The sequence below is a fragment of the Perissodus microlepis genome, chromosome 7 (assembly GCF_051167445.1).
Source record: "Perissodus microlepis isolate ML-2025 ecotype Zambia chromosome 7, ASM5116744v1, whole genome shotgun sequence".
Lineage (NCBI taxonomy): Eukaryota > Metazoa > Chordata > Actinopteri > Cichliformes > Cichlidae > Perissodus > Perissodus microlepis.
Genome location: NC_140467.1, coordinates 30,883,488 through 31,027,666, shown reverse-complemented (window position 1 = coordinate 31,027,666; position 144,179 = coordinate 30,883,488). Strand labels below are relative to the sequence as shown.

The 144,179-nt window shown below is 39.5% G+C and overlaps 8 protein-coding genes and 1 pseudogene across 8 annotated transcripts in view; 5 read left to right on the top strand and 4 right to left on the bottom strand.

Annotated features, from left to right (window-relative positions):
* Positions 1–25,260: 25,260 nt before the first annotated feature.
* On the bottom strand, positions 25,261–26,719 carry LOC146383409 (E3 ubiquitin/ISG15 ligase TRIM25-like). The gene is given in 2 exon segments (XM_084934627.1): positions 25,261–26,180; positions 26,182–26,719. Coding segments are annotated over 2 exon segments (876 nt in total). The 5' UTR covers positions 26,686–26,719; the 3' UTR covers positions 25,261–25,808.
* Positions 26,720–27,835: 1,116 nt separating this feature from the next.
* LOC146383408 (tripartite motif-containing protein 16-like) lies at positions 27,836–30,891 on the bottom strand. Its single transcript, XM_084934625.1, has one exon. The coding sequence runs from the start codon at positions 30,784–30,786 to the stop codon at positions 29,248–29,250; it is 1,539 nt and encodes a 512-aa protein (XP_084790751.1). The 5' UTR covers positions 30,787–30,891; the 3' UTR covers positions 27,836–29,247.
* Positions 30,892–35,881: 4,990 nt separating this feature from the next.
* atp8b1 (ATPase phospholipid transporting 8B1) lies at positions 35,882–72,466 on the bottom strand. Its single transcript, XM_084934624.1, has 30 exons — positions 72,231–72,466; positions 52,965–53,149; positions 50,986–51,083; positions 48,470–48,583; positions 48,275–48,373; positions 47,935–47,996; positions 47,771–47,843; positions 46,859–46,929; positions 46,290–46,372; positions 46,020–46,178; positions 45,705–45,793; positions 45,189–45,379; positions 44,985–45,069; positions 44,519–44,642; positions 44,220–44,263; positions 43,898–44,054; positions 43,626–43,814; positions 42,553–42,665; positions 42,299–42,463; positions 42,038–42,149; positions 41,824–41,899; positions 40,789–40,921; positions 40,490–40,618; positions 40,244–40,400; positions 39,931–40,154; positions 39,215–39,298; positions 38,753–38,998; positions 38,421–38,559; positions 37,783–37,913; positions 35,882–37,288 (listed from the first exon to the last, which is right to left on the bottom strand). The coding sequence occupies exons 2-30, from the start codon at positions 53,128–53,130 to the stop codon at positions 37,052–37,054; spliced, it is 3,750 nt and encodes a 1,249-aa protein (XP_084790750.1). The 5' UTR covers positions 53,131–53,149; positions 72,231–72,466; the 3' UTR covers positions 35,882–37,051.
* Positions 72,467–74,637: 2,171 nt separating this feature from the next.
* Positions 74,638–80,782, top strand: txnl1 (thioredoxin-like 1). The gene is made up of 8 exons (XM_084934623.1): positions 74,638–74,932; positions 75,760–75,856; positions 77,103–77,276; positions 78,717–78,839; positions 79,574–79,643; positions 79,789–79,961; positions 80,342–80,446; positions 80,526–80,782. Exons 1-8 carry the CDS (start codon positions 74,835–74,837, stop codon positions 80,553–80,555), a joined length of 870 nt encoding a protein of 289 aa, XP_084790749.1. The 5' UTR covers positions 74,638–74,834; the 3' UTR covers positions 80,556–80,782.
* A 2,470-nt stretch (positions 80,783–83,252) lies between these two features.
* LOC146383405 (uncharacterized) lies at positions 83,253–92,576 on the top strand. Its single transcript, XM_084934622.1, has 7 exons — positions 83,253–83,444; positions 85,363–85,507; positions 85,583–85,678; positions 88,786–88,930; positions 89,152–89,297; positions 89,942–90,081; positions 90,426–92,576. Exons 1-7 carry the CDS (start codon positions 83,345–83,347, stop codon positions 90,572–90,574), a joined length of 921 nt encoding a protein of 306 aa, XP_084790748.1. The 5' UTR covers positions 83,253–83,344; the 3' UTR covers positions 90,575–92,576.
* Positions 92,577–96,235: 3,659 nt separating this feature from the next.
* LOC146383404 (tripartite motif-containing protein 16-like) lies at positions 96,236–98,071 on the bottom strand. The gene is made up of 2 exons (XM_084932448.1): positions 98,044–98,071; positions 96,236–97,909 (listed from the first exon to the last, which is right to left on the bottom strand). The coding sequence occupies exons 1-2, from the start codon at positions 98,069–98,071 to the stop codon at positions 96,678–96,680; spliced, it is 1,260 nt and encodes a 419-aa protein (XP_084788574.1). The 3' UTR covers positions 96,236–96,677.
* Positions 98,072–118,788: 20,717 nt separating this feature from the next.
* On the top strand, positions 118,789–126,388 carry LOC146383403 (tripartite motif-containing protein 16-like; annotated as a pseudogene).
* Positions 126,389–128,360: 1,972 nt separating this feature from the next.
* Positions 128,361–137,395, top strand: nars1 (asparaginyl-tRNA synthetase 1). Its single transcript, XM_084934621.1, has 15 exons — positions 128,361–128,566; positions 130,150–130,232; positions 130,337–130,402; positions 130,567–130,659; positions 130,774–130,863; positions 131,640–131,718; positions 132,113–132,183; positions 132,652–132,738; positions 133,124–133,345; positions 134,090–134,289; positions 134,389–134,524; positions 134,651–134,764; positions 135,319–135,450; positions 135,978–136,109; positions 136,514–137,395. Exons 1-15 carry the CDS (start codon positions 128,524–128,526, stop codon positions 136,643–136,645), a joined length of 1,680 nt encoding a protein of 559 aa, XP_084790747.1. The 5' UTR covers positions 128,361–128,523; the 3' UTR covers positions 136,646–137,395.
* Positions 137,396–140,591: 3,196 nt separating this feature from the next.
* Positions 140,592–144,179, top strand: part of fech (ferrochelatase) — a 22,244-nt gene continuing 18,656 nt past the window's right edge. Inside the window, exons 1-2 of the mRNA XM_084934620.1 lie at positions 140,592–140,804; positions 142,707–142,797. Of these exons, the coding sequence (XP_084790746.1) occupies positions 140,765–140,804; positions 142,707–142,797 (131 nt within the window). The 5' untranslated portion in view covers positions 140,592–140,764. The remainder of the gene's footprint in view (positions 140,805–142,706; positions 142,798–144,179) is intronic.

Genomic DNA, 144,179 nt, shown 5'->3' with positions numbered 1-144,179 from the left:
TTTTTAGATCTTTTTTAATTCCACCTAAAAAACCAAAATACTGGTGTTACATAGATTTTTTTTTTTTTTTTCTTCTTTCAGTCCTGAGCAGGTTTTGTCTCTAGAGTTGTTTTGTGACACTTTTTAATACACCTTCTGGGTTGTTGAGTTTTACATGCTGTCATAACTCACCTTCTGCCCCTTGCTTCTATATTTTCTATATTTTTGTGTTTATGCACAGCTGTATCTTGGTGCATATTTGTGCGGGTTTTTCATAACACAACAGGTAAATAATGTTCGTCTCTCTCTTTTTGGGGGGGGGTATTTCACAGAGACTTTAGCAGGAACATCTGTATAAAAAGGAGAGGAGGTTTCATTATGTATGAAGTGACTATACTATCCACTCATAAATCTTGGTATCCTTCCTTCCTTCTTTCCTTTCTAAGACTAGAAATCACTTCCTTTCTTCCCATTTTCCTTTCTCACTCAGTTTCCGCTCTTATGAAGACTCCGGTCTCTTTAGGCTGTAATTAGGCAACTCTGCCTCTGTCTCTGCGCTCAGTCATGGGTGGCTCATTGTGCACATGGACTCCTTTGCAATGCTTAATTGGCTAAACATTGTTTAGCCCACTTAGTCACTTTTCTAGTTTAAAAAAATAAATTATATATATATATATATTATGATGATGATATCCCTTCACTTTCTCTGACATGCTGAGACTCTCTTTTATATGCTTTTGCTTTGTGATGTCTTTACACAATATTTTTATAATACCTTTTGACTATATCTTTGTTTCTTTGTTTATTTCTAGTCCCTTCTCTGCTCATGTTCCAGATCTAGCAGGACTTTAGCCTGTGGTCCTAATTGTCAGGACAATGGTGTTGAGATGGCCATATGGTACCATGCTACAGGCTCCAGGTCCTTAGGTATTTTACATACACTCATCTTGTGCATGAATGTAACAGTAATTTAGCCATTTTAATGATTTCTTTGAACTGTTCTTTTTCCAGTATGGAATGATTGTATTCATACATCTTTAATTCAAAGATCATCAGTTAAAACGAGTTGCTCAGATCTGTCCTCACTTTGCAAAAGTCTGGAAAAAGATCCAAACTGCCACCCTCAGATTAGAGTAAATTGGTGAGGATGTTCAGGAACAACACAGGAACCACCAAGGCTCAAACCTGCTGTGAACAATAAACTGCTGAAACACTAGCATCACTGTCCAGAGTGAAGAGCGTTTTATATTGGCATGGACTCAGAGGATACCGACCACGAAAGAAACCCTGCTCCAAAATAGACACCATGAAACTTAACTAAAATTGGCAGCTACCCACATGGACAAGCCTTCTGGAGAAAAGTTTTATGGTCAGATTAGACAAAGATTGAGCTATTTGGCCACAATGACAAGAGGTATTTTGAAGAAAGATGAGATGTTCAAAACTAATAACACTGTATCTGCTGTCAAGAAAGGTGGTGGTAGCATCATGATCTGGGGCTGTTTTGCTATCAGTGGTACTGCAAAGTGAATGAAATGATGAAGGAGGGCTATCTCCTAATTCTTCAACCTCTAATCAGCAGCTACGTGATTGACACAGCAGGATGTTGCACAGAACAATGATCCCAAAACACATCAAAAGTGGTTTGAAATAGCAGGCTAACATTTAGCTTCTGGAATGTCCTTTCCTGTTTCCATCCCTTTATTGCTGCACTCAGAAAATGCTACATCCCCCAGTCTAACCATTTTCTGATGGCTGCTTCCAGAACAATAATGCACATGGTTTCTTAAACTGGTTTATTGAACATGACAATGAATTCACAGTATTAAAATGGCCCCCAGAGTCACCCCATCTCAATCCAATGAGGTGGAACGAGAGGTTTGCACCATGGATGCAATCAAAATCTCTGAGGAATATTTCCAGCACCTTGTTGAATCTATTCCATGAAGAATGAAGGCAAAAAGAGTCCAGTCGTAGTAACAAGGTTTTCCTAATAAAGTAGTCAAATAATCAGTAAAAGCAGAAAATTATGTTTTAGGACAATATAACACTATATTTCATTTATTTCCACCATTCTATCAGAATTTTTAATTTAATTATGATGAAGGAGACTTATTGTAAATATATTGTATATTATTCTCAGCTGTACCATGAACAAAGTAACACGCTCGCATGTTGATGTTAGCAGCTGGTGGCTGCAGTATACTTTTAGGGGGTTTTATGGCTGTTTTTTCTTGGGAGAAAAAAAGGAAAAGAAAGTTTTACAGGTTAAGTTCGTTCCACCCTGTGAACTCTGAACCAGGGAAACAACTTCCTAGGACTTGTTTCTAAAATAAAATCTGTGGATGTGTGTGTTACCTGTGCGCACTGTATGCAGATAATCTGCTCCATATGTTAATGGTCAGCAGTTCAGCTCTGCTAATATCCACAGAAATGTACACATACACACCACTGCTTCACCTCCAGATCCATCAAGACGCACATAAATACAAGCAAGCTGTCCCACATGACATCTGCCCATGCATGTGTGTGTGAGTGTGTCCACAGGTATGGCTAGTGGCTGACACTGTGTGTATGTGTGTGTCTGTTGTAGACACAAGTCCCACCGGGAACATAGGATCCAGCTGCTGATTTCAGAACAAATGGCATCTGTGACACACACACACACACACACACACACTCACTACCACCAAGAGTAAATACAAAACACTCGCATGGTAACTGGTGGTGCAACAGACATACGCACACGTTGTGGTGTAACAGATGTAATGTGGGCTTGAGACACATGCTCGCTCTCCTCCAACTCAGGTGGTGGGAGAGCAGAGCATGTCACAGACAGGAAACTTGTCCTGGGAGTCTGAAAATGTCCAAAAGTCGTCCATCATTTTACACCATCAGGAAGAAGCAAAAGCCTGCAATGAAATCTTACTCGAATAGAAGCATAACTCCACTAAAGGCTCAGCACAAAACCACAATATGAGACCACGGCAAATACAAGATAGGCATGAGTTTCATTCTCATTTTCAGTGAAGCCAGTGGTCTGTTTGCAGGACTATTTAACAGCATAATAAATTGGACAAAGAAATAATTTAGTGCAAGGGAAAAAAGAATCAGCCAGCAAGTCTATGAACCTACATGAAGAGGATTTTACTGTGGATTTAAATTCTATAAAGCGATGCTGCATTTACGGTGAAATGATTTCATTTCTTTTAATATGAATTTTCCAGGTCTTCATATGTACGGGCTGATTTTCTTTGTTCTTTTGTTTCATTAACTCTCCAATTGGGGCTTTCCAATAAACCTTTGCTTAGCTAGTTTCGGCTGTTCCCTTATTTAAAGGGGTCACCACAGCAGCACATGTTTGATTTTGCAGATTTCTTTCTGGCACAACTCCAAAGGGATTTGTGTCTCCTACCAGCATCGAACCAGGAATCTTCTGCTTGTTGGGCAAATGTGCGAGACTTTTAGCAATGAGAGACAAAATGACTGTTTCCTATTGTTTTTGTTGGCCACTGAGTTCAATTTATCTAAACTTAGAGGCGAGTGAGTGAAGTGACTCTAAATGAAGCTGAAGAAAACTGTTTTCATGACTGCAAGATTCACGTACACAACCCAATGTCCATTAGATAGTTAATTTACAAAGGGCACACATTCACCAAATACAAAGTCAGTGGATTTAAGACCCTGAGAGTTGCCCCCCTGCTGGCCACTAAAAACAATGAAGGTTTGAGGCTCTACCACACTAGCTTCACTTTCCAGGCATGGAAGCTGCATCCATCTATCTAAGGTCTGTGCTGTGAGCTCCACTGGACCTGTTTTCTTTGTAGCTTCAAGGTTTACTGGTCTTTGTGGAGTTGAGCAAGTACATTCTGTTACATATTAGATGTTCAATAATGGCTGTTTTTGCAACCACTAACTTTAATCCAAACTTGTCACATCTACCCTTGAGCAAACCTAACAGGAGCAGCTAGATACTCCAGCCTGCCTACTCCAGACTAAATTAGCAGTCAATTAGTTAGCTCCATTCATTATTATTGATTACAATGATTATCATTCAATTTCATGTCAACATGTCAGCATTTCATATTCTTTTACTTATTGGATAACTTCACTTATCCTCATGCAGATCTATATAAATAAGAACAAAAACTAACTAAAGAACTAAAAATAAGATTAAGAGTACTGCATATTTGCATTATTCAAAGCTCTTTTATGTCTTTTTTCTCTTCACAGGGAGTGCACAGGTTGCAAATGATAAAATTTCGAGGTTGTGTGTGGTTAATGTTAGGAGTATAACATGTGAAAGTATGTTTCCCTCCTAAAAGGGAGTTTACAATAACCTGTTCATTTTGTATGAACGCATATTTGTTTGTGCATCTAGTGGGGGGGTGGGGGGTTGAAATGAGGGTGGGGGGTTAGTGTGAGAGTAGGGGGGGTCACTGGATCAAAGTGGCAGGTGCAGGGATCGTGGCGACGCCCCCGGGCCAACCGCGGGGCTCGAACGCTCGCCGCGACGATTAATCACCCGGCAAAATGCTTCTGACGTGCCGAAGAGGGAAAGAGAGGAGCTTCATGTTTCTGCACACTTCAGTGAACATGTGTGTGAGTGAGAGAGAGAGGGAGAAGACGGGGATTAGACACACACACTCACCACGGTGCCTGAGAAGATGGGAAGGAAGTGTTGGCTGTGTGTTTGTAGATGCGGTGAATACACAACGTATTTGTTTGTGAAGCTGGTTTTACTACAAGTCCTCATTTCAAAGTGACAAAATCCAAATTGACACATTAGAGCATGCCCTGATCTGTAACCCTAAAGCCTGCCCACATTTACTTCAGCATGTGTGTTTAGTATTTCTTTGGTTTCATTGCTGTAGGTTTTTCTTCTCTGTTTTCTAACCATAATAACTGTAATGGTTTCAGTGGACGACATTAGAGTAAGAGACCGTTTTTACTTTCTATGTTTTCTGATTTTTCACTTCCTCTATCCTCGCTAATCCCACCTGTGACCTGGAAATCAATCTCAGTGCACCATGCTGAAGGTTGTCTCAATTCCTATAATACCTAGAGGGGAGATTTGGAATGCTGGAGGAAGTACAAGTGAGGATGCACGGGTGTATCATCTGCCAAAGATGCATTTTTGGTTTTTTTCTGATGTATAAAAGAGGCATGACAGCTGTAACGTAGCTGCATAAAAGCATACAAAGAAGTGTTTCTTGTCCTTGTAAGTTCTTGTAGTTATATTTTTTTATCATATCATTTTTAACTTTCTTCCATTCTCATTTGTTTGTGAGATTAATATAAAAAGCAAAACTATGATCTGATCTGTACATGTGAATTTCAATAAAAGCAGACCTTAACATAGTCACCAGCCACTTTATTAGGTATACCTAGTTACTGCTGGACTGGACCCACTTTTACTTTGAAAACTGCCTGAATTCTTTGTGGTATTCAACAAAGTGCTGGAAACATTCCTCAGAGGTTTTTTCCCCATATTGACAGCTTCATGCTGTTGCTGCAGGTTGGTCAGCTGAACATCCACGATGTGAATCTCCTGTTCCATCACATCCCAAAGTTCCTCTGTTAGACTGCCCTTACTTCTGAATGTATTTTTGGTTCAGAGATGTTCTTCTGTAAACCTTGGTTGTAACAACTGGTTACTTGAGTTCCTGTTATTTTCCAATCAGCTTGAAGCAGTCTAGCTAGTTTCCTCTGACAATGCCTTGTTGATGTCGCTCACTGGATATTTCCTCTTTCTTTGCAGACGCCTCTATAAAACCTTGAGATGGTTGTATCTTAAATTCCATAAGTTTCTTAAATACTCAGACATGCACATCTCTCACCAACTACCACGTTCAGTTTGACCTTTAGCAGCTTGTTTTGACAAAATGCCGAAATGCATTGAGTTACTGCCCTGTGATTGGCTGATTAGATGTTTGAGCAGGTGAATCGGTGTTGAATTAAATGGCCGGCGAGTTAACATAAGTAGTTACGAACTACTGTTGGGTTTATCTGATATCTATATGTGAGGTTATAAAATCCAGCAGCAGATTTAAACAAAGCAATGGACAGAACATGCAGCTGTGCCCCACTTCATACATAAATGATCTTTTTTTATTCTTTTATTTATTTATTTTTAATTTTTCTCCTTAAATATGTATTTGCAAAATACATATTTTTATGTGGCTAAAGGTTACAGGTGCACGGTGACAGCAAACAAGAGAAACATCGTAGAAACAAAGAAAATAAAATTAATACAAACATCTTCCCTAAAGGCTGAAAAATGTGACTAAGATTAATATTATATAAAGTTAACCAGTTTAGGAAATAAAAGAACTTTTGTTATGTTTAAGCACAGATTGTGTTTTTAGTTCAGTGTTAATACAGCAAATCTAAAGTATTCATGCTTCGAGACAATGTTAACAGCAGCATGCTCTGACTTTCTGGGTACATCTACTAGGTTTTCTTGTTTATGTTCGTGTTTTCGATATGGCCTTAAATTCTGAATTAACCTACATGCTGCTCTAAATTGGAAACATGTTAACTTAATGTCGAAGACAAAATCTGTTCTGCACTCACTCCCACAGGATGAGAGGAAACAAAAGACAGATGAAGACAAAACAGACGCTGCTAATGCAATATGTGTTGGTATTATTCTGCCAGCCTGGTATTTTCTGACATTTTTTCAATAAACAGAAATATTATTATTGATGAGAACCATAAATCTTACATATTATTTGCCCTTTATTAGATTACAGTAACACCCCCGCCACCGCACCACCTTTCTGTCACACTTCAAAAGCATCTAATGAAGCACAAAAGCACAGCACAAAAAATACACACACAAAGGAAAAACAATAAATGATGTTCATATCTAAATACATCTAAGCAGGCAGTTTTCAACAATATTTTTTGTAATGCAAAAATAATATTACACCGTTGATAGCAAAAGATCCCAATGTGTTACTTTTCTGAATCAATTTCCTTGTGTGTGTGTGTGTGTGTGTGTATATACACACACACACACACAATTTTTTGATCCCCACACTGTTGTTACCCTCCCAGTTATCTGATCAAGTGAGACTATTAAAGTATATTCCATAAAAATAATTATATAGACTTCTAAATAATTATGTAATAAAATCCTGTCAGCCTGACTTTACAGCAAGATATGGAATGGTCAACATGCTGTGTGTTTCTACCTGTGGCTCCCTGTGTGTGTTTTGTTAGATTCTTCTCAGTTTAGGTTTTGTAGAGTTTTGTGTTCAGCAATAAAAGCTGCCATTTTGAGTTCAGTCCTGTCTCCAGTGAGTTTGCGTTTGGGTCCTATTCCTGCCTGCACACAACCGAAACATGACAGAAGATCACGACCCTGACACAGAGAAACACAGGTCTTAAATACACTGGGAAATAACGAGGGGAATAAGACACAGAAGGAGAGCACAGCTGGGGGAAATCAGAACTGACGAGACAAGGAAGCAAAGTAGGATACTCTCACATGAGACACAGACCTTCAAAGTAAAACAGGAAGTAGCACAGACGCAGACTTGACTAGGGGAGACAGAGCAACTAAGAAACAAAGAACAACAACAAAGAGACACAGAGGGCAGCTACTAAATACTCAGAGAACTAAACAGAATACAAGAAAGCCAAACTAAGACGCTAGACTATAGAATAAACTGGGGCAACAAAGAACTAAGAGCATAATACAAAAACTCAGAGACACAAGAAACTCAAAACACTGGGTCACCGACCCAGGACCATGACAGGAACAGTCTATTTGTGTTTAAGGGCATGAAATGTCACTTTTTTTTATAACACTCAGAACAACAGTGTAACCAACGTATTCAAAAAACAAACATGTTTCATGTCTGCAGCACATATTTTGTCCAGATCAAGTGGGAATGAGTCACTTTGGCAAGACAAGAACCGACACTTTAAAAGAAGTGGAAAAGAACAGTTGCTTTTTTCTAAAGTAGGTTTAGGTTTTTAATGCCTAAACCAAACCAAATTGTTTCATCTGTGAATGACGAACCACAAACAACCCCTTCACCACCAACCATCCAGCCTTCAAATGTGTTTTTTTGGTCTTTAAAAGGGAAACTACAGGTTTTGTGAACATGAAAATGAATCAGTACGTGAAGAAACGGTGGGATATTCATGTTGCTTTTATTTTTTGACCTCTCTCTCATCTACACTCTACTCTCATCACCACAAACAGATTCTTGCTCTGTTCAGGACCTGTTTAGCTGACATATTCTGAGAGCAGTCATTGAAGTGGAGCAGCTGTGTGTTAGATTGGTTGTCAGTCGATTTAAACCTGTTGACTGGTGGTAACTCAAAGCTACAAGATTAACAGATTTAATTCACGCTACAGTTAATTTTAACCTTTTCTCCCACTATTATGTCCTTCAGTGCCATGTGGCAGCACCACACAGAGCAGCTAAAAGTTTTCAGTGTGTTATATGCAACCATGTGAAAAACTAAGTACACTCTTATATTTGCAATAAGAATTAAGAAGGTAAGTAGCAGCCACCATCAAGTGCGAGCACCTCTGCAGAAGCAGATGTTTGGCAGTTTGCTGGTCTGGAGTATTTGGGTGTATTATCATAGAGCCACAATCTGTAGGTCAGACTGTACAATGGTCAAAGAAATTGCAAAAAGTCCAAGAGCTACACGTCACACTTTATACCTCAGTTTTCATGGTAGATTTTAAAGTTTGTTACAGTATTAGAATTAGAAAAAAAAACTGAACAAGAATGAGATGTTTGAAAGGGCTAAGCCTCTTCTCTCTGAAAAGAACATGGCAACACAGCTTAGGGTTGCAAAACTGCCATTGAGCAAACCACAAGATTTATGGAACAATGTCCCTTGGACAGATGAGTAGAGATGTTTGGTCATAAATCACAGCAGCATGTTTGGTAAAAACCAAACACAGGATATCAGTGCAAACACCTCACTGTCAAGCATCTGACTTTGTTTTGCAGCCACAGGTCACGGGTAAGTTGCAATTGCTCCATCAACCATGAAGTCCTCTGTATACCGGAGTATTCTAGAGATAAATGTGAGGCTGCCTGTTTAGCAACTAAAGCTTGACCCAAACTCTGTCACAAAACATTACAATGATCCCAAACACAGCAGCAAACCTACAACAGAGTAGCTGAAAAAGAATCAAGGTGCTGCAATGCCCAAAAGTCCAGATCTCAGTCTGATGAAAATGTTGTGGCAGGATCTTTATGATCTTTAAAATGATTAAAATGATATTTTAAAAAAGAAAACTGTAAATAAACAAATCTGGAAACCTCAATGAACTGTAGCAAGTTTGTAAAAATGGAGAGAAAAAAAAGTGTTCGTAATGATGGGACATCTTACTCTTTGCCACTGATAGAGGAATATGGTCCCAGATTTCTTTTCAGCACTATAGCCAGGCTGACAAAGAGTCACAGCTCTGTTGATCCTTCTATTCCTTTAGCTCTCCATAGTATTGACTTCAAGAAGTCACAAATAAAAAGAAATAAAACATTCATCACTAACCACAGACTCCTCACAGATGTATTATTTAACTGCTGATATTTATTTAGACTGCTATTCCTATTGTTGTCTCTGAGCAAATTTCATCCAAACCATCAACATGTCTATTAGAACATCTGTAGTATAGACTGGTTTCTAACCTTTCACCTACCATACACTTCCTCACCCAAAGTGGGTGATTCATCAAAAATTATTTACTTCACTTTATATTACTGCTACTTCAAAGAAAATTCAATGAGATAATGAAGCAAACAGTGAATGTGCTGTGAAACCTCTGCAAAACACTGGTGCAAGAAAGGTAAAAATCCTCTGTAGGACTGATAGGAAAGCAGTTCAAAAGCTGGATAATAATTCGTAAGGGGAAAAGAAATACACAGAGATAGGTGGAGAGTAGGGACAGAGAGAGAGAAAGGAAAGAGTGAAAGGGATTGTCCTGAAGGGACGAGGGAAGTGTTTTATTATTTGTTGGGTTTTTTTATTGTTTGGGTCTCAGCTGGCAGATACAACATATTCTCTCTCTCTCTCTCTCTCTCTCTCTGTGTGTGTGTGTGTGTGTGTGTGGGATTCCGATATTCCACATGTTATGGGGACTTAACTGTCTTTGCATCAAATTATGGGAACGTTTCCTCCTTATGGGGACAAACAGTAGGATATTCTAATGTAAATGGTTAAAGAGTAACATAGCAATGGCTTAGGGTTAGACCTTATGGTTAAGATTAGAGTAATTCTCCAGGAGATTCATGTAAGCCACTGTTGCATCCTCTAAAATGATAGAAACATGGCTTTGAGGAAAAACTGCTTATGCCACACACACACACACACACACACACACACACACACACACACACACACACACACACCTACAATGCTAAGTGAAACTGCCCTTTGAGGTTAAGATTTACATAATGATCATGTATTGGTTTGATTTATCAGTTCAAATCCAAAACTCCCATTTTCTTATCATCCCCTGGGTGAAGCTGTTTACTGATCTGCTGTCCCTAATCGGATGAGCAAGGCACTAACGAAGCCTGGGTGAGAATTCGATTCCCAGCGGGGGCTCAAACATATTAAAAATAAGCAAAAACTGTGCCCGGCTAAACGGAACATCTATTAGATATGTTTAATAATAATAAAGTATGTGTATTTGAATATGACAGGAAGCGATTCAGAGTCAAACGAACAAGAACCCCCAGGGGATGAAATGTGCCGAGGGAGCTTAAGTGTTATGAGGAATTAGGTTAAACATAAAGGAGAAAGCGTTTAAATGAAAATATAGAAGCCTTTAGAGAGATTATCCGGCTATACATAATGCATTTGTTTCTATGCCTAATGCCTTTATATTTCAACTAAAATAAGATTATTAATGCATATTGCTATATTTTGCTATTAGTATCTGTTTATTCCTATTAACAATATTGTCCATGTCCATCTCTCAGTATTCTTCTACTTGCTATTTGAGCTCTGAGGCCATGCAAATTGATTTGAGCAGTTCTTACAGAAAACAAACAAAAACTCATTTCATAAAAGAATTTGGTATTTTGGTCAAAGTGAAAATGTTTGTACTAAAAGCTGAAACAAAAAGCTGAAACTGGTGCCAGCAGCATATATGTGATTCCCCCCCCCCCCAACATTTGTGAAGGAAATATAAATGTGGGATGCCCAATCCCTGTAGCTTTTTATACTGTGCAGAAGTGTAGTGCCATTGCCCCATGACAGTCCTCTGTGTTGTTTGTCTTCATTAAGGTACATGCAAAAGACACCAAGCTGCTACAAAGTAACACCCATACACTGCAACTGCAGAAGTGTAACTGTACACAATCTTTGTGTAAAAGATGAAGAATGCATCTTTCTGCAGCTTGTACACAATCTTTGTGTAAAAGATGAAGAATGCATCTTTCTGCAGCTTCTATGGGGAAAAAAGAAAATTTAGATTAAGGACTGCAGGGTAGAGGGAACAAGACATTTCTAAAGATGAATGTTTACAGACAATGTTTCCTGGGTTAATTCTGTTTGGTCAGTCATGGTGTCTACATTTGGTTGAAAACTTAACCGTAAAAAGTCACCCTTCTTAGACTCTTACAAAGATATAAATGTAACCAAATTTCAGTCATATTTGTATGTTTATCCTATTGAGGAAGTGGATGTCTGAAAGACACAAATAAGGTTACATTTAGTGGAAAAGTTTAAGACATATAATTATTAAAACAATTTTAATCCAGCATTTGATTTACATTTATACTATACCAAATATATGATATGTATAACATACAAATATAATCTCTGGCTCTCTTCCACAGCATGTATTTTGTCCTGTCTCTCTCCCCTCACTCCCAAACAGTCGTTCGTCCCTGAGCCTGGTTCTGGTAGAGGTTTCTTCCTGTTTGAAGGGAGTTTTTCCTTCCCACTGTTGCCAAGTGCTTACACATAGGTGGTTGTCTTATGGTTTTGGTGTTTTCGTTCATTATTTTTAAGCTCTTTACCTTACATTATAAAGCATCTCGAGGCGACTACTGTGATTTGGCAGTAAATAAATAAAACTGTAATTGAAAGGATGTTGAAATGAAATTCAAAATGTTGCCATATTGGGTACTGCAAAAACAGTATGTAAAAAAGGGAAAAAAAGTAATGATCTCCATATTTCATAAATTTGCATTTTATTTACACTAGAATAGATAACTGCAAAAATGTAGCATTTTATGAAAAATATTAGTTCATTTTGAATTTGATTGCAGCAGCATGTAAGATTGGCAGATGGCAATTATTTAAATTCAGTAATTTATGTATGCATTTGAATTTTCTATGGCTGAAAAACACATTTAGCCTCTGTTAAAAACCACAATCAAATCAAATTCACATCCACTCCAGGTATCACACCCTAAATCCAAAATCTTGTTTTGTCATCTGCAAACAGCTTTGAGCGTGAATAGATCCAAAAATAAGTGGATATATACCAATAGCACAATAGTAACAATTTCATATATGACGGTGTCATTTTAGGTACTTTCAGCGACACAGGGACATTTCACCATGTGGCATAGGTTGCTGGTCAAAACAGGTTCTGCATTTTGTTGCCAAGCTCATCTTCTATTAGGATTCTCTTGTGTCAACATCATTTTCTCATATATATATTAGGGGTGCAACGATACACAAAATTCACGGTTTGGTTCGGTTCGATACTTTGGTGTCACGGTTCAATATTTTTTCGATACAAAAAATGTTCATGCCTTTTTAATTTGTCATTTATTAAAATTATAAATATATATTTTAACTCAAAAGTACAGTTTTTAAATTTAATGTTGCTGAAACGACAAAGTAATAAAAAAATTAATCTATCTGATCGAGAAATCACTCATCTTTGGAAAAGAGAGTTTATTACAGAGAAATGGCTCTTTCCAAAATAAAAGCTATACTATACGCTTCTTCTGGGGTAAAATAAATTAAAAATGTTGTATTGTTCGATACATATGTGTACCGATACGAGTATTGTTGCACCCCTAATATATATATATATATATATATATATATATATATATATATATATATATATATATATATATATCCCCTTTACCTTAAAAGTTAAGAGAGCTCAAAAATGCAAAAAAAACAACAAAAAACCCCAAAAAACATAAAGTGCAGAATTTCTGCATATCCTTACTTAAAGAACCTGTAACTCAGAAACTATTCATGGTATGAAAGCAAAAATTTCTTAATTAAATAAACTTTACAGGGAGTGCAGAATTATTAGGCAAATGAGTATTTTGTCCACATCATCCTCTTCATGCATGTTGTCTTACTCCAAGCTGTATAGGCTTGAAAGCCTACTACCAATTAAGCATATTAGGTGATGTGCATCTCTGTAATGAGAAGGGGTGTGGTCTAATGACATCAACACCCTATATCAGGTGTGCATAATTATTAGGCAACTTACTTTCCTTTGGCAAAACGGGTCAAAAGAAGGACTTGACAGGCTCAGAAAAGTCAAAAATAGTGAGATATCTTGCAGAGGGATGCAGCAGTCTCAAAATTGCAAAGCTTCTGAAGCGTGATCATTGAACAATCAAGCGTTTCATTCAAAATAGTCAACAGGGTCGCAAGAAGCGTGTGGAAAAACCAAGGCGCAAAATAACTGCCCATGAACTGAGAAAAGTCAAGTGTGCAGCTGCCAAGATGCCACTTGCCACCAGTTTGGCCATATTTCAGAGCTGCAACATCACTGGAGTGCCCAAAAGCACAAGGTGTGCAATACTCAGAGACATGGCCAAGGTAAGAAAGGCTGAAAGACGACTACCACTGAACAAGACACACAAGCTGAAACGTCAAGACTGGGCCAAGAAATATCTCAAGACTGATTTTTCTAAGGTTTTATGGACTGATGAAATGAGAGTGAGTCTTGATGGGCCAGATGGATGGGCCCGTGGCTGGATTGGTAAAGGGCAGAGAACTCCAGTCCGACTCAGACGCCAGCAAGGTGGAGGTGGAGTACTGGTTTGGGCTGGTATCATCAAAGATGAGCTTGTGGGGCCTTTTCGGGTTGAGGATGGAGTCAAGCTCAACTCCCAGTCCTACTGCCAGTTTCTGGAAGACACCTTCTTCAAGCAGTGGTACAGGAAGAAGTCTGCATCCTTCAGGAAAAACATGATTGTCATGCAGGACAATGCTCCATCACACGCGTCCAAGTACTCCACAGCGTGGCTGGCAAGAAAGGGTATAAAAGAAGAAAAACTAATGACATGGCCTCCTTGTTCACCTGATCTGAACCCCATTGAGAACCTGTGGTCCATCATCAAATGTGAGATTTACAAGGAGGGAAAACAGTACACCTCTCTGAACAGTGTCTGGGAGGCTGTGGTTGCTGCTGCACGCAATGTTGATGGTGAACAGATCAAAACACTGACAGAATCCATGGATGGCAGGCTTTTGAGTGTCCTTGCAAAGAAAGGTGGCTATATTGGTCGCTGATTTGTTTTTGTTTTGTTTTTGAATGTCAGAAATGTATATTTGTGAATGTGGAGATGTTATATTGGTTTCACTGGTAAAAATAAATAATTGAAATGGGTATATATTTGTTTTTTGTTAAGTTGCCTAATAATTATGCACAGTAATAGTCACCTGCACACACAGATATCCCCCTAAAATAGCTAAAACTAAAAACAAACTAAAAACTACTTCCAAAAACATTCAGCTTTGATATTAATGAGTTTTTTGGGTTCATTGAGAACATGGTTGTTGTTCAATAATAAAATTATTCCTCAAAAATACAACTTGCCTAATAATTCTGCACTCCCTGTAAATACATTTTATTTAAAGCAGTAAAGCAGCACAGTTTGATTAAATAGGATTTGGACATTGCAAATTTCACTCCTGACCAAAAGATTTATCCGTCAACAGCACAATTTCTTAGCAATATTTGTTGTTGTTTTTTAACGCTGATCAATTAAATACTTCTAAACTTTAATTTAACATTGCTTCACGCTCTCATTTGTTCATCAATTTATTCATTGCCTCTCTCGCTCTCAATCATGCATGCATCAATTCATGTTATATACATTTTTCAATATGCATCTTGAGTGCATTCAATGTGGATGACTTCAGTCAAACATACATTTTAATTTAACACGTTTGATCAGCGGTTTAATTCATTCATCTGTTTGTAGGTTGTAGGTTGATTTAAATTTTTCAGCTGTGATCTGTGCAGGTATCTTTCATGAATATCAAACTCCCCTCAAAGTGACTAACGCTCTTCTGAAGCACACACATCCAGTGCGCATGCTGTGACTTGAAGTCACTTGATCACTCTCTTCACTAACTCGATTTACAAATAAGTACATTAATACATTCTTTGAAGTTTGTTTTAATTACTCAAAGGTATTATATTTTTTTTATCCATGTTTTATAATGTATATTTCATCCATATTATATTTTGCACACAAAGACAAGTGTGTGTTGTCTGTGGAGTTGATCTTCTGATGCTTTGGGTGAATGACTCATTTAAACAGCCAGTCTATGAAATGATTAATCAATGCATCTATCTGCTTTTTCGTAACAAAGATTAAAAACAAACTTTCATGTTTACCCTTTGTTCGCATTTAAAAATGTGTGGGGTTTTGTGTAGCAACCGTGTTCTCCATTAGCCAGCGCCAGCCTTTCCTGTTTCCCTGCCATTCTCCCTCAGTGTGTTTCTATAGTAACCTTGGCTAAAATCCAAACAGCCGGTAGGGCCCTCTGAAGGGCACTACGCAGGCAAGATGAAAGATTTCCACCAGGCGACTGCAGCTTCTAGGCAACAGATAAATGTGATTCTTAAAGGAGGACATGGCTCCGCTGAGCAGGGAAGTGACAGTGAATATCAGGGTGAGAGTGCCCCATCCAACATCTTTATATAGCTAATAATAATCTGGTTACATGTTAGTCACATTCACTGATACACCATGCAGACTATCTGATCAATATTTCACAGAAGATACAACCAAACACACTGGCTAGAAGCAACATATGTAAACACAGTGAGTTTATTTGCTTTGTTGTCATAGGTGGCTCCGATGGCCGGTAATGATCATATGCAAAAGGTATATCTGACCAACATGTGAAGCTTCCAGTTCAGCATTTGGTAGTACTCATCTCGGGGTTTTTTTTAGATTTATTGGTGGGTGGAGATCAAAACTATCAGCTAATGATAGCTAACAGGGTTAGCAAGGTGCATCTATAGTCTCTGTGGGTATGTGCTGATTAGTGCTAAGTAGCAGACTAATAAATTAAAGAATTTTACTCATCTTGGGAATGCTGCAGTCCATGCAACACTGTCAGACAAATGCATTAAAGATGCTTGAAAAGGCACCAAAACCATAAACGCTGCTGGGAGTTCCAGTTTTTTAAATTAGCAGAGGTGAGGCCTAGCAGACAGCTAGCAGGCCTATTGGCAACCACTTGCCACTCAAGGGGCCGGGCCAATAATAATACTAACTGAGTTAAAAAATATTACCCTCCCGCATTAGTCATTAAGAGAGACAAAAACTGCTTTTTGTACCAGGCTATAAAATGATTTATATTTACTATAAAGGTCTATGGAGAATTGCTTTCAGAGTCAGCTTCAGAGGAACTACAGTTTTTTGGAACTTCTTCTTGGCTTATTTTATCAGCCCCTGAGGTTGCCACCATTTTTTCCACTCAGTTAGGGAAAAGCATCTGCTGGCTGTTAAAGGAACTGCAGAGTAGCAAATATTTAAAGAGGCATCCAAAAGATCTTAAAGATGGCTAATATTCTGCTTATTGATATAGCACTATAGTACAGTGCTATATGATGAGCACAATATAGTGTTAGATTTTATATAAAGGGTTTTTTCAGCTGTGCAACCTAAAGTTACAGTCGTATCAGAAACAAAGAAAAATATTGCAAAACATTTTATAACTTTTTAAAATTTGTAAGCTAACAGTAGCCTGGATTATTGCAGCTGAGTGATGTATAGCATTAGAGGACTAAATGTGAGTCTTTTTGGGCCCTTGTACTTGTTTTGGATTTGGATTTTTTATAAGATAAGACAATTAATTTTGAGGTATAGCTATTTGAAGGATCTACTAAATTATGTGAGAGAATATGAAATAGTGTGCAATGCAATTTATCAGCTACACAAATATTTCTTCTGTCATCCAACACCTTATCATGGCGGATGGGTTTGTGTGTCCCAGGGATCCCAGGGGCTATGTTGTCATGGGGTTTTTTGCACCCTGGTAGGGTGTTCCATGGCAAATTAGTCCTGGGTGAGGAACCAGACAAAGAGCGATTTAGAAAGCCGTTTGAGTAACAGACCTATGGAACAGTTCACCCTGCCCAGGATAGGGTCACCAGGGCCCAGGCCTGAGGGTGCCTGAAGATGAGTGCCTTGTGGCCGGGCCTTAGTCCATGGGGCCCTGCTGGGAACAACCTGAAAAAGGGACATGGGCACACCACCTGCAGGAGGCTGGTTGGGGAACAGGTCCTGACTTTAGAGTTGGATCAGGTGGCAAAGTAGGATGCTGGACAGACCTGAGGTGCCTCCATGTATACGACGAGACAACGTAAAGTGACAGAGGCCCCGGTCCACGAGATCTTCAACTCCCACCTCTGGCAGAGCTTCGACAGCATTCGGAGGGAGACACGGTCACCTATGGTCACAAGCTTCCTTCGAAGAGTGCTAAAATATCGAAGAGTGTCTTTTAAATATGCTCAGAAAAAAAGAGAAGCATACAAGAACCTTAAGATGAAATGGGATCTTTTTTGTTTTCATTCCCACGCTCATGTCACTGTTTCTTCAATTCCCAGACACAGTTTGGCTGTTGAGGCAGCAACCAACGAAGGAGTTTAAAGCTCTGAGCATCAGTGTTTCTGTTTGTTCCCTGAAAGATTCATAAGCGCCACATCCACATGAATCATTCACTAAGGAAATGATTGCCGTAAACATGAAGTGCCATCCCTGCCACTGTGCGCTGAAAAATTCATGCTTTTTAAGTCATAAATTATGACACGCTGCTCTCTCCTCTTGCCGGTGGGGTGGAGGGTGAGGTGGGTGGCTGTGACTCCCTCCTCGTCAACCATCCTCTTCCTGACTGAAATTCTCAGTCTCTCATCGTCTCACAGAAAAGCCAAAATTAAAAGGAGGGAGTGTTGAATGAGAAATCCACACTTGAGGATACCACATGGAAAAATCCTCCATAGTAGTATTATGTAGTATGAGCATTTAGTAGTAGCATTTTGTGGAATTTTAGTTTAGTTGTAATTTCCACTGATAATAACAAAGAAGAGACTTAGAAAGCTTCTGTTATTTTTTATGTTTCCTTTTTAACATGGGTGGCTTTTTGAAAATGCAGTTTACATAAGATTTTGGCTTATTTATATCCTGTTTGCTAATTTCTTTTTCAGTACTTTTCACTGACGTTACCATATTTCTGGGTTTCAGGTATTACCTGGATGCAATGTCAAGATAGAGGTGAATCGATGGCAAAACAAAGAAAAGTTGTAACAAATGCTTGCTGTAACCCACAAGCATGAACTTTTAATAAAAATATTTGTTAACAAACAGAATGAGCATGGAAGTTGAGGAAAATTCTGAAAATGTCCCTAATGCACTCTTTAATGTCTAGTATGACAGCTTCACTGTTAAAATGCCTAAGCCCACACATCCGGAAGCATGTTATTTGGCTGATTGTCAGTAACAGTAACGTGATATTGATGCAGCTGGCTGCAGGTTTAATGCAGATGAGTGTCATGTAAAAGTTAGGACCTAAATACAGGAGACTAGAAGCAGAATGCTTTTAATGCTGTAGTAAGTCCTTAAATAAATCAGAGAGTGACATTGTAAATCCACAAGATGTGAAGGGCAAGGAAAAAGGCCGGGCTGCACCTGAGGAACAAATGTGGGAATCATAATTGATGCTGTGACGAAGACTGAGGGTAAAGCTGAGCATACACTGTATGATTTTTGGCTCATTTAGAGAAGATTTTTCAGTCACGTGACCATTTTGGGGATCGGCCTGAGTTTCGCCTTAATCGTGTATTATGCATCATGTAGTATACATGGGGTAATGAGAAGCGATTAACACCTCACGACCAGCTCCTGATCAGCAATCGTATAGTCACAAGAAAATCAAACCTGTTTGAAGTCCTGGTCGCCCCTCGTGAGGGTATCGCACTGTTGAAGTAGTGCCACGAGCCAGTTTAACGCAACTTCTCACACTGCGCACGTGCAAACACAGAAATGGAAGTAAAAAAGACGGAGTAGCACAGCAGTGCAGTGTGTGATCTGGACACAAGCGATGGAGGCCCAACTTGTAGAACTTTGGCAAGCTCATCCGAGCCTTTTCGATGTGGCCTCACAAAATTATCGCGACCGAAACAACCGTGAAAAGAGTTGGATGGACATTGCTGCTCAATTGCAGCTGCCTGATCAATGTTTTTCATTAGTAATTTAGCAAAGCTGATGGCGGTGGTGTGCATGTCTGTGTGAGTAAAAAACAGAGAGGGAGAGTGAGCGACAGACTTTGTGTTATAAGCTTCATGTTATGGACGCACAGTGTGAGCACTCAGGTTGCCTCAGAGCATCGGGCCGTATAGTGTGAGACCCGTGATCGTGTGATCATGACCTACGAACTTCTAACCCCTGCGATTTAGTCGTGCAGTTTGAGCAGGAGCTGAATAACGCGACTGAAAAAATCGCACAGTGTTTGCCCAGCTTAAGACTGGACTAGTTATACAAAAGGGCGGAGTAAGGAGTGACCAACGGGAGATACACAGAGCACTACACGACAAACACAGGAAGCTTTGTACATCTGGATTTAATGTCTTCAGTGGGAGAAACATTTTTCATTCTTCAGTCTCACCCGGCTGCTGGCTTCTCCAGCCTTATTAACTTTTTTCCCTTATTATAAACACTTCTTCTCAAACTAAGTAAGATGGTAGATATGTCAGGGAAGATTGCGGGTAAACAACAAGACAGTATCAGAATGCTTTGAGTTCTGAGTGATGGGAGAAAAGCACCGTTTCTATCAGGATGGAGGTGGGGTGGTATCACCTTTGTGTGCTTCTTGTGCCCAAAGATCTTTTATACCTTCCAGTAATAAGGAGGAGACACAGTGTGTGTCGCTGGTACAAAGTAGTGATTCGATTCTGGATGAAGTTTGTGCTGGTGTCCCTGTCATGTGGTTGTAGTTATTTGACAGTTGCCACAGTTGGTTTCTCACAGTTGTTTTCTTTACAGCTCTGTAAGATCATGTCCAAGTTTTGTGCTGCAGTGTCTGTGTGAAAACCACGTAGTGTTAGATGTGTTCATTTCTCCAGGCCAACCTCGGAAACAATACTTGCTTCCTAAGCAGGCAATGAGTCATGAAATATTTTACAAGCCCCTGGTTTAGGTACTTAAAACAATATTTGATTAGCTGTTTCATTTTGATCACCACAAAGAGCACCTTTTGTTATCAGCACATGCAGAGAATGTGGCTCCTTTATGAACTTCTGGCTACTCCAGCCATGTGTCTCTTTCTATGCTAATATTTGATTGTTATTTCACTGGATTGCAGCTAGTTTGTGTGACGGTTACAGGCTTTGCATAAAATAACGAATACGTGATGAGGAGGTGGGCATTTTATCAGTGTCCAATATAACCATGTAGCCCTTGGCCCATCAATTCACTGCAGAAAGTCGTATAAACTGGTGTGCTGGATCGTAAACAGACTGTGAAAGCAGTGAAAACAGTCACACTGTCAATCAGTGCAATGCCTTGTAAAAAAATTTGACAAAACTATAAATGATAATTTCTTTATTATTTTTAAACAAATATTTTCAAACACTGGACATCGTAGACCAAATATTCGATCTAATAAAAAATATAGCGTTGTTAGACTGGTTTCACCACACAAGCCCACAAGGGGCTTCTGGACATTCTAGTCAAAATATTTCTATAGGAGGCAGGAACCTCGGGACAAATGACTGCAGCGAATCTACACTGCTATCAAACTCGATTCCAATGCAATATGTTTCATCAGTTTTCTACGAAGTGGTGCATATCAGAAAATGATTCATCTCAAGCTAAAAGTTGCAAGACTCTGGCAAGCAAATAAGCAAAATCGAAACAGTGGCAAAGTCAAAAGACCAACATAAGGAGCAAAACTAAAGTAGGAGGGAAAAAATAACACTTTAAACACAGTCAAATATCTATCAGTGGATAGATGGAAATCTAGAGAGAAATCAGGTGAGCATAAGTGTTTCCAGTCAGACATAAAGGAAGTAAAACCCAAAACAAGATACAAGATGTAAAACAACTTTTGAAATAAAACAGGAAGAAACTAAAATTCACATCTTAAACCCAGAGACAAGAAGACACACTCAATATAACACAGGTGCAGAGGAAACACTGGGGAGAATAGAAAAACAAAATCAGAACCACAACCAAAAATCAATATAACAAAAACCCTAGAATTACATTGTTTTATTTCATTATAGAAACATTTGTTGCACATTAAGAAAGCGTACCAGAGACTTCAGCCACATCACGTCAGGTACTTGGCACCCTACACCCCCTACAGGTTTGGAAATGTCATGTCACTGACCAATCTTAGTAGCCCAAATAGGTCTAGGGAGGAGGTCAGGAAATGATTCACTCTTCATATTCCCCATGCTTTCATGTAGTATTTCATGTAGCCAAGTATTGTATGTCAGTACCTATTTTCTTCTGTCTTCTGTTTGTTTGTAAATCTTATTATACTGAATGCAGTATCTAATTACAGTAGATGTGTAATTGGGGTATGACTGAGTTTGTTTAGCATTTGTACATTTGATGTATTGTTTTTTTACATAGTATTAGTTCCCCACAAAATAAACTGCAAAACGTTGTAAATAAGGTGAGAACGAGCAAAACAAGGTAAGGGTTCTAATTAACGCCTGACAGCAATACATACCTTTATGTAAAGATTTAAACATATACCAGTCTTATTTTCTTTATTTCAGTTTTAGGATATTAAAAGTGCCATAAGCTTAATTGCAGATTAAACCTGCAGCGTGCATGTGACTGATTAGATTTAGTTGATATTGTGACAATCATGTTAGATCTCCTCCTCCAAATAGTTGCTCAGTCACACTTATCAGTGTTCAGGAGAGTGATCACTGGAAATTTAGCATCTTAAAATTGAGGATCATCATGCACCTTGTTATCGGTGCGGGCCCTTGGTTTCAGTTCATTATTTTAAAATGTGTGTGTGTGTGTTCCTCCCTCTCTTTTTTCCGCTCTCACTGCCAGATCCTGATTTTTTTTCTTTTCCTGGGGAGTGTGTGGTCCTATCTGTGTGAGCATGTTCCCGTCTTTGTGTGTGTTCCTCTCTCTCTCTCTCTGTATATTCGGCCCTCACCTCGAGGCGAGTCGATCCTCTTACAGTAATACCATTGCCTAATCTCAGAGGCGTATCAGAGGGAGCTCAGAGCGCTCGGCACTAATAGGTTCACACAAATGGGATCTAGTCAAAAACCTCCCAATCCTCCTGCCACTGTAAATATGGAGAGCATTATCTGCGTCCGCCTGGAGGCCTCTGATGTGGAACTGATGCAGATTTGACAGAGAGACTGAGAGATAGCGGCCAAAAAAAGATGATTTAACATGCTGTTGACGTAGTTACAGCGGTAATTTGATTGGTTGTAGAGATGAATCGAATCAAATTTCAACTTTTAAAAGTCTGATGGAGCCTGGTCATTCATACAGGATTGTTTTAAACGTAAATGATACACCTGAGTGGCTGCTTTTTCTCTCTCAACTTATTTGATACCTTTGAAGGCCAAAGCAAAGCCTTAATGTTGCGGTTGCTCTTTTTAAAAACTTTATTTAAAGTTTGGTTGAACAGATTGTTTCTTTGAAAATATATACGAGGCATACAGCTGTAATAGTGCTTTTAATGCACTTTACAGTTTGCATTTATCATATCGTGGTAATAAAAGAAAATGCACATAATGCAGCATTACAGTCACGATTAACCTCATTCCACAGTGTGTCTACAGTAAAACATTTTCTGTATTCCTTGCTGTAAAATCAGTTACACATTTTGTTATGTATTCCACTTATTTTTCCCTTGAATAAATGTAGGTTTCAGGCCAGTCAGTTGACTGTATTGATGATACAAGCATAGCATATCTGCTATCATAAATTTGTCAGTCTACTTCCCCTACAATTTTTAGTTTTGGTTTTGTTTTGTTTTTTTAGTGACTGGCGCCTTCCTGAGGTGAGCTGTATTTATGACCCTGGAAATATTCAGTATGCATATTTTTTTGACATTACAAGCTTTAATTTTAATGTAATTATTTTAATTTTAATTTAAGTTTTCTAATCACAACATGCTAAAGTTTTGCAGTCAATCATGTCTTACAGTGTACTGCAGCCAAAAACATCAGGCATGTACTTAAAACCCAAAGGAACACAGAAAACTGTAGCTTTGCATAAAAATTGCTGAAAATAAAACTGTATACATTAAAACATTTTTGAATATGTGTCATAGATAAAAGATAAAGGAGACAATATAATGATATGTAAACATATAATGAACAGAAACAGAACCATTAAAAAAAGGGTTTTTGTTTTTTACCATAGACTGGGATGAAAAGGAGGCAAGAATCCTGTAACAACAACAACAACAACAACAATAATGGTAATAATATTAACAGGTAGATAAATAAAATTAGTAAAGTCAATTCTAGTTTGAAAGACATTAGCAGAATAAGTAAATGAAGAAAACAATCAGAAAACGTCTATGCAGCAGTACAGCATTGAAGTTTTGTAAGTCTTATAAATAGTTTGTGTCCCCAGAAAACACCAGTTTTTAGGTTTGTCACTATTGGAATTCTCATTTTAATTAAGATTAAAACACAATAAACAACAAAATATTTATATTTTTGAAGGTCTTCTAATGAAGAAGTGATTGTGACTGGAAAATGTTGTGAAAGAATAATTTTGTAACATTATTGTGATAGCTAAACATATACCAAACATGTCAAAGCTTGTGCAAAGTTAAACTACTACTAAAAAATCTTTAAACTTCTCAATCACAAAAAGATGCAGTAATATATGTGAAAATATTAATAATGCTGGCTGTTCTCACTGGTGGTGCTGATTCTTCACTGAAGTGAGAATTATAATGAAAGCAAAGCTGAGAGAGACAAATGCAGTCATGCAGTGACATCAAGAGGGTGCAAACAGTACTGCTCTATTTAAATGCAGGCTGCTGCCTACTTTCAGTGGTTACACTCAGGTCAAGACACAAACATGCATTTATAAACCTTAAACACTGCTTTGTCAAAAGAAATATATGTACAAATCAATGAAATATGAACAAAATAATGTAAGATACCAAAAACACATATCTCACTTATAACTGCAGATATCGGTGACAGTGTCTTCCATGATGGCTATGACAAAGACATGTTTTACCTTTATTTCTTCCAATAGTTAGAATTAGTTAGAATGTTATTTAAAATGAAAACTCAGTCATACATGTGATTGGTGATGGTGATGTACCCTACTGCTTGCCCTGTGACAGCCTTGCAGCTCTGAATGGACTGATGGATGAAATTCACATATTTAGGGACTTTGTTATTCCTGTGTTTACATTTCAGTTTGACCAGAAGTTTTCAGACCTCTTTTTATTTTAGGGCACCATCATATTTGGAACTTAAATAAATTAAATGCATATATAAAAGTAATTAGAAGTGTCATTTCAATTGAGTCCAACCAAGATGTATACAAATGCCCTTTCCCATTCTTGACAGTAAACTTTAATCAGTGTAAAAGTTTTTAATTAGAGACGGAGAGCTGTGGAGCAGGGGGGCCGGCACTAGAAAATCACATTTCTATGTTATCATATTTTACAGTTTACATCCAATTTATAAACTTCAAGATGACATAAGTGAGTGTGTTTAACAAAAACTTAATTAGTCCAAAATAAGAAACTAATCTTTACAATCTCATCTAATGACTGCGGTCTACTTGAGCTCAACTACAGATAATCCATAACCAACAAATAATCCTGCATAGAGCGGCTGAGTGAATGTGGCCTGGACTCTGTGGAGGAGAGTCATGTCGTCAGAAACACTGTAGAAGGACAGAGTACCTGCACTGTGGTCCACATACACTCCAATAGTGGAGGACTGACATGTAGAGATGTGAGTCCTGATGTTGTCATGTCTAAATTCAAATTTATCTCTTATACTATATAGCGCCCAAGATGTGTTATCATTCCCAAATCCATAAACTGGTAGTCTGTTTGTGTTTGTGACTGCTACTGCAACAGTCCCAGACCACGTCACCTCCCAGTAACACCGGCCAGTCAAACGCTCTTTACTTAGGACACAAAAATGAGACATTTTTCTTCTTTCTGGAGAGCCTAATTGTGCTAACATGACCACTTTCATACAAAAATTTTGTGTTTGTGTAGTACTTGCTTTTTTCTTGCTATCAGATATTAAAATCTCGCTTTCTGTGTTTGGAACCAGTGTGATATGTTGTGAATATTTTAATAATTCCTCTCTAATTGTGTGTTCTCTTTGTGACGGTGACTGATCACACTCACTCACTGTTGCTGATAGCTTGGTCCATTGTCCTTTTAGTATGTGCTGCATCTTTTCCCTGATTTCTGACAGAGAAGCTGTCACATCATCAAAGTTACACAGAGGGTGAATACTGATGCTGGGTGGCTCCTCACTGAAAGTCAAGCTTGGCTGTGAGGGATACTTTTGTAGAAAGGTGATGTAATCCTGCATGTGACAGAGTTGTTCCAACTCAGATTTCTTCTGTTGCAGATCAACAGTCTCCTGCTTCAACTTCTCTTGAAGCTCTGTAAGTCGACTCACCTCCTTTTTTTTGCTTAGATCTGATCTGCTGCTTTACATCAGACCTTATTTTTTCTAGGAGGCAGATAAGCTCTGTGAAGATCATCTCACTGTCCCTTACAGCTTTATCTGCAGATTGACTGATGGCCTTCATTTTCTGCTGAAGAACCCGCATGTGTTTAACTTGGTCCTTAATTCTCTGCTGGATTTTCTCCTGACACACCTCGAGCTCTCTCTGCTTCTCACTCATTTCTTTTGCAGCTGAAACTGTGTCGTGGCCTTTATGTTCATCCATGGAGCACAGATAACAGATACACTGCTATCCATGGAGCACAGATACACTGCTGATCAGTGTGACAGAAAATCTTCATAGCTTCATTGTGATGAGAGCAGATATTGTCCTGGAGCTTCTGGGAGGGGTCCACTAGCTTGTGTTTCCTAAAGGCGGGGGATTCATAGTGAGGCTGGAGGTGCTGCTCACAGTAAGAGACCAGACACTGCAGACAGGACTTGACAGCTTTCAGCTTCCTCTCAGTGCAGACATCACAGCTCACATCTTCAGGTCCAGCATAGCGGTGATTAGCAGGAGCAGTTTGTCCAGTCTTCTTCAGGTCCTCCACTAACTCTGCCAACATGGTGTTTTTCCCCAGAGCAGGCCTCGGTGCAAATGTCTGTCTGCACTGAGGACAGCTGTGGATGTTCTTCCAATCCTCTTCATCCCAGTGGATTTGAATACAGTTCATACAGTAGTTGTGTCCACAGGGAATAGTTACCGGATCCTTCAGGAGATCCAAACAGATCGAACAGCAGAGTTTGTCCTGGTTTATCTGGGCTCCTCGCTGCGCCATTTCACCTCTGAGAATGTGATTGTGAAATAGTTTCACTTTCGTCTTACCAGAAAAACATGGCTGAGCTGCAGTTATTTCATTTCAGCTTCTAACACGCACTGACTGGCATGTCAGAGCACAGCATGCCGGTTACACTCATCTGTAAACTTGCAGATCTGTGAACAGGGCAGGAACAGAAAACACCTGAAATGAATGGGAGTGACTTTTCTATATAACAGGAATGAGGGGGGAGGGGCTAATTCCTTCCTCATCAAACAAAGGTCAAAGTTTGTCAAGAGTGTGTGTTTGAGAGTAAGAGCATAATAAGCTTAGCAACTTAGCTTATCTGTGACTGAACTGCACCAATTTAATTGTATCATGAGTTAAAGAGGATTAAAGATTAGTCTTGTGACTGAACAGATGCCACTTCCAAACTTATAGAACTAGCAGTTATTGTGTGGGTGAGGTACACTTGTACCTCACAATTCATTATTTTCACTTAAAATCTGCTATCTGCAATTTTGTTCACAAGACAATTAATTCATTCATTTATGCATCCATTCATTTTCAAAATATTATTAACATTTTACTTCATCTTTTAAATGTTATATCTTCTTCAAAGTGGCCTTTAAAAGTATAAGTTATATTAGATGTATTTTTGATTTGTTTATAGAAGACTGGTTTTGAACTTTCTATTCACAGCAAAGAAGATGTCAAGACTGTTGTCTCTTTCTCTGATTTTAGTGATCTCCTGAATTCATGAATTTCGTCATTTAACATCAATCTCAGGACCATTATAAGGCTTTTAACATTTCCTTCAAAGGTCAGATAAAAGGTCATAGTTCATGCTGAGTCAGGTGCATCATAACACTCACAACTCATACAGTAAATCCAAACTCTAGTAAACGATGAGATTTGAGGAATTCAATGAATCAAATTTACTGATGGACTTTACAGCCTCTACCTGAATGACACAACCTTCCATACATGTAAGTCAGTCTTCACTATCTAAAGTCTGAAAGCAAACACTGAGCTAGAACTAGATGGCTCTGCAGTCCCATTGTCAATCACGTCCTTTATTTCAGCATTAAGATACTTTCTTCTCTCTGGACGAACCTGATAAAACATCTAATTGTCGAGGAATCCTCCACGTCTGTGTCATGTTGGATGTTTATTCATTTAATGTACATATTTAATGCCTTCAACTACTTAAATCAGCTTCAAAGTTAATCAGGCCTTACTGATGCACATTTGCTCTCCTGCTGACACTGCTGAAAACTTCACAGTTTTTACCCTTTTGAAACACTTTAATGAACATCAACAGGAACACAAACAGAAATTTTTTTTATATGCATTCAAATAGTACAAATTTTATTTATGTTAAAGAAAACCAAATCCCTAGTCAGGTTTCCCACAGCAACAATAACTGTGCACTGTATACTATTTACATCAGCAGTATTTTCACAAACAAATAACTTTAAAACCTAAAGTTACATTAAATTGAGCAAACCTAATTTACTCAATCTTAATGTAGTAGTACAGGTGTACCCCATGTTTTTGCAAAATGAGAACCCAATGTGGAAGAAAAGGCTGAAAAGAACAAAAAGAATAAGTATTTCCAGCACTCAGATGATGTGCATTACTAAGAAGATAAAAAGGCCCAAAAGGAAAAATAAGTTATAGACTAACAAGGAAAAACACAAGTGCAAATCAATCAATAAGAGCCAGGCAGACAATAATAATAGAGGGAAATTGTCCCGAGTAGACAAATCAGAAATCCACAGGCAAGGTTTATGAAATATGAAATAATTAGAACGGAGAAAAGAAACACAGATCAGCAAAGCAAAAGCAGAAAAAGAAACACTGGAGAGAAGGGTAAGCATGAACACAAACAAATGTTAGTTTACAAATGAGGAAACAAAACCCTGATTCACAGATATTAAGTAAACCCCAACACTCTAACAGATACAGTACCAATCATTGGTTTGGTCAAGTTTAATTATAATAATAATACATAAAACAAGCTTCTGCAAATTTGTTCTAAACAAGTAAATTTCCTAACAGAACATCAGTGGTGGTAGAGAGATAGTTTAAAGGGAAATTTCTAATCATCTTGATCACTCATTGGGTGTCTATAAAGGTTCATTTGTGGTTTAATTTTCCTCTTACTGGACTTTTGATTTATCCCAAACGTAGCATATTTGGTAGTAGGGATACTTTTCTGCACAGTATGGCATAAAAAGCTCCACGTGTTGTTCGTTAGTAATGGGGTCATTTTTTATACTCCTGGTATAAAACATGGAAAATAACTTTAAAAAAAATTAAATAGTGTTCCCCACTATGACTGTATTCAACCTTTGACTGGTTCTGCAGCTATATATGTGGACAATAGCTGTAATAAATTATGTCAACACTAAGACATGTTCAAATAACATTTGAATGGCAACCAGCTGCTGACAGTATTATGGTGTAAAGCTTTTATTCTATCCTGGTAAAATCTACAATAAGAAACGACTGATTACAGTAGGTGCATCGTAAAATAACACTACACAGAGTGACACAGTTACTCTTTCTCCTGCCCATCTATTTGAGTTCACACAATTTCAGAGAATTACCACAACCATAAACACTGAGTCCAGCATAGAGCGGCTGACTGAATGTGGTCTGGACTCTGTGGAGGAGAGTCATGGTTTTAGAGATCCAGTAGAAAGACAGAACACCTGCACTGTGATCCAGGTACACTCCAATTCTAGCAGACCGAGGACCCGAGATGGTGTTGCTCATGCTGTTGTGAATAAATTCAACAGAATTTTCTAAAGCCCAAGATCTGTCATTGCATCCAAATTCACTTTCGTCTCCTGTTCTGCTAATGTCCTTGTATGTGACTGCAACTGTAGCACTAGCTGGTCCCATCTCCACCTCCCAGTAGCAACGTCCAGTCAGGCTCTCTCTGCTCAGAACCTGCTGTCTTTGAGTGAATCTGTCTGGATGATCAGGATACAGCTGTTTTTTTATCGTCAATCTAGCTACTCTGTTGCCTTCAGATAATATCAGCTGTGGGTGTGCAGTGTTTAGATCCAGTGTGATTTGACGTGAATACTGCAAGAAGTCAGCTCTGGTCTTGGGTTCTGGCTCCGGTAGGAGTAAAAAATCCGCACTGGTCACTTTAAGTGAGATCTTGGTCCACTCAAGTTTAATAGTATTCTCGAGTTTCTTTCTGACCTCTGATACAGCTGCTGTTACTTCATCAAAGTAACACGGTGAGCGAATATTGATACTGGGCAAGTTTGTGGATTCACTTAGAGACGACAGAAGAGGGTAACTGTGTAGGAAGTGGATGTGATCTTGTGTGCATGACAGCTGTTCCAGCTCTGTCCCTTTCCTCTTCAGTTCAGCGAGCTCCTGCTGCAGCTTCTCCTGAAGCTCCCCGACTCTGTTCAACTCATTTTTCTGCTTAGATCTGATCTGCTGCTTCAGATTGGAGCTTCTTTTTTTGATGAGTGAAACAAGATCCTCGAAGACCTTCTCATTGTCTCTCACAGCTTTATCGGCAGACTGATTGATTGCCTCCACCTCCTGCTGAAGCACCTTCACGTCTTTCTCCTTTTCTTTAATTCTCTGCTGGATGTTTTGCTGACTCACCTCGAGCTCTCTCTGTTTCTCTTTCCTTTCTGTTGAAGCTGGGACTGTGTCGTGGCCTTTATGTTCAACCTTGGAGCAAAGACAACAGATACACTGCTGATCAGTGCGGCAGAAAATCTTTATAACTTCACTGTGATGAGAGCAGACATGGTCATCAAGCTTCTGGGAGGGGTCCACCAGCTTGTGTTTTTCAAAGGCAGGGGATTCATAGTGAGGCTGGAGGTGCTGCTCACAGTAAGAGACCCGACACTGCACACAGGACTTGACAGCTTTCAGCTTTGTGTCAGTGCAGAAATCACAGCTCACATCTTCAAGTTCAGAAGAAGCGCTGACTGAAGTCTTCTTCAGGTCCTCCACTGACTCTCCCAACATGGTGTTTTTCCCTAGAGCAAGTCTCGGTGCAAAGGTCTGTCTCCACTGAGGACAGCTGTGGGTTTCCTTCTGATCCTCTTTATCCCAGTGGATTTGAATACAGTTCATGCAGTAGTTGTGTCCACAGGGAATAGTCACCGGATCCTTCAGGAGATCCAAACAGATCGAACAGCAGAGTTTGTCCTGGTTTCACTGGGTTCCTCCCTGCGCCATTTCACCGGTCAGAGGCTATGATTGTGAAATAGTTTCACTTTTGTCATACAAAGAAACAAAACTGACTCTCATTCCTTCTGTTCACATGCACTGAATGGGGTTTACATGCACACCATGCTGGTCACACCCATCTGTAAACTTGTAGATCTAAGTATAGGAACAGGAAACATGTGGACCGAGTGGGAGTGTTTGTTTGGAAAGCAGGAAGCTTATTTCCCTGTGTTACAAAGATCAGTGTCCGTCTGAACTGAAACATCTGATCTGAGTGAAAGTGTGTGAAAGAAACAGATTAAAGGCTCATGGACCATAACTTATTGCTTATTCAAGATTAACCTTCAATCTTGTTATTATTCGCACTTAAAAGCGATCATGCATGAATCTCTTCTTATTTCTCAAATCGGTTCATGTATTTTATCCAAAAATCTTTGTACAATATTCCAAAATAACAAAGCTAAAGGATTTTTAAATAAGCTCTACGTTAAAATGTTTTAAAACAGGAATAAAAAGTGACTTTCCCGTTTACTTGTGTAAAATTTTAAAGACAAATATATGAATACAAATGTAAATAACCACCAAAAGATTTCATGAAGGTGAAACTGAGGACATTTCCCTCCTTAACCCTTGTATGGTGTTCGGGTCTTCAGTTTTTTTCAAAAGAAAAATTAAACAATTAATTATTTTTTCAACCTGAAATTCATTGGCTTTGGCTTATTTTCTGTGAAGAACATAAATCCGAACTAATTTTCAATGACCTCATACTGTACCTCCCCCCACGCATTTACATTACATACAAGGTGTTCGGGTCCACTGGACCCAGGTCTAATAAAAGTGTTGAAAGTGTAGGTCCTGTGTTCCCATACTCTGTCTTCCTCCTTTCTGGTGCTGCTGATAGTGTTTTCTTCCCCTCCTGCTCCCGCACAAAGTTGCAACATTGTTGAAAATTCAACTACCAACACCGTCTGCTCTTACATTCCCACACATTTTACCCTCTTTCTTGAGGGATCCAAATTTTATTTTCTCATACCCTGTCCCACCTGCAAATTAGGGGCATAATACTATAAATAAGACTTTGCCAGTGTGGTTATTTATCACAACTGATCAAGATGGCAAAAGATTATCTGCTGCGAGGGCCATCCAATTGATTTTGGAAGAGAGAGGGGCTTCGGATGATGATGTTGACAAAGAGGGTTCAGAATATTTTACATTTCTGAAAATTCAGAGTCTGACAGTGACTTTGAAGAAGAGGACGAGGCTGAGCATCATTTAGTAACAAAACGAAGACGAGTACTCCATCTGCAGCCAGCTCCAGGACCAGAACAAGCCCACCAGACAGCAAGTGAAGAAATATGGATGTCAATAAATGGTGAAATTGAATGGTCTTCTTGCCTTCTTGCCCAAGAAATGAGCCACCCTGCAGAGCTGTTACCGTGATAAGCCAGGGCCAACACGGCTGACAGGTACTCATGTGCAGGACATCAAATCTTCATTTGAGCTTTTCATCCCAGATTCCATCCAGAAAATTATTCTGGATTGCAGTAATCTAGAAGGAAGGTGTGTTTTTGGAGAGAGGTGGAAGGAGATGGACCAAATTCATCTAAGAACCCCAAAGGCCTACTTTGGGGTTCTTATCCTTGCAGGAGTTTTCAGGTCCAAAGGGGAATCCACAGAATCCCTGTGGGATGCAGAAACTGGCAAGAACCTTTCCGTGCATCAATGTCTCTGGAAAACTTCCACAAAATTTCCAGGATTATCCGTTTTGATAACCGAGACAACAGACCAGCTCGACGGCAGAGAGACAAGCAAGCTGCCATCAGGACAGTGTGGGATAAGTGTGTGCACCACCTCCCCCTGTTTTACAACCCTGGGCCTAATGTCACCATTGATGAGCAGCTGATCCCATTTAGTTGTGAAACTTATTGCTTCACGTGTAAATGTGTTGTGTCTTTCCACTCACTCCACTTGATTAGAACTGATTTATGTTTTTTATAACATTTTATAAAAAAACCCCAAAAAAACGAGAAGCACATTAATTCATAAATGTGATCTAACAAAGGTAAAGGGAAAAAAATAACTATGTTTGCTGTTCATATGGGTTGTAATTGGGATGAAGTAAACATCTGTTTAGTAATTTAACATAAAATTGTTTGATAGTGTTAATTTGGAAAGCCAAAAACTCTAGCGGGTCCACCAGACCCATGAACACTGGCTGAGTAACAAAAATATGAACACCACACAAGGGTTAAATAATATCCTTTTCAAAAAATGATTGCATTGAATAAATGCATGTAACCATAGAGGTAATGAGTAATGGTAAGTATGTATGTGTATGTATGAAATGCCCAGCATGGATGCTTGTAAAGGTTTGTGCAATATGTTGTAAAAAGAGGCATGTAACAAAAACATGTTGGCAACAGCCTCCCAGAGAGAGTGTGTGTGACAGATGATATACTCCTGTCACTCCCACCTTACAGGTGCAGCTGGATACTTTAACAATCTAACCCAAAACACAAAGGTGACAATAGCAGTGCTACAAGGCCATCATACTCCCACCAATAAAAAGATGGCTTAGCTAGCCATCTACAAAGCTCGTTTAAACTTTTGAACTTCCTTCATCTCAGCCCCATTTCTTCCTATAGAGGCATATGGAAGCAGAAAGAAGTTAACATTTTACCAAAAAATTGAAAAGAATAGTACGGAGACACAGCCCTCGATAGTGCATCAGCCAAAACATTGTGTGCACCTTTATATGTTGAACATCGAGATCATATGACTGAAGAAGGAGGCACCATCCCATAAGACGTTGGTTGGGATTCTGAAGAGAATGAGGGAATGTGAGGGGAGTGTGACCTGTGTAAACTACAACCTGCACCTACAGCTTGATGCATGCTCAATCACCCCAGTAAGAAAATCCCAAAAAGTTGATTCTGTTCATCTGGACATAGCTTTGTCAGTGGCAGAAGTGCACCTACATACACTTCAAAATGTTGTAGAGTCCATATTAAAGGAGATGCTCAGACTGGACAGACCTGCCCTTGCAAAAGAGAGAGAATACAATAACCTCAGTTTTATCTGAATTTAGCAGCAAGAATATGCAGGTCATCAAGATCTTTATGACATTCCTGCAGTTTGACTAAGCTGGGGATCCTTGTTTAGCAGTGAAAATGTATATTATCCCTTCAAATGATACTGCCTAAGGAAAGCATGTATGATGTAAACAGAACCTGTTCTGGCACTAAATCCTGTGGAACTGCATATTTAACAGTGTGTGAAGAAGACGCTGTTAAACACACACACAGGCTGTATCCCAATTCAGGGTCTGCAGCCTTAAAGTACGCAGCCTTAACGGTCCACAAGGGCCGCGTATTCGAAGACCGCTAAGGCCGGAAGTGCGAGGCTTGTGAAATGGGATGGTCTAGCCTCCGTCGCGCTGCACAGGTTGCCTAGCAACCATGATACTAACAGCTGGAAACGTTTCATACAGCTTTGTTTGACAGAAATGAAGGAGAACATAATTTGTTCATTTGTTTGTTTCTACATGAGCTTTGATCATTCTCTGTAAGATTAAGGTCAGCTAATGAACGGCGTATATTTTAAAGTAAAGGCTTTAAAACCAAGTTAGTACAAACGTCACTAATGTCACATAACTTTGCCGACATGTGGCCAACAGTAATGTTTTAATGTTCTTCGTTATTAAACATTTGCACATAAATAAGTGACATAATATTCAGTACTTACTTAAAGTTTACTCTTCGGCCGCCCCTCATCCGCCATTTTTTTTCGGCAAAATTATCCACACCCACCGCCGCGCTATGCATTCTGGGATATGTTGGGCCACGACGACACCGCCACGTCCTTAAAATTCAGGGAAATGAAGGACGCATTTGAGGGCCGCATTTCGAGCAGCCTTCGTCGCGTCGCTGTAACGTAATCGGCCTTAAAATGCGGCCTTTAAGGCTGCAGACCCTGAATTGGGATACAGCCACACACACTCCATCCATTTCCAGGAACAAATAAGAGTCTATTAGATAGGAGTCAAACCATCTTATACTGACAGCATGGTCTAATCACTGAGGTCTAGCAGGACGAGCACAGAGAGCACTATGATGAGCCCTGAAACTTTTCAAATAAGCCATTCATCTGAAGATGATCTGTTAGCTGTTTGACAACTACTCTTTCAAGAATCTTTGAGATGAGACGAAGGTTGGAGATGTATCGATAATTAGGTAAGAGCTGTGTCAACTGCTGGCTTCTCAAGTCATGGTTTAATTACGGCCTTTTAAAGGCCTGTGGCACATTGCCCATTAACAGAGAGATTATTGCTTCTCAAACATGACCAATTAGTGGTAGGATTTCTTTGAGCACTTGAAGGAATGGGTTCTAACAGACGTGTTGACTGTCTGAGGGAAGTAATGGTTGAAGTTCACTCAGAAAGCTCAGTCAGAGAGACACTAAATAAATATCAGTGGTATTGAAGGTTGCTGTATGTAATGATAGATTTGTGAGATGATTATTATTTGATTTGTGAATAAATTCATTAAGTCATTACTAGTTAAGGTTAAAGGAAGACTCAGCTCAACAGAGCTCGGACTAAGAACATTGCTTATACATTATCTCTCTTGTAAGAAAGCACTTCTGCCAGGAAGACACCTTCATTAGAACAAAGTTGAAGTACTGGCAGGAATCTGTTTTTGACCAGTTTGGGAGGGTGAGAGACTGCAGAAAAGAGGAGCATAGAGAAAACAAGAGGTAGGCAATACTCAAATTAAAATTAAAATAAAGACACATTTCAGATTGCTAAATGTGCCCTTGGCTTTTATTAACAACCACATGATAAAACACCATCATACATCAAAGACCATACTGCTGCTTTTACTTAACAGCAGTCCTGATCGACTGTTCCATTCATTCAGGAATAAAAAGACATCATCTGTGGACAGTAACACTAGCATGAAAAAGATACAGTAACAGTCAGAACAGGAACTATCATCAGTCTTGGCTCCTCAATATTCTAAACCTGATTAGAGGACTGGAAAAAAAAAAAACTTTTCTTTGGGTTGATTGTAAACAAAATGAAACATACACATACACACACATACCCACTCACACTAAGACAATTCTCCTGTTTGAACCTAAAGAACATGTAAGTTAACTTGGAATAATTTGTAAAAACAGAAAGGAACGTACAAACTAGTAAAAGTTAATCAAATGAAGATAAACCGACAAACCCTTGCTCTATTTCTGAAGTAAGCTCTGAAGATTGTTGGAGGAGGAAAGTGTGTTTTTTTTTTTAATGTAAGGCACCGAACAAAACAAGGATCCAACTTGGAAAGAGGTATTTAAAAGATTTCAAGCATGAAGTTCCTTAATTTAGTGATTACTCTAAGTATACCTGGTTTGATGCTGCAGAGGAGAAAAGATCACCATTCACATCTCACTGTTAAATTAAGACACACTTTATAACATCTGACCACCCTGCATTGCCTAGCATAGTAACGTCCCACTATTATGTAGAATAAAATATTAAAAAGATGATATCTTGACTTGTTTAACTTTAGCCCACTAGCTTAATGTGAAGGAAAATCTTTGGAGGTCAACGGATGGAAATCAAACGAACCGATGCTTTAGCCTGACTTAATGCAGTACAGATTAAATATTATTCTTATACTTTTAACGAAAACACTAATATGTCAAGTGTGCTGTAGACACAAGGCTAAAACTCAAAATCAAAATTATTATATTAGTGTTACAGTACAGAAAGACTTAGCAGGGATAAACTGACTAAAAATAAGACTTTTAAAATCCTGAGTTAAATAATATTGTCAGTCACACAGATGCTGCGTGACCTCAGACCTCGTAACGACGGTCGTTTTCGGTGAGCTTTTTATGCTTTAGTATTTCAACAAAGTTTGTGCATAGAGGTGCATCTGGAGGCGGGGAGTCTAGGTCACAGACAGGAGCGAAAAACAGTTTAGCAGAGTTTCATTTAAGAAACTTCAGGAGAGCTCATTTTCTTTTATTCCCTTCTGGCAGGCTCAGAATACCTTATAGGGAAAAATGTTCTTAAACTGCAATAGAATAACTAAGTGCTCTTTGCACTCCCAAATATTTACAGCCCCCCCCTACTGCAGTTTTGCTCCGTCTCAGACTCAGACCTGCCCCTTCAGATGTTTTCGGCCTCTCTCTGGGGAATCTCCCTGATGCTCTCTTGAGGTCCACCATGTGCCTGTGGGCGCCGTCGAAAGCTCCGCCCAGATGCAATAAGGTCAGCGTAGCCTTGGGCGTGAGAGAAGGCGTATGCAGATCGCCGGGAACGCCGGCCTCGCTGGAAGGGCGCTGGCTTTTTCTTATCATCGTCTTCCTTCAGCTCCATCTCGTATTTCTTTCTGTTTCTCTGGACCTAAAGGACGATTGGAAATAAGCCGGTAATATATGAAGCAGAAGGGTACATGGAAATACAGTAGAAAGTTATAATGGAAAGAAGAAATCAACTTTACTTCAAAAGATGGTCAGAATACAGCCTTAAAAGCAACTTGTAATTACAAAAGAGCGCTTACATATTCTGCAATACAGCCGGCACCCTAATGATGCTGTGTAATTGTAATGTAAGAATGGTGGGTTAGGATAATCTATACTACAGCCCTGCCATCAATGTTAGGAAATAAAGTTGTGGCCAGAATTAGTAAGTGATAATCATACATTTAAAGCAATGCATGAAAGAAACAAAACAAAAAAAACATAAAGCTATGTTGTTTTATGTTTATCAATATATTTATGTATGTCAAGCATCTTATTGCCCATCACCCAGGACTCCCCCACCTTCCCTGAGAGGGTTCAGGCTGATAGGTCAGAAAATGACCAGCAGGCTTGTTGCTGCACTGGCAGAGGTCTCACCTTGTCTCCTACAGAGGGCCAGATGGTTTTAGAGAGAAACTGGATGCAGATGACAGGCAGAAGGCTGATGCCCACAGTAAGGATGATGGTTAACCACAGGTACGGCTGACGTAAAGCATTTGATGCTACCCCTACAAACACAACATATAAATACACACACACACACACACACGTTAACAGAGAAATGAAGAATGAGGGGTTTATGTGGGGACCTTCAATACTTGGACATGATTCTCATTGGGTAAAATTATTAGTAGAAGGCTATTGCATTCATGCTAATGAAAATAAAAAGCCTTTTGTCAAAGCCTGACTTACTGACAACTTGTAGAGGATTTAGCAGTTAAAGAGACAGATGCTTTTCTTGACAAACAGCTGTAAGGAGTGTCTACACTGAAAGCTGCAAATGAATGATGAAGTTGCCTTAATGCAATTATTGTTTAATATATCAACAAGTAATTTGTCAGTGATATTCCAGCTTCAGCTGGCCAGAGATCCTCTAGGAGCGATTTAATCTGAAGCAGGCTTTAAATTGGAGGCCAACCAACACAGGAATTTTAGAATACGTCATCAATCCTTATTGGCTTTTTGAATAACAGTCAGACAAACCGCTTAAATTAGTGAAGCTGTGGTCAACTAACCTGTGAAGGTGAAAACTGAGGGGAAGATGACATGGATCCCAGCACTGTGGATGTCAAACATGACCCCAAAGTAGATGGCTATGCTGCCCAGAACTGCAAAGCAGTTGACAAAAGTCCAGTAGGAGGTATCCAAGGAGATCTGACAAGACAGGAAGGAGAAAAGACAGACAGGATATTTTACATAAAAGCCATTACAAATATCAATATTCTTGAGTAGCTCCATATTTTGACAACATCAATACTTCAAATAAGTCACAAAATCCAAATTATAATTCCTAAAAGGAAAAACTGAAAATTTATGCACTGCACATGCTCAGAAATTTGTAACCAACCTGCAGATTCACGATAAAAATCAAGGACGAGGCAGCAACGACAGCAAAGGACTGATAGTCTGAGGGGGCTTCTCCGTCTTGCCCCATGGTTTGCAGGAAGGCTCCATAAGGTATGAAGAAGATGATGAGTGAGACGAAGATGCCGTGGAACAAGCTGATGAAAAAGTTTTTGTAGTTAAACAACGTCCCCTGCTGACCGGGAATGTAGAGTTTGGGGAATTTTAAACTCAGTCTGTCGTTGACATCCTACAACAGAAAGAAAGAGAAGGTTTCAAGAAATTTTAAGATTAAGAAAAAAATATCTACTGAAGAATGACTCAACTAAACTTTAACTCTGTCTTTGTGCCATGAAATTATGAGAAAATTATGAAGAAAAAAAAAAGCTATTCATAGTTAGTTTTTACATTCATGCAGAATACAATAGCCCTCTTTTCTTTAGTCTACAACAAATTCAGCTTTTACCTGGTCAAGAAGTCCAACAAGTAGAACAGGCAAGCTGCTGTAAACCAGATTGTAGAGTGTGATAAACCAGTCTTCAAAGGTGATCTGCGGGAAGGAAAAAACAATCATTTATCGTCTCTGTTGCTGTTCAGTATTATCTGTCACTGAGTGTGTACTTTAGAAGTAAAGCACCACAAATCTGCACTTCTCACTGCACAACCTAATCCAAAGCAATCATGCCATTTAGTGGGCTGAGGAATTGAAGATGTAGGAGAGACATCTGCAGTATCATAATCTTGTTCTTGCCTCTTGTGCGACTGGAGCATATGCACCGTTAAAAGTATTCTTTTAGGTGTTGCTCAGTAAAAACCTTTGAAGGTTAACATTACGACCCCTTAGGCAAAAGGACCAAGGTACAAATTTAGACATTAAACCGAGAAGTTGATGTTGACTAATGGAAATGAGGTTGTGTGTGAAAGGCGTTTTCTGTGGATGTCTTCCAGCAGGAGAACATTTACTCTTTGCCATGTTTGAACATGGATTAAAAATTCTACAGAAATGAGCTTCAGTGTTTTGTGTGGGAGCTACTCACTACATTTGCAATTTTCACAGGGTTAAAGTACATGTCATAATGGGCAAACTCCATGAAAAGTTAGTCTAATGATGGCTATGATACTACAAACATTCCCTTCTTTTCGGAATAAAATCAAAGGGATGACTTTCACAGTGCTGCTGACCTGTGAGGAGTATCCGTTGAAAAAGGAGTACCAGAAGTGGACCAGAGTGAAGGCAAAGTTCTTGAAGAAGAAGAAACGCAGGAACTTGCACATTCGGATGTAAGACCAACGCCCGTGCACCAGCAGGAGGCGCTGCAGGTAACGGAACTGAGCAAAGGCGTAGTCGCTGGACATGACGGCCTGCATCCCCTCCTGACCGCTGATACCGACACCGATGTCTGCAGCTGGAGGGAGAGCGGACGGGGAGAAATCTTAGAGCAGATTCGTAGAGTCTTACACACTTGGCGTGAGCACAGTTAGCTTGTGTCCTTACTTTTGATCATATTGACGTCGTTGGCTCCGTCTCCGATGGACAGTGTCACAGCCTTCTTGTACTTCTTCACCAAACTCACCACATTAGCCTTTTGTTTCGGTGTTACACGGCAGCAGATGACCGCCTCGCATTCACAAGCCATATCCACAAAGTCAATCTACCGGTAAAGAGAAACATTTCACTGGATTTAATATCATGAAGACAAAAATTCTTCTTACTCACAATAATCAAAGTTATTTGTTAAACCTGTCTCATCTCTTTCTCCCAATCATCCATCGGCTGTCCATCCTGAGGGTTGCTTGGAGGTTGACGCCTCTTTAGACGCAGACGACGCAGACGACGGCGTTTCTTCTTCTTTTCATACAGAATTTCATTCTGAAAAGAATAAAGAGAGTAGATTAGTATGTAAACCATGCAGGGAAACCGTATTAAAGGCAATATATTACATTTATCTTTAGACTATAACATTGGCTAGGCTTTTTAGTACTACCAATTCATCTTTTATAGTAGCTTTAATTTAGTTTTGGTTTTTGAAGAAAGCTCACCAGCCATCCTCCAGTGATGATGAGAGCATTTTTGTTTGATCCGGGAAAGAAAGGCTCGGCAGTTTTCTTTTTGCCTCGACGGTAAGCTTGAGTGTCATCCCTTCTGCTGGCCTGACGTCTGGTTAGCTTCTCACTGTAGACACACAATACAGGTGACAACAGTGCTCAATTGCAACACAGTTGGGACCATAAATAGTACAAAAGATGGTTGGAACACTTTAAATATGAATGGAAACAGAATGCAATGGTTTCATTTCACTGTTTTCTTATGTTTTGATGGCGATGTGTCCCATCATCAAGTTATTTTCTTTTTAACATGTAACTTGATGATGGGACACATCATCATCAAGTTACATGTTAAAAAGAAAATTTTACATCTGTGAAATTAATCTAACCTAAAATAAAATTAAAAATTAAAAAAAAAGAGGCCCCTCTTCTGTGGAACCAGCTCCTAGTTTGGATTCGGGAGACAGACACTATCTCTACTTTTAAGATTAGACTTAAAACTTTACTTTTGCTAAAGCATACAGTTAGGGCTGGACCAGGTGACCCTGAATCCTCCCTTAGTTATGCTGCAATAGGTGTAGGCTGCCGAGGATTCCCATGATGCATTGAGTTTTTCCTTTTCAGTGACCTTTCTCACTCACTATGTGTTAATAGACCTCTCTGCTGAATCACATTTGTTATTAATCCCTGTCTCTCTTCCACAGCATGTCTTTATCCTGTCTTCCTTCTCTCACCCCAACCGCTCGCAGCAGATGGCCCCGCCCCTCCCTGAGCCTGGTTCTGCCAGAGGTTTCTTCCTGTTAAAAGGGAGTTTTTCCTTCCCACTGTCACCAAAGTGCTTGCTCATAGGGGGTCATGTGATTGTCGGGTTTTTCTCTCCATGTATTATTGTGGGGTCTACCTTACAATATAAAGCACCTTGAGGCTACGATGTTGTGATTTGGCGCTATATAAATAAAACTGAATTTAATTGAGTCTGCAGGGACAGTCCGCCTTGGGATGTCGTTTGCAATGTTCTTGTCAACCTACTTGACATCATCTCCGTAGTGGATCTCCATGTCGTCTGTCAGAAGTGAACAGGAATATCCGATGTTCTCTGCTGTTTCTGGGGATAAATTATGAAGATTAAAACACGAGTTCAGATTCAATTCATCCAAATTGTTACTTTAACCAGCTCATGCATGTCGCTGTTATTCATGTGATACAGGTGTTTTATTTCTTGTGCACTTTAGGGTGATGGTACCTTTCTTATCTCCAGTCAGGACCCAGATCTTGATGTCTGCTTTAGCCAGCTTGGCAATGGTTTCTGGAACTCCATCCTGTAGTTTATCCTCAATAGCCGTTGCTCCAATTAGCTAAATGCAAGAGAACTCATTACTAGCTGTAACGGGAGCTTCTTGTTTTAAAATCCGATAGATTTTTAGCAGAAGAGATTTTTTAATTAAAACATTCAAATGAATTCTACGTGTATGTAGAAACTAAAGCGTAGTCATTTCCCACTCACCATCAGGTTGTTCTCGATCTGCTCATACACAGCATCCAGGGCAGCTTCGCGGTTATTCATGGTCACCTGGGCCTCTTTGTGTCTCCTGGACCAGGCTTCGAACTCTTCAGCGCTGATGTCTTTGTAACACAAGCACAGTGTCCGCAAGGTCTCGTTGGCAAAGACCTGATAACATGAAAATGTTGACTTTGTTTACTCCTGAGAGAAAAAGACAGCATCTGGCATGCTGCAAATGAGATTAAACAATAGCTCACATCAAGAGCAGTCTGGGTGGTTTCCTTATGTTTGGAGCTGGGGGAGAGACGCTCGTAAATGACAGTGTCTGCGCCTTTACAGTAGAGACGAATACGGCCATCGGGAAACTTCACTAAAAAGACAGTACATAGAAAGATCAGCGGTAATTAGACAGAACCAAGTCTCAGTGAGGTAAAAAGTCAAAAGTAGCAGGTCCAATCTGTCCAGTCTAAATGGCTTTGATAATATTGCTCTTATTTGTTTTAGTTATTTCTATAAAAAGACCGTAGTCATAGTGACGTTTGGAAACCTTTTTTGAAATTTGTCATTTTTGCCAGTTTGCAAAAAACAAAAACAAACAAACAAACCCTGCTTTATTTTCTATTTCACTTTAAATTAAAAATAAGAATTTAGAGAAATAAAACTATGAATGAAACTATTGACTGAGACCATAAAGTCATCGGGAACCTGTTTGTTGAAATCAAAATGAGATATAAGTAGGGTCATTTCCTTTAGATTTCTAAATGACCGCACTTCTTTTTGCATCCAGAGGTGCTGCCCCCTGCTGACAACTAGAAAGAAGCCAGGTGTAAGATCACAGGTTTCACTTTTCAGGCCCTGAAGCAATATGCCCATTTATATACAATCTATATTCCTTACACTATAAAAAGGATGGCATGTGGTGCAGTAGCGACGGTTTTAGCAAGATCTGGATCCACGTCCAGGTCATGCAGCATCCACACATATTGAAATTACAGAATATGTTTAGGATTAACTACGTATGCATTCATATTAAAGATTGTCCAAAACAAGTAAAACTGTTCAAATACTTTGGAGTTCTGTGCCAGTTGTGTATTTTGAGTAGAAACATAATAAAATCCTTCCATGATTTAGTGAAGACTTGATTTATTCAGTTTTTAGGTGGCATTTCATCAGTTTTTCATTCATTGCGCATCCTTCAGTAACTTGGTACTTTGTTTTGTTTCTGATTCAAAGTTTGATGGGTTTTTTCCCTTGCAGCTTCATGTGTATGCAGATAACTGTACATCTAAAGAAGTATTTAAGCACATTATGTCAGGCTGTGTGCTCGTACAGATGATAGACATGCGCTTGCGGTCAGAGTTGAAGTCGAGAAGCGCCAACATTTCGTAGGTCATCTCCTGATCCAGCTCCCTGATGGTCATGGTGTCCTGCGTACGAGACAGAAACACGTAACCAAAGTTCCTGGCAGCCGTGACCAGGGCGCCCTCATCAGGAGACGCCGCCTGGTATACGAGATCATCTGAGAGGACAGTACAAAAGCAGAAGTCAGTACCTGCAGTCTTCTTTTTAAATAGGACCTATATTATGTGACTGTAGGATTACCGTCTTTGTGCTCCACCATGACGGTGTGGCAGAGGGAGAGCAGTTTGAAGAACTCCATGGCATCTTTATCCTTCTTGGATCGGACATGGGCAACCAGGGAATGATCTATGAACTGGAACTTCTTATCAGCATAGCGGTTCCAGCTCCAGTCCACCAGCTGACATAAAATAGAAAAAGGTTTTATGACTTTCCATTTTCCTGGGATTATAGGGTTTTTTGGGGACCATTTTTACAGATCGCTGAAGATCAAACTGACATTTAATTTGTTTCTACTCATGAAAATTCTTTCAACTCATTATTTAGATCATTATTTAGATTTTACCTTTCCTCGTTCCAGTGACACACCCTCAGCAGTAGTTGGATCACCTGTGGGGAAAAAAAACAAAAACAACCCCCCACAAAACAAACTTTTAATGCCAAAATTACAAATCCACAGTACAGCAACTGTCAAAAAACAAAAAACACACTCAAAGACAGCAATGAGAGGTTTTAAATAGAGTTGATACAGGACCCACAATTTACTTAACATATTTTCCTAGATTCATGTATTTGTTTCATTTTCTGCTTTAATTTGCATTTGATTCAATCTTTTAACTGGGTGAAACAAAAACTCCTCAGTACCATAATTGCGTCCAGCGATGGTGCACTTCTTGAACTGCATGATATTCTGCGTCAGAGTTCCTGTCTTGTCGGAGAAGACGTACTGGATCTGACCCAGCTCCTCATTCAGGGTGGTGGTCCGAGCCTGCAGACAGTTAAAGGAGTTTATGCAGCAGAGCTGTAGTGATCAACTGAGGGTGGAAAATCTGTCATTTTCACAAAATAATCTCCAATTAAAAAGGTCTGGTTTACCACAAAACAGCATATATTCTCCATTTATGCCATATGATTTTGGTTTGGTACAAAAAAAACACTCCCACAAATACTCTTCGCCTCTTTAAAGGTCATTATATTCTTGAATACCGGAAATGGCCATTTAATTGAGGGGCAACACTCACAGGCCTTCGACAACATACAGCATAAAAGTGGGGTGAAAAAATCAGTTAAAAAAGATAATTGAAAAACAAACATGCATGTGTTAATGTACCTTAGCTGGGGTGTCTTTTTCTGCAAAATACATCTGCAGGTCCCAGTTGATGAACTTACTCTGGCCCAAGCGAATCACCTCCACGCTGTAGACAAAGCACAAAAACTTTTATTTGGTGTACTGTTGAACACACACAAATCTGAAAGTGAGCACAAAACGCATTAATATAATTGTTTTCACTTAATTTTGTCTGGCTTTATGTACCTGACATAGAGCGAAATGGGCACCATGGTGTTGAGAACGATGATGTATCCCCAGAAGCTAAGGAAGCCTCTGTAGCCGGGGGTCCGATCTTTGCCATCGAACAGATACCAGGCCTTGGTGCCGATAGCCTCATACCAGTATGTGTGACCAATAGCCAAACCCGCGGACACCAGGATGAGCAGTGCAAAGATCTATGGCGAGGAGTAACAGAGAGACACCAAATAGCTGTTGAGAAGACTTCATATACTACTTGTATGGCTTGACTTACTTATTGCAAATGTATTGTTTAAGTGTCAGTGCAAGAAATCGGGGGGAAAAAAGACCTCAAAACATATTCAGAAAAAGCAAACATCATCAATAGCATATTTGCATCACTTAAACAGAAACCTTCAGGAAGATTGGGCCTACACATTCAGCCATACAGGCCAACATTTACCTCAGTCTGTGGCAAGGAGGTGCATCAGATAATAGATATGAAAATATACACTGTGTGTTAAAATGGTGATTGAAGCTTACTGTGTAAACCATGTAGTTCATCAGTTCATCAATTTTGGTCCTCTTGAACCTCGTCTTGCCACCATTTTTCATGATTTTGGTATCACCTCCTACAACAAGAAGTCAGTAAAATACGTTCACCATTTTAACCTTTACAATCAAATTAACCAAACTTTTGAAATACCAATGTTTTAAGAAGAGGAACTGCCAAACTACAACACAAGAAAGTACAATCTGGTATTGAGTTAGAAACAAAACAATAACACACACATTTATATTTTACATTTATATTTAATTATTTATATACTTTTTAAACAAACAACAACAAACACACACCTGCAAAGATGACCAGCCCATGACACCAGTCAGTGTTTCTTATCTTGCAACCTCGGAGCAGCATGTTGTCCAGTTCCAAAGGGTAGCGCTCCCTGTCCCACAGCATCATCCCCGTAAACTTGTCAAGACGGTTGTTTGGCTCCTCGCACTCGATCAGGGCTACGGGACAGAAAAAAAAGGCGTTGGTTCAGAGAAATAAAATAAGAAATAGCTTGTTTCTGTAAGCATGATTCAAACTGACTGAGTGTGTTGTGGTGATCCAGTTCTTACCATTGAAGTCAGCGAGCTGATGATCCTCCTGAAGTCTTTCATCAGTCACTCGAAGTCCCATCCTAAACTTGAGGTTGGTTTCGCTGCAACGGGAAAACAATATATACACAAAGACCTGAGAACTGATTCCAACCCCGTCTGGGAGAAGGATTAAAAACAAAGAAAAATCCCCAAATCATTTCTTTGTTTTTGCAAAAACAAAGAAAAATGATTATGATCTTGTTTGTATCACTTTCTATTTTATTTCATTTCTATTCCCATTCACTGTAAACACGTTCTATTGGAGGATCTAACTGCACCACATATACAAGTATCTGTTTGATTTAAAGGTGTTCCCTCTTAAAAGCAGAACGCGTTCACACACCAGAGCAAAGACTGTTTGGTTCTTAGAAAAGGCTTTTCAAATTTGCTCTTCTCTTCTCAGTTAGTAATTTGTTGACTGAAAGACTGATTAAATAAAAATTCCTCAAACACAGTACTCTACTCCAACAGTCCAATGCATCGTTTGTACAGTTTAACCTAATATATGGTGATAGCACAGTACATGGTGTTTTCCCCCTCTTTCTTACCCGTCGAGTTCAGCTGTTTCAACATAACACAGGCTGTTTGGGTTGGAGCTTGACAACAGCAGGAGGTCAGCCTACAGAGTGAAAAAAATATATATAAAATATCTGAAAATATAAACATTTGAGTTTTCAAATTGATAAAGCACTCAGAGGATTCAAGGCACACATCTGCGATTTCTGAAGACTTTCGCTTTTGCTCAAAACTAAATGATCAATCAGCTAATATTTTAAGTTCTGGATTATGCGATGCTGTATCATTTTATTCAGCTCATTTCTTTATACCTAGCAGATGTGGATACATTTTAATCAAAATACATTTGATGAGTGGAGTGCCTCCAGGATCGATCAGGAGTCCCTTTTCAGTAAAGTATAAAGAAAATGACTATACACTGAAGATTATATTTTTGTAAACTTTTATGTAGATGACACATTAGTTTATGTAACAGTGAACCTCATAATGGCCTCAGCATGTCCCTCTAAAGTCTGCTTCCCATCTTTGAGTTTTCTTCTGTACCTTTTCTCTACAGTTAAATATATATAAAAATGGATGCAGCTGTTTGATGTTACCCATTAGTTTGTGAAATCTCAAGTTAAAACTGAGCACTGAATTTACTACATCATGAAAGTGACTGGAACCACACACACATCCTGGATAATGCTTTCTGATTCTAACGAAGACTATTATTTTAAAGATTACATCATTTAGTGAGGTTATTGGTCTTCACGTAATAATATTTAATCTTAATGTCCCATAGCGCTAAAAAAAAGTTGAAATTCAGTTCACATCGTAAAAGGGATTTTTGAAGAAAATTAATTAAGTGTGTGCTCATTATGTGAGCTTGTTATGGCTGATTTAAATTAAAACTAATGCAAACTTGTAGCAAAAAAAAACCCACTTTCGGTGAATTATCATACCGGAATAAAGTCATTTTTCTTGAGACGAACCACATCTCCAACCTGGATTTCCCTCCACTTGGCCTCTTGAAACCTGAAGCAAAGAGAAAAGCAAAAAATGGGAAATGGGTTTTGTTTTTTTAAATTGATTAAACTTTTTTTTAAATAAGCAGCTTTCTTCCAACCTGCCATTTAGTAGAACCTCAGACTTCCTGTTGTTGATCTCGTTGTCCATCCTGTGGCGTGCCTGAAGGAAAAAGACATAAGAACATGAAGAATAAAACAATCAAAAACTATGCAGAGTAGCTGTAGGAGCATCCAGTCAACTTGAACAGTTTCCTCGTTCTTCTACAAAAGAAACTGAAAATATATCGCTAGTTTTTTTTTTTAACTGATTAAAACAATGCTGCATGTTGTTTTGCCAAGATGAACAATGAGAGTAAGCAAGTTTGCACCTGAGGGCCAAGTCGAGAAGACAATGACAGAAGAATTAACCTCGCATGTCTTCCAAAGACCAAATCTTACCAGATCGTCCACCAGATCTTTGATAGCGGTGATTCCAAGCACGATGACCAGGGGAATCAGAGTAGTATACCAGGGCAGAGTAGAAATCTCTGGAATAATCTAAACAAACAAGACATTTGGTGGCACTCACTGATCCCCATTCTTTGCAAAACTGTCAGTCACAAAACAGATAATGCATAGAAGTAATATTTATACCTGTAGGATGAGCAGAGCCAGGAAGTAGATATTGGCTACTCTCTTAAACTGCTCATACAGATTCAGGGGCAGAAAGGTCAAGAAATTGTACTTGTATGTCTTAATGGCATTTCCCTGCAGAGAAAAGAAACAAAACAACAATTTGCTTTCTTCTCTATTCCAAAAAAATGAGTCATTTTAAACACAAGAGCTTATTTTGGCAGCTTATTTAAAAACAACTTGATTTCAAAATTCTACTACAAAAGTAAATTCAGACTAGGCTTGAAGACTACATGTTTATGATAAAGCAAGAGTTATAAAATTCTCGATTCTGGTTAGAAAGACAAAGATGCTCTGCAGAAAGTAGGGTTGAGAAATTGTAAACTTATCATGCTGTCAGTAATGAGCTGATGCTGTGTTTCATTTACAGATAACCATCTAAACTCTGCTTATTACACCTGGTTTCCACTGAGCAAGACACTGAAGCTCTGCCACTGTGGGAGAGCTCAGAGTTTGATTTCACAGAGGGCAGACTCTCTTCTTACTGGTGCTGAATGATAAGAGCTGGCTCAGGGCAGATTCCCCCAGCTGGTGTCAAATGGGGTGATGGACATTGTTCTATCTGAGGCTATGCTTCCATACTGTATCTGTGTTATGTTGAACCTTCACATAAATATCAAAGCAAACAGAAGCAGTTGGCCAAAGGTTCTAGTCTGGAACAGCGGATTGCTTTTTAGACTAAGACCTGCAGGTGAAGCAGTTTTCTTTTTTGTTTTTGTTTTAATAAAAATTCATTTTCTGTTGCAAAATGTCATGGGAGAAAATGGGAAAGGTTTCCAAACTTGTCTTATTCAAGCTAGTGATCTCAGTCATCATCAATATGAAAAAAAAAAAGTATTTCCTCAGGAATATGTCCGGTTCTTTGAAGAACTACATACTATTAACCACTTTTATAGCAATTAACAGTAAGAAATGCACTGAAATGCACTGATGTTTTGGCATCTTGCTAGTCTGAAGCATTCAGGTTTTTATTCACGCCATAACACAATCTTCCCAGGAGTGGACGTGAAGAAAATTCCCCCTAAGGTTAGACTATGCAATGCTCAGAGACAATGCAGAAATAAAACACGAGCTACACTGCAGACTCTACGGGTATGGGTAGTATGTTAAACATCAAAGTTCATGACAGTACAATTAGAAGACTGAACACGAGTGGGTTTTTTGGAATTTTTAGAGTTGCCTTTCTCTGAAAAGAACATGGCAGCATCTGAAAGAAAACAACAAGTAAACAAACACAAACAAAGACTTCTGGAACAATGTCTTTTGGACAGAGAAGCCTCAAGTAGAGATGTTTGGAAATCATTTCTGCCTATATGCTGTGTTTGGAGAAATTAAACACAGCATATAGGCAGAAACGCTTCATACCAACTGTCAAGCACAGTGGTGGAGGCGTAATGATTTGGGTTTGTCTCGCAGCCACAGGACCTGGGCATTTTGAGTCAACCGTAAACTCCTCTTCATACCAAAGTATTATAGAGCTACATAAGAACCGGTCCATTTAAGATTTTACCATGCCCGCACACATCAATGAACTCTACAAGCTACTAAATCATGGTGCATACTTGTGTTTTGCTTTTTTTTGTTTTTGTTTATTAATTTACAGGACTGCACCTGTTTTTATTAAGACGTCAAGCTTTTGGCGTCTGTTTACTACATGCATTAAATGTGAACTTTTTCAGAATATACTTGTACTTCTTTAGATTAACACACAAAAAAATATGGTGTCATCAACAGGTTATTATGCAGTGGTATTGATGTAATTTATTTATAATGTAATTTATGACACTTTAGCACCACCGGGCAATGCTATGTGGCTTCAATTATATAGTAGAGAAGGCAGGCATATCCATTTTGGGCAGCTAATAGCAAAACAATCTAGAGATCCACAGAACTACAGAAGAGATACGAGTATTTTTAAACATCTCCTGGCATCAGGATCTACCGTATCTGACTGTGTTTGCTGGTGAAAGAAAGGCCGCCCCAGCAGGGCGATCAGGTTTCAACCTTGACAAAGGCCAGTGACACGAAGCATAAAAATCTCTTCCGTGTTAACCGGCTGTTAGAAGGATAAACCACACAGCCAGCAACAACTACTTTAAATGGTTTTCCACATGAAGGGAGACAAATTTAACAAATGAACTGTGTGATGAACAAAAGCTGTACATAAATCAAAGAACAAGATTTTCTCATTTGACTCCAGTGTAGCACACCCAACCCTCATCGAGTTACATCCACCTCATCCCATTATTCATCTACAGTTCCATTCATAACTGAACAGCGTACAAAATAAAAACGTCATATTTTATAAAACACCCTCTCAGTGGGATGCCTGATGGAAAATACACACCTGCCCTGGTATTTGTTTAGGGTGTGCCATGTTCAGCTCTATATGCTGAGGGTTTGGTTTACACCACAACCAACAGTCAATCTGCAAATAAGCAAATTAAATGGCATGCTGATGTAATGTCTAAACTTACAGAGTATTTGCTCTTCTTTATACACAGAAAGACTTTTTTCTTAAACTCTGGCAGCTGGTGATAGGGTCGGTCATTGGCTTTCACTTTCCAGGTGACGTCTGCGAAACAAGAAGAAAAAAGAAAAAGAAAAAAAGACAGTGTTTTAAAAATATACCTAATGTTGATGAAGTAAACTATAGAATAAATAACATGTCTGTTACTTATATATCTCTAGAAAGTTAGGCTAAAACACAGACTGTATGTGAAAGATGGATGTAATCAACATAACTTCATCCACCAGTTAAATTAAAAAGAAGAAGAAAATAAACAAAAAAAAACAGAACAACTCAATTTTCCAAAGTAAAAATCAAACAAACAAGAAACTAGAAATGTCTTGATGCATGCTCAATCATCCAGGTAAGTAAATCCAAAAAGTTGATTCTGTTCATCTGGACGTAGCGTTTTGTGGGAGAAACGTTTCGTCACTCATCCAAGTGACTTCTTCAGTCTCAGCTGACTGCAGGTTTCCCCTTATAAAGAGTACATGTGCACAATATCTGAAACCAGCCAACTGAATGAACAATGAGCTGTGAGGTCAGTTCCTTGATCATAAATATGCAAACTGTCATAACCATTGATCAACAACCACTGATCAATGCCCATGAGTACCATTCACAGAGAGTTCGGGGATGGCTGCATTCACAGCATTATAAGATGGTGACAGATGTACCCTTAGGCCCCCTCCTCGATTCAGAGATGGTCTTTCCCTTTTCATGTAAATGGCCTCCTTGACTCTGCGCTCAAACCAGCGTTCCTCCCTGTCCAGGATGTGTACATCCTCATCATTGAAAGAGTGTCCACTGGCCTGTAGGTGTGAATAGACTGCAGAGTCCTGGCCTGACGAGGTGGCTCTTCTGTGTTGTGCCATCCGCTTTGCCAGAGGTTGTTTGGTTTCCTTGATATATAAATCCTGGCAATCCTCCTGGCACTTAACAGCGTACACTATGTTACTCTGTTTGTGTCAGGGACCCAATCCTTGGGGTGGACCAATTTTTGGCGCAGCGTGTTTTGGGGTTTAAAAGTCACAGAGACCCAGTGTTTAGAAAAAATGCGTCTCAACTGCTCCAATACTCCTGACACATATGGGATCATTACAGGTTTTCACTTAGGCAGCAGTTGTCCTTCTCTCCTGGATCGGCTGGAGCTTTCTTTTGGCGCCTTCCCAGCTTTGACAAAAGTCCAGCTGGGATAACCACATTTACTCAGGGCCTTCTTGATGTGCTGTTCTTCTGCTTCCCTGGCCGCTGTCTCTCTGTCTGTGGGGATGGTGTTCGCTCTGTGTTGTAGCGTCCTGATGACACTCAGTTTATGCTCCAGTGGATGATGAGAGTCAAACCTTAAATACTGATCTGTGTGTGTAGGCTTACAGTAAACATCAGCTTATCAATGGTCATAACAATTTGCATATTAATAATCAAGGAACTGACCTTACAGCCCACTGTTCATTCAGTGGTGCTAGTTTCCGTCATTGTGCAAATGTACCGTTTATAAGGTTGGGGAAAACTGCAGTCAGCTGAGGCTGAAGAAGTCACTTGGATGAATAACGAAAGGTTTCTCCCACTAAAAACGCTACGTCCAGATGAACAGAATCAACCTTTTCAGAAGAAACTAGAAAGTCCCCAAAAGTGGGTCACAGTATGATGTGATGCTAGGACATTTAACCACACATCAACCAGTATTATTTGCCTTATAGTGACATTAGTTATGCACATGTTAATAACACTTAAAAATCCACTGAGAATTTAAGGAGGCTCAAACATATTTGTCATTCACCTCAAATTAATCTCATGTCCATTAAAATCTGATCAATACTTTGGGAGAAATAGAAAATGTTATGAAACAGGAAAACTGCGTGTAAAATGACACATTCATCCCCTGAAGGAAAAAAAAAAAAAAAAAAAAAAAAAAAAAAAGATCATTGCACGTCTTGAATAACTCACCAGTGGGTCTTGTCTCCACTTGGGGTTGCGGTGCTCTTTCTGGTGCCTCTTCTTCCCCTTCAGAGCTTTCCTCTTCCAATTCGTCATCCGTCTCATCGTCACTGTATGGCATGACCTCATCATCAGGCCCCAGGGAGCTCCGGGTGTCGACACGTCGTCGACTCATCTTGGCGGGTCAGTTATCTCTGAGAAAGGAAAAAAATATGAAGAGATCAGTAGGTTCAATAATAATTTTACAGATTGTTTCACAGTGGAGTCTTCAGACCGTTTCTGAGAAGTTCTGCAACTTTTTAAAAACAATCAATCCAACAGCTACGTTGTGCAACGACTGCAATGATGAACCAGGTGCCTTTTTTTCAGACCTGCTTACAAAAAATAAATAAATTAATGAATACATAAATGAATAGATGGAGTCAGCAGATCAGTTTAATCCAGACAAAACTAATATATGAATGATCTGTAGTGTGATTTCCTGAATAAAGGTTTATACTAAGGATCCATCAGACACTAGATATGACTTAGATGATAATACCAATGCTAAAAGCTAACCTGCTCAGCATGTGGGGCCTCTTACATATGTTAGTATCAAGATTGTCTTAAAGAAAATGTAAACTCACAATCTCCAAAAACTTAAACTGACAGTTCCTGGGGGTGCACATCAGTGAGGACCTCTCCTGGACCACCAACACAGCATCACTGGCCAAGAAAGCACAACAGCGCCTCTACTTCCTGCGCAAACTCAAGCGGGCAAGTGCTCCACCACCCAACCTGACCACATTCTACAGAGGAACTATTGAAAGTATCCTCTCCAGCTGCATCACTGTGTGGGGCGGTAGCTGCACTGACTATAACAGGAAAGCTCTACAACGCATTGTGAGAACAGCTGAGAGGATAGTTGGTGTACCACTCCCCTCCCTGCAAGACATTTACACCACTCGCCTCACCCGCAAAGCCATCACAATTGTCAACGATGCAACCCACCCCGCGCACTGTCTGTTCAGCCTCCTGCCCTCTGGAAAGAGATACAGAAGTCTCCGCTCCCGCACTACCAGGCTCACCAACAGCTTCATCCACCAGGCTGTGAGACTGCTGAACTCTCTTCCCTCCCGGCTCCTAGCCAGCAGAATCACCAGATTGGCAGAAGTATAGGAAGACAGACTGGACTCTACCCCTCCCACCCCCCCCACACTCTCCAACAAGAAAACACTCTCTGAACCAAGAACTGGAAAACATTCCTGACTGGAAACAACTACCTCTGCATTGCAATTGCACACACCTGCTGCTACATATTTTTAGTATTTCTTTTAGCATTATTTATATTTATATTATTATATAGTAGACTAGTATACTATTTTCCAGAGAACACTGTTGGAACACTTTATTTTATTTATTTATTTATTTTTAGGTCCCTATTCAATATTACCTTATTGTTAGGGCTGTTTTTTGTTGTGCATCTGCACTTTATTGTTGTCAATGTCTACGCATGGGACAGTGTGAAACGTAATTTCAATTCCTTTGTATGGCAAGTACATTTGAAGAAATTGACAAATAAAGTTTTCTATTCTATTCTATTCTATTCCTTAGGGCTAGTTCCACGTAAGCCCTCAGATTCAGCATTTTTTATTTTTTTATTTGTACAATAATTGTACAATTTGTTCTGGCCTCAGTTTTCAGACCCACACGTTGCATCCATCATTTATATACAGCCCATGTAATCGTGATTTGCATTTTTCTTTTTAATTCCAAGTCTGTTTCATAAATGAGGAAGATGATGCAAGCACTACAATGCATCATACAAAGTAGTACAGTTGAAATCAATGGGGCCTTCAGATTTCCATAATGTACACAGTAAACTGTAAATAAACGCATCGACTATAATGAAAACAATCTCAATAAATTCAAAACATTAATATTTCAATAAATAAAATAAAAAAAATTGGTCAGGTTGACAAGGATTAATGGTTCCAAAGGCCTCAGTTTCTCAGACGAAGTTAAAGTAAGAACATTGCAGGGGAAAAAAGAAGGGGAAAAAAAAAAAGCTGTGACAGCAGTCACAAGTCTAACAGGTTTACAGATGCCACACACTGACTTAGTACTTAAGAATATGAAAAGAGCAGGAATGCAGCTGAATCAGGAAATGCAGATCTGGCTCCAGCTGACTGATCAACTCTAAAAGTTTTCACGGCAGGAAAACTGACCGCCCACATGTAGTATCATCATAGCCATTAATACTCAGTAATCAGTCACAAGAAGGGAGCTGTACTTTTGTTTTTCTCCCTACTTTGACTGACAAATGCCATGAGCAAAATGATGCAGTGTGATGACGTGGGATGTGTGTCGAAGTGATCGTGTCCATCTGAGGAATGCAATCACTCCCTCCTTGTCATCACCACCTCTCATTAAGGATGAGCTTTTTATAGCCTATTTGCTACGACTGGAACAGCAGGACAAACCTCCAACAGCAGTTTTCAGAGTTTAAAACAAAGTCTTGTGTTTGAAAAGTTTATCTGAAGGTGAGGTGTGGTTCTGTGACATTTAATAAAACAAACCTTGTTGGTCTTACCGCTGCACTGAATGGCATGACACAGATGATAACCTATGTGCTTCTGTGCGGTTCAGTTACTCAGTGGAACACAGATTATTTATCGACTGCTAACAATAGTTCCTCACAAAAGAAACGTTTCTGTCTTCTTGTTTCCGTCGTGTTCCCTAAAAACTACCATGTCCACCTGTTTTTGAAAATTACAGAGGTCTTAAAGCACATCTTCAGAAATGGACCAGGCCGAGTGCAATTTACAGGATGGAAATATACAGGATTTGGTTTTCTCTGTTGATATTGTATTTTAACTGTTGTACAGTGCTTTGTGACTTATGTCTGAAAAGAGTTGTATAAATAAACTTTACTTTCTAAGAAAAAAAATTTTCCAGTTTACTTAAACCTGGCATAGTTCTCATTTTTTCCTAATGTGACTACTTGTTTTGCCAACTTTGCACTCTCCACCACAAAGAAGAGAATCGGGGAAACATCCAGTCTCACAAAACAGCATGAGGCACAAGATCCACTTCAAAATATAGTTTGCCCTGATGAGGTAGCAACCTGAAATCCTCGGCAATAGTTAAAATGTGCAATTTTAGACCAGAAACATATTTACAGCCTGGTACAAAATGTTGTTGATCTCTGTAGCGACTTAGTGACAGCTGTACACTGGTGACAAAACAAACAAAAACAAACAAACAAACAAAAAAACACTAACATAATAATAAATGGATGAAAGTTTAAAGTTATGTATTTTAAGGGGAATAGCTGCCACCTGTCTTCATGCTACACCAGTCTCTGGTGTAATGGAGTTATATGACAATAATAACTTTGTGTAATTAATCCCCTTTACCTTTGGGTGACTGAAATTCTAATATTGGATGGTATGTTAATTAGCACTTATTAGCAAGTAACTAATCAACCAAGAAATTAACCAAGCTTTATAGCTTATTTTCTTTGTCAGCTAATACTAGAAAGCACAAATTCAGGGTTTAAATATCCAAAAGATGAAAATTTATTTTCATAATATCAATGTGTGTCCATCTTTTGTACCATCTGTAGACAGATTAAAGGTGGATGTAGCTACAATGATGTCATCCACTGGTTTCTGAACCCTCGAGATGAGCGTTTCCATTGTTACAATCTTGTGTGGGGCAAAAACTGGATGTGACAAAGAAAGGCGGGTCTCAATGTGGAACTGTACGCTCATGGGCTCACAACTTGTAATTGATAAGTTGTTACCCAATAAGCTTGTGATTTCATGCCACAAATAAAATTTTAAACATTGGGGTTTCTCTGTTAGTTTTTTTGTTTTGTTTTTTTTTAATTGAGTGGACATATGTCTAACACCTTGTTTCAGTATATATGCGGCAATAGAGGCAATAAGCATGACGCCATAGTTCGTTTTAAATAAACTAGAGGGTTATAACTATAACATACATGACTGTTTTTTAAAAAAATAAATAAAATTGTTTGGTCTTACCTCAGCTTTGATAGACAATGTAATGAATTGGCCATTTTATGGGAAATCTCCCTCTGACATCTGACTGACTAACAGTTCCTGATTAAAAGGCGCCAAGCTCAGATTGGCACGTTCAATCGGCTTAATGTTTAATGTTGTTAAAGAGTCTTTTAGCACAGCTGATAAGGTTGATTAATTTGGTTTCCAAAAACCAAACATAAGCACTGAACAATGTCAGGAGACACAGAAATGTACCAAACAGAGCTTAGCAGGCCACTCGAGGCAATTATAGTGCAGTCAGCATCCTGTTCTTCGTCTTCATATTAATGAACACTTTTTCCACTTTGAATTTAAACATCTGTCTATCTGTATGCAAGCGCTCTTCCCATAAAGAGGTTTACGTCAAATTAAAACTGCACAATGAATAAATCAGTGGCAGCTAAATTTCAAGCAACTCATTCAGATTCAAAGCTTTGGTCACACTTGGAGCTTTTGCTAATATTGTTTTTTTACAAAACAGGTGTACTTAATGACACGTCAACACGTTTGCCTTGTAACAGGCCCATCTGAAAGCTGACATTGCCGGCTTGGACCAGCTTTTCTTGTGTTCCTATTATGAATGTGAGCCACACAAAGAAATTCCTTTCCACTTGTTGGGCAAGAAAATCTAGTTTTAAAGCCTTCTTAAGTCATAAAGGAAAAATATTTTAGTCATTGAGAAAGTCTTCAGTCCACACAACCATGGTTTCAAAGGTTTCTAAACCAGACGACATGCTACATCTCAGTGCATTTATCACCTTTATCTCCACAATCAGTGTTCATGTAACAGCGTTTTTGCAGGAAATGTTCCATAGCTTGTAACTGATTGCCCAATTCTATGTTCTGCCAGCTTACATTTACTATTTATTACCAGCTCGGTGTCAACATTTAATTAAATATTAATCATGCTTTCCTTGCCAGAGCCTCTGTAAAGGCCATTTATTTATTAATTGGTAAGCACAGAAGTCTTCTCACAGACCAGGAACACAGCTCGGCACGCTTTGTGCATACATGTTTAAGCCACGCCCTCCTCACAGCCTGTAGTGTGTTCCCATGTGTCGTGTTCGTCAACAGTATTTCACAACTTTAATTAACAGTTGCAGCAAAATTTCCACCAATGACTTGTTGGCACACATGAATTTCATGTCTGACCCACAAAAAACAGGGATGAACATATTTAACACAACGAACACACAATATACTGTACATGTAAGGTGGTTAGTAGCTATGTATTCACTGCCGCTGAATAAAGCCGTTTTGCTTAAAAGGTTTTATGTCCCATCAAAGATAAAGCAGAGCCATAGAAAGGGAAAAAAAAAAATGGGGCGGTAAGAATATGTCTTCAGACTCTTGCTGTGATTATACTGATAATAATACACTCAACAAAAACAGCAGGAAACTGCTCAAACAGACTGAACAAACAAGGTAATATTCAGATCGCTCCTAAAAGTTTTCATCCAGCTAGAGATTTCTATAAGAAGTTCATTTCTATTCAAGCTCTCCATTTACAGTGGGTGTTTTGGCTGAATGGGTCTTGTTTGAGCATACAAGTCCAAACACGAAAACATGGGAACACAGAGATTTGATGACGGGAGGGGCGGGAGAGGAAGAGGAGGATCGAGTGTGTAGAGTAAAAACTTGCTGCTCTGACCTCACTTGGCATTTCCACCATCTCTCAGCAAAAACGCCACCTTTAAAAGTCAAATTATTCTAAACAACAGTCCGTCTAACCAGAAAAACTTTCATCACCCAGTCAAACAACACCACGCCAAAGGAACACACAATGCCAAATAATGCTCTGCGTCACTCCTGCATTCACGGATATATCCTTTAAGACACCCGTCATCACTGCAGGTATGCATGCCATCATAACAACTTCTTCCAAGCGAGTTGGCTTCATAAATACACAAGTCTAAAAGTTCTGTTAAGTTACAGTTTTGCAGCTGCTTTAATAAAAAGGCAATTACTGGGAAATTTGTCAGGATATCCAGACCAAGACTTCCTGATGTGTCCATGCGAAGAACAAAGACAGCTGATGGTTACAAGAATGCACTCCAGTAAATGCAGCCGTCTCCAACAACTCCGTGTATGGTTGTAAGAAATAAACAGGGTCTTTATTTCAGTGTGACCAGCTGTAAAGACACGCTAAAGAACCACACTATGTCCACCTAAGCAATCCACTTAACATAAAAACAGCTCTGGACCAAGGGAGTGGAGCTTTAGCCTTGATTAAAGTCAGATGTATCAGTGTCAACATGCCCACAACATTAACTCACTCTTCATGTTTAAAGTGAAAAATCCACAGTGTTGTTTCAGAAAAAGCAAAAAAAAAAAAAAAAAAAAAATACAACCAAAGAAGGCTCAATGATCCGTGGACTAATATTCAGTCAATTAACAAGGGGAGAACATGATATAGAATTCATTCAAACAAATGCAAAATAGATGTGTCTAAGAAAATATATCTGGTACAGGAACTATACTTTTGCTGAAAAGAAGTCTCTGCAGCGCATAGTGAGGACAGCAGAGAGGATCACTGGAGGCCTCTCCCACCCGTCTCCCAACTCTACAACAAACACATCATCCGACGTGTGAACAGTGTAGTGAAGGACACTTTCCACCCCTCAGATGCACTGTTCTCCCTCCTTCCATCTGGCAGACGGTTTTGCAACATCAAAACTATAATGACCAGACACTGCAAGAGCTTCCCCCCACCCCCACCCCCCCAAGCAGTCAGAGCCCTCAACTCACTACCACCAAACGACTGATATACACAAACGCCTTACAATACTCACCAAAAGACTCAAAAACAATAAAAACTTCCACAAATTCACTACAAACTGGACCTGAGAAAAACATGCTTATTTGCACACTCAGTCACATGGTTACTGAACACATCTACATAATACTATATTTGCACATTTTGGACCTTACACATGCCTTTGTCCTGTCTTGTCTACAATATCCTGACCATAACTTGAACCTGCTATTCAATACCTACTGCACAATCCACTTTGTATTGTCTCTGTCCCGTCTTTGTTTATTGTACAGTTAGTATTGTATAGTTATTATTATAGTATTGTATACTTAGTAATAGTACTTTTTACTCTTTATTATAAAGATAATAATGATAATAAATAATCGTTATTATTTATTTGTAATTCCTAGTTTTCTATCTCTTGGAGATACATCTTTTATATTGTTATAAATACACCATGGAGGGCTTGGGGTGAAACGGCATTTCAGTACAGTGGAACCCCGACTTACGAATACCCCATTTAACGAAAAATTCAAGTTACAAAGGCACTTAACGGCAATATTTCTGCCCGTGTTACGGCAAAATGCCCGTGTAACGAAATCCACTGGCTCTGATTGGCTGAGTCCAGAAGGCCCACAATGCCTTCTGAATCATGTGACAACTTGGCTTGGCTTTCGTACTTGCGCTTCGCTGTTCCACTTGAACGACGTATTGTTGTTGCAGTTAGCAATTAGCCTGTAGCCTATCGTTCACTCAAAAGGAGCGATGGGTGCTTCTACTTACGAAAATTTTCGACTTACGAAAGACCCTCAGGAACGAATCAATTTCGTAAGTCAGGGTTCCACTGTACGTTGTATACTGTGTATATTGTTGTACTGACAAAGTTCTTGAATGTTGAATTTTGAAAGAAGCATTGAATCATATGAAAATTATGTGGTTTTACAAAGCTGCAAATGAGCCGTTTACCAGGAAGTTTCCACTCCTTTTTAGTTTCCCCTCCTTATTAGCCATTCATGATTCATGCATCAAAATTACTATAACTATGCCATTACTGCACTGAACTGGATGATGCTGAGAAATTTTCCAAGCATCTGATAAAAATGCTTGTGTTTGGCCACGATGAGTCTGATGTTTAGCATTGTATCATGAGCTCCGGCTTCACACGGCTCTAAATGCGTCATTTGAGACCCTTCTTTTTCTACTTTTAAATGTTTATGGTGGTAATGAGACACTCTTACCGTAGTTCAGGAAATAGTTCCCCTTATCATTATTTTTTATTTTACCAACATGTCTCATATCTGTTGATTTTAAAGGCTGGCAGAGCTTTTGTCTCACACCACAGACTGCACTTTATAATCCAGTTAACATGACACAGTTGAAATGTAGAAACCTGCCCTGTCAGAAACATAGAGTATCAATGAATACTACTCTTTTCTTTCATTTTTCAAACCCAAAAAGGTTTGAGTTGAAATATAATGGTAACAACTTTTTTTTAATGCTTAATTTTCTTGTCTCAACAACCACCATGCTGCAGAGGGGATCGTGCTTTTTGATGACCCTTTCCTTGTGTCATGACTCTGAGATGGCTGTTCAAATCTTATGTTTACAATGAACAGCCAGTAACGGGAGAAAAAAAAAAAAGGCACTTTGGGCTGTGCCAAAGACATGAAATAAAGATTATTTTGAACTGTGAATCATACAAAGCTACTCTAGTACAGTGCAGTAGTTAAACTAAAGAGCTAGGTCCCCTTTAACTTCTGGAACTAGACCAGTGAAGTTAAATGTCTTTTCCTGTGGCTGATATCTTCAAACTGTTGTCAATATTGAATGTTAATATATTTTCAAGTTCTTTAGGAGGTATAAATAAATATATCAGACACTGCTGTGAAATAATGAAGAAGCGGAACCTCATCAACTTGACCTAAAAAGCTGGTTTTATCACCTGGGAAGTCAACTGAGGATGAAAGTAGCCTCATTAACAAACAAATTCATCAGTTTTCTTTCCCGAGAGCTCAGCGGTTCCTGCACAGGTCTCCCTGATAACAGATAACGACCAATGTGAGGCTTAGAGGCAGCCACGCTCTTCAGGATCGCTCTTCAGAAAACAGGTTTTGCTATCTGGTACAGGATATCCCTATGGCAACCAGGGGGAGCAGGAAGGGGTGGGGGGGATTCAGAGTGGGACAGAATAGAGCATACCTAAGTGACGACACTGAAACCTGAGGAGGGAGGAGGTACAGCGCTCCGTGAGACTGCTCAGGTGAGCAGTCGCCTTCAGACAAGTCAAAGAAGAAGCACAAGACTGTGCGGATCTATAGATAATGACCCTTAAATATCAAATTTGCATTTGGCCTAATATTTAGTCTAGGATCTAAGATCTGCGCAGAAAGCCATCCAAAAAAAGTCAATTAAAAGATACAGAAATAAAAATGTAATCATAAAATAAATGACTTTGGGTGCCAGTTTGCAAGTAAACTCAAAGTTAGTCCCTTATTGATATAACGCTGTACCAGCTGTAAATATAATATTTACAGTTTGCAGCATTGCAGGAAGACCTGATTGGAAATAGTTATGCAGCGTGTGAGGTTTGAATGCTGAAAGGCAGCTTTTGTTTTTAGTAAACAGTGTCTTCACATCAGGGTACATGAACAGGATCGAAGTGCACTTTTGTATGTGTGAAAAATGTGTTAAAGTCATGTGACTGCATGTTTGTTTAGGTGAAAAACAAGTTTGAAGAGCAAAACAAAAAACAAAAAAAAAAAAAAACACACACACACACACACACACGAAAATATGAGCTCACCAGATGGTTGCCTGAGTTAAACTCTGCTAGCGTAGCACACCACAGCCACTGTATTGTGGGCAATGTAGGCCTCAGGTTTCAGAAATGAAAAATACAAACCAGAGACGACTACTTCTCTATATGTCCATCAATAATCTGAGAATATTGTGAAATATAAACACAACAGCAGGAACTCAAACAGCAGTCATCCACTACGAGCTCCAGTATTTGTGTTTCAGTTAGAAAAGAAAATAATCTGATAAGAAATTTCACCTGGCCCATTTCTACTTGGTTCATATCCAGAAGAACACAATTACAATAAGACTGAGGTTTATTCATGTTTTCTCAGTTATTTCCAAAGCCTAAAAGAGAACAGCATCGTTTTGGACTTTACAGCAGGAAAGATGGCTTTCATTACGAAGATTAGCTGTTAAAGGTGTCTGACATTTAAAAGTATGAAAAAAATCGTAAATAGCATGAAGTCACTGATCATTCCGGTTTTCAAGAAAAACGCATTTTTCTTACTGCTGTGCTAAAAACTCAAAAGCATCTCTACATTTAGAGAAGTTTTTTAAAATCATGAAATATTTGAAATACTGCTGCTGACCTACAGAAACCTCACACAAAATATACTGTACTGGTCTTAACAAGGTTGCAAGTAGAGCTTCAACATGCAACAAGAAGAAATGGGAGTGAGACAAAACATTTCTTTGAGCATGCAATTTATTGAAAACAATGCTTAAACTGAAACAGGTTGTTTTATAGCTGATCAAAAGTTTAGGACCACACCTCCAAAAAAAACCTGTAACCACCCCCAAAACAGAAATCAAAGTTCCAAACATGAACTCAGTAATGAGTAGCTCCACCGTTATTGATGATCACTTCATTGCAGGATGCTTCATGCAAGCACTTCCATGAGGTGAGTGGGAACATTTCTCAAATTGGTGAAGAGCATCTCCTGTCTGGAACTGTTGTCCATTTTTGTAAACTTCCCTTGCCTTCCATCCCCAAAGCTTCTCAATTGGATTTAGATCAGGGAAACACACAGGATGGTCCAAAAGATTGATGTTATTCTCCTGGATATAGTCCCTTGTTCTGTGTACTGTCTCATTCTCCTGTTGAAAACCCCAGTCGTTATCACACAGACGAGGGCCCTCAGTCATGAGGGATGCTCTCTGCAACATCTGGACATAGCCAGCACCCTGCACCTCCTGAAGCTCCATTGTTCCACTGAAGGAAAAAGCATCCCAGCCCATTATAGTGCCCACGCACTGTACATCTCAGTTGGGATCTGCTTGTCATGCCAGTGACGTTAGAAACCATCAGGACCATCAGGGTTACATTTTTTCTCTCTGAGAATAAAACTTTCTTCCATCTTTCATTGTCCCATGTTTGGTGCTCTCTCGCAAAGTCTAAATGATCTGTTCTGTGGCGTTCAAGGAGACGAGGCCTTTGTAGATGTTTTTTTGTTTTTGAAGCCCTTCAGTCTCCGATGCCGTCTGATGGTTATGGGGCTGCAGTCTGCACCAGTAACTGCCTTAATTTGGGTCGAGGATCATCCAGTGCTGGTAAAATTTTGGGGTCTTCCACTTAACTTTTTTGTTCCATAACCCTCAGGATAATTTAAGAAGTCCCAAATGACTTTCTTATTGCGTCAGACATCAGCAGGGATTGTGCACTGCGAGAGACCCTGCTTATGCAGTTCAACAACCTGACCATGTTCAAAAAGGGAAAGGTTTTTTTGCCTTTGCCATCAGTACATTATGACAGTGTGACTACCTGACAGAAAATGACAATGAATCCACATTTTTGCACAGATTTGGCCTTTTAAAGGGATGTGGTCCTAAACTATTGATCAGCTGTAAAACAGCCTGTTTCATTTTAAGCGTTGTTTTCAATAAATTGCATGCTCAAAAAAATGTTTTTTCTCACTCCCATTTCTTCTTGTTGCATGTTGAAGCTCTACTTGGAACCTTGTTAAGATCCAACCAAGCAAAATATGATTTTTTTTTTGCCATTTTTCAAGTGATCTTAAACTTTTGATCAAAACTGTACATACGGAGAATACACTCAAATGCTGAAAAGCTGCTCATTAAATGAAAACATATTTAAGAAGACGGGCATTTTTTGTTCTAAACAATTAGCAATAACTGTCAAACTAACAGGTTTGACTTTCAAATTTAGATGTTGAGAAGAAACATTTTTTATGTGAATTTGGGCATTTTGTTAGTTTTTGTTTGTTTATATTTTTAAATAAACATAATTGGTTGTAAGAAAATGAGATTTTGCCTTTATTTTACAAGTCTGTGGTACTGCTAAGCCCTAATCCACAAAACCAAATCCCTTGTTCCTTGAATTATAACCTAAACCTGACTTAACGGGAAGAAAACAAAACAGATTTGGTTGACCTCATTTAAAAACCTGAAAGATATTTGTGTCTGTGGAACATTGAGGACAGAATAGATGCGATTGGTCGCATTAACACAGAGTCGGGTTTCTGCAGCACCTGGGGGGGAATCTGTGTGAGCTGATGTCTGTAATACAAAAAAAAAAAAAAAACAACCTGAACAATGGCTGCCTGTTCTCTGCAGAGTCGGTGTTAAATTCCAGTACAAAGCTAAACTATTCACCATATTCCTGCTTCCTTAACATCTTCTTTAATACTCAGTTCTTTTCAGTCAGCAGAGTCCATCTTTGTATTTTAATGTAAAACAACTGAGACAGAAAAAAAAAAAAAAAAAAAAAATCATAAAAAGGTCATTTTTCAAAAATCAGTTTGATTCATTTGAGGAACATTTGTAAACTGTAATGTGTGGTCGCTTCAGCTCAAAGGGAGAATATTATTCCTGCTTTTGTGTCATGACGTTTAGATGACTGTAGATTGTATTGTGATGACACAGACGGGTGTTTAAACAGGCTGTTGAGAATTTTTAGTGAATTGTTACTCACTCATTTTTAAAACAGTCGTTTATCTGTTTGTCTTATTGTATCTCTGTATTGGCTATAATGACACTTAATATCTAATTAAGTAAAAAGCATTTAATAAATAAACTTATGTTTATATTATGAAATATATATTTTATATACAGTGGGGCAAAAAAGTATTTAGTCAGCCACCGATTGTGCAAGTTCCCCCACTTAAAATGATGACAGAGGTCAGTAATTTGCACCAGAGGTACACTCCAACTGTGAGAGACAGAATGTGAAAAAAAAAAAAAAAATCCATGAATCCACATGGTAGGATTTGTAAAGAATTTATTCGTAAATCAGGGTGGAAAATAAGTATTTGGTCACCTCAAACAAGGAAAATCTCTGGCTCTCACAGACCTGTAACGTCTTCTGTAAGAAGCTTTTCTGTCCCCCACTCGTTACCTGTATGAATGGCACCTGTTTGAACTCATCATCTGTATAAAAGACACCTGTCCACAGCCTCAAACAGTCAGACTCCAAACTCCGCCATGGCCAAGACCAAAGAGCTTTCGAAGGACACCAGGAAAAGTATTGTAGACCTGCACCAGACCGGGAAGAGTGAATCTACAATAGGCAAGCAGCTTTGTGTGAAAAAATCAACTGTGGGAGCAATCATCAGAAAATGGAAGACATACAAGACCACTGATAATCTCCCTCGATCTGGGGCTCCACGCAAGATCTCATCCCGTGGGGTCAAAATGATCATGAGAACGGTGAGCAAAGATCCCAGAACCACACGGGGGGACCTGGTGAATGACCTGCAGAGAGCTGGGACCACAGTAACAAAGGCCACCATCAATAACACACTACAACGGCAGGGAATCAAATCCCGCAGTGCCAGACGTGTTCCGCTGCTGAAGCCAGTGCATGTCCAGGCCCGTCTGAAGTTTGCCAGAGAGCACATGGATGATACAGCAGAGGATTGGGAGAATGTCATATGGTCAGATGAAACCAAAGTAGAACTTTTTGGTATAAACTCAACTCGTCGTGTTTGGAGGAAGAAGAATACTGAGTTGCATCCCAAGAACACCATACCTACTGTGAAGCATGGGGGTGGAAACATCATGCTATGGGGCTGTTTTTCTGCCAAGGGGACAGGACGACTGATCCGTGTTAAGGACAGAATGAATGGGGCCATGTATCGTGAGATTTTGAGCCAAAACCTCCTTCCATCAGTGAGAACTTTGAAGATGAAACGAGGCTGGGTCTTCCAACATGACAATGATCCAAAACACACCGCCCGGGCAACAAAGGAGTGGCTCCGTAAGAAGCATTTGAAAGTCCTGGAGTGCCCTAGCCAGTCTCCAGACCTCAACCCCATAGAAAATCTGTGGCGGGAGTTGAAAGTCCGTGTTGCTCGGCGACAGCCCCAAAACATCACTTCTCTCGAGAAGATCTGCATGGAGGAATGGGCCAAAATACCAGCTACTGTGTGTGCAAGACCTATAGTAAACGTTTGACCTCTGTTATTGCCAACAAAGGTTATTTTACAAAGTATTGAGTTGTATTTTTGTTATTGACCAAATACTTATTTTCCACCCTGATTTACGAATAAATTCTTTACAAATCCTACCATGTGGATTCATGGATTTTTTTTTCACATTCTGTCTCTCACAGTTGAAGTGTACCTCTGGTGCAAATTACTGACCTCTGTCATCATTTTAGGTGGGGGAACTTGCACAATCGGTGGCTGACTAAATACTTTTTTGCCCCACTGTATATCTATATAAATATAAAACAAAAAGTCACTAAAATATACATTAATGTAATGCACATAAACCAAAATTACTACTCATTTACAGATACGTGCTTCCATATGTGTGTATGCTATAGCCAAATTTAACGGGTAAATGATTAAAGAAAGACTAATCTATAAAAGTTTGTTTGGTTTTTTTAAACAGTTGTTTAAAACAAGCGGCTGATTCAGCCGACGTGACGGGCCGAGGAAGGTGGTTCCAAAGTTTAGGTGCTATGACCTCAAAGCATCATCATCACGTTTGGATTTAAATTAAGAACACTTTAAAGACCTTAATCCTTTAATTAGAATAAGATCTGAGGAGTTCTCATATTTAAGCCACACAGGTTTATGCCATCACTGTTTCATATAGGAATTTGGTTGCTCAACAGTTTGTCCTCCATCACACTTTCTTTTTCATAATGCTCTTAATGTTTACATGAGTGGCAGTACTGAACACGTTTTTAAATATGCTCATTAAATAAATAAAATAGATAAAAATAAAGAGGTTTAAAAAAGGGTAAAAGGTAGCAAAGATTATGAAAATTCTGTACTTTGAGAAATGTTTCATGTTTTGCCAACATGCTGGCATACTCCTCACCATCTGTACTCCTGAAAGGTGCCGTCTCTCTGCACTCTTTTTTTGTTCCCACTCACATTAATGACCCGAGTATATTTTTTCCCCTCCAAGAAACTGATACGTTTTCTATGTTGCCCCATGTCTACTTTTAATTTATTTTCAATAAAACAACCAGCGTCTTAGTGTCCACATTTGAGATGTCGTTTTCGTATAACTTCTCTATTAAAGATAAAAGATGTAAGATGATTTGAAAAACATGTTTCTGTTTGCATTTAGATTAGATTGCATTTAGCTTGCAAAAGTCTTTTGGGGAAAGTGAATTCTCTGTCTATATAAAATAGAAGAACTAAGTGGCCCTGGGGCAAACCACTGTACCGCTAGGACTTTAACGTTTCTGTGGATTAAGATGAAGCTCTAAGGCCGTGGCAGGAATCACAATAACTGGCTTTCCCCCCTTTTTAAAATAACAAACACGCATCGACTTCATATCCTATGCAGTCAAATTCTATTTGACTCCTAGTTTGCATCTGTTTGCCTTTCCTCACATGTGAGCAATGACTGAAACCTCAAGATGGCTCAAGGTTTGGGAAAGATTCTGAACAGAAGTGGTTTTGGTTGGAGTGACCTATAGGGCCTCCCTAGGCCAACAAAGATACCCACACTCAGTTTACATTCTTAAATCGGGGGCTCTTGATGAGTAATTTTAAGGATTTTAAGGAGTCTGGGGCAGAGGGCCACAAAGGAAAAATAAAACCATCAAACCAATAATTTATTAAAAAGCTTCCACAAAGCCGCTTTAGCAAAACAGGTGAACTGGCAGAGACGTTGCTACATTCCCCTCTGGGCACAGTGAGTATGTCAGGGCAAGCGGTCACAAAAGTCTGCAAGAGAACTAAACGGAGCCTGTAATGACCTTGTTAAGAGTTTTACACTTTCCAATTTATTTACTCATTTATTTAAATTCAGTTTAGTCTCTGATGATTTCCAGAGTTTTGCTGGTTTGGTTTTAGTTTTTAAGTGTCTGAAAGTGAATGAAAATGAAAAACAGTGTACATTCATTTTTGTGTGTCTTCTAAAAACGGGTGGTATTGATTAGAAGCAAACCTTAAGAAGTTCAGAACAGGTACAAATAACACACTGAACTCACATCCCAAGTCTCAATAAACATCTGTATTAAAGGATGGCCATCTCTGGGCTACAGGCCACACTTTTAAAACCCTGGTGCTCACTTTAAATTACCCCCATATAGCAAAACTATTGAAGATGGGCCATTGCATCTCTCGGGGGAAATACAGTTTAAGGACCAGGTGTCTTTGGATATGCAAATAACTTAGAGCTTAATGAAGGAATTAAGCGAGATTAATGAAGCGTACTCCTTACTTTATATGCCAATTTAAAACATTATTTCCCTAATTATCAGTTCAAGGAGTAATTAAGCGATTAGTAATTACCCTAAATATTAATTAAAATACCTAAAGATGGACTCCGTGTTCAAATAGGTGTTGGAGGGGAGAGAAAAAGTTGATAGATTCACTTTCATGGTGACAAGAAGACAGATGTGAGCCTTCCTGTTATCCTATGTGTTCCTATTATTCCTGTTTCATTGTCATAATGTTTGTGAAAGTTCTTTAGCAGATATTTGCGGATAACTCAGTAGCAAACATCGGATTTATTAAGTACGCTGGCACAAAACACTTCCCGGTGTCATCACGTTGTTAAATCTGACACTTATCTCAAACATTAGCCATGGAAGCATTTCTTAAGCTTAGACATGGATGGTACTGGAGGGAGAAAGTATGATAACCTAATAAAAGAAGAAGGGCAAAAAATTAAATGAAATGAATGAAAATGAGTGATATTATTGAATAAAGCACTAATTTAAGAACAGACTCCTAAACCATGGATAAAAGCAGATAGACAGTCGTGACAGCACGGACAGAAAGCTTCAGATGGAGTAAGTGAAACCTGTCTGATCGCCCATATGGAAAATTTGAAGAAAATTTTAAAACAGCCTTCATGAAGCCTTGACCTCACATCACTCTTCTGTCCATTTGCCTCTCAAGTCACGATTCAAATTCTCTGTCTGTGCTTTCAAGGTCAGGCATTTCCATAAGACGTACGAATATTTCCCTAATCAAAGAGACTCCGACTTGCTGCGTCTGCTGAGGAAAAACTTCCTTGCGTGTTTATGGAAAAAAACATCCAGGCTGGCTGGGATGGGTGTACCCACCAGCCGCCATTGTGTTCACAAAATACAACAGTAGCCACAATTGAGGGTGTCCAGGCTTGAATCACAGTGTTTTAACTGCAGACAAGACGTGTTTATATAGTAGCCATATGTAAAAGGCTCCACTTTTTTACTATCAAATGTTAGACCGTGAGAAGTTTGCAGCATGGAGAGGTTACGCAAGTTATAAAGAAGGAAATGGGGTGGCTTCAACACAACTAAAATCTATATGGAGGCCTAGAAGGGACACAGAGATACTAATAATAAATAAAGTATTATTATTAATTCATTGTTTGAATAAATAACCTTCAAGTCATTCAAAAGTCACACTCCAAAATTAAACAATATGTGTCCTCTGCACACTAAAAACGCTGGGTTGTTACATCTAACCACATGTGGGACTGAGCCTGTTGAGCCACTGTCCTGTTATATGTATATGTAGCTCAGATGCCAGTTTAGTGAGCGTAGTGCCAGCCCTCGTCACAGCTGATGTGCATCTATCCAAAGCCTTAGGTTTTATAATCACACAATGCATCCGTATAGCTGGGCTTTAGTTTTGTGCTTGTCTAGATTAACCTTGCATGGGCTCGGTCCAGTTAAGTGACGTCATTGATTGTTGACCATGTAGATACAAAAACAATAAAAATAAGAACAATAGTGTAAAGAGGTAAACAAAGAAAAGAGATACAGAGTTGCCCAGAACACCAGGATGAAGTATAAATGTACTCAGTCCACTTGGTAATCCCCCTTTTATTTTATAATCTACATTCTTCAGAGTAAACACGTGCTGAAAAATGAGGATGTGATGTTTAAGTTAAGTGCTTAATTTTTCTGTCTTCTGTGACAGCCAAATTCTGGAATTCACCTCAGTCAAGTTTCATTATTCTTATGGATTTTAATCAGAATTCCCAAACTCTGGAGCAAAAGCAAAATATTTCATTGGAAGCACATAAAAAGATATTTTTAAAATGCAATACACTGGGGTTTTTTTTGGACACATCTGTTCAATACACATGTCCATTTACCTCAGACACTGAACGAAGACAGAAACACGAGGAATGGAAAACGTATGATAATTTTCGCAGCTGTGATTTGCCTTAGTCATTCTGGTATTTATTGTGGAACACAGCCACTTTTACCAGCCCTCCAAGTTGGTCTGGGTATCACAAATGTAACACGAATACAATTTGATACCACATTAAAAAACCATAATAAAGACATGTCGCCCATCCAAACACAATCCAGACTGTATTTGGTCCTAATTGCAGCTACTCTTGGCGACCCACAGCTCAGGTAAGGCGCTGGTATGTGTTGTATGGCACAGGTGTGGCCCAAATGTCAGGACCTTTGTCCCATACACTGCGGACTTGTGGCAAAGCTGAGACTGCACCACTCAAACCTCATTAAAAGTGTTAGTGAAGGCCAAATGTGGGCCAGAGAAAAGCACGGACGTGAGCCACAGCGGGCAGAACAATCCACAGCAAGCTTCAAATTTATCTGATTTCAACCAGGAAGAAGAATGTGATTGTGACGAGACAGGTGATGCCCATGTTTTCATGCCCATGGGGCTTAATTTTATTTATTTGCTTATTTTAAATCTAGGGAACACATTAAGGTATATAAAAAATATATATATAGAAGTACTGAATATATCCCAACACCACTCAGATTCCAGAGAGATTCCACTTGAGAGCAACTGGATCCTGTTAGGGAAATTCCTCCTAATGGATCATCATGTTATGATCATTTTTGAAGTTGTAAACTGTTGAATGATACTGACTTGGGACTTTCTAACGTGTAGCCTTCCTTCACAGGAAACAAAAGAAACATAAAAGTAATTGTTACTACCCAGAAATTTGGAAACAATTCAGACATCATTCAAACAGAACCAGCAGCTTTTTAAAATCATTTTTGTAAGTAGCCTAAAGCAGTGTTTCCGCTAAAATATGCAGTAGAGATTTTAAAGTTAACCTCTTCTTGGACAGGACAAAAAGACCCTTATTTCAAAACATTCGCGATCATTGAGGAGTTTTCAGTGGGAAACTTTAACCGACAACAGAGGAAAGGTGAGCCGCCCAGGGGAAACTCTGGTTTATGCCCAATCTTTAACACTTACAAACCTCACAAACAGCAAAGTACTCAAAGCAACGCTTATACGTCTATATTTTAGCTCGACTTACTCGTTTCCTCGTCAGAATAGTATTAAAAAGGTGAATCCTGCTCTCAGTCGGTGTCCGGAGCGCTCTGTCACCGCACCATGTTGTCAGCTTCTTCCTGATTGTGCAGTCTCTGGCAGCGGCTCCCCGCCCTTCTTCTCCCGCTGCCTCACCTGGTTTAGTCCACACAAACCTGCCGGACCGGTCTCTCCTCCTGCCCCGAAAATAACAACTGAAAACGACGCGTTCAGACGTGGGGGCAGGCTGCAGCTGCGGAAGTGGGCGCGGAGGTGTTCTGGTCACGTGACGGACAGGTAAAGGCGTCTAATTGAATTTCTAATTAGACCATGTGGTGGCTCAAAGGGCGATGCTACCTGCCTGGATATACGATGAAACGTGTCGGGGTTTTTATCGCCTTTACGGGGTCTTTGTAGTGGGGAAAAGTGGGGCAGACCACTGGTGCTGTGCACAGTGGTGGTAAAACCAACACCGATGCCAATGTTTTTTACCTTTATCATTTGTGTGATGAATGTGTGTCAAGTTGCAAATTCTGAACACATTTTAATAACCACTAAATCACAGGGAGTTTTACTTCCCACAATAACTACACAACAAAACACAACTTTCAACTTTTAATGCAGGTGTTTTTTTGAAAACCTGTAATGTAAACGTACCTGCCACATTTACATTTACAAAGAGGACTAATGTTGTGTTATTTAAATGTGCTGCACGCTATAAATTAAACAGACACGACAGTCAAGACAAAAATAGGTAAAAAACGACGTATCAGTCCTATCACACTGGTATCAATCTTATACCAATACCAGCACTGGCATCGATGTCCTGATCGATCCGCTTACTTCTAAAGACTATCCAGAACCCTAATGAGGGGTGGGGCCTTAGCAAGCCTGCAATGGCCCATATCAAAATGAGTCAGCACTACAGCATGACACACATGGCCCTTCATTTTAGAAACAGCAGCAGGTCCCTCTTCAAATGATCTGATGACAGGGAAGCTCATATAGTAGCAGCTTAAAGTCAGTCCAAGCAGTCATGTATCAAAGCAGGTCCAACATTATACTTTAATGTTAGACAAATGAGTTAAGCCGGCATTGTGAGCAAGCAGGTGTGCTTCAGGCCGATGAAACCTAGCTTGCCACAATCATTGCTTCTCAATCAAATGTTTGTTGGCAGTTTATATTTACATGACGATACCCAAACTTATTATAGTTCATTACAATTACAATTACAATTAAAATTTGATGTGAAACAAACAACCAAAATAAAATGTCCTTTTAAAAGAAATGTCCTTAGCCACTCTAACTCTCAATTCTTAAAACCCAGTGCAATTCCATGGGAAAGTGTAATGGGACAACATTACACCAAAAGCTGTGTTTAACAATATCTTAATATTTTTTATTTTTTCTTAATCTGAGAGTTTACATGCTGCCGATGCTTCTGGTGCCTTTTTATGTTATCAAAATACTTTGCCAGCGCTGATTGTCTCCTCCGTTGTTGTACAACAGTGACACCTAAAGAGATTCTACAGATTAGCAAGTATAAAAAATATTTAAAGATCAAATGTATGTGCTTTATTTCCCTGTCAATCACAAATCTTTTTTGATCGGTTTAATATGAGGCTCAGCTCTTCTACAAATACTCATTATAATTATGTTTTTTTTTATTTGTATATGTATAACACCCGACCTACTATTTACTATGAAGGCCTAAAAGTGCCTAAAAATGGTAAAAACTGCAACATATCTAAGATCATAATAATAATAATAATAATAATAATAATAATAATAATAATAATAATAATAATAATAATAATAATGATATTAATACTACTAATAATAATGTTAGCATTTATGAGTCTGTGAAGTGTGCTGTGATGAATTTTCTTTTTTCTAATTGTCTTTTCTTAATTATTTCATTTTTCATGTTCTTCATTTGTCCATTGTTTCTTTATTGTTCATGTACTTTGCCTTTTAATTTCATTAATTTTTCTTTTTTTTTTTTAATTTTCAATTTGTATTGTATGTATGTATGTGGATTTAATTTAATTTATTTATTGCATTAATGGCCATGTTATTTTTCATTTTGCACTGCATATATAGTTAGCTAAATTTATGGAGCAGTCCATTATTTTCTCTACAAAATTCAGTGGTGAGAAGTAAATGAAATTTGCAACATGTGAGGTTTGGATCAAAAAGCACATTTTCCTTTTTTGTCCTTTATTTATTCATTCATTCATTTATGCTTTACTGAATTTGTAAGATTTATGAGACCAGCGTTTGATTTGATTTGCACTTCTTTTTTCCCTATTAATTAAGATTTTTGTTGTTCTTTCTTTAACCTGTTGAGGCCAATATAACGTACGGACACTGACTCGGCGAGGACGAAGAAGAAAGCCCTACCTTTCCGGTTGTGTAGTAGCCAATCAGGAGTCACATCCTGGAGCAACGCACTGTAACTGTAGTGTGTGGCTCGGAACCGGACAGCTAGTCGGCTAACACACCGACAGAAGGCTAAAAACAAAACACCGTATATTTGTTAGGTTGCCCTGTTTGTTCGCTCTGAACACCACCCGGGTAACCGCCTCACATCGCAGCAGCACACTGCACCATGGTAGGCGTTAAAGTGATCGGGAGCGACCCGGACTTCCAGCCGGAGCTAGCCGCCGCCGGCTCCAGGCTCGCCGTGGTGAAGTTCACAATGGCCGGGTAAGCTCAGGCCCCTCGAGACTTAATCCTTAGTTTCGGGATATGACTGAGAAACATTCAGGGATAGTCGCTTAGCTGCTTTGAGGAGGTGACATGAGCTGCATATTTCTCTCACCTGGAGCGTTTATTGTATTGTAATTACGGCCGGCATGCTAGCGTTATGCTAGCAGTGAGCTAGGCGTTAGCTCACTAGCGCTGCTGCTTACAATGACACGGCAGTATTACAGCAACTTGGCTGCTGAGGTGTGTGAGTGAGCTGGCTGATTAAATAGAATGAGCTCTACTGTAGCATTGTCCTCATGAAAAGCAGAACTACTACCACTAGCATAACAAATGATCTGTTACGTGCGGGTTTTCAGGTCTTTGTGTGATTTTATGTACACTCTGATTGTAAGAGGCTTTGATTGATCTATAGGCCTGTTAAGCTGATGAAAAGACAGCAGATCAATAGTGATGATAATCAGTTTAAAGTATCTAAAGTTAAAGGTTATGTCTTTCGTTTGGGACACATTAAATGATGATAATGCTAGGTTCTTGTCCTGAGGGTAAACTCACGTACCCACAACAGCAGCAAAAAGGTCTAAATGAAAAGTTTAGACCAACATTAAAACTTGTAATTCATTTATTAGTTTACATTCTACTAAAGGTTTTTATGATATTATAATAAATAAAGGAGTAAGTTAAGCTTGTATTAGCTTCACTGAGCAGTGTTATTGTGTGTGTCAGATTTTCATCACACCTTGCAGGACAAGTACTGCAACAATTGATGCACTGATCCATCATGAGACTAGAATTGACTGCTAACCTGCTCTGTCCTTCCTCCTCAGGTGCCGGCCATGCATCAGAATAGCTCCAGCTTTCAACATGTTGAGTAACAAATACCCACAGGTCGTCTTCCTCGAAGTAGATGTTCACGTCTGTCAGGTGAGTCTGATTCACCACGTTGTTGACATCCTGTGCAGTCCTGAAACAAGAAAAATACAGTGCTGTGAAAAAGCACTGTATTTTTTCTCTACAAAATGAGTAAAAATATGAGTAAATACAGCCACCCAAACTTACATAGCCTTGTGTGAAAAAGTAATTGCCCCCTTTATTAAGTGGGATTAGCCACATTTTTTGGAAAGCTGAGTTCATTTTCATTAGCCACACCCAGGCTGAATTACTGTCAGACCTGATGAGTCAAGACATGTAAATAGAACCTGTCTGGCAAAGTGAAGTAAGATAAAAGATCTCAAAAAGCAAGACATCATGCCACAAGCTAAATAAACTCAAGAACTGCTGAGAAACAGAGTCAATGACGTCTGTCAGTCTGAAAAGGATAAAAAGCCACTTCGAAAGCTTTGTGACCCCAGTGAGAGTTGTTATCCACAAATGGAGAAAACCTGGAACAGTGCTGAACTTTCTCAGGAGTGGCCAGCACAGCAAAATTACTCCAGAACACCATCCAAAGAACTTCAGGTTGGCCTTAACTTGCCTTAGTTAAGGTCAGAGTTCTTGATTGAACAATAAGAAAGACTGGGCAAAAATGGCATCTATGGGAGATTTATAAGGACTCATTCTTTTTAACACTCTTTGGTATTCTCCATGGCCAGCTGACGGATCTACAACAACACAAGTAAGAGTAGCCCACAGAGCAGTTGTACCACATACTTTGTGTCGTGTTTTTCAACCCTGAAAGTTTAATTGGGATGTCTCCTGCACTTATGAAGTCACGAGGGCTCAAAAAGGCTACAAAAAAATTTAAAAGGTTCCAAATTTCAGCCCAGATGGGATACATTGGTGGCCTATAAGTCAAACAATTGTCATACTGATGGTTGATTTCTATGGTTTCATGAAATTAATACAACAACAAAAAACAAAAGGGGGAGGGTGTGGGAAGCAGACCAAATTTACTATGAATATTGATTTTCATCTATTAATGGGAAACAAGCTCAAACTTAACTGTGACCTAACTGACAATATTACTGATCGTCCACAATCCCTGAAGTCGTCATCATTATCCTCTGCAGACTGAGTCAGAGCAGCAGAAATGTATGCTTCTGTCGGGGGTTATGAAATAATAGACATGTGTGGTGCCGGTCAATAGTGAGACCCAAACAGGCAAGTTTAGTTGCACTAAAGTCTGATTATATTCTGAATTTTAAATATATATTTTTTCTAATTTCCTCAGGCAACGGCCGCAGCCAACAACATCTCAGCGACACCAACGTTCCTGTTCTTCAGGAACCGGGTGCGGGTCGATCAGTACCAAGGGGCAGACACTGCAGGTCTGGAGGAGAAGATCAAACAGCACACAGAGAACGACCCTGGAAATAGCGAGGACTCCGATATTCCTAAGGGATATGTGAGTGGATAATGTTCCTGATGGCTTTCGATTGCTGATGAGAGGACAGCTGGATTGTCCGCTGGCCATCAGCAGTGTTCAAATAAAGAAATAATCTGTGCATTTATTGCTAGTTGAAGACAGCAGTCACGAAGTTAGGGAAAAGGTCATTAGTCATTGTCTCCTTTAGGGATGTGCTTTTGCTTACGAATGCCAGCTCTGTACGTTCCCCTATATTTACATTTCTCCTGAGTTATTTTACAAAGTTAGAAAAGCTGTTTAAGCTGAGCCTGGTGTAAAGAATGGTTCACAGTCTCTTCCTCACGGTGAGAAATAAAGCTATTTCTCACTGTGATTATTGATCAGTACTCTCCATCAGCATTTGAAAAAGTTGGACCAGTGCATCATGAGCCAACTTGACTACCAATAAAGGTGTGAGTCAATCCAGTTGTCCCATATTTCAGTTTTTTTTTTCAGTGTAAGATATATATTCATTGTGGTATTATTTAGAAAAGCAGCATGTCGGATAGCATTGTTTTTTTTAAAATGAACTTTAATTAAAATAAAATGCCATTAAAGTTCATATTTAATAGTTCTTATGTCAATTTTCATCAAACCCAATAAGACATTCTTACATTTTTTAGTACCCTTTAGGCTTTACTGAGGGTTCTCATCAGTGTTGGTGTGTTATTTGTGGTAGATGGCAGTGGGCCACGCCCCCAAGCAGACAGCATAACATTTTCACTATTTCCAGTGCTGGCAGCTCTTTCCAACAAGGAACTGAAATCACTGCTAAACCACCAGACTATTGACAAAAATGTGTGTTTTACCTCACCTGACACAGGAGCTGTTTCGTCCACTGCTTCCTAAACAAGTTAATTATTTTGTCTTAATGTGTAACTTCTGTGTTTTAATAGTTAAGTTTGAAGAAAAGATAAAGTTATAAAATACAAAGTCCACACAAAAACAGACCAACAAAATGTTATCTGTGATAAAAAGCATTGTTTTGTCAGCTTTCTTTCTTCACAGCGGCTGAACTTTGTCACCTGTTGCCACTTATGACATCAGAAGTTAAGATGTACCTTTAAAGTTTGAGTTAGTGTTCAGATGAATCACCACCACATCATGTCACCATTAATAATACTGTCTAATCTTATCTTGATAATCCACTCATACATTTCAAAAACTAAACATCATCCAGCCATACTCTGTACTAAACCGATGTAAGCACTGATTCAACAGTAATACTCTCTGATTCAGTAAAAAATGATAGAAAAATACCATAAATAGCCCAACTCTGTGTGAAAACACGTGCAAGCTTTGCAACAGATGAATGAAAAGGTTAAACAAATGTGTATGTAAACCTGCTGCAGTGCACACATGAATCCAGCTTCATAAATATCGAGCCGTACACGAAGTTTGAACTGAATAAATGAGTTTGCCTCCTCTGCTGTGTTTCAGATGGACCTCATGCCTTTTGTGAACAAAGCCGGTTGCGAGTGCCTCAACGAGAGCGACGACTGCGGCTTCGACAACTGTTTGATCAAAGACTCATCCTACCTGGAGTCTGACTGCGATGAACAGGTTCGATTTTTCGCTTCATGCGGGAAGTTTAAACATTACAAGTTTAAAGTTCTCACGAAATCAGTACCCCGCTCAGACTGGATGTTATTTCCTCAAAGAAGCTGGTTTCACATTGAGAATGCCTAATAGATGAGTTGTCTCTTAAAAACATGTTTAATTTGTTTGGACCTCTTAAAATGTGACGATACATTTTCAGGGGTTTATCCTCATATAAAATATCTGGGTAATCATGATACTTTTAAAGTGGTGTTCCTGATAATTGTTTTTTCTTATTCTTTCTAATATTTGTCTCCTGAATACTCAAGAGAGAAATTTTTAGCATATGGTTTTAATGACCCTGAATTTAGATTTTTTTCTCTTTATGTTCATGACACTTTTAAACAGGAATGTAAACTAGCTAAAACATATTGTGCGTTTAAAAAATGAAACAAAAATATACAACAAATATCTTCATTTCAGACAACATAACCAGCACGAGAGGCTTTGCTGATTATATTTATTGATTTAACAAATCCCACCCATATCATAATGTCTGAAGCTAACAGACTCGACATTTAGACATTTTCAAACAATACAAAATAAACTGAAACTCTCAGGTTTGTTCAGGAAACTGAAACAAAGCTAAAACTAACTGAAACCCTTAGTCTGCTCTCATTCTGTTTACCTCCTTAATAAACATTGTTATATGTGGAGCATCAACCTGATGGATGTTTTCCTTTTTAAATCTTGTCCAGTTGTTGATAACGATCGCCTTCAATCAGCCTGTGAAGCTCTTCTCTATGAAACTACTGTCCTCAGACTTTGGTGAGTGTTTCTCCTGCTGACATTAATCACAGCCTCTGGAGCATCTGGAGGTGCTGATATGAACTTTGTCAGTTTCCGAATGGTAAAAAAAATCATCTTCTTCCTTCTGTGTCTCATTTTTTCTTTATTTTTCACTCTCTGTCAGCCCAAGCCCCTAAGGTGGTGAAGGTGTTTATCAATCTCCCTCGGTCGATGGGGTTCGACGACGCAGAGCGGAGCGAAGCCACTCAGACTCTGGAGCTGTCTGAGGAAGATTACAAAGAAGACGGTTTGATTCCTCTGCGCTACGTCAAGTTTCAGAACGTACAGAGTGTTACAGTAAGGACCCAACTACCAACAGTACCTCTGAAACATTACTGCAATTAGATCTTAATGCATTAGAAATGTATTTTAAGAAGGTTGTTAATGAGCAGCAGAAGAGGCCGTGATGCAAACGGCAAAAATGCTCAAGCATATACAATAGAAGTAAATCCTGTAGGTGGGGGGAAAAGCTTTTAGAGGTTTATTTGTGGGATAGTCACCAAAATTGTGAGTTATAGGAAAAAGACTTCCCTCTTGGAGGAATTTGGAGAAGTAGCTTGGGAAGGGTCGCCCTATGGATACATTGCACGCTGGCAGAATCAATGAACAGTTAAAGAAAAACATTTTTGTGTGTTTTTGTTGAATTGTTAAATGCATTTTTGTTTTTTCCCCTTCAGTTGTTCATTAAGTCAAACCAAGGAGACGAGGAGACGACAAAAATCAACTACCTGACATTCATAGGCACTCCGGTGCAGGCCACTAACATGAACGATTTCAAAAGGGTGAGGAGCAGCTGCAGCAGCCTGTGCTCATTTGTGTAGAGCAGTGTTTGACACTCACCCATGTTTTGTCCCCACGCAGGTCGTAGGGAAGAAAGGTGAGAGTCACTGAGCAGGAGAACGAAGGGGAGGATGAGGAGGCTGAAGATGCATCCAAGGACTTTCCCCCTCTCTGCCAAAGCTGTCACACACACATGATGCTCACACACAAACACACAGGGCCTCCAACTGTCCTCCTCGAGCTCTGAATGAATGCTCCACCTGTGGAGTCTATAAATCATTTGTATTTTAATTCTGATGGAACCTCTGTAAATAAAACACGATCCTTTTTCAAAGGCACGTGCGTCAGTCTTGATTTCTTTTAGTAGTAGTAACACCACGAAGACATGGCTGCTGGAAGGTTATACTATTATTCACTATTATTGAGTCAGAACAAATGGTATTGGTTTATTGATGCATGACAAGCTGCAACCTGAAAAATGGAAAACAAAATGTGCTTTCAGTTTTATCACCACTCAAACTATTCCTCTCATAGGTATCATCAGCCATGACCTGAAAATCCACTTGCTCTTTCTTCCCGGTGATAAAGTTTCTTGCACTCCGTGTTTCTGAGAGGTGAAATGTCAGTGCTAACTATTTGTTTGGATCAGAACAAATTCTGCTGTTCAATATGTTTGAGTGTTTCTCCTGAAGGACCCGGTGACTTCCCTGTGGACACAACTACTGTATGAACTGTATTAAAGGCTACTGGGATGAAAAGGATCAGACTGAAACCTACAGGTGTCCTCAGTGCAGACAGACCTTCAGTGTAGACAGACAGACAGATTGTATTAAGTTGAGTTGGACAGCACCAGAGCCAGACATGATTCACACCTACTGGCTGAAGAAGCTAACTGCACATGGCAGCACAAACGAACCAGTTGCTGATCATCTGCTAGAAACTGATTTCTGATGTTTCCTTGTGTTTTTATATGTAATGTTTTTACTTATTTTGGTTTGTTGCTTCAAGGCAACACTGTGTGACAAGGGTAGTCAAACACCAAGTTATTCTATAATATGTTTTATTAGTACAACAAGGATGAACAAATAAACAAACAACAAATAAACAATGTAAACATTTCACAGAACAATAAAACACCAAAGTACATCCAACATTTGACCCTAACCCCATGCACGCGCACACATGCACACACACGATGTGTTTCCATCACTTTTGTGGACATTACATTAACTTACATTCATTTCCTGGAGACTTATTCTGAGCCTACCCATCACAAGTCCCTGCCTGAACCTAACCCTGACTCAAGCCTTCACCCTAAAATTTAATGATTTACCTTGCAATTTGTCCCCGTAAAGTAAGCGAGACCTCACAATGTTAGTGTGTAAACAGATTTGTGTCCCCACAACAATAAGTAATACAAGTCACACACACACAATTACTTTACCAACTGACCCCTGACCTCCTAAGTGTCCCTCAAAAAAAAGTAAAGTAAAAGTAAAAAACATTGACTATGATCATATAAATGCACACAAACACATCTCTACACACATATGCTAATGCATTATATTGCCTGAAAAAAATTAGGCTAACTACACAGTGTTGCCTTGAGGCAACAAGTGAAAATTAACAGTTTTACTGTATAAATAAATTTCAAAAAGTAGAACAAACAATCAAATATACTTCTTAACATATTAATGCACAAACAAGTATTTTTATATACATTTATTTCACTATAAACATGTAAAATAGTGATCTTTATCTTACCGCCTAATGGAGATGTCTCATCTTGCAGAAAGGGGTCCTTCCCCCAACTCCCCCAACCAAGTCACCACCTTCAACTCATCATTTTATTGGAAAGAGATGTGCCTCGTAGCATTATTTGAAAAAAAAAAAGTTTGTTTATTTTGAAGGGCCAGTGTGAGGCATGGAAATGTGGTTTGTTGCCTCAGGGCAACGCTAGCAGTAGAGGGATAGTTCATGACAACACGACTCAGTGCCCACACACATGGATACTGAAATGACTGGACACTAGAGGGCTAGAGACAGACAGAGGGGTAGACTCAAACATTACATCGATTTACCATCTATTCATTCTTAAAAAAGCTCTTAAATCCATTTATATCTTTTAATTTATATTGAAATCATATTAAAAATCTGTTCTCAACTAATGCTAATGCCAGGAATTGTTCTTTTAAACAGATTTATATTTAGAAGTTTGCAGTTGTTTACTTATTGTTTTCGCTGTTTAATGTAATTACTAACATGTGCAGATCCCACTGTTTTGTTACTGTTTCCTCCGACGTGCTGATGGAAATACTGTTCAGGTTAGGCAGATTGTGAATGATGTGAGCAGATGCGCAACCTTGCACCGTGCCTCTGACTAAGCGTATCAGAACAAAATCAATAAACGTTATTTGTTGTATGATGGGATGTAAATATGAGGGGGAAAACTCGCTATTTTGTTATCAACCAGTTCAACGGACACTATGTGTCACACTATGTATCTAAAAATGTTGTTGAACAACTTTTAAACTTCAATTAAGTTGTGAAACATGCTCAACAGACTGCATTAAATAAGCTGGATCATGTTCACGGTCTCTCTGAAGAGGACGCCATTACACTGCAAGTTCTTATATATTTAATTATATATTATACTACGATGCAGTTACTTTAGTTTAACCTATCGATAACATTTACATGAATATATAAGTCAAGGTTTACCTGTGTTGAAACGTGAGCACAACACATTTGCATTTCTTCTTCTCCTTTTTTCCCTCTAAGGCTGTGGGCGTTTACGTGGAGCACGTGAAGGCGTCACGTTCGGGTCCGTTTAGCTCTGTCCGCTGCTCCCTGACAGTTGAAGAGGACACACCGAGGCACGAAGCAGCGACAAAGACAAAATGAAGGACGTCAATATTCTGCGGATTCTCGTCATAATCCTGTGTGCGGTGGTTTTTGTTGCCGTTTTAGTCTTTAACGCTTTGGCCGGAGCGGGCAAAGGTAGGTGAAATATCGCTGTTCAAGAAGTGAGTTTCACAGAGCTCGAAAAAGATTTAAAAACATAACTGCAAGACTGTTAAAACTGTACACGGTGGTACATTCTCGGTGTTTTATTTCTGGTTTTAGTTTTCTGCCTTCACAAAAGCTGTGTTTTCATAAGTTTTGTTAACTGTTTACTGCAGCTGTTATGTCACCAACGCATGTTACACAAACCAGTGAGCCGTCATTTCCAGGACTGCGCATTTAGCTGGTACTGCTAACTGGCAGGAGTAACAATAACACAGCTCACAAACTTCCCAGAGTTTGTTATAGTTATGAGAGGGGGCTCAAATTAACCAGTTATTAGTACGAAGTTTATATTATTTTTATCCTAATAAATAGTCTAAGTAAAGTGTAGGAATAGTGACTGTGGTATCCCTCCGCCCACTGGTTCTGCTGGACGGGAAAGATCCAACAGTGATTTATTTATTTATATATATATATATTCAGGGTGTGGCCGAGAAAATGCTCCGCTGGGCTCCCACATGGATAAGACTCATTTCCTTCCTCAGTGAGCTGGCAAATAGTAACAGTGTATCCACTTTTTTCTATTTTAATCACAGTTTTTACTGTGATCAATTAGTTTTATGTAATGATAGATATTAAGTCATTATTTTAGAGATCTTTTAGGAGCAGCAGGCACTGTGATTCATGTAAAAAGTGTAAGAGCTACTCTGCAGCAGAGAAACGGTGAGCTTGAGACAAAGAGGTAGTTTAAAACGCACACGTTAAATTTAAGCCTGCCTTCTAAAATAGAAGTGCATTACATTAATGGAAACGAAAAGAAGTCCTCATAATTAGGACATATTGATGTTTATACCTAGGAGAGGTGACCCTGCATAGGTCACCAGTCCGTCACAGAGAAACGATCGTCCACATTCATGTTGACACCCACAGCCTTGCCTCTTATAGTCACGTCTTTGGACTGTGGGAGGAAAGTGGAGCACCCAGAAGTCACAGTGTTTAGGACAGATTTTGATTTTTTTATGGCAGGAGGTTGTTATGTGTGCACGCATCAAAAGGAGGAACACACGCTTTGTTATATGAATTGAATGCATATGTGTTTGCCAAGCCTTTTTGTGACTGACACATAACTGAACATAATAATCAGCTGCTCCTGAAGTGAATCTCCTCCATCTTGGACTGCAGCAGGCCTCTTGTACTCCTTGTTCTGCTCTCGAACCTCACTGTGGCAGGACATGGCAGCAGCTCTGCATCTGCTTTAAGTTAAGACTAAGACTTAGGAAGTTGTATAAACCTGAACATTGTCTCCCTATTAACCTAAGATCTTTTCCTGTGAGGTACTTTTTAAAAAGTAGGAGAGCCGTTCTCAGAATTCTGTAATGCTTTCAAAATGACGAAGTAAGGGTCAGTTTTTTACTACTTAATAAAGGTCTTTATGTTTGAGTAGTTATAAAGGCTCAAAGGGAACATCTACAAACAAAATGAGGACTTTCTTTAGTTTACTTCGCATTTAAGATGTTGCTAATTTAACAAACATAGTCCCAAAAAGTTGGAACAGGTAAATAAAAGTTTGGAAAAGTAAGTGGTACCAAAAAAAAACAAACTGGAGGAACATTTTGCAACTAACCATTTGATTGGAAACAAGTCTGTAACATGACTGGGTTTCTCAGACGTAAAGATGGGTAGTTCATCAGTCAGTAAGCAGTAACCCTGCTGATCTGAGACATTTCTCTTTAATCCAGCTGAAGTAGTTCTGTTTTTCTGCATTTCCCCCTGTAACATCTAGTCACATCACATCAGTTTTCTTCCATCTTTGTGTTTGCTGCTTTGTTGCCCCTGTAAACAAACCAGCTGGAACTGGAATGCAAACTCCACCAGTGCACATTTGTTTATTCTCTCTCTGTCTGTTTTCCAGGTCCCTTTCATACTTCTACAGGAAATGTATCAGCCCGCTATGAGACAGGCATCACTCCAGCTGGCTGGACCTTCTCCATCTGGGGCGTTCTCTATACCTGGCTCACCCTGATGGTGATTTATATCACTTCATACACATGCAGAGGGTAAGCTATCATCAAAACAGCTGGACTAAATCTAAACACACAGGATGAAATTGATATTTCTCTCTCTGTTAATAGATCCTGGGCTCAGTGTCTGCTGCCCTACGGCTTCCATATTTGCTGGCTCTCCAACATGGTGCTGAACATTATATGGCTCCTGCTGTGGGACGCAGAGTATGTCTTCATTTTATTTACTACTACCTATTCTTATGCTTCTTTTGGCTGCTCCCTTTACGGGTCACCACATCCACCTCTTATCTCACCCTGTCGCCAGAGTCCCTAGATCCATATTCAATATCCTTTATCCAACATATCCATAATCCTTCTTCTATAAATGTCCTTGTCTCTCTATATTTGTCTCCAAAGTGCTTGACTGCCTATTCAGTCTTCACCCTCTACATAGCTGCCTTCACTTCCTCCCTACTAAATATGCATTCATGAATCACTAACTTTCCATCTGTTCTCTTCTCTCTCTCTTATTTTCTTCATTTATGCACTCCTCAGAGTACTTTTCCATCTTCTCACAACATTCACTTCACTCATTAGTACATTTCCATCTCTATCCTTAATCACCCTAGTCAGAGATTGAGCTGGAAAGGATGTGCAGCAGGTTACCGCTCAGAGTCTCCTGTGCTCTTGTCTTTGCTTCTCTTTCAATTTGTCTCTTGCACACACCGTATATCTGCCATAACCCGATTGATCTAGGATTTTTTTGTTAGACAAATATCAATATTTTGTGATTTTAAAAATCCAATGAGTCCTTACCTTAATATGATGACAATACAGGTGTGATCTTGTGTTGTCGCTGCACTAAGTCATAGATTACTCATTTCCACACTGCCTGAGTCTGCTTGGAGCAGCTAGCTGTTGTGTTTGTGGCATTCCTAACAGGGAAGTTGCAGAGTGTGGTGAACAAACTCATAACACTCATAATGTAGTTGAACTTTTGTGTCTCTTGTCTCGCCTTTACTTTTAAGATGCTCATATATGCCATTACTGATTTATTGTTGGATGGCTAATATCAGCTGATACATTGTCTGCTATTTACAAGAGCTCCAGCCCATCCAGTATGAATATCTTATTCTACATATTTGATTTAGCACTGCATGTCTTTCCTAATGTACCTCAGCAGTTATCCATTTGTGGCTTTTGGCTCCACCCTGGCTGGGTTCTGCTTACTAGGAGTTTAATTTGTTTTTACTATTTTTCTGCAGCACAGCACAAAATTGAAAACTTCAAGACTGTTAAATTATACATGTGGTCGTATCAGAAACATAATAAGAAGGAATGGACCCTGGAGTTAAAGTTTAGTTAAAGAGAAAAAGGTTTAGCAAGAGCAGCACATGGTTTAAATTGTTCCACGAGCTTCATGAGGTCGTAAACTGGAGCTTTTTCAACATTCCTGAAGTAGTTCTCACATATGCTGAACACTTGTTTTTTCTCACTTGTGCGTCTCTCTGCACTCAAGTTCATCTGATACACTCTCATCACCCTGCTGGTGGGTTAGACCTCGCAGGTGTGTTTTGGCTCGTTGTGCTCTTGGTTCCAGACCAGGTGTGTCTGTGAAGACTGGAATAAATTCCACATGTGTTACTAGCAGAGCACGAGCACTTGTAGGACGAGCTGTTCATCCAGACTGAGTCATGCAAATAACTGGAACTCGTTTGAGCCAGAACTGAAGTTATATCTTTGATGATGGCTCCAAAACAGTGGTTCCTCTGTATCGGACTTTGTAACACTTGGCAACCAAACAAAAATTCAGACAGGACAATTTAGGATGATCATCCTATACTGTGAATACTAACAAAACAATAGTCAGTGCAGTGCAGCATGAAATGATGTGCTGTTCCAGCCACCATGGAGAAGAAAACATAATAAATAGTTCTCACGTTTCTTAGTTCTCATGTGGCACAGCGGTACTTGTAATAAACATACAATACTGACAAAAGCCTTTTGCACAGTACACATGCATCTACCCCTTCAGTTGACTCATCCACTGTTTGCTGAAGCCTCATCAGAAATGGTCTCAGTGGAAAAGTGGCTGCCAAGAAGCCATTCTTATGAAAGGAAGAGAAGGATGACATATGCCAGATTTCACAAGAACTAGACTGAACTGGTCTGATGGAGTGGTGAATCCAAATCCAAACTTGTATCCAAGTTTTTGGTTCAGCTCATTATCAATATGTATGGAGGAGGACAGGAGAGAGGTATAACAATGAGTGTGTACAGCCACCTGTAATCTCTATTATGGTTTGGGGCTCCATTTAAGCCGGTGGTGCTGGGAATCTTTTCCAAATTGATGGAATTGTGAACGTAGAAATGTGTTCACAATGTGCAGATTTTGATCCATCAAGTAATACCATCCAAAAAAATCATGTCATTGGCAACGACTTGATTTTTCATCATGGAAAGAATCTGAAACACACTCCCAGTAGATTAAAAACATACCTGAATAGGAAAAACACACAGATTGGCCTGCCTAGAGCCTGGATGTCAACATTACTGAAGCAGTGTGGAATCATCTGGACAGAGAACAGAACAAAAGGCAGAAACATCCAAAGAGATTTGAGTGTCCTTAAACATGAAGATTAAAGATGGCCAATGGCCATAACAGACATTGCCTTTAAGGCTCATTAGAAATGTACAGACTGTATGCATGCATGTTTCAATAAATCACCACACTTAGTGATTAAGATTTATTATGGATGTGCAAAGAATCATACTGATAGCTGTGCCAAAGTATGCTAAATATCAAGGTGACTATGCATATCTGCAGAAAGGCAAATAAATATCCTTTGAGATCTTTGTGAATGGAAGCATTTATGTTAGTTTGTGAATGAGTAGTGCATGAAATAAGAATGACCAAAATGCAGTATAGATAATATGAATATGCAAATAATGAACATGCAATTATGTACTGAAAGCTCAGTTTGCCTGAAAGTCACTGTGGTAAATTATGTTCAGTCACTACAATGCGGACACACCATTTAGTTAATAACAAAAGGAATTGTTGCCCGTTTGTCAGCTCTGTCTCTCTGATGTCTGACCTTGTGACTTAATAATCTGTACTTTATTAATCACATTCACTCAGTTAAGCAGTGGGCAGCCACCAATCCAGTGCCTGGGGAGCAGTGTGTAGGGACAGCACCTTGCTCAGGGTAGCCGTTCAGTGGACTTGAACTCCCAACCTTCTGATCATGGGGTCACCGCTCTACCTACAGAGCCATTTCTGCCCCCTATTTATTGCATTCATTGTTTCTTTCTGTTTCTCTGTCTTCCAGGATGGTTCTGGCGTCTTTGGTCGTTTTAATCCTGATAGCGGTTTCCGGCTACAGCGCTCTGTTCTTCTGTTGCTTTGCCACAGATTACTATGGACTCTGGTTACAGACATACCATCGCAAAGACCTGACCTTTCTCAGAGTACTGGTAGGACACAGTCAGTGTGAAAATTTCTTTGATTTTTGCATATTCGTCACACTTTAGTGTTTCAGATCATCAGACAAATGTTTATATTAAAATACCCATGGCAAATATGTTTTTAAAAAAAAGAAATTAGGAAGGGGGCAAATACTTGTTAGACGAGTGTCAGCTCTGTCCCCAAAAGGCAATAGTAAGATATACTGTTTGTCTCATTTTCTTTTTTTCAGGTCCAAAATGGTTTGGCTGCCTACGCTACATGGACTTCTATCGCCTCTCTGATCAATTTCTCTGTAGTTCTCCACCTGTGGGGTGTGGGTAAGAGCACGGCAGCAACTGCGTCACTGTGCATCCTGTTTGCAGAGGTGGTGGCATGGTAAGCTCTGATTGGATGAGGTTCAGGCACAGGGATGTGGGAGCTAACAAGAAATTACCTTGAAGATAATTTCTATGATCAGGGAGACAGAAGACAGTCAAATATAGATTCACCAGTTAAATCTGATTTTTTTTTTTTTTTTTTTTTTTTTTTTTTTTTTAAACGAAAGCAAAGGTTTGCTTTGCCCTAAAATTCACCCTTAAGAAGCCACTTAAATTATGTGATCTCCCTCCATCTTTTGTGACTCTAAAAAACCCAAAACACTGGTGTAAGAACGACACACATAACTGAATAAAAGTCTGTGAGAGAATCTCCAAACAGTTTGTTTCAACAGTAAACAGAAACACTTATATATAAAAATTATGAATTAACCACTTACTAATGCTTAATAGTGTGACATTATTATAGTGCTACACAGTAAACTTGTAATGCATTCTTTTTCTTTTTTTCTGTTTGGATTTCACTGATCATTGGCCGGTGCATAGATGGATAATATGAGCCAGTTTGGTTTAGCGTTTTTAGAATTTACAAAGTAAAGACGTTTTGCAGTCCATATTGAGCTTTCTTATAACAGCAGCGATAGTAGGTGAGGTGAAATGTTGTGTGAGCACTGTGCTTCAGTCTCAGCTGTTTGATGATGGCAGGTTCATTCTGGAGAACTGGGTGCTGGACCGCTGGGTGCGCAACATCCTCACAATCTACCCGGTGGTGATCGTGGCTCTGGTCGGAAACGTCTACAAGCACTTCAACCCAGCTGATCCCACTCCAAACGGCATCTTTATGGGTGAGTTCAGCAATACTTATTTATCAATAATGATTATTAATGAGCCAGTATTTTTTGTTTTGTTTGGTTTGGGGTTTCTGTTCCATTTGAATGTTATACGGGTGTTTCATGCATGGAAAAGCTGCTTTCTCCACTGAAATGCTGCTTATGAACTACTAGAAATGTGTAAACTTTATAAAATAGTGAATCTGTTTTTGTCACCCCTGAAACACAAATATAATAAACTTGTGTCACAAGAATCATCAGTTTATTCAGTGAACAGAGGCAGAGAGGAGTTCAGTTAATTTAATGTCCAGCCTTGGCCAACCTAACCACCAGCTGCCCTGCTTGTTTTCTCTCTGCAGTTGTGCTGTTGGTCGTGGCGTGCATCCTTTTCGTGTCCAGATTCTTCACGGTGCTCTGGAGGAACAAGTGGCGCCCCCTCCACTCCCCGGGCTCAGCACGGCTGATGGTGTCACCCCTCGACGGCAGGACGTTCAGAGTCCTTTCCTAAACGAAACTCGTGCCTCCCCAGACCCACTGAGTTACATGTTCACACCACCTCCACAGTCATGTTTGAAGGTAGATCTAAATGTTAAACAGAGTTTATCTGTCAGCATGGGGAACAAATGTATTTCTTCAGTGGAAGAAAGAGTCTGCACGGGAAGGCAGGAAACCCACAAATCTTTTCTATCTGTTCTTCAGCTGTACTGAAGAAAATAGAAAATAGAAATACCGTCTTTAAAATACTTTAAATTCTTTTAAAAACTACTACAACTATTTAATACACTGCTCAATTTTATCTTAATGTACTTTATTCATGTATTTCAGTGTTCCCCACTCACACACTTTAGTTTGCAGGTTTATTAGTGGCTCCCGCAGTATATTTGGCAGCTCATTTTTGATTTCTCTTTTGTTTTTGTTTTTTATCCATCTGAGACACTGAGACAAGTTCACACTCCATGACTTCATGATCTCTGTGCTCTTATTTTGAAAGTTCGATCACTGCTAAATAGGGATGGGTACCGGTATGGCACCGGTTCTGACATAAACGGTAGTAACCAGACCGAAAAGCAGCGCACATTTTGGTGCTTTTTTTTTTTTTTTCCTGAGATGTCATACACTTTAGATTCTAGCCAATCATTTGACCTTTGCAAGGATAGTAGGTGGGCCCAGGTATGTACATTCTTTTAGAGCTCTGCTCTAAAAGAACGTACATAATGCCCAAGGCGAAGCGGTCAAAAGTCTGGCTGTACTTCACAGCAAAAGATGCAAACTCAGCAGCCTGCAACAAGTGCTTTAAGGTGATACTGTGCAAAGGAGGTAACACCTTGAATCTGATGAAACTCCTGGCAACGCATAGCGTTTTTTTAAAAGCCGAGAAATGCACCGTATTTGATAGCTTGCTGCAAGACCTCACACCGAGCACATCTACTGCGGGTGTGCTGCCTGTTATCAGACCCGGAATTAGCAACATCCCCCAAGAACCCGAAGAGTAGAGTCCTGGCCCCTAGCCCTGCCAGTGTAGCAGAAATGAGGACGGGGGATGATGGCAGCAGCAGCCGTTCTTCTCTGCGTGAGTAGCTTAATGTTATTCGTGTGTAATTTACGTTGAGTAGGCTAACCACGTTATTAAATTAATGCACGTAAGGTGAACTAGCAAACACCGTTGTAGTTACATGCGGCTGTCTTCTTGTTTGATAGAGTGATACCATATATGCCCTATAGCTGCAGAAAAGGCTAACATTGTTATCTTTTTACAAAAAAAACAGCTAAACATGAGAGGTTTTAGGACAAAGTTTGTGTTTTCCATTGTTTAAGCATCGGTTCCAACCAAAGGAGGTATGGTGTATCAACAGCAAAGGCTAACTTGGTTATCATTTTGCAGGAAAAAAAGAGACTGCTAAAAATAAAAACATAAGAGGTTTTTGGACAAAGTGTGTGTTCTCCATTCTTTAAGCACCGGTTTGAGCATCGTTTAAGCACTGGCACCGTTTCAAAAGTACCGGTTTGGCGCCGGTATCGGATTAAACCTAGACGATACCCATCCCTACTGCTAATCAGCTGGCTCGCTGCACAGTTTACTGTTGTGGTGATGCTCAGTGTCGTTCGGCTGTTTGCCCTGACAGATTCTGGTCCTGAAATCAGGACGAGAAACTCCAACTCCAGCTTCTTGGACTGCAGATAGTTGATATTAGCTGGGTATCATGAACCTTTTTTTTTTTTTTAATTTAAAATAAATAAATAAAATTGTAGTCATACCAGAATGCCAAAACACCCGGCCAAAAATACTAAATGTGTGGGAAAAACTTCATTGCATTAGATTCATGTTTTATATTCTAAGACTGTTTGTTATTGCACTTGTATTTGCTTTTGTACATGTATATCCATGCTGTGGCACTAAACCTCACTGTACAGTATGATGACGTTTGACAGTGGAACTTGACTAACTCTTACTGAAGCACTTACAGTTTTGTTGACCTTGAACGTTGAAATAAATAAATGAATGCAGCCTCTCTTGTCTCCTGACTCTGTCAGGGCATGTAGAATCAGGCTCAGCAGGGCTTTATGTTCTTTGTATTCGGCTGCTCCTGTCTGATCCACTCAGCTTGATCCACATGCGTTTTCCTTGGTGCTTAGAATGTTTTTCACTATTAACACATCCACATTTGATTCATACACTCAGGTCTGTGAGTAGAGTCTGTTTATGATTGGCTGCGCTGTGATCCCAGTGAGGCCCTGATTTAGTGGGCGGGGGGTAAGATTTAAGATACTGAGTGAATCTTTCCAACAACGCTCCGTCTCCTGGTAACTCCTGTGTTATTATGTTGTCTGGCTGATATTGTATGGTAAGACTTACCATACAATATCAGCCAGACAACACTTACCAGGTAAGTGTATTGCTGGTTTAGTTGGTGTAACCTTCTGTTTCTCATCAGGAAAGAAAACCATGTTGTTTTTAATTCCAGCGTAAAGTTTTTACAAATACTTGAACCAGCTCGACTGACTCTGCATGTGTGAAACATGTCTGGTTCAGTCCCTGTGGGTGACATCTCTGCCAATCTCTCATAAGGGATTTCCTGTGTTTTGTACTTTGGCAGTAGCCACAGCCATTGTCACATCCTCCAATTATTAAAAAGGTTGGAGATAAAATGCCTCTCCACCAGCCTTTCCTGAAGTTGTCTTCCAAAACCTGATTTTGAAGTCCCCCCTTCTTCAGAACAAATCCACTTTCACAGCACACACTTGTGCCCCACACAGGCCTCAGTATAACTGTCTGCACTCTGAGCAGCTGTGGAGTTCTTTGAATGCAGCTCCTGTATTCGTTAGTCTGCTTTCAAATATCAAGCAGAATATTGTGATTGCCTCAACCTAAACCCATGTGTATGAAGGGAATACAGAGCTGAGGAATAATTCATTCAAACCAGTTAACAACTGCCATCTCAATGGCAAAGACCCCAAAACTATTAGAGAGAGACCTCCAATGCTCAGACTATAATGTTAACAGGGAAAGGAAGAATTCCTTTTTAACAGGAAGAGGCCTCCTTGGCATCAGGATCAGGGAGGTGCTGCCACCTGCTGGAAGTGGTTCAGGTTTGAAGGGAAAAGAAAAGAGAAAACAGGAGCCTTAACCACACCAACCCTGACTGTAAGCTTTCACACACATGAAAAAACAAAAAACAAAACATTGATGTTGACATTATACATTTAAATGTTGATTGTGTAAACTCAGTTTTTAAACCGTGTCACCTCTCTGTGGTATGTTCGATGCTCACCTCTTCTTCAGCTTTCCTGCTCTTTTGGTATCTCGTCAATCTGCTGCAGTCTGGAGACGTGAACCCAGTGTGGGAACTAAAACTGTCACCATGATACAACATACCAGCTTGCATATGACTGCTTCATTGACATCATGGTTTTATACAGCTGCTTCAAATAAAGACAAAATAAGAGGTTTGACAAAGTTGAAGAAGTCAAACTTCACTGATTGCTTATTTTACATCCTTCTGTGAAATACAGACTAACACACCTGACTTCAACCTTTAGGTCGTGGACAGTGTCTGACATTTATATTATTTTACTATAAATTATTGTAAATAATTTTAAAAAGGTCCGTTTATCGAGTGACAGGAGCAGGGCACCAAAAGTGGGTTCACTGTGAGACAAGGAGTTGTAGGACATGAGTGTGCTTGTTTGATACAGTGACTCATCAGTCTGTGAGGACCTGTGATTCATGCTTACAGACAATACAGTTGTTCCGTCGTTACTTTAACGAGGCTAAATCTGTTTGGGCTTGTGGCAGCCAAGCTGAAGAAGATGAGCGTTTATAGCATGAAGTTACATAAATGTGTTCGTCCCACGACCTCTGACCGCAGGTGCTCGTTGTTGTTCCTGATGCTGATCTAAAGCTGGAATGATGTGTGTTTGCTCCGGTACAACATGGCAGTAAGAGACAAGGAAATAACAGTTAACTAAAAGTGGATGTGAAAAAATAAAATAAAATAAAAATAGAGAAAAGATCCTTAGTTCTGGTATTTGTTAATTTGGTGAGACGTTAATGTCTAACGGCCTGCGAGTCAATTGCTTTCTAAAAGTTCTGTTTGTATTGTAATATCTATACTTACTTGCCCCTGTGTGACACCCAAACTCAGGCCAGTCACCCTCCAGTGTCAGCTCTTGGTTAAGTGTGGGACAGTTTTAGTGATAAATAAATCCAGATCACACAGACAAACACTGATTTGGATTTTTAACTCCAAAGGAAAAGCTCAGAATCAGAGATTAGATTACAATATTACTGCCCGATGAGACTGGATAGAAACACACTGATTGACTGACTTTCCATGTTTTGATACATGAAAGGTTTTGGTTGCTTAACATTATTATTTATTTTTAGTGTATTGTGTATATCATTTAATCTGGCAGACTTCAGCATTATCCAGTTTATTTTTAAAGCCCTGCTAATAATGCAACTTAATCTGTAAACAAGTTAAAGATTTCCTAGTGTATGTACACTCACCTACAACTTTTTTTAGGCACACCTGATCAACTGCTCATTAATGCAAATATCTACCACATGGCAGCAACTCAATGTATTTAGGCATGTAGACATGGTCAAGGAAGCCTCCTGAAACTCAAACCGAGCATCAGAATGGGGATGAAAGGTGTTTGAAGTGACTTTGAACATGTCTGTTGGTGCCAGACGAGCTGATTTGATCTCATAGGGTTTTCCAGGATTTGCAGAGAATGATGCTGTAACTAAGAACAGGAAACTACTGTTCACACAGGTTCACTGAAACTGAACAGCTGAATGTTGCCTGGTCTGACGAGTCCAGATTTCTGGGGGTAGCAATATGATGTAAACAACATGAAGGCATGGATCCATCCTGCCTTGTATCAACAGCTCAGGCTGCAGGTGGTGGTGATGGTGTGGGGAATGTTTTCTTGGCACATTTTTTTATGAACTGAGCATCATTTAACTGTCACAGCCTACCTATGGGCAGAGTATTGTTGCTGCCCATCGCCATCCCAGTATGGCCACACTGCACCCACCGTTTGATGATTGCTTCCACCAAGATAACGCGCCCTGTCAAAAAACTCAAACTAGTTTCTCAAACATGGCAATGAGCTGACTGTACTCACATGGACTCCACGGTCACCAGATCTCAGACCTTTATGATGTGGTAAAAGGGAGATTCACATCAGAGTTGTGCAGCTGACAAATCTGAAACAACTCTGTGACACCATCATGTCAATATGGACCAAAATCTCTGAAGCATGTTTCCAGCACAGCGCTGGACAAATAGAGAAAACTTGATTGAAACTGGAAACTAAATAATTTTGAGTAAAATCAGCAAACACTGTATCAGGTAGGAGCTAAAAAGAAAAAAAACACATGCTCCACAGGTCCTGGTCGTTTTCTCTCATTTACTGGATTTTAGGATAAATACGTCTCATAATTTCTAGATGTTTTAGAAACACTGCCTTTGTTAACGATTTGCTAGACAATAAAACACTGGCCATACGAGACAATCAAATAAAAGTTATTTAAACTAAAATACTGTTTTGAAGCACTTTACCTTACTCTCCATGGATGAAATATTCCCAATAAAAACATCAGCAGACAAGAAGCTGTTATGGCGTCACATGACATTAAGTTTTAGTTTTGAGATGTTTTACAAATACATACAACATACAATATAGAAATGAATTGAATATTGCAATGAATTATCATTATTTTGTTTAATAAACATTCTGATAAATGGTGCAAATAACCCCAAAAACTTGACACAATCAGAAAGATACATTTTCAGTTTCTATTTAGTCAGTTATTGCAAACAATATCAGAAGTCTGTCACAAATCAAGAAAAGATTTAGAAATAATATTTATTATCTTTAGAGAAATGAAGATTTCAATAAAAACTGAGTTTTTATTGTATAAAATGTCTGTGCTATCTTCTAACAATGAACTGATGAACGATCACTTGTCTGTTTTTCCTAGGCCACTTCTTATAATAAAAAGTATAAAACAAAGACATTTTACCTTCAAGTGAGTATCTTGGTTTATGGAGCTTCTTTACTTTTTTTTGCATATGATAACGATTTTATGACTTTTATCATTTTTAACTTAAAATCTCACAGATTTCAGCGCTACCACCGTATACACTGAGCCCAACCAGGAGTGGGCACCTAGTCTGGACTCTGTGGAGGAGAGTCATGATTCGAGTGCTTTCAGAGACGCTGTAGAAGGACAGAAAAGTGTAATTATATGAATCCTTTTTAAAATGATTCAGGAACACTCCAATTCTCGAGGACTGTGGACCTTTAATGAAAGTGCTGCTGCCTGAATTTCTGAATGTATAACTGCCACTGAAACACTCCAATGCCCATGAAATTTTATTGTTTCCAAAAGCACTCTCTTTTCCTGATCTGCTTACACTGCTGTAAGCTAATGCTATAAAGACATCATCCCCGCTCCACTCCACCTCCCAGTAACAAGATGTTGTGAAACTCTCTCTGCTCAACACCTGAGGCCAGTCAGTGAATCTGTCAGTGTGATCATAGCGCCTGATTGTCTGAGTATGACTATATTTTGCTTTTAAGCCAGGCCCAAGCACAACACGCTGGTGTGCTGTGTTTGGGTTAAATGTGATTTCACATTTATATTTTAAGAATTCAGCTCTGGTCTTGGGCTCTGACTCAAAGTATGAAACATCACCTTGAGTTTCTTTCACAGCAGTTATGGTCCATTCAACATTGTCCTGCAGTTTCTCTCTGGTCTCTGACACAGCTGCTGCCACATCCTCGGTGAAGCTCTCAGGATGAATATTGATGCTGGCTGAGTCTGGAGCTTCACTGAGACGTGACAGCAAGGTGTAGTTGTGTAGAAACTGGGTGGGGTCCTCTGTGTGAGAGAGCTGCTCCAGCTCAGCTTTTCTCCTCCTCAGCTGCAGGACCTTCACACTTTTCTCTTTCTCTTTAATTTTCCTCTCGATGTCCATCTCTCTCTCTTTGAGCTCTCTCTGCTTCTCGCTCATTTCTGCTGCAGTTGAAACTGTGTCGTGGCCTTTATGTTCATCCATGGAGCACAGATAACAGATACACTGCTGATCAGTGCGGCAGAAGATCTTCATCACCTCATTGTGGCGAGGGCACATGATCTCCTGGAGCTTCTGGGAGGGGTCCACCAGCTTGTGTTTCTTAAAGGCAGAGGATTCATAGTGAGGCTGGAGGTGCTGCTCACAGTAAGAGACCAGACACTGCAGACAGGACTTGACAGCTTTCAGCTTTGTCTCAGTGCAGAAATCACAGCTCACATCTTCATGTTCAGCATGACAGAGATCAGCTTTAGCAGCTTGGTTAGGTTAGGTGAGGTTTCTCAGGAGGCAGTGGATGCTTGTAAGAAAGAATGCCAACAGAGAGGACCTTATACCTGTGATGAAACCGTTTTCAGCTTGTGTTGCCTTATAATGTCAGAGAACTTCTTACTTCCACCAAGCACAGCAGATGAATCCATTGAACTGTATCTCTTCCTGAGAGCCTATATACTGAAGGTACGGTGGCTAGTGATGTGCGGATCGATCCTGAAATATCGATTCCTCTGATACCAATCATTTATGTTCCAGAATCGATTCTCACATTAAAATATCGATATATTAGTAATTTGGGGTAAATTTGTAGTTTATCATTAACAGGAACACAGTGGAAAGAAACTAACATTCGGATTGTCTACATTCAAAGGAACTACTTCCTCTTCCGCCTTTCATAGTCATGTGTGAAATACGGCTGTATAAATGTCTCGCAGCCGCTGGCGTGCGTGCTCGCAACAATGGCTGAGCGTAATTGAGTCATGTGTGAACGTATTTTACCTCCATAAACAGCTGAGACGTGGTTTGCGATACATGTGGCAAAAAAGTGAGGTGTTGTGGCCATACTCGCCAACCTCGAGACCTCAGAATTAGGGAGACATTCAAAAGGGCTGTTGGGGGTGGTGGTAAATACATTTTACAGGGTTTATTTATCGGATAAAATACGTTAAATGTCACCGTTATTATTGCCCGGCCTGGAAACAGCGGGGGTGTCCAAATTCAGAGGCTGCTTCCACCTGAGGACCCGGTCTTTGCGGTCTAAACAAAGCCGGGTAGTACGTCACGAGCTCCCTCGGTGGAGTGAAACTCTGCCGTCTGCTCCTTGCTATCTAATTTATAACCGGGCGCTGACGTAAACTCTCGACCGTCTCACACTTTGTTTAATTAGTTTTCTGTTTAACGTTTATTCAGCTGTGTGAAAACCCCGCAGGAACCCTCCCGAGGGATTAATAAAGTTACATTTAATTTAATTTAATCTAATCCAATAACTTTAATCTCAGCCAAACCGATTTACTCACGAACAAATAAAACACTGAAAAAGCCAAACAATAACATTTTTAAGTTATCAAAGTGACTTGTATATCATGTTTAACCCGAGTAGTGAAAGACCGCGGGGGTTTGAAGACGATGTGTCGGTCGGCTCAGATATTTGAAGTTTACACAGCTACATTCTCACCTGAAAATATGTTAAAAGTTTTTTTGCGACCCAGAAAGAGAAATAAGAGTAATATTAAAACTAACTAGAATTGGCTGGGCCGCGCTATGAATTCTGCGATATGGTTTTTCAATTTTGTTGTCCGGGTGGAAAATCGGGAGAAATTCGGGAGAATTGTGGCTCCGGGAGATTTTCGGGAGGGGCGGAAAAATCGGGAGGGTTGGCATGTATGGTTGTGGCAACATCATTAACCTTGTCAAACACCTCAGTATAAATCACATCACAGAATATGACAAGAGTATGTTGAGGCGAACTGAAGAGGAGGAGAGCGACAGGTGCTGCTAGGGCGAGACAGACGTCTCTCACGGAGTCCTTTAGTGCTGCAGGCAGGCAAGGTGTTCAAATAGCGCACAACTTCAGTTTTTTTATTTCTATATGATGAACTCTGCATTATTAAGTGATAAGAACAAGTAATCTGATGTCCTGTAATCATTATGATGCTATAATTTGAGATACAATAAATAAAATAAGTTTTTGTACAAAGTATCGGATCAGTATTGTCGATACCACCCTGAATATTACTTGGTATCGGATTGGAAAGGAAATCAGTGGTATCGCACATCACTAACGGTGGCCCTGAGAGGCCAAACGGACTGCAACTTCAGAAAACACTTGCAAAAACAAAAATGCTGCAAAAAGAAAAACACTTGCAAAACGAAAAATGCTGCAAAAAGAAAAATGCTGCAAAAAGAAAAACGCTGCAAAAAGAAAAATGCTGCAAAAAGAAAAATGCTGCAAAAAGAAAAACACTTGCAAAAAGAAAAATGCTGCAAAAAGAAAAACGCTGCAAAAAGAAAAACGCTGCAAAAAGAAAAACACTTGCAAAAAGAAAAATGCTGCAAAAAGAAAAACGCTGCAAAAGCACACACAACACAACGGAAATAGGAAAAAAGACAACGGAAATGTTTCTGGGGAGACAATAACCGGACGGACCAGTTGCACGAACCAAAACATGCTAACAAGTGCACTGGGACTGGGAGACACTTCAAAGAAGTGGAGCGGCCAAAGAGTAAACTTTCAAAAGTAAGTTCTGAATATTATGTCACTTATTTATGTGCAAATGTTTAATAATGAGGAACATTAAAACATTACTGTTGGCCACATGTCGGCAAAGTTATGTGACATTAGCGATGTTTTTACTTGCAGCATTTACTTTGTTTTAAAGCCTTTACTTTATACGCCGTTAGATAGTCGACCTTAATCTTACAGAGAATCTGATGATTTTGTGGATAATTAAAGTCAGTCATATATCCACAAACACAACAGGCTGAAAGTCAGTGATGCTGCTCGGTTTGCAGTCCTGAATATCACGGCACAAGCAGGATTCACTGCACTGTTAATGTTAGCTATGTTATATTGCTGCCTCTGTTCGGTGGTGTCGAGCCAAACGGACTTTAACGTGTGTTTGAATGAGCTGACGGTTCACTCGTTAAGCTGAAAGAAAGATGCTTTAATCACAGGAGTCACACATGTGTCCACTGTACCATCTGGGAACTCTTCTTGTTTAGCACTCGTAATAACACAAACACTAAATCCTCCTGTTTGTAGCAGTGTATACACCTGAGACTGTCACCTGTATGTCTGTCCTGCACTCTCTCTCTGTTTCTTTCTCTCTGATTGTGGAATAAAAGTATGAACATTTATTTATAAGTTACACTTGTGTTTGAATCCTGCAGCTTAATCACACATTTGATTTCCATGTGTGACAACTGCAAGTGTCCAGAGTGAGGACAGACTGAGGGACCCACTGCTGCACATCATCTGTGAGGCTTTGCACCCCTGATGATCCACCAGGACAAACTCAGCAGTGTGTGAGGAAGAGGAGGAGGAAGAGCCAGCAGCAGCTGACAGATGGAGAGAATAGACAGACTGTTCCCTGTTTGTGAAGGACTGCTAGGAAAGTTTAAAATAAATAATTGTCTGTCCTGAATCAGTCTTATTAGGTAATGTTCAAATAATTTTATCATCCCAGTGTTTTCAGTGTGGGAGAAAGTACTCAGGGCCTTCAAGTTACACACTATGAAAGGCAGCAACAAGTTTAATGTTCAGAAACCTAAAGTATGTATCAGCAGCAGAATGGAGCTAAAAATAAATGTTTGTTTCAGTTCTATGAAGCTTTGAGTATTTTGGATTAGTAGTACTGCTGTGTTTGTTGCATCATATTGCTGTAATTGTTTATATGCTTTATATATTCTGAGGTAAGTTGATCTATAGTGTTACATCATATTCTATAAGGATGTTATGTGTTTGGATACTTTCTGCCCAGTTTGACCCATTTAGCAGAAGTCAGCCTGTTTAAGGCTCTGATATCTATTCTGTATGACTTAAAGCAGTTATGACATGGTCTGATTTTCTCACCCAATAAAGGAATATTCAATATATCAGTCTACTCTTCATTTTATCAGAAACAGTTATCACAGCTCGTACATTTTCTTTTTACACATGTATGTAAGCATTGAGCCAAATTTAGTAATGCCAACATACTGAAGGAACAACATTTGTCTCTTATATATGATACACCTATATATGCACTGTCAAAGATACTTGAGTGTCTTTGAGTGAAGATTTAAGGTGATAGGACATATAAATAGCTGCAACTTGAATCTTTACTGAAGCTCAGTGTTTGGCACAGAGTTCATGTTCACTGCTGTAATAACTAATAATTATTAATATAATATTAGCCATATTATATTTACATTACCAAAGTGAGATTACTTTAGTCTCATGAACAACATTAGCTAATTGTTATTTACTAGCTAATCTTAAATGACTGTTCAGTACAGAAATGAAGCCCAAAAATCATGTTTTACAGTCCTGTGGTCTCAGCCTCAGATACTTATCAAATCACACAGAGCTCTTGTAGAAACAAATGTACAAAATATGTTCTCCTTCATTTCTGTCAAACAAAGCTGTATGAAACGTTTCCAGCTGTTAGTATCATGGTTGCTAGGCAACCTGGGCAGCGCGACGGAGGCTAGACCGTCCCATCTCACAAGCCTACAAGCCTCACACTTCCGGCCTCAGCGGTCTTTGAGTACGCGGCCCTTGAGGACCGTTGAGGCTGCGTACTTTAAGGCTGCAGACCCTGAATTGGGAAACAGCCATACATAGGCTGTATCCCAATTCAGGGACTGTTTCCCAAGTAAAGATTCAAGTTGCAGCTATTTATATGTCCTATCACCTTAAATCTTCACTCAAAGACACTCAAGTATCTTTGACAGTGTATATATAGATGTATTATATATAAGAGACAAATGTTGTTCCTTCAGTATGTTGGCATTACTAAATTTGGCTCAATGCTTACATATATGTGTAAAAAGAAAATGTACGAGCTGTGATAACTGTTTCTGATAAAATGAAGAGTAGACTGATATATTAAATATTCCTTTATTGGGTGAGAAAATCAGACCATGTCATAACTGCTTTAAATAATAATAATATATAAAGCAAATAAACAATTACAGCAATATGATGCAACAAACACAGCAGTGCTACTAATCCAAAATACTCAAAGCTTCGTAGAACTGAAACAAACATTTATTTTTAGGTCCATTCTGCTGCTGATACATACTTTAGGTTTCTGAACATTAAACTTGTTGCTGCCTTTCATAGTGTGTAACCTGAAGGCCCTGAGTACTTTCTCCCACACTGAAAACACTGGGATGATAAAATTATTTGAACATTACCTAATAAGACTGATTCAGTTTAGTTTAGTTTAGTTATTTTAAACTTTCCTAGCAGTCCTTCACAAACAGGGAACAGTCTGTCTATTCTCTCCATCTGTCAGCTGCTGCTGGCTCTTCCTCCTCCTCTTCCTCACACACTGCTGAGTTTGTCCTGGTGGATCATCAGGGGTGCAAAGCCTCACAGATGATGTGCAGCAGTGGGTCCCTCAGTCTGTCCTCACTCTGGACACTTGCAGTTGTCACACATGGAAATCAAATGTGTGATTAAGCTGCAGGATTCAAACACAAGTGTAACTTATAAATAAATGTTCATACTTTTATTCCACAATCAGAGAGAAAGAAACAGAGAGAGAGTGCAGGACAGACAGACAGGTGACAGTCTCAGGTGTATACACTGCTACAAACAGGAGGATTTAGTGTTTGTGTTATTACGAGTGCTAAACAAGAAGAGTTCCCAGATGGTACAGTGGACACATGTGTGACTCCTGTGATTAAAGCATCTTTCTTTCAGCTTAACGAGTGAACCGTCAGCTCATTCAAACACACGTTAAAGTCCGTTTGGCTCGACACCACCGAACAGAGGCAGCAATATAACATAGCTAACATTAACAGTGCAGTGAATCCTGCTTGTGCCGTGATATTCAGGACTGCAAACCGAGCAGCATCACTGACTTTCAGCCTGTTGTGTTTGTGGATATATGACTGACTTTAATTATCCACAAAATCATCAGATTCTCTGTAAGATTAAGGTCGACTATCTAACGGCGTATAAAGTAAAGGCTTTAAAACAAAGTAAATGCTGCAAGTAAAAACATCGCTAATGTCACATAACTTTGCCGGCATGTGGCCAACAGTAATGTTTTAATGTTCCTCATTATTAAACATTTGCACATAAATAAGTGACATAATATTCAGAACTTACTTTTGAAAGTTTACTCTTTGGCCGCTCCACTTCTTTGAAGTGTCTCCCAGTCCCAGTGCACTTGTTAGCATGTTTTGGTTCGTGCAACTGGTCCGTCCGGTTATTGTCTCCCCAGAAACATTTCCGTTGTCTTTTTTCCTATTTCCGTTGTGTTGTGTGTGCTTTTGCAGCGTTTTTCTTTTTGCAGCATTTTTCTTTTTGCAGCATTTTTCTTTTTGCAGCATTTTTCTTTTTGCAAGTGTTTTTCTTTTTGCAGCATTTTTCTTTTTGCAAGTGTTTTCTGAAGTTGCAGTCCGTTTGGCCTCTCAGGGCCACCGTATTGAAGGACTTATAAACCTAAATATAATTGGGCTTTGGGAATTTTTACAGACATATTTTTTGGTACAATGTTTTATTTTTGCAATAAACAATAGAAAAGACAATTATTATTATTTTGTTTGGATTTTCGGTTCAAGATAGTAGTATTAAATTCAGTTCTTTTGAATTCTTTTGGCGGCAGAAAAAGACTGGACTCAGAGTGGTCAAAGCTCAAAAAATGATCTTTATTTTACATTTCTGGAAATGGAGGCCTGAACACACGAAGACTACTGCATTCAGCCAGCATGGTTATATTTCTGCAGCACATCACACACACACACACAGTTAGTTCCTCTTTCTTTTTGTGTCTGATTTCCTGTACAGCTCTGCACTAAACTTCCCCTTTCTAAAGTCTGTTGCCAGGGCGACCTGTCACCCTCTGACCTAGTTTTTGTCTCGTCTGGGCTTGGTTTCTAAAGGCCTCTCTTATTAAAATACATAAAACAATATAATCAGAAAATAAGCACTAAGAATATATATTTATTTCATAACATACCCCCTTTTTAACTAATTTTATTAGTTAACCTAATTAACTGACTCCCTCAATAACTACTGTGAACTAAAAACAGATATGATTAGCTTTTTCTGGTAAAAGGTCCTACATCACTTTTATCACTCTTTGGAAACAGCCTCTATAGAGTTAACCTGTTTCCTCTTTCAAAAATTGACTCCTGCTTTCTTCACCCCCTTTAATGGGTAGCGCATATCCGGCCTTAACACTCTTTTGGGGCAATTTACATAACATAAAAATCCTACAAACTATTACTAAAGTCCCTCTCATTACTCTTCATTACTTTATGCTTACATTATAACCTCTGTGTAACAAGTTTTTGATCTTCTTTGCAATCTAAACAACTACTCTTCTGATAGGTTTCTCTGTGCTCTGTGCTTCTTGTGGGTCACATCCGTGTCCCTCTCTCTTGGCCCGATCCGTTCGGACTGATCCTTCCTGGATTCTCGCCAACCCCTTCGTAGTTTTGCTGTGGTTCTGGAATCTGCTCCTTCTTCTGTAAAGGACAGAAAACGAAAACACCTCTCTCTGCTACGCCTCAATATTCTAATATGTTCATCAATTGTTCTCTAAATTGTCCTAAGTTAGTTCAAACTATCATGTTCTGGGCTCTATCCTTTATATGTATTTAATCTCCATGTTGTTTATGTGTGTAAGCGACACTTTAATTTTATTCGACACACCCAGGGGAAGATATACACCATCACCATAAATCTTCACTAGAAAGCACACTTCAAATGTTTTTTGTCTATCAGGGTTTACGCCCCTTTTTGCTTCAAGCAGATACCTAACATGCAAAAAGTTACAGTTAGTGACAGTCGCCACAGTTCCTTTTTTGACAACCTTTAACACACTTAAAGATACAATTTCCCCGCCTCCGCTCCAGTTGTTTTCTGTCATTGCTCTCTTCACCCTTATCTCTGGAACATCTCGAGCACGTCTTGTACAAAACTGTTATTTTTACAGGCACAAATGCAGTTACAAGCAAAATATGTCTCACCTCTACCCTAAAAATAGGTCTACGTCATGTCTGTGTCTGTAAGCGTGTTTGCATTCACCCCTAAGCACTCTAAGTCCTTTTCCTACGATCAATCCAGACAGTCACGCTGAACAAAGCTTATGACCTTCACAAGACTGAGTGGGAACTCCTATGAGCACAATTGCAATGTGTGTATGAAAAATGATAATAAACGCTTATTCTAGAAATCAAAAAGAAATCAAACATTTTCAATCCTAACATCTTCCCTCCTTTCACCAAAGGATATGTTTTATTCAAGCTGCCGTCCCACAGTTTCCCCTTGAGTGTGGTATTCAGCTTCTTATGAAAACCAGCATTTTATCTTCTAAAAAGGATTCAGTTTATTTTAATCCTTTGGTTTAAACATGAAAATAATGATTTCTGCCTAAGTTTTACCATACTTAAATTATCAAACACACAAAAAGTCATAAAATGATCATATTTCACATTGTTCCACATTAGACCTAAAACTCACCCGTTTTGACACATTTCCATGTGTCAAACAAAACCACAATTAGGAAATTAAAAGAAAAGAAAAAGGTTAATCATATTATTTCTTAGAACACCTCAGCAATTCTCCTCTCGAGTATATTTGCTCCGGGCCTGCAAACCTGTGTTAAGGAATAAAATCAGTTTAAGTATCATGTTAAATCTTTTGAACTCCTGGCTCCACCCAGAGCCTGCATCCTCGGAACTGCCTAGAAACAAACCTGTGTGTTAACATGAACTTCACATTTGAAACTCAGTTTTCCCCACTTATGATCCAATCTGTGTTATAAGAAACAAAACTTAAGACAGAACAGTTATCAGTCATGTGCTTCATACAAAATTTCCATACCTTTTTAATTTCACCTCGATCCTCTGAGTGTCATGGTACTTCCTTTAATTTAGACTTTATCAGAGCTAACCAAAATGTGTTTTACTTTCCTTACTTTGCTCCTGTTTCCCTCCAGTACCACCTCGTATCACATACCCTTACCGATTGTGCTCTTTTAATAATTTACTGTTTTAAAGGGAAAAACCCTCGGTCCCCTGGACCAGTGTTTGTTATTCCATAACTCTATTCTTAATGTGAAAAGTCTACCAATCCCCTATATAACTCCTAAATATTGCTTTGGTTCTGACTATTTCCCTCTATAAAATTTAATTGACTTCTACAGTGGCCTGCTTTTGTTAATGGTAACCTGAATAATATCAAAAATTTTCTCCCCTTTAGCATTTGGCATTTTCCCAACAATATAATGTAATACCATAATCTAAGCCCAGTCAATAAAACAGAATTTCCTTAAAGCAAACATCAGCAACCCAAAATTAGCAGTCTGCTAATTCTGCTAAGTCTGCAGCTCCACACTCATGTGAAACTACACTCTTCCCCTCTGGTCTCTCTTCTCCTCCTGCTCATGGCAAAGCAAAACATAGCAAAGCAAAGCATTCACCCTTCTCTTCCCGACGTGGTGAATTGTTTGTCAACATTTATTCATCCTAACCTTGGTCCAGTCTTGGTCTCAGTGTCAAGTCAGTCAAAACTTTAGTCCACATCGTCAGTCCATCACAGTTCAGTCACACACATTCACTCACACGCATTCACACGAGATATTGCTGATAGTGGAGACTCCCACGCAAATAATCAGATTCTCCACCCTCAGCAACATGAGCTCATTCATTTGTTTTATTTTTTTAGAAAAAGAGTTCTTTATAATCTTTAACTGGATTGACAATCCTTTTAAACATCAACTCAAACGCTGATCAGTTCCCACAGGTAGGCTTTTCCTCAGCCCATTGTAATCTGGAAAAGCTCACCTTAAATTTGTTCTCCCGAAAATGTTTCACAGCATTGTTAATTCAATCTTGCAGGCCTGCTTAGAACAAAAATGAGAAAAAGAGAGCTGATTATTAGCTCATCAAAACACAAAACATAATCACCTCACAGGATTTCTCTAAGTGCACTATTACAATTTTAATGGGCCCGTTATAAACATGTCCATGATTAGTAAAACTCCCTCTATTGAAATGAGAAAACAACCCAAACCTAACTGACAGAATCAACCCATCACTAAAACAACAACCCCCAAAATCTTAATCACAGAACAGTTTTGCTTACTAATCAATATGTTGTGGGGATTAGAACTTCGGGGCCACAAAGGTTTTGCCCTACTCTTGGCTTAACTAATACTTACATGGTCTGAAATCAGACTTAAAATCACTCCCGCTGTTCATTTTCCCCCACCTCATATCTCAGTGGTTGGCCTCAGGTTCTTCAGCATCCTGACAGTCTGAGGTCAACTGACATAATTTCACCTGCTAAATACACAGAAAATCTTGTTAAAAGCCGCACAGTTTGCACAACAGTAATGTTCCCTATTAAGCACTTTCTAAACACGTTATAACAATGTGTCATCACTAAATTATAAATTTCTTCTTCAGATCTGCACTACTGCACTTAGTCACAGACCTGACCACTTTATTTAATTATCCTGTATTTTACCATTATATATTTTACCAAGCAATTCTGCTCACCCAGTCACAGACATGTTTCTTTGCACTCACACGGCCAGACAGGAAACTTCAGTTATTCTTTTTTTTTTTTTGTCACCACTCATTCAACTAATTTGCATACTGAGTCATATCACAAGAAGTTGCCTTGACAAGAGAAATGCATATTTAAAACATTACCACATGATTAAATTATTTTTATTTTTACCGTAATCACCTCTTTTGCTCAATCAGCATGAGAGCACTTCCAATTCACTATTCTAAAACTACTTTAAGCTTTTAATCACTGGCTTATCTTTTTCCTTTTCACAAAAGTCACTCTATTGTCATGCAACTCCCCTGAGTTATTCCTCAACTTCAGGCTTTAAGTGTGTTAAATTTACACTATGTAACACTGATGAAAGATAACAAGCTGATTTTCATTGCATGTGTGTGTTATTAGGCAGGTTTAATCAATGTCTGTGCAGTGGAGCTGCAGATCCAGCAGGGCATGTTCTCAAAGCTGCCTTTCCTACACATTTCTCTGCTATAATTTGATCATTTTTTTAACTACTACCCAATACTGAACCTTGAGGTACTCCACAAGCAATATGCATTAAATTAGATTTATATAAAGAAGAAAGAAAGCGTACTTTATTGATCCCCGTGGGGAAATTCCTCTCTGCATTTAACCCATTCACTTAGTGAAGTAGTGGGCAGCCATTGGGTGCCCGGGGAGCAGTGTGTAGGGACGGTACCTTGCTCAGGGGTACCTCAGGGTAGCTGTTCAGGGGAATCGAACCCCTGACCTTCCGATTATGGGGACACCACTCTGCCTACTGAGCTATCCCTGCCCTTGTACATATTGTTGCCTATTCCCTAAATAGCTTTTTAACCAGTCCAAAACCACTCCCCTAAACCCGTACCTTTCCATTTTTTTTAATAGAATTTCATGATTAACAGTATCAAATGCCTTCTTTAGATCTAAGAAAACTCCGAGTGCATACCTCTTATTATCCATACACGAACAGTTTCTTGTAAACTGGTAAATGTAAAAGTTCTGCATTATTTAATAATGAACAAACACTGTTAGATGTTAATCTCCCTTTTATTTGTGTTCAAGGAGAAGAGTAGTTTCACTTGCCGCAAGAAATAAACACATTTGTAAATTTACACAATATGTACACAACACACTCAACTATGAATTAAGAGCATAACATCAACAGTTAAAACCAAATCTTTAGAGTTTAACAAAATACGTTTCCTTTTGTGTATTGCATTAGCATGCTTTATGCTTTTTACTGTTCAGGAACACATGAGTAATGCAGGGATGTCACTCCTGGAGGCCTGCTCTTCATTTGATTCAACTGTGCTAAACCAGAAAGAACTAAAACATGCATAGCAGCTCTCCAGTACAGAATTTGGGCATCCCTGGACTAATGAGAGGGGTGATACTGAGATCTAGATTTTAGTAAAGCAATTAGGTCTGGTTTGAGGGCAGTGGTTGAGATGCGTAAAATATCACGCAAGTGGGAGTCACTCATCCTTGATCTCAATCGGTTCTTGTTTAAGTTCATGACAGAGAATGTTTGCTCACACAAATATGTGGAACCAAATAAGCTCAGCATTTTCTTAGCAAGAGATCGCACTTCAGGAAACCTGTCTTTGTCTAGCTGCCGATAAAAGTCAACAAGAGAACACTGCACAAACAGAAGATGAAACATGGAGACAAGAAAGGAACAGAATAAAAATGCAAAAGGAATTCATACCTTTAAAATTTAGTTTGGTTTTTGGAATATCTATTTAAATTCAGTTCAAGATTATTTATATAGCACCAAATCATAACAACAGCCTCTTTATACTGACAGGTAAAGCACCTGCAATATTAGAGAGCAGCCCAACAATCTAATGATCCCCTACGAGCAAGCACTAGGTGATGGTCGAGTGGAAAAACTCCCTTTTAACAGGAAGAAACCTCTGACAGAACCAAACTCAGTGAGGGGCAGCCATCTGTCGCGACTGGTTGGGTTAGTTTACCTGTAAGACAAACCATTTATAACCGTTGTCTGTAATAAGAGCCTAAATAACATAATTATGGCCTAATTAGGATTGTTCTGGGTGATAAATTTTCCAATTTCTATATTATAACCTGTACTTCTGTCTGATTTCTCAGACTTTATATCTAATTTAGTTCTGAGCTCAAATAAAATAATTATTGTGGGTGATTTTAACATCCATGTAGATGCTAAAAATGACAGCCGCAACATGGCATTTAGTCTGTTATTAGACTCAATCGGCTTCTCTCAAAATGTAAAAGAACCCACCCACCACTTTAATCACACTCTAGATCTTGTTTTAACATATGGCATAGAAACTGAACATTTAACAGTGTTTCCTGAAAACCCTCTCCTGTCTGATCATTTCCTGATAACATTTACATTTACAATAATTGATTACACAGCAGTGGAGAGTAGATTTTATCAAAGTAGATGTCTTTCTGAAAGCGCTGTAACTAAGTTTAAGAATATAATCCACCCACTGTTATCATCTTCAATGCCCTGTACCAACACAGAGAAGAGCAGCTATCTGAACGCTACCCCAACAGAGGTCGATTATCTTGTTAATAATTTCACCTCCTCACTACGTACGACTCTGGATACTGTAGCTCCAGTGAAAACTAAGGTCTCTAATCAGAAGTACCTGACTCCGTGGTATAATTCTCAAACACGTACCCTAAAGCAGATGACTCGTAATCTGGAGAGGAAATGGCGTGTCACAAATTTAGAGGATCATCATTTAGCCTGGAGAAATAGTTTGCTGCTTTATAAGAAAGCCCTCCGCAAAGCCAGAACATCTTACTATTCATCACTGATTGAAGAAAATAAGAACAACCCCAGGTTTCTCTTCAGCACTGTAGCCAGGCTGACAAACAGTCAGAGCTCTGTTGAGCCAACCATCCCTTTAACGTTAACTAGTAATGACTTCATGAACTTCTTCACAAATAAAATTTTTATCATTAGAGAAAAAATTACCAGTAATCATCCCACAGATGTAATATTATCTACAGCTACTCTTAGTACCATTGATGTTAAGTTAGACTCTTTTTCTCCAATTGATCTTTCTGAGTTAACTTCAATAATTACTTCCTCCAAACCATCAACGTGTCTTTTAGACCCCATTCCTACAAAACTGCTCAAAGAAGTCCTGCCATTAATTAATTCTTCGATCTTAAATATGATCAACCTATCTCTAATAATCGGCTATGTACCACAGGCCTTCAAGCTGGCTGTAGTTAAACCTTTACTCAAAAAGCCATCTCTAGACCCAGCAGTCTTAGCTAATTATAGGCCAATCTCCAACCTTCCTTTCATATCAAAAATCCTTGAAAGAGTAGTTGTCAAACAGCTAACAGATCATCTGCAGAGGAATGGTTTATTTGAAGAGTTTCAGTCAGGTTTCAGAGCTCATCACAGCACAGAAACAGCTTTAGTGAAGGTTACAAATGATCTTCTTATGGCCTCTGACAGTGGACTCATCTCTGTGCTTGTCCTGCTAGACCTCAGTGCAGCGTTCGATACTGTCGACCATAATATCCTATTAGAGCGATTAGAACATGCTGTAGGTATTACAGGTACTGCACTGCAGTGGTTTGTATCATATCTATCTAATAGACTCCAATTTGTGCATGTAAATGGAGAGTCCTCTTCACACACTGAGGTTAATTATGGAGTTCCACAGGGTTCAGTGCTAGGACCAATTCTGTTTACATTATACATGCTTCCCTTAGGCAGCATCATTAGAAGACATAGCATACATTTTCACTGCTATGCCGATGACACCCAGCTCTATCTGTCCATGAAGCCAGATAACACACACCAATTAGTTAAACTGCAGGAATGTCTTAAAGACATAAAGACCTGGATGGCTGCTAACTTTCTGCTTCTTAATTCAGATAAAACTGAGGTTATTGTACTCGGCCCTGAAAATCTTAGAAATATGGTATCTAACCAGATTCATACTCTGGATGGCATTACCTTGGCCTCCAGTAACGCTGTGAGGAACCTTGGAGTCATTTTTGACCAGGACATGTCCTTCAACGCACATATTAAACAAATATGTAAGACTGCTTTCTTCCATTTGCGCAACATCTCTAAAATTAGAAATATCCTGTCTCAGAGTGACGCTGAAAAACTAGTTCATGCATTTATTACTTCCAGGCTGGACTACTGTAATTCATTATTATCAGGATGTCCAAAAAACTCACTGAAAAGCCTTCAGCTAATCCAAAATGCTGCAGCAAGAGTACTGACAGGGACTAGAAAGAGAGAGCATATTTCTCCTGTTTTGGCTTCCCTTCATTGGCTTCCTGTTAAGTCCAGAATTTAATTCAAAATCCTGCTCCTCACATACAAGGTCTTAAATAATCGGGCCCCATCTTATCTTAATGACCTTGTAGTACCATATCACCCTATTAGAGCACTTCGCTCTCGCTCTGCAGGCCTACTTGTTGTTCCTAGAGTATTTAAAAGTAGAATGGGAGGCAGAGCCTTCAGTTTTCAGGCCCCTCTTCTGTGGAACCAGCTTCCAGTTTGGATTCGGGAGACAGACACTATCTCTACTTTTAAGATTAGGCTTAAAACTTTCCTTTTTGCTAAAGCATATAGTTAGGGCTGGACCAGGTGACCCTGAATCCTCCCTTAGTTATGCTGCAATAGACGTAGGCTGCCGGGGGATTCCCATGATGCATTGAGTTTTCCCTTTCCAGTCACCTTTCTCACTCACTATGTATTAATAGACCTCTCTGCATTGAATCATATCTGTTATTAACCTCTGTCTCTCTTCCACAGCATGTCTTTTATCCTGTCTTCCTTCTCTCACCCCAACCGGTCGCAGCAGATGGCCGCCCCTCCCTGAGCCTGGTTCTGCCGGAGGTTTCTTCCTGTTAAAAGGGAGTTTTTCCTTCCCACTGTCGCCAAAGTGCTTGCTCATAGGGGGTCATATGATTGTTGGGTTTTTCTCTGTATCTATGAAGCGCCTTGAGGCGACTTTTGTTGTGATTTGGCGCTATATAAATAAAATTGAATTGAATTGAATTGAATTAAAAATCAAGGCTGATGTACATGGAATCAAAGTGGTCATATAATAACCGTTGCCTTCTAGGACCGTCTGTGTAGTAAATAACATTATTTAAAATGCACCCTCGGGCACCAAACAAGCAAACCAGATTTTTGAGCTTGGTGAAATTCAGGCGTTTTGTAAATCTAAATCATATCAGAGCTGCCGTTGTAGACCCAACAACCAAGGACCTTTTTTTCTGGCCCTGTCTGCCGGGCTGTGGTAATAAAAACGGTCTTCTGTGTTTCTGTTAAATACATATCTTTTGACCATCCTGTATGCTGAAGCTACAGTTATTACTGGTATTGCTACAATTGCAATAATGGGGACAACTACTGCCCCACATAACAGGAAACAGGAATGCTTGCTCTGACCAGTTGTTTTACAGCTAATTTTTTTGTTCTCCTTCTTTCCCAAAACCAGGAAAAAGTTTGTCTAATTGTTGCCAGGAGCATACATGAATTATTGATTGTTCTCCTGGTGATGTAAGTTATTCCACAGCCTGCAGACAGAGCAGCAGCTCTTGTTAGGGAAGAGAAATGTGAGAGTTTTGTGCAAACTTCAGATAAAACAGCTTTTCCTGATTCTGTGTGAGAATTTTCTGCTTTGTTCCCCTGGTTTTCACTGACTAACTCCAACCCCTTGGTTGTAGAATGAGTCAGTGACCTAAGTCTTGTGTAGCTGAAGAGTGTGGGGTCAAACTCACAATTAGTTGGACAGTAGTCTGCTGGAGCTACGCCACATGGCACACCTTTTGTTTGGTGGGCAGTGGATGAATCAGGATGATCAAATCCAAGACTTGATCTGATGACATTTGCAGCACTTCTTGCAGCCCACAAAATCGCAGACAAAAGTAGGAGGGGCATGTCTGCTTATAGTCAGTTCAGTAGAGAAGAATGTAAATTTGTAATACAAACCTACGAAATGTAGCAGTAAAGCACAAAATATCCGTTTTATGGAGGAACCAAGTGCTGTGAAATGAATCCTCACCAATGACATCATGAAGGAGCATGATGCTTTCAGATACATGTGAACATAGGACAGTGGTAACATTCTGGTTACCATGGCAATGTTAACATGTCTTTTCCTTCACGTTAAAGCTGCTTAGTTTCTCAATTACTGCTTCACACAAAAAACATAAATGTTTCATATTGTCTTTGCGAAGCACAAAGACAATAAATGATTAAAAATCATAAAAATGTATAGTAGAATGTATTTATCCATCTTGGTAATTATGTTTTTAGTAGAATAAAAACACTGTTGATTCATGCAGATATTAAACTCGAACTAATACAGTGTACATTATAATTTGATTAATTTATTTATTAAACTTGCATTTGATCTCAAATTGTGGTCATCAGTATTTTGTACTTGTAAATCAGACTGCGTAGTTGTGAACTGAGTTTTGTAACATTGTAAACCAAAATATCTTAGTACACTAATACACTTAGTTTTTTGCTTTGTATCTGTAACCAGAGCTTAACAAAAAAAATTGTGACTTATAGTTTTTTACAAACACACAAATTCTCATCTATCAAAGCACAAATATAAAATTTTCATTTTGGTTTCAAAGGTTACAAAACCCAGTTCACACATACACAGTCTGATTCACAAGTACAAAATATTTATGACCATAATATTACTCTATTTATGCTCGCCCCTCCTCTTGTTTTTTTAAATTCATGAACAATTTAGAACTTTAGAACAAAGGAGAGATGAACTGAGGTTTAAACAAAGAGCGAGCCTTTATTACATCCGATTACATAATAAAGGAACAAGAAACAAAGGCGAAAACTAAACTAAGACCTACACTGAGAAATACTAAACTAACTATGAAAACAGTGATGATGGACAAGAACATGTGCCTATGGAACAATGAAATAAACCAAACATGAACCCTGAGCAGTAGGGAAAACTATGTGACTTGGTCTGATTCAACACAAACTCAAACAGACAACCTGACAAAGACTGAATGAAACACAGAGACTAAATACACACACGAGGTGATCAGGGAAAGTGGAAACACATGGGGAAACAGCTGACACAAATGAACATCATGACACCACAGGTAAAAGTAACACAAAGCACAAGAAACATAGAAAAAAGACTTTCAAAATAAACCAGGAAACATGGAGAGACGTAGACATGACAACACCGACTTGATAGCATGAAACACAGAAAATAAATACAAGTCATGCTGACACAGAGGACAAGAACAGACTCACACAAGGGGACATCAATGAAAACCTAAACTAGAATAATACTCAACTAAATTCTAACTGATAATACCAACACAAGACTTAATATATTTTCAATATAAGAAATCAAAAATACAAAATGAACTCAAAATGCTGGGTCACAGACCCATCACCTGACAAAACACTGGCTAACTGACTTCAGCTGACTGACTACAAATCAGAGGAAAGTTAGAAAAAGAGACTTAGAGACTTAGAGAGACTTAGAGCTTTTTATTGTCATTGTGCAGTTTCTTGCACAGCGAAATTGGGTAGCTGAACCACAAAGGTGCTAAAGTAAGAAGAAGAGAAACCAATATACAACGAAGGCAGAAAATAAATAAATAATTAAATAAATAGAATAAAATAAAAAAAACTGTGTATATGTATACATATGTGAGTGGAAAGTGGAGAGCATAGAGCTGCTGCGTCTGTGCGCGCCGCCATCTTGATCTAACTAACTAAAACTAAACCGATTCTCAAGGCCATGCTCAGTTTCATTAGTAAATCCTTTGTGAGGTGTAGAGGTAGCCAATGTATAAACTATGTCACAGTATGTAAGAGAAAAAATATATATTTCAAAGCCAATTAAGCTCATTTCAAATGGTCATATGAAAAAGAAAGTGATCCCTCTTTCAATTCTAAGGTTTTAAATATCGAGATACAATTAAAATCATCTAGTCTTTATTAGCTGTGCAACCATGGCTTTGTTTGAAGAGGCTAGATCTTAGACTCAGCCATTCCTTTATTTTAGCTTTAAGTTTTTTATGTGCATAAATATTGTGATGAGGGGTTTTTGTGTACGTTAGAATAATTCATTCATTTAAAGAAAAAGGCAAAACAAGTGAAAGCTTGACATTTTTATTTCATAGATTCCAATTTTATTTTATTGCTTAGTATATTTTGATATGTTTCAGTGACTTCCTATCAACTAAGAAAGAACAAAAACATGTCATATTTATTTCTTACAATAGACTGATTTGACCTATCTTTAGCCTTTTTTTCTGGATCTTCTCCAGGTCTTCCAAGGACATGTCCTTCACATCATAGCCATCTTCTGTGTTTTTTCCACAATCAGTCAAAGAGTGCCATTACCAGCAATACCTCCATGGATACTTTCTGAAGCCACAGTAAATTTCACATTATTGGACAAGTTATTTTAAACTCACATAGACCAGTATTATAGTTATGTTCAAATATATACAGACGCATCAAAGAATTCAGTCAGTCAAACTGGTGTATCAGTTGTGGTCCCGGAGTTTATGGTTGAAATAGGGAAAAGGATCAATGATGGACTGTCAGTATACACTGGAGAAATGCTCGCAATACTATTAGCTGTTCAGTGGGTAAAAGACATGAGGCCATTAAAAGCAGTCATTTGTTCAGACTCAAGCTCGTCATTGGTCAGTTTACAGTGTAGTCACTCAGAAGGTACAGCAGATGTTATAGCAGAGGTTCAGCAAACACTTTTCAGAATACACATGATGGGACGTACAGTTGTGTTTTTATGGATTCCGGCGCACTATGGAGTAAGGGTGAATGAAATGGCAGATAGAGTTGCAAAGGAAGCCACAAAACATGGGCCCACATAGCAAAATTGGTACGGCCCAAACATGGGCCAGCACAAGGCCAGTTGCAGACACACTGGTGGTCCTGTGCTGGCCCATGTGTGGATTACATATGGCAAACCAGATCTGGGCCAACAAACAGCCGTCATTCTTGGCGGTATGTGGACCATGTGTAAGCACATTGTGTGCAGCCACGGGCCAGTTGCAGACACACTGCTGGCCCTGTGCTTTCCCAGAACAGTTTTAGCTCTGGCCCCATATGTCAGCCTAATGTGTACCTTCATCAAGCCATGTAATAACAACATGTTCCAGAACATAACTGTGCAAAAGTAACATGACAGAACTGTGTTCAGACATTGAATGGACTGATTCTTATAGAGCACTTTTCTACTCTTCCAGATTACTAAACGTGCAACGTTTCACATGCCTGCTCCAAACTGAGTGTTTCCTAACTGCAGGGAGCCAGGGATTGAACCACTAACTAACCACTAACCTTCTGATCAGTAGGTGACCTGCTCTACCTCCTGAGCTACAGACACTCAGTGGTAAACATAAGTAAACCCTCATGAGGTTTTGGATAAAGTGTACACTCACAAACCTGTCAAACCTGCATTTGAAATGTTGGCTACCATAGCAGTATAGTATTGCAACATGGCATTTGGGTCTTCTAACTAAAATAGGAACATAGGAACATAAATAGTGCCATCATTGCCAGACCTCGCCTACATCTGGTTGACATATACCCTGCCATGGCACCGGTCAGTCAGAAGTGCCAGCATGATGCCGGATCCGGGCCAGACCTGTTTTCTATGTGCCTGGGCCAAATAAACCAAACCACAATTGGGCCAGATGTGGCATGCCATCACATAAACAGGCCTGGCCCCTATCTGGATGACATACCACTTACCGTGCCAGAAGTCAGCCAGCAGTGCCGGCTTGACACCAGATCCAGGCCAGACCTGTCTGCTATGTTGGGGGTAGTTGACCTGGCTATTAATTTTGGTCAGGCAGAGGTAAAGAGTATCATAAGGAAAGAAATGAGGAAAAGATGGCAAAAACAGTGGGAGGAAGAAAGGAGGGGACAGTGGTTGTATAAAATTCAAAGGAGTGTAGGAGAAATGAGAACCACAGAAAGGATTAGGAGAGTGGAGGTGGTCATATCGAGAATAAGATTTGGACATACTGGTTTGAACACTACACTATTCATGATAGGGAAACATAATACAGTGAAATGTGACAACTGTGGAGAAGAGGAAACTATAGAACATGTTATATTGCACTGCCAGAAGTATCAGGTGGAGAGAAGACAATTGATCCAAAACCTCAATAATTTAAAAATGAAACTGAGTCTCATCAATTTATTGCAAAAGGAATATGGAAGTAAAAGTTATCAGGACTTGTTTCAGTTTTTAAAAGAGGGAAAATTGTTTGGAAGGATTTGAAGGTTTTTCGTTTTGTTGTTTTTGAGCGACGTTCCAGTTCAGACTCCATACCAGTTGGCGGTAATACACCATTCAGTTGTTTGCCAACCGCCAATACAAATTTTAAAAGGAAGAAGAATATTCCCGTGTTTTTATTCAGCTGGAAGACTTTGAACTGCTTAGTAAAAAAACAAAAACAAAAACAAAAAAAACCCAAAAACAAAAGAACTGCTTAGTACATGTGAAGCCAAAAAAGTTATCTTTACAGACGTCGAGCTGCTGTCTTTAAAATTAGGCGGACTGTTTGGGTGAGTTAAGGCGATTTATTGACATTATCATCCCGGAAATGGCGCAGCGAGAAAACCAGGTGAACCGAGACAAACTCTGCTGTTCGATCTGCTTGGATCTCCTGAAGGATCCGGTGACTATTCCCTGTGGACACAGCTACTGTATGAACTGTGTTAAAATCTACTGGGATGAAGAGGATCGGAAGGAAACCCACAGCTGTCCTCAGTGCAGACAGACCTTCACACCAAGGCCTGCTCTGGTGAGAAACACCGTGATAGCAGATTTAGTGGAGGAAACAAAGAAGACTGGACTCCAAGCTGCTAAAGCTGATCTCTGTCATGCTGAACATGAAGATGTGAGCTGTGATTTCTGCACTGAGACAAAGCTGAAAGCTGTCAAGTCCTGTCTGCAGTGTCTGGTCTCTTAGTGTGAGCAGCACCTCCAGCCTCACTATGAAGTAGCAGCATTAAAGAAACACAAGCTGGTGGACCCCTCCCAGAAGCTCCAGGAGATCATGTGCCCTCGCCACAATGAGGTGATGAAGATCTTCTGCCGCACTGATCAGCAGTGTATCTGTTATCTGTGCTCCATGGATGAACATAAAGGCCACGACACAGTTTCAACTGCAGCAGAAATGAGCGAGAAGCAGAGAGAGCTCAAAGAGAGACAGCAGAACATCGAGAGGAAAATTAAAGAGAAAGAGAAAAGCTTGAAGGTCCTGCAGCAGGAGATCTCTGAGCTGAGGAGGAGAAAAGCTGAGCTGGAGCAGCTCTCTCACACAGAGGACCCCACCCAGTTTCTACACAACTACACCTTGCTGTCACGTCTCAGTGAAGCTCCAGACTCAGCCAGCATCAATATTCATCCTGGGAGTGAGACAGCAGTCACAGGGAAACTTCAAGGCATTCGCAGTGAAGGATGGACTGTAGCATCTCTGAGAGGAACTGGAGGGAATGTTTTACTGTTACAGACAGAGCCCACGAGCAGAGATGAATTCTTAAAATATAAATGTCAAATCACTTTTGACAGTAAAACTGCACACAACTACATCAGAATTGCGGGTGTAATAGCAGAATTTTACCCTCTTAATCAGAGCTTTCTGTTTCGTGCTCACCCAGACAGATTCACTGACTGGTTTCAAGTTTTGTGTAGAGAAAGTCTGAAAGGACGTTGTTACTGGGAGGTGCAGTGGAATGGAAGGGAGGACATTTTTATAGCAGTAGCTCGCAAAGATATAAGCAGATCAGGAAGAGAGAGTGCTTTTGGAAACAATGACAAGTCATGGGTGTTACAGTGTTTCTGTGGTGGTTATGAATTCAGACATAACGACATCAGAACTCCAGTCTCGGGTCCCTGGTCATCCAGAATTGGAATTTACCTGGATTATGATGCAGGTATTCTGTCCTTCTACAGCGTCTCTGAAACATCTCAAAACATGACTCTCCTCCACAAAGTCAAGACCAGATTCAGTCGACCACTCTGTCCTGGATTTGGTTTATACTCTGATAATACAACTGTTAAAATCCATTCAGATTAACAAGAAGACACTGAAGATCTAAACTTGTAAACCCTTTCCCAACTTTACTACACCAGTATACACAATCCTGTCACTTTGTTGGTCACACAACGCGAGAGCCACCACTTTGGCCTGGTAGGCCGTTTACCTCTTTAACCTGACGGAAAACAAAGACTGATTACCATGCAATGTGAACAGGCATTTCCTGTTCCTGTATGGTTTTTACACCAGACCCCTTTATTGTTACATTTAAAGAAATGGAAATGCTAAGATGGTAGCTGCATAGTGATGTAAGTTAATACTGTGCTAATTTATTGAATCCTTTCACTAGCATGATTGCACTGTGATTTGGTTTGGCCCTGAATTATAATTTTTTGTTCTTATTTGAATATATAGAAAAAAATATTTATTATTCATCCATTAATATGTCTGTAAATCCAGTAAATCAGCATTGTCATATTAAACCTGCATCCCATGTTTAAATGTGCACACCACATCAGCCAGTGCATCCAACTTCAGTGGCCTTTTTTTTTTTTTTTTCACTCCGTAAGTTAAAATGTCTTTTCAGTGCCTAATCTGTAACTCACTACAAATGTAAAAGCTCTGCAGGCTTTTGTGGAAAACAGAGATAAGTAAAAAGGACTGGAGACTCCCAAGGCCATTATATGTCGGTCTTGTTTTGTTCTGTGTTATACTTTGTCTCACAGGAGCTAATTGGATGCTAATTAGCTGCACGAGCTTGGTGTTCTTATGAGCTACCTCTTTGCTGCAGTCCTTACTCGGGCTCCCAGACTACTATTCAGCTACTGCTCATACACTGCCACTCATCCATACATACATAACACTGCTGACTTGCTTTTAAACATGTGCTCTTTTAATTTAATTATATCTTGGCAAATAAATGTTGTTTTTGTTGCAACCTCTTCTTGGGCTTTGATAAAGGCTGCAATACAGACTTCTAACCATGTGAAAATAGTGGAAGGTGATCCCCTGAATGTTGTTTTTTATGTTTTTGTCACCTGTGTCTTACAAGAAGTGTGTACCTCAAAAAGATGCACCAGCTGAAGCCTGAATGATTACCAGATGAAACAACAGTCTTAAATGTTATTGGAATAAATCAGGGAACACAAGATGGCTGTTTAATACATATTAGTTTCCTTTTATTTGCACCTGCATCTAGCAGCTTGCCAGATGTTGACCCCAGAACGTAGGGATATATTCACATCCTGGAGTTATTTCCATAGTGAATCTATACTTCTAGTTAGATCAGGATTAAACACAAAGATGACTGGAGAATCATTAGAAATGATGGAATAATATTTACTTTCTTTTGCCACTTCATTAGTTTGAACAGCAGGTGGCACTGTTGCATAAAATAATCCTAAATACTGCACACATGAACTTGTCTGTCAATCTATCCATCCATTTCCCTCTGCTTATCCAATTCAGTGCTGTGTGCACATATGTTCAGTGTATAGCAGTGTTCAGACATTGTGTAAATAGCCTACCTCTGCTTTCTGCTACACCTGTGTGACAAAAGGGGCAAAACAGAGCAGCAAAAAACTGGATTGAACCCACTGAATACTTCCATCCATTCTCTTCCACTTATCCTTGTCTGGATTGTGGGGCTGGAGCCTATCCCAGCTGGAGGCACAGTATACCCTGGACAGGTCACCAGTCACAGGGCTAACAATGGGCAATTTAGAGTTACCAATTAACCTAACCCCACCCTGCTTTGGACTGTGGGAGAAAGGCATGGACACCTGGAAAGGACCCAAGCAAACACTGGGAGAACATGCAAAGTCCTCACAGAAAGACCCTGCACTGATGGTGGAACTGAACTCAGGACCTTCTTGCTGTGAGGCAACAGTGCTAACCACCATGCTGCCCCCCACTGAATCCTTCAACATGTTTATTTGGATATGCAGGTGTACAATGTATACACAAGAATCGTCATCTTTCACACATACAGTAGCTTTTGTTTTGCCAAGTAACAATTAAAGTATCATGATCCATGGTGTGTGTGAGATAACCACACCTTGTGTTTCAGATGTGAGTGAGCATCATTCCTCTGCTTCCCACCCTTCATCTCTGCACACCTGGATTGATGTATTCACCTGTTTGTAATCCTGTGATTAGCTGCTCACTATTTAAGACGAGTGGTAGTGCAATAATGCCTTTGTTACACTTTTACCAGAAAATCAAACTGAAATTAATTTAAAGTGCTTTACTAGAGGCTAACCTTCCTTAGTTTAAAAGAGAACAATTGAGCTATTGGTCTGATTTGTGTTACAGTTTTTCTCAAATGTTAAAACACAAAAGCCAATCCTGTAACCCAAATGACCAGTAGTCTAAACACATTTACTAAATGTAGCCACCATATTCCAGTACCATAAACACATGTCACATGAAGACACAATTCACAAAACACAACCCTCTGTACTCATAAATCTAAACACATTTTTCCTTGCTAAAACACATGTTGCAAAACAACTCTGCTCATATTCTCAAATGAAAGCCCATGTGATGCAAAATGCTTGCCACAGTCACCAATCTTTGAACACAGGGAACACACCTGGCGTCAGTCACTACACACAACGACTCAAAATTGAAGACACCTGTTGCTAATGATGTGACCCCACCTATAAAAGCATAGTTTGGTGAAGATGCCAAACAATCACAATGGATGAAGGCATTCGAGCGTGCGGAAGGAGAAGAGCTGCAGGCCAAAGAGGAAGAGGGGTTGAGATCAGAGGAGGAAGAGGTGAAGGCCGAAGAAGAGGAGTTCGGAGTAGAGGAGGAAGAGAAGGAGGCCAACAAGAGAGAGGAGAAGGTCCAGGTGGGAGAAGAAGACAACCTCGCACCATCATAACAGATGATATGCGAGCAACAGTAATTGATCATGTCATTGGCCATGGCATGACAATGGCTGAAGCGGGACGAAGAGTACATCCAAACCTGAGTAGGTTCACCGTGGCCACCATTATCAAGGCATTTAGACAACACAACAGGTATAGTACGCTATTGCTTTCTTTGTCACACTACAGTTTTACAGGCCTGTGAAAGTGGTCTGTTACTTTACATGTAGTTTTACATATAAATCAGTCAATTGACAACACATGTTTCTTTCTTTAGAGCTGAAAGGATGCCACATAGAGGTGGGAGGGTTGCCATATTCACAGCGGCACAAGAAACCCTCATTGCAGATATGGTCTGTGAGAACAACTGCATTAGACTCCGAGAGATCAGAGACAAAGTCATTGCAGATAATGTAAACTTTGAGAACATTGATGCTGTCAGCGTGTCCACAATAGACCGAGTTCTCCGGCGCCAACAGATGAGGATGAAACAGGTCTACAGGGTTCCCTTTGAGCGCAACTCTGCGCGACACATAGAACAACGTTACGAGTATGTGCAAGTACGTATACATCCATGTCCACAGTACAGTTAGTGGACATACTGTGTTGCTTAGTGGCCTACATTACTTCTGGACAATACTGTGCTACCTGATTGACCGTTCTGAACACCTGTACGCTTTTCCATGTTCAGAGGATAATGCAGTTGGACGCGATGGCCAGACCCCATGAGTACCTCTTCCTGGATGAGGCTGGCTTCAACCTCCAGAAACGAAGGCGAAGAGGCCGTAACATCATTGGCCAAAGAGCCGTCACTGAGGTTCCTGGCCAACGGGGGGGGGGTTACTCTTTGTGCAGCTATGGGTACGGAGGGGCTTGTCCACCGGCATGCTGTCCTTGGGTCTTACAACACCCGTCTCCTCACCTTCCTAGAGGAGCTAAAAGACATCCTCCTGGACCGTCAACAACACCATCCTAGGCTAGCACATCACATGTATGTGATCATTTGGGACAACGTCCGCTTCCACAAAACACACCAAATCAGAGAGTGGTTCACCACCAACAGTGACCACTTTTTAAACGTCTGTCTGCCACCCTACTCCCCTTTCCTGAACCCTATAGAGGAGTTCTTCTCATCATGGAGATGGAAGGTGTATGACAGACAGCCATACACAAGAGAGAACCTCGTACGGGCAATGGAGCTGGCCTGTGCTGACATCCCAGTGGAGGCCTTCCAGGGATGGATTCGCCATTCCAGGGCGTTTTTCCCGCGGTGCCTAGCAAGGGACAATATAGCCTGTGATGTGGATGAGGTGATGTGGCCCAATGCAGCTCGGCGACATGATGCCGCACAGCGACTCTGTGTAATACTGTAAAAAGACCGTGTAGACAATAAAAAAGACTTCACACCCTGATCATGTTTCCGAGAGTACTGTTGTGTGCGATAGATTCTGTTTTTGCATTGAGTTGTGTTACAGTAGTGTACGTACATGCAGGATGTTTTTATAGATTTATAGTCTTCATGTGAAACTCACAAATCTAAATGCCTAATCCTCTGCAGGGTTCTATGACGATCCGTTACTGTACAGTTTATAAAAATATGCATTGGCAGTTATGAACCAAAGAACCTTCTCACAAATTGAGCATTGTGTTTTCAATTGTTTTGCTGTAGTGTGTAATGCTGTGTATAGTGTTTACAGTTTTGACAGCTTCGAGCTGCTCTCTTGGTGTGGGAGTTTGAGTTTTGCAGTGGGAAGGTGTGGTTGTGTTTATGTAGCTTTAGAGAAGGGTGTTGTGTTTGGACATTGGGGAACTGGTGGTAACGTTTGTGACATGTGTTTTAGCATTTGAGAAAAACTGTAATGAGCAAGTAGGAAGAAAGAGTCTGGGCAAAAGCTGTATGAAAAGTTTTGTAGGATATTATGCGGGTAAATAAAATGATATAAAAATTATAATTTTTCAAATATTGCAACGATTTTCAAATCTAGTGAGCCCATTAGCGGAAAGTTTACAGTCTACAAATGCAAATAAATTGTCATTGCCCGTCTGAGTTTTAAGGTTACTTTAAGGCTATGGGAACATCTGTGAGCCTGTTGTGGGAAAACCATCCTGCAGCAGATAAAAATTTCCAGCAAAATATCTTTTCCCTAATTATATTGCACACAAGTGTACAATTATAAGATTTGCTTACTCATATAAGATTCTCAAGGGCACAAATGTCCAAATGTGCAGTCCTGAGAGAGAGATAGAGAAGCTGCAGGCACACTAGAGCAACATAGAGACACGGAGAGCACAGCATATATAAGTGAGGTGACAACGGGTTAAGTTGCATTTACTGTCCTGGAAATGGCGCAAACAAGAAAATCAGCTGGACAGAGACAAACTCTGCTGTTCGATCTGTTTGGATCGCCTCAAGGATTCAGTGACTATTCCCTGTGGACACAGCTACTGTATGAACTGTATTAAAAGGTACTGGGATGAAGATGATCAGAAGGAAACCCACAGGTGTCCTTAGTGCAGACAGACCTTAACGATGGTAATAAACACCGTGATAGCAAATTTGGTTAAAGAAACAAAGAAGACTGGACTCCAAGCTGCTAAAGCTGATCTCTGTTATGCTGGACCTGTGATTTCTGCACTAAGATAAAACTAAAAGGTGTCAAGTCCTGTCTGCAGTGTCTGGTCTCTTACTGTGAGCCTCACTATGAATCCCCCGCTTTTGGGAAACACAAGCTGGTGAACCCCTCCCAGAAGCTTCGGCAGATCTTTTACCCTCACCACAATGAAGTGATGAAGCTCTTCTGCTGTACCGATTGAACATGTATCTGAATTTTTTTGCACAATGGATGAATGTAAAGGACACGACAAAGTACTGACTGGTGCAGCAATGAGTGAAAAGCAGAGAGAGCTCAAAGAGAGTCAAGATAAAATCCAGCAGAGAGTCCAGGACAGCGAGAAACACCTGAAGGTGCTTGAGCAGGAGGTGGAGACCATCAATCAGTCTGCTGATAAAGCTGTGAGAGACAGTGAGGAGATCTTCACAGAGGTCAAGCAGCAGATCAGAGCTTGCCAGAAGTCTGAAGTGAGTCAAGTTAATGAATTTAAGGGGAAACTTGCATCAGGAAATCTGTGAGCTGAGGAGGAGAAACACTGAGCTGGAGCAGCTCTCTCACACAGAGGACCCCACCCAGTTTCTACACAACTACACCTTGCTGTCAAGTCTCAGTGAAGCTCCAGACTCAGCCAGCATCAATATTCATCCTGGGAGAGGTACACCAAGGATGTGACGGCAGCTGTGTCAGAGACCAGAGACAAACTACAGGACATCCCCGGTGAGGAATGGACCAAAACCTCTCTGAGAGGAACTGAATGGGATGTTTTACTGTCACAGACAGAGCCCATGACCAGAGATGAATTCTTAAATTATAAATGTCAGAACACATTCAATCTAAACACAACACACCAGCGTATTGAATGTGTCCAGAGCTTAAAAGTAGAAAATAGTTCTACTTAAGGTGAAAGGTATCAAGATCACCCAGACAGATTCACTGACTGGCCTCAGGTGAAATCTCGCAGGACATTGTTACTTGGAGGTGGAGTGGAATGGGAATGTTGTCATAGCATTAGCTCACAAAGATATAAGCAGATCAGGAAGAGAGACTGTTTTTGGAAACAATGACAGGTTGTGGGCGTTGGAGAGCTTCTGTGGTGGTTATGAATTCATACACAACACCATCAGACCTCCATTCTCAGTCTTCCAGAATTGGAGTGTACCTGATCACAGTGCAGGTATTCTGTCCTTCATAACATCTGTGAAGCCACTGAAACCATGACTCTCCTCCACAGAGTCCAGAACAGATTCAGTTGGACAGTCTGTCCTGGATTTGGCATATATAATCTTAAAACTTCTGCTAAATCCTTGATGACTCAAAAGGCTAAGAAAGTTTAGCAAACTCAGACAGGTTGGGGTTGTGGTACAATTATTTGCTCTTCTGGACTAAACAGACAGGCTCCCCTTTACTTCACCTACAAAGTAATGAACAAACTAAAGAAATTGCACAACAAAATTTTTTGTGTGTAAAAAAAAAAAGTATTTTGTCAAGTTTATGTATAATTTGTAGGTTTTTATGTGAAACCAGTTTCATACCACACTGGACTAAAGGATGCATGCAAAAACACCCTTAAGTTATAGAATCAAAGTAAATCAAAGTAAATTAAAAATTGACTTTTCTACAGCATGTCTGCAAGTGTCTCCATATATTGTTTTTTCTTGTTTTACATGAAGGTAATATAATCATGAGTAACATATATTCCTCCTTCTGTGTTTGAATGTGTATTTACTGTAAGGACAGTGAGAGGTTTAAAGGAAAGTGATGCATGATTTTAAAATCATTGTTTTTTAAGCATCAAATGACAAAAGAAAAACCTAACATGTAATATTATTTATAATCAGTCAGTCAGTATCATAGCCTTTAAAAATTGTACTTTTAACTTTATTTTATCATTAAATCAAACATCCCACTGAATTGACTATTAAATGAATTTTAAAATATTTTTCATCTTAGTCTTAAGTACATTCTTAAATTTTCCTCCTTATCAGTTCAATAAGGACCAAAATAGCTGAAGAGTTTATGAGAAAAATACCACCAGAGGCTAGAACGACTCCGCCAGCAGGCGGGGCCTAGCGCAAAACTACTCCGCCTTTACCTGGAGAGCAGTGTGACGTGAAATACGCAGTGTGAAATACGCAGTAAAAACAAACAAACAAAAAAACTAACTATCAGGGCCATGACATGCTCATTTAAAACATATATGTCTTGTTACAGCACATTTTGTGAAACTGAAAAGGAAAAATGCAGGAAGCAGGAAGAAATCCTTGACAGTTATATATTTTATTTCCCTCATTAAAAACAAGAAAATCTGGCTTTCTGTTCATAAAATTACATTTATGAATGTGGAACCATGGGCACATGGTAGCATTAAATAATTTTAAAAAATTATAGCATCAAATGCGGAAGCATCTTTGCCCCCAATGATCATAGCAAACAATTAAAATATTCATAGAGTAAGAAGCAAAATAAGAAAAACTATTATCAACCACAAGAGTCTTCTTTGATTTTCAGTCCCCGTTGCTGATTGGTCGCATTGTTATGGCACATGAGTTGACTGACGCGGCATTCCACCAATTGGATTTGCTTGACGTCTCCACTCTCGCCAATCAGCGCCTGGGAAATGAAAACACGCTTGAGTCTCCTCCCCCTTCCCTTCAGTGTGAGAGCAGGCTCTAGCAGGGCTGATGCAAAGTTGCATGTAACCGGTTAGCAGGGAATACCGGTCGTCGGCTTTGGAGGTTAAATTCCGTATTCTTTAAATATAAAACTAGCGAGTTTTAGCGGGCTGCTGCTGCAGTAACAGAGCCGAAATGGCGACGGAGATAACGAAAGATGTGGAACAGATCTCAGTAGGTAAGGAAGGAGAGTGAGCTAGCTGGTTAGCTAGCTCCCACAGACATGTGTGCCTTTAATATTGCATCAGTTGCAGAGATGTTAGCAGTTAGCCTGCTGTGTAACGCCGATTTCTGATTCTGTCAGGTCTCTGGAATGATATGAGCTAATATGTGGCATGATCACACATCGATCGGCCCTTCTTACCGCTGCAGAACCAATGAAAGTCATTATACAAACGAAAACATTAGCAAGGATATGCTAACATTTAGCCACGGCAGCTGTCAGTTTGCAGTGGAGAAGCAAAAGGAGGCTGGGGCAGACCTGGATTTGAATATTTCACCGTCTTTTATTTAATTGATCAAACCAATATCTAACCCGTGACTGTATTTCAGTCTGTTTTAATCAAGCAGAAAACTGAAGGTACTTTCGGTTTCTATTTAGGGTGTCACTATGATAGAATTCACACATATGTGGTGTAAATATACAGCAGATTTTTACACATTACATGTAAAGTTCGTGTAACGATAAAAAGCGTGACAGTCTTAGTCTTTACCATTGCCTGTTGTTACCCGGATAGCTGACTATTTTACATGTCAGAGATTTTAACACATGATGCAATCTTGTGGATCACATTGCTCAGTGGTATGTAAGATAAGATAAGATAAGATAAAACTTTATTAATCCCTCGGGTGGGTTCCTCTGGGAAATTCGGTTCCAAATAAGCACAGCACCGACAGAAGTTATAGAGTTACAGAATATTATATACATATATATATATATATATATATATATATATACACACACATATATAAATACAAAGACATATATAGATAAAAATATACAAAGGGGATAAATAGAATAAATAGGAATAAAATAAAAATAAAAATACAAGTGGATTGCACATTTCAAGTATGTAGTAAGTGTGAAAAGTACTGCATCTCCAAATTCTTCACCAGGACTAAATTCGAATACAGTTTTATTTATATAGCGCCAGTCACCTCATTAGCTTTATATTACAATATTAAAGAGGGAACCCCAAGGGGGTCACACGAAGTACTCACTTTTAAAAGGAACCAGAATAAATGAGGGGTGGTGCAAGATGACCTGATCCCATAAGCTTGAACAAGTAAAGTTTGAAGCCTAAACTTAAAAGTACAGAGGGTGTCTGCGTCTTTGTCTGACATTCTTTAGCTATCAGGAAAATCTCCTGTGTAGGAGCCGGTTGCTGAAGGCTCTGTCTCTGATTCCTCTTTTGGAAACTCTGAGTCTGAGAACAATGTTCTCTACTAGGATAATTTGGTACTTTGAGGTCTGAGATATGGTGGGGCCTGATTTTGCAAGACTTTATATATGAGGGGCAGAAGTTTAAATTCCATTCTCATATAAGAGGGCGCTAATGTGGGAGAAATGTGACGTCTCCTTCTTGTCCTTGTTAGTACCGATGTGTGGAAGTATTTTAAATGTGTTTTTCTCACAGCATTTTAATTCTCTTGAGTGACGAGTAAGCCCTGCCTTGAACGCAGGTAAAATCTGAGCGCCAGAAACTTAAGAGATTGCACATATTGAGAAAATACTGAGCCGACTGTGCTGGTGTTTCTCAGGTGAGCTGTATGTGTCAGATAAATGTGGCAGCGACCAAGACGGAGATGGCACGGAGCAGAAACCCTTCAAAACTCCTCTCAAGGTAACTTGTTTGTTTACTTCAGATGTGCGCGGGTAAAAATGCTTCAGGCTGCATGGATTGTGGGATGTCTGTCAGCACCTCATTGTGTCTTTGGATCTTCACAGGCTCTGTTGTTTGCTGGAAAGGAGCCGTTCCCCACCATCTTTGTAGAGTCCCAGAAGGAGGGAGAGGTTGGTTATATTTATAGATGATCACTTTAACATGGATAGAAATCCAATCTTTACCATTTTGAACCCAACTTTGCAAGTTTTATTCCAGTACCAGCTGCAGCACCTGTTTTTACTAACTGTTATTAATGACTGATTCAGTTTATTTTCCTCCTCGTCTCCCTCAGCGCTGGGCGGTGATCTCTAAGACACAGATGAAGAACGCAAAGAAGGCTTTTAACCGCGAGCAGATAAAGAACGATGCCAAAGAAAAGAAGGAGGTTTGTGTCTAACCTCGAGATGTTTCCTGCAATCAGTGGGTCACAAAACATTCTACAGATTCATCCGTTTTGTGCTTTTCTCTTTATTGTGGCTCCGCTGTGTTTGTCGTAAAGGCCGAGGACAACGAGAGGAGAGAGAAGAACCTGGAGGAAGCCAAGAAGATCGTCATTAAGAACGATTCCAGCCTGCCTGAGGCTGAAGCAGTCAGTCTTTCTTATTTTACCTTTATTTTGGCTCCTGTTATAAAGTTTGGTTTTAAGTCTGATTGAACTTGAACACAGAAGTTAGCACAAACAGTCCAAAGAACAGCAGCCCTGAATGCAGCCTCATTTCCTGCTCCATATTTTTAGTGTTAGACTCAGAGTAACTTTGCATGATTCACAGTTCAAAGTAAACAGCTTGTTTCGTTTCTATCTGAAATGACTGAATGACTGCATTATGCTTGATTTATGTTTACATTTAATTTGAAATATAAAGCCTGAGCTTTTGGTTGCTTGCAAATTTATAAACCTCCTTATTGGGAACCGTTTTATGAGAATTAATTGTTGTAAAAGAATATATATGAGAAAAAATAAGAACAGCCCTCTTAACCTGTTCCTTAAAGTTTCACTTTTTGGTTCTTTACATTCATTTCTAATATTTTGCAGCTGATGCAGCGTTTCTGAATAAAAGTCACATACAGTTTAAAAACAAACCAAATAGATTAAGCTGCAATTAACTGGCTTTGTGTAGATAGAAAACAGTTCACAGACGACATTCCTGAACCAGTCGGAATGGTTTGTGTGGAGCAATAAGCTTTGGCTGGTTTGCTGCTGTTTGAATGTCTGAACTGAGCAGCTGAAACACAGAGGTTTGTTTTAAACCCCAAACTAGCTGAACAATCAATAAAAATATAAATATGACTCGAAAGTCTGAATCATTTCACTGATTCTTCTTCTTCCTGGTGATGATTTAAAGATGATTGTTGTCTTTATTTCAGGTTAAAATCCATCGCCTCCAAGAGAAGAGAGGCCAGAGGGTCAAAGTGTTTGGATGGGTTCACCGCCTCAGGAGGCAGGGTGAGGAACACATCAATATAATAATCAAACAGTCAATCCATTCAGTATTTACTCATTCTCATTTCAATTTAAGATTCCAAAGTCAGAGAATGCAAAACTGATTTGTGGCTTCTTATTCATTTATAATATGGACAGCTGCATTAAAGGTTTAAACGAGGATGTTTCTGAATTATTTTGCATTTAAGAATAATGTCAAAATGACAAACTTGAAATGGAAAGATTCATTTGTTTGTTTAAGATTCTTTACTGACTGTGAAAAGAGAGAAATAAGTAAGATTCAGTTTTTAAGATTGAGCCAACTGAAGTTTTTTTTAAGAGGATAGAAATTAAAATGTTACTTTGAGTCAACATATGTGTATATGTGTTTTTTTGCTTTTTTTTTTATCTCCTCCAGGGAAGAACCTGATGTTCCTTGTGCTGAGAGATGGCACCGGTTTCCTCCAGTGTGTCCTCTCCGATCAGCTGGTAAAGCTTCATAAACCCCCATTTTTAACCTTTCTACACTGTGAGCTACATGTTATGGTTAAAAATTAAATGTTCATGTCCTGTCACGGCCAAAAGTTTGGCACCGGTGTGGTTTTTCACAATCTTTGCTGCTTCTGTCTTTATTCACAGTGTTTCTGTGTTGTTGTGCAGAGTGATCAGAAACATATTCACAAGCTGCAAAGAGCTCCATGGGATTAAAAAGTTAACTTTGGATCCAAAAAAAACTTTGGTGTTTTGGATAAACGTTTAACTGCCGCTCCTAAAACATTTGGCCGTGAATGTAGTTCAAGACATTTCTTTTTATTCTCTACCACCAGGCCTAAGCACAGAATCAAAGATTTAACAAAATCGGTGGGAGTGATTCATTTGAAGTTGGTGCTTTAAAAAGAAGCTGTTTAAATTCTGAAGTTGATTCTGAGTGCGACTCTCTGTTGTTCTTCTCTTTAGTGCCAGTGCTACAACGGCTTGGTTTTGTCCACAGAGAGCACGGTGGCTATTTATGGGACCGTCACTGCAGTTCCTGAGGGAAAGCAGGTAAACTCACCTGCTGCAGAAACCTGCTCTGCCTGTGCATGTTCACAGGAAACTAGGTCACCCAGAGCAACATGTTTACATGCCCCACAGTTCTTCCTGGAATCATCCTAACAAGAAATCACCGCATGACTGAAAGTGTATTTCAGTAATGAGATTTGAGTTTCTGTTATTTTTATCAGTGTACAGTAAATATGTTGTGTTAAACTAATAGTTGAACAGAACAGAAAACTTTGTCTTCTGCTAAAGTCTGAACCATGACTGAGGAACAACCTGAACAATCTAGTAAACCGTCTGTTTCCACTGATGAGCCTCCTCAGGCGTTACAGGTGCTCTGCAGATGCGGGACGGAGATGTTCAGTGAGTTCTCCTCGTCTTCTTTTCTCAGGCGCCCGGAGGCCACGAGCTGCACGGCGACTACTGGGAGCTGGTTGGCTTAGCTCCGGCGGGCGGGGCCGACAACCTACTGAACGAGGAGTCGGACGTGGACGTCCAGCTGAACAACCGACACATGCTGATCAGAGGAGAGAACGTCTCCAAGATCCTCCGAGTCCGATCCACAGTCACACAGTGCTTCAGGGACCACTTCTTCAGCCGTGGATACTACGAGGTGAAGCACAGATTTATTGTGGATGCCAAAATGTGGTGGGGTTGATTTTTTGTTTGTTTGTTTGTTTCTTCACCTTTTATAAGGAAAGAAACCCCCAAACCTGATGACCTCACTTTTAGTCAGTGACACTCTGTGCCTCTGTCACATGTTGAGAGCAGTATTGCAGATTAGGAATCAGATCCACCTGAACTGAAGTGAAAAAGCTCCTTAGTCACGTCAAGTCGATGCTGCTGGCCAGATGCAAACTAAATAGCTTTTTTCCAGTCTTCTTAAAGCAGCTGCTTGAGTTTAGCTGGTCACATATTCCACCTGCAAATATCTGTCTGTGGCCTAAGTTTGTAGTTTTTAGCTGATTGTCTTATCTGGGACCTATTGAAGGATTTAGCCCCTATCAGATAAGAGCCTGGTACTACATCTTCTTATCAAATCCAAATGCATTCAAATCGCTTCTTCAGTTTGTTTATTTGATTACAGATATTTTAGTCATAAAAGTGCAGTTTAATAGTACAGAGAAGTCTCACTCGACAGCTGCTCGCTCAGAAATAAAGTCGGTAATAACTACAAACCGTTATGGTTGTTTTATTTTATCTTGCTTTGTGATTGGCCCGTTTCTCCTTTATTCTGAAAAATATGCAGCAGCAGTAAGTTTGAGGGTTGAGTGTGAAAAGGAGCAGACAGCTCGGCATCAGACTGAGGATCGCTTTGCTCTACAATAATCGTTGTTAATTTATTTTTCCGGTGTAGATCACTCCTCCGACTCTGGTGCAGACTCAGGTGGAGGGCGGCTCCACGCTCTTTAACCTCAACTACTTTGGCGAGCAGGCGTACCTGACGCAGTCCTCTCAGCTCTACCTGGAGACCTGCATACCTGCCCTGGGCGACACCTTTTGTATCGCCCAGTCGTATCGGGCCGAGCAGTCTCGCACCCGCAGACATCTTTCTGAGTGAGTCGCCATGTTAAGGATGACGTTACAGCTTAAAAGCCTTTCTGCAAAGATCTATCATTTACTTACAGTGTTTTTATTATTGTCCTCCATGGTCAGATACACTCACATCGAGGCGGAGTGTCCCTTCATTACATTCGAGGACCTGCTGAACAGACTTGAGGACCTGGTGTGTGACGTGGTGGACCGAGTGCTCAAATCTCCCGCCGCAGAGCTGCTCTACGACATCAACCCTGTACGTGACGAGCGACAGCTTTGTGCTCCTGCCTCATTTTTCTAACTATTCTGGAGCATTTCACCTCATAACATTTACGTGTGGTAGTAAAGTTGATATTTTGTTTGGTGACTATGGCTTTTCCAGAACTTCAAACCCCCAAAGAGGCCGTTCAAGAGGATGAACTACAGCGAAGCCATCGAGTGGCTCAGAGAGCATGACGTCAAGAAGGACGACGGCACCTACTACGAGTTCGGAGAGGTGACGGCTGAACACAGCACATCATTCAGCAGCTCAGCTCATCTTATAAAGTCCCCAAAATGTCTCATATCAAAAAAAAATTAATTAAACATATTCCAAACAATTCAAATTCATGAGTGCATACAATCCATTAAACATTCATCAATGTTTTATTAAGTTTTAAAACAGTCCCCTCGATTAAAATGTTAAAAATTTTCCAAAAACACCCACATCTTCATTCCTTAAAGTATTATTCACACCAGTTCCTCTGAACGTCTAAGCCAGCCTACACTTGTGACAGACAAACAGGAAAGTGATCTTCAAAGATCCTGTCAGTAGCAGAGAGCTGCAGTTTTCAGAGACGCCTGTAGAGGGCACTATTGTACAACTTGTTAAAAAGCTCAGCTGTCAAATCAAACTTTGGTCTTTTCAGATGTTCTGCAATCATTTACAAGTTATAAATACGGTTTTCTCCTACCTGAAGAGTTTTTTATTTTGAATATTCATGAAGTCTTTCTTTGATTCTCTCTCTTTCTTTGACTTGCCTGTTGTGTTGATATTTCTCCCTCTGTCAGGACATCCCCGAGGCTCCAGAGAGGCTGATGACCGACACCATCAACGAGACCATCCTGCTCTGTCGTTTCCCAGCCGAGATCAAATCTTTCTACATGCAGCGCTGCACCGAGGACAAACGCCTCACCGAGTCGGTATGAACCTCACAGATCCAGCTGCAGTGTGCCTGAAGCCTGGTTAGAGAGCGGGGAGGTCATGTCCTTCACTAAAAGTACAGTTTCTGTGTGAAGAGGAGCATGAGCTCTTCACTTCAACCTGAGCATTAAGTAGGTAAAAAGGTAAAGACTTAAAGTATAAGCAAGTTGGTGATGAGTGAGTTAAAGGCTCGGCAGGAGAGTGTGAGTGACCTGTGGTGTGAGAGATGAGGTGTAGAGCTTCACTGAAGCAGGTCATCTGTGACTAAAAACAATGTTTTATCTTAAAAATACAGGCAGGACAGCAGAACGGCAGTTATGATACAGCGGCATGTCAAACACCCAGCGGCCTTATTAAGATATGATCAGATATATTCATTAAACACAGTAAAGGTTCAAAGTTCTTTATTTGTCACATGCATAGTTATACAAGTATAACACACAGTGGTCTGTCTCTGATTTACCAAAAAACAAAAAACGTGAGTTATCTGGATCCCTCGAGTATCGTATGTTTGTCTGTGCTGCAGGTCGACGTGTTGATGCCAAACGTTGGTGAGATTGTGGGAGGGTCGATGCGTATCTGGGACGCTGAAGAGCTGCTGGAGGGATACAAGAGGGAGGGAATCGACCCGACTCCATACTACTGGTACACAGACCAGGTAAATGAACACTGACTTGACCTCAGATGTTTGATACATGTTTTGTGCACCTCACTACATCTTTACTTTGTGCAGTTAAACGACTCACGTGGCAGTTAGTTTGTAACGTTAGCTTGAATAAGGTTATCAAACATGCGCTAGTCGACGTTAGCCAGAAGAAAGACAGTTCAGGACTTGGTGACCAAATCCTTGTTCAGCTTTATCATTAGATAACAGTGGTTCTCTTACGGCTGATGCAGTGGCTTCCAAACTTTTTGTCTCCGAGGAACACCAAACAGGAAGTCAAGATTTTAAGGCCCACCTGGAATGAGCCCTAACGTTTGGCTTTATTGCATCACTGCATGTGTGTAGTTGTTGGTAGCTGTGTGTTTCAACAGGCTTCTCTGCCTCTGTGTGTGTTTCAGAGGAAGTATGGCACATGTCCTCACGGCGGTTATGGTCTGGGTCTGGAGCGTTTCCTCACCTGGCTGCTGAACAGACACCACATCAGAGACGTCTGCCTGTACCCGCGATTCATCCAGCGCTGCCGACCCTGAGCACTCACACGCCAAAACACACACACACACACACACACACACACACACATGCAGTCAGTACACCCGCATGTGGCAGCACACATTAAATGAAACAGAATCCATAGTTTGCCCGTGTAGCTTTCATTTCTGAAATCTGAAGAGTTTAAAACTTCATCATGCAACTCCTCAGAAACAAAGTCGGACGCCAGCTGTGCTTCGCCTCTAACCTTCACAGCTTCCTCCTGTGACTTCAAAAGTGCATCTGATCATATTCAGTGTCTGATTATTAAACCAGAAATAAACAGTTGTTTCCTGTAAGTATCTGCTTCTGAATGTTGCAAAATATTAGCTCAGTCCACCTTAAATTCTTTGTTTTTCTTCAGGAAATTTGGCTTTAAACATTGAACCTGCAGCCACAACATTTACTAAAATAAGTCAGCCTTAAGAATATTTCAGGTGCTCCTGAACAGAAAGCTGAAAAATATGAATCAAAGAATAAAACAAATCCACTTTATTTCTGAGACTCATCGGTGAGTCCGTCCTCCTGAAGTCTGGACTCAGGAGAAATTCACAGCCTCAGCATTGCTTCTCCTGCGCGTGGTCCTGGGAACATTTTCTCAAAACTGTTCGTCATTGGTGGTTTAGAAGTGTGACATACTGTACGTGTTGGCCTCAGGGGGTCTTATTGTGTTTCTGTTCTGCCTCTTCATCTGAAATAAATAAACTCTTACTCGATCAACTGAACTTAAATAAAAATGTGATTCAGAAGTGGCTGCTTCTGGCTTGTGTCCCTTTTTTTTTTCTCCTTTTAACCGTAACAAAACCTTAATTATTTAACCTAACAAACACTACAGGACATTCTAATGAAAGATATTTTATATTAACTATTTTTACTAAGTTCACACAACGTCTGGCCCCATGACATGCTCATCATCTTGCAAAAATCTGTGCCTTTTGTTGCTGCTCCACATGCTATTTGTAAAATCAGCTCCAACACCGCCCCTACAAAGTTGCAACAAAGCAACACTTTAAGATGCCGTTTTTGCTCCTTCCAGGCCGGATACTTTGACAAAATCCTCATAGGCATTTCATCAGATTAGCTTGGTTTTTGGGCGGATCAGTCTAAAGATCACAGTGATAAGATAAGATAAAACTTTATTAATCCCTTGGGTGGGTTCCTCTGGGAAATTCGGTTTCCAAAAGCACAGCACCGACAGAAGTTACAGAGTTACAGAATATTATATATACACACACACATATAAATACAGAGACATATATAAATAAAATATACGAAGGGGATGAATAAATAGGAATAAAAATAAAAATACAAGTGAATTGCACATTTCAAGTATTGAGGTCTATTGCACCATTGACTTAACAAAAGTATTGCACAAAAGGTAATTGCACAGTGAAGTGAAGAGGCACTACAGCTTAGTTGTTCCCCCCTCCTTTGTCCTCCTGTTTCCCCTCCCTCTCCCCTCCAGAGAGGAGTTAAACAGTCTGATGGCGTGTGGGACAAAGGAGTTTTTAAGTCTGTTAGTTCTTGTCTTTGGGAGAAGCAACCTGTCACTGAACAGACTCTTCTGGTTGTTAATGGCCGTGTGCAGAGGATGCCCAGCATTGTTCATAATGTCCAGCAGTTTTTTTAGTGTCCTTTTCTCTACGACTGTCACCAGAGTGTCCAGCTTCATGCCGACCACAGAGCCAGCCTTCCTGATCAGTTTCTCCAGCCTGGATGAGTCCTTCTTTGCTGTGCTGCTCCCCCAGCACACCACAGCATAGAAAAGTACTCCAGCAACCACTGACTGGTAAAACATCCTCAGGAGCTTCCTGCAGATGTTAAAAGACCTCAGCCTCCTGAGGAAGTACAGTCGGCTTTGGGCTTTTTTATACAGGTGCTCTGTGTTGCATGACCAGTCCAGTTTGTTGTCCACCCACAGCCCGAGGTACTTGTACTTGTTGACCACCTCCCCCTCCTCCCCCTCTACCTGAACTGGCAGTGGACCTTCTCTGGACCTGGACCTGATGCTATATTGCAAAGCGTTTGAGTTCATGTTGGAGGGCATGTCCATGGCCCTATTTATCTTATGTCAACCTTAGGACTGATGTTTTTGCACCAACTTTCTTTTGATTGGCTGCTCCTCACAAAACAGAAGGAAATTGCAGCGCTGCAGTTCCACTTATGACCACTAGAGGCTGAGCTAATCCAACACTTGCTTATAAAGACTTTGAAGCGAAAGAACACAAATGGCGACAGGTTGCGTCTGTGAGAACTTCCCCATCTGGCAGCTTTTGGTTCTTTCTTTGTGTTTCTGCTTAATTTAACTTCCTCTTCTTGTAAAAATGTTTTTTAAGGAAGAAGGAAACATGATGCAAACTGGAGAAACTGGTATTATTTAAAAGGAATGTGGGCCATTCAAACATTCAAGGAAATAGTTTTCTTTGAGCTCTTTAGTAAGGCCTGATGCTGTTTAAAACACACTTCTATGGCATTTTAAACCCTTATTTAATTAGTTTGATTACCGGGAGGTTGTTAGGCAAATGTTTGTAGACGCTTTAAAAAAAAAACCCATCAAAACACATGGTCTGACAGAGCAAAGCAGTCGTAACAGGCTGTTTATGATCAGCATAGTAAGCCTTTGGCCACTTTTGCACCAGAAAGTGCAGCATAAAATACACAGCAGGTCAATGAACATGTGAAATGTTAATTATGAATAACTCATAATTAAATGCAGAGGGGCGTAAGAGTGGGGATCAGGTTGGATCAGCTGCAGTGTCAGGTGATCAGGTGTCTCACAATTATTGCCTTTACAATAATACACAATAGAGCACATTGTGTGTTTCACTTTTTCTGTTTAAATTAACGTTTCTCTTCTTGTTTCCAGCTCTGATTAAACTCTGATACTTTATCTCCTAACACATGTCTCTTAACACGCCGCGTGTGGGCGTGACCAGCACGGCCGTGGGCGGGGTCCTTTAACGTTAAGATGACGCCACACTGAGATAACGATTCTACGTTAAGCGCGCCACGGTAACAAAGCAACAGACCGGAAATTGACTCAAGCTATTTCTATAATAAAAGCACGTGTTCTTTTTCTTTTCTTTTTCTCAGTTTAAAGCAAAAACAAAATAGATATCGAGCAAAGGGCTTGTACAATGCAGCTTACAATTCGTTTCTATATATAATTTTACAGTCATAAATACAATGAGAAATGTGAAATATATGTTCAGTTTAATTTATTCAATTATTTTTTGTATACTTACCTTCTTAAATCCCAAATAGTTGTAATTAGAGTAAAATAGTTCACTAATCTCTGGAACTGACATGGTTTTCTATAATTTGTGTAATTTTCTTTTGTATGACTTTCTTTTTTTCTTCCTTTTATAAATTTTGTTGTTATTTATTTATATATTTATTTACAATTTTACCTGTAAAAAGCTTCAGTTTCACTGTTTTTGTTGTTTTGTTTTAGTTTTGATTGATTTTATTTTATGTTGTGTTTCATTGTCTTTATTCTAGATTGTCTTTTATTATTTATTTTTGCTTTTTTTCGTTGAACGTTGAGGGAAAAAATATTGCTGAGGAGATTTAATTACAAATAATAAAATGCATTGACCAAAGACTAATACTACATGCTTGAATAGGAATGTAAAAATAAAAACCCGACTTTAGGGGACAAAAAACCCTAAATGTCCTATGTTGTAATACCATTTGTAATACCAGTTCGGAAGCGCCTGATAAATATCCTTCATAGTGTAATCAATAAAAAATATAATAGTGACATCCTCTTATGAGGAAATTATCCAGGACACATATTTTAGTTTTTAAAGCGTTTAAATATATTTTAAGAAGATATACAAGTGAAATCTAATGAAAAAGATAACATTACATCAATGCAGTTTTTGTAACGTTTAGCTCGTGTTAGATTTTGTTTCGAAACTCTAAACCGGAAGTTGTTTTTCATTAGCTGTTATAACTCTTAACGGAAGTCCGTGCAGGCAGCCGGCGGTAGCTGAAGGAATCTGGCTGTGGTGTCGGATAGTACCGTGAGTTACTGTGGATCCAGCAGCAGAGAGTCTCAGTATCCAGCCTTAATCTTAGCAGGCGCGGAGACGTTTTTTGCGTCAGTGAAAGCGAACATGATGGCAGCCCTGGGCAGCGCCGGTCGTTTGATCCAATGTGAGTGTGATTGCGCCGCCAAGTTAGCCTGAAGAGAAAACTTCCAAGTTTTACTGGTTTTCTGAGGATTTAATGTCAGGGCATAAACAGCATCACAGCGCTTATTTTACACAGTTTACGGTCACTGAATAATTTTATTATTATTTGCCAGAAACTCAACAGCACGCTTCTGACATTGACATCAATATTTTGTAAATGTAAAGTTAGCTCAGGGGATAGCATAACAACTTCCTGGCCGGATATGCCCCTCGCTTTTAACAACCTCCTTTATTTTGCCATATTACTGACTTTTTTTTTTTTTTTTTTACCGTCACCGTCGTCTTTTTTGGAATACATCGAACCCAGGTTTTGTGTATATTACCCATGCGGTTAGGTGGAAAGGCTAAAATTATCTGAATGTGTTACCATGATTTTGCTCTTATTTTGTAAACGCTGGTGTTTCTGCGGCTCATTTCCACAAGCTTGACGCGGCAGAGCTGCGTCCCTTTAGGTTACCGTGCGAACGTGAGCGTTACATAAGGGATTTATCCCATGCCTAGGCTGCATTTGGTGAGCGTCAGGTGGCCTGAAACTATCGCCAGTGTGCGCGTACACTTCGCGTTTTAGCGCCGGGAGGAAGAAAGAAAGACTCGAAGTTACACAATTGCAGCTCTGTGAACTTGCGTAACCTCAGCGAGCCCCCTGGCGGTGCGGCGCGGTACTGCTGGGAGCGGTTATGAAAGTGAAGCCGGCTGAACGCATCGGTTAGACTGCATAGTTATTATCATTATTATTAGAATAATAAAGTTTATTTCCACGAGAGCTTTCAAGAAGTACTTTCAAAGTGTTTCCCAGGATATTTGGAAAAAAAAGGGCAACCATCTAAAGAAGAGAATGCACGCAGTTAAAACGGCAATAACAGTTTAAAAGCTCATTCATGACTTCAGCTTCATAATCCATAAATAAATCTGTAACATATCCACTAATCTGAGACCACTTTAGGATTTATGGGTACTTTTAAAACGTTTAAAGTAAACTCTGTATCTGCCAGGAAGCTGGTGTTAAGTTCACTCTTGCCCAGCAGCTGGGGTTTGAGGCCTGAGTGGGTTAGGGAATTACAACAGTCCAAACATGATGAGATGAAGCAAACAAATCTTTATTTATATAGACTGTTTCATCCCAGGTGGGGGCAAAATTGGCCTCATTCATACTCTATGAACAGATTTATAACTGATTCAGACCATGCATGTGCACAGATGATAATGAATGAAGGCCATAACTTAAACACACACATCTATCATTATTTTTTTGTGTGTTTAATATTTTCCTTTTCAATAAACCCCCAAAATGCCCAGAATGACAATGAAATTAAAAAAAAGGCAATTAAATTACACGTTAAGACCAGAAAGTTTTAAGTAAAAAATCGTCAGCTTGAATCCAGCTGTGATTTTGTGTGAGCGCTTACATTTTATCTGCATTTCTATGCTCATATCAGTGCCCATTTATCTGCACAAAGCCTGAACCAGTGCAGCCATGACAGATTTAAAAAGGAGCCAAAATGCAATGGTAAAATGTTGTTGTTATTGTTATTATTATTATTATTATTATTATTATTATTATTATTATGTACTATTTTAATCCATAAGCAAAATAGAAATTAAGATTGTTATTAAAACTATAACTATACTTTCACAGTACTTCTTTGGAGAGTAGCATTGGCTGTGTTACCTCTGTTATTTTTCTGGAAGAGAGACTTTTGAGTTTAATGTAACAACAGATTTGCCTTCTCTTCACCTTAAAACTGATCGATGATTGAACTCTTCACTCATTACAAACTGATCCTTACACTCACTCACTGATTCTTGAGCTAATAAAATCATCTAATTGTTGTTCCGATGAATCGCACTGTTTCTTGTTCTTCAGTTGCCAGGAGCAGCTTGAGTCTGAGTTTGAGACGACGCTCCACTGCTGCAGCCGCCGCCTACGCCCAGACTCCAGAGACGCAGGAAAACAGGTCACACACGCCACACTCGATTTCATGTCTTAGCGAGGACATCTAATTGGCATAATGCTTTCCCTAGCTGCTTATCCTTACCCTAAATATAAAAAATGAATACCTACCCTTAAGCCTTTGCCTAAACCTAACCATAACCTAATTGTATCCCTGACACTAAAACCACATTTTGAGTCTCAAAAATGCCTTCAAACTTGTGGGGACCGGGACCACAAGGGCTGTTGGTCCCCACTAGTGATGTGTGATACCACTGATTTCCTTTCTGATCCGATACCAAGTAAAAGTCAGGGTGGTATCGACGATACTGATCCGATACCGATAGTCTGTACAAAAACGTAATGTTTCATTGTATTTCATAATACAATATATAATTGTATTATGAAATTGTAATAATATAGCTTCATAATGATTACAGGACATCAGACTACTTGTTCTTTTTGCTTAATAATGTAGAATTATCATGTAGAAATAAAAAACCTGAAGTTGTGCCCTATTTGAGCATGTTGCCTGCCTGCAGCACTAAAGGACTCCCTGAGAGACGTCTGTCTCCCCTAGCAGCACCTGTCCCTCTCCTCCTCTTCAGTTCGCCTCAACATAAGCTCGTCATATTCTGTGATGTGATTTACTCTGAGGTGTTTGACGAGGTTAGTGTTGTTGCCACAACACATCACTGTCTTGCCACATGTATCGCAAACCGCGTCTTGGCTGTTTGTGGAGGTAAAATACGTCCACACATGACTCCATTTATGCTCAGCCATTGTTGTGAGTGCGCACGCCAGGGGCTGGACACAGTTATACAGCTGTGTTTCGCACATGACTATGAAAGGCGTAAGAGGAAATAGTTCCTTCCAATTTAGACGATCTGAATGATGTAGTTTCTTTCCACTTTGTTCCTGTTAATGAAAAACTACAAATTTACCCCAAAGTACTAAAATATCGATAATTTAATATGAGAATTGATTCTAGAACATAAATGACTGGTATCAGAAGAATCGATATTTCAATATCGATCCGCACACCACTAGTCCCCACAAGTATAGTAAACTACCAATTTTTGGTCCCCACAAAGATGTTTATACCCGTCCACAAACACACACAGACACACACAAAATATGAAATAGGTGTAAATGGCTAAAGGGGTCTCTAAACACAGAGTCAGTGCCAGAGGTGGGTGGATCGATCCAAGTATTGGTATTAGATCGATACTAGCCCGATAGATTCGTACTTTCTATCATCTATGTTCAGTTTGAAGCCCACTGAATGTGCTAAATTGTTTTTACCTCAAACATTAAATAAGAATATATTATGTCTGAAAATTATAACCATTTTGTGTGTTTTTGTTGCTGTTGGCTAATTATTGTGGAAACTAAGAATCACAGTGA

Coding starts and splice junctions, on each gene's coding strand:
- LOC146383408 (XM_084934625.1), bottom strand. CDS start 30,786: ATGAACTGTATTCAAATCCACTGGGATAAAGAGGATCAGAAGGAAACC.
- atp8b1 (XM_084934624.1), bottom strand. CDS start 53,130: ATGAGTCGACGACGTGTCGACACCCGGAGCTCCCTGGGGCCTGATGAT. Junction 43,815..43,897: donor CATGGTGGAGCACAAAGACG/GTAATCCTACAG, acceptor CTGTCCTCTCAG/ATGATCTCGTATACCAGGCG. Junction 41,900..42,037: donor CCTGACTGGAGATAAGAAAG/GTACCATCACCC, acceptor ATTTATCCCCAG/AAACAGCAGAGAACATCGGA.
- txnl1 (XM_084934623.1), top strand. CDS start 74,835: ATGGTAGGCGTTAAAGTGATCGGGAGCGACCCGGACTTCCAGCCGGAG. Junction 75,857..77,102: donor TAGATGTTCACGTCTGTCAG/GTGAGTCTGATT, acceptor TAATTTCCTCAG/GCAACGGCCGCAGCCAACAA. Junction 79,962..80,341: donor AGAACGTACAGAGTGTTACA/GTAAGGACCCAA, acceptor TTTCCCCTTCAG/TTGTTCATTAAGTCAAACCA.
- LOC146383405 (XM_084934622.1), top strand. CDS start 83,345: ATGAAGGACGTCAATATTCTGCGGATTCTCGTCATAATCCTGTGTGCG. Junction 83,445..85,362: donor TTTGGCCGGAGCGGGCAAAG/GTAGGTGAAATA, acceptor TCTGTTTTCCAG/GTCCCTTTCATACTTCTACA. Junction 85,679..88,785: donor CTCCTGCTGTGGGACGCAGA/GTATGTCTTCAT, acceptor TCTGTCTTCCAG/GATGGTTCTGGCGTCTTTGG.
- LOC146383404 (XM_084932448.1), bottom strand. CDS start 98,071: ATGGATTCATCTGCTGTGCTTGGTGGAA. Junction 97,910..98,043: donor ATCTGCTGTGCTTGGTGGAA/GTAAGAAGTTCT, acceptor AACCTAACCAAG/CTGCTAAAGCTGATCTCTGT.
- nars1 (XM_084934621.1), top strand. CDS start 128,524: ATGGCGACGGAGATAACGAAAGATGTGGAACAGATCTCAGTAG. Junction 131,719..132,112: donor TCACCGCCTCAGGAGGCAGG/GTGAGGAACACA, acceptor TATCTCCTCCAG/GGAAGAACCTGATGTTCCTT. Junction 132,739..133,123: donor CAGTTCCTGAGGGAAAGCAG/GTAAACTCACCT, acceptor TTCTTTTCTCAG/GCGCCCGGAGGCCACGAGCT.